Source organism: Bufo gargarizans, chromosome 2, assembly GCF_014858855.1.
Source record: "Bufo gargarizans isolate SCDJY-AF-19 chromosome 2, ASM1485885v1, whole genome shotgun sequence".
Lineage (NCBI taxonomy): Eukaryota > Metazoa > Chordata > Amphibia > Anura > Bufonidae > Bufo > Bufo gargarizans.
In genome coordinates this window covers 203,442,951-203,563,337 of record NC_058081.1, presented here as the reverse complement: position 1 = coordinate 203,563,337, position 120,387 = coordinate 203,442,951, and the positions used below count along the sequence as shown (strand labels likewise).

General features: G+C 44.9%; 2 protein-coding genes across 2 annotated transcripts; one reads left to right on the top strand and one right to left on the bottom strand.

Moving 5' to 3' along the window:
- Positions 1–6,581: 6,581 nt before the first annotated feature.
- On the bottom strand, positions 6,582–43,281 carry LMF2 (lipase maturation factor 2). The gene is made up of 14 exons (XM_044279914.1): positions 43,114–43,281; positions 38,975–39,228; positions 36,453–36,481; positions 34,446–34,642; positions 32,368–32,546; positions 25,548–25,683; positions 22,938–23,069; positions 22,443–22,548; positions 20,934–21,030; positions 17,844–18,026; positions 16,646–16,814; positions 15,046–15,157; positions 10,188–10,296; positions 6,582–8,041 (listed from the first exon to the last, which is right to left on the bottom strand). The coding sequence occupies exons 1-14, from the start codon at positions 43,205–43,207 to the stop codon at positions 7,739–7,741; spliced, it is 2,100 nt and encodes a 699-aa protein (XP_044135849.1). The 5' UTR covers positions 43,208–43,281; the 3' UTR covers positions 6,582–7,738.
- Positions 43,282–44,981: 1,700 nt separating this feature from the next.
- Positions 44,982–94,797, top strand: NCAPH2 (non-SMC condensin II complex subunit H2). The gene is given in 22 exon segments (XM_044283417.1): positions 44,982–45,096; positions 47,207–47,329; positions 49,770–49,871; positions 50,590–50,645; positions 52,272–52,353; positions 54,172–54,240; positions 54,329–54,408; positions 54,945–55,099; positions 55,591–55,680; positions 56,947–57,026; positions 58,002–58,073; positions 63,389–63,458; positions 63,540–63,650; positions 72,383–72,436; positions 78,498–78,568; positions 79,387–79,492; positions 87,347–87,387; positions 87,389–87,422; positions 88,139–88,194; positions 88,468–88,569; positions 92,513–92,662; positions 94,129–94,797. Coding segments are annotated over 21 exon segments (1,830 nt in total). The 5' UTR covers positions 44,982–45,096; positions 47,207–47,221; the 3' UTR covers positions 94,270–94,797.
- Positions 94,798–120,387: the final 25,590 nt, after the last annotated feature.

Below are 120,387 nucleotides of genomic sequence, written 5' to 3'. Positions count from 1 at the left end.
GCTCCTATCTACATTAGGGTTACAGACTACAGACACATTGGCCTGCGTTGTCGCATATAGAATTTGTGTGTCAAATTAAAAGATTTGACACACTTGTGATGTGAAGTTTTAGATCTATTATGAAGCAAATGTGACAAAGAATAACCCATCAATTCTCAGTCTGCGAGGGGTCATGTTTTAGCAGTATTTAGGAATGAGGTGTTAAAACTGCATCAGAAAATATGGCGCAAAGTAAGACAACCAGTAGTTGATGTTAACCTAATCATGCACCAAATTTACCATCCAGTCTGAGCCACTGTGAGAAACGTGGCCCTGGAGATAGGAAAATATATCACATGACCTGCCCAGTCAGGTGAATGCTGTAAAATAACTAAAAGCTATGCGAGAACAGCCATTTTTTGGGTTACCATGGCAAAATTAAATAAAAAAGAAATATCAAGTGATCGGAAAAAAAAATCTTATGAAAATCATACCAATGAAAATAAGCCCTCAAACAAGAGGATTGCCAGAAAAATAAAAAAATTTGAGAATTGACACAAAAACATGATCCCCCCCCCAAAAAAAAGTAGCCAAACCTAAAAACTTTATAAAATTGGTATCCCTGTAATCGCACTGACTACCAAAATATAGTTAATTTGTAATATTTCCTGCACAGTGCACACCACAATACCGAAACCCAGAAAGCAATGGCAGAATTGCTGCCATTTCTTTATCCAGTTTCCCAAAAAGTGAAATAAAGAGCTAAAAAAGTCCAAATGAACCCCGTATTAGTTAGTACCAATAATAATGGCAACTCATCCCTCACATACAGTCAGGTCTATAAATATTTGGACATCGACACAAGTCTAACATTTTTGGCTCTATACACCACCACAATGGATTTGAAATGAAATGAACAAGATGTGCTTTAACTGCAGACTGTCAGCTTTAATTTGAGGGTATTTACATCTAAATCAGGTGAACGGTGTAGGAATTACAACAGTTTGCATATGTGCCTCCCACTTGTAAGGAACCAAAAGTAATGGGACAGAATAATCATAAATCAAAACTTTCGCTTTTTAATACTTTGTTGCAAATCCTTTGCAGTCAATTACAGCGTGAAGTCTGGAACGCATAGACATCACCAGACGCTGGGTTTCATCCCTGGTGATGCTCTGCCAGGCCTCTATTGCAACTGTCTTCAGTTCCTGCTTGTTCTTGGGGCATTTTCCCTTCAGCAAGTGAAATGCATGCTCAATCGGATTCAGGTCAGGGGATTAACTTGGCCATTGCATAACATTCCACTTCTTTCCCCAATGGGTCATTGTCCATCTGCACTGTGAAGCGCCGTCCAATGAGTTCTGAAGCATTTGGCTGAATATGAGCAGATAATATTGACAGAAACACTTCAGAACTTATCCTGCTGCTTTTGTCAGCAGTCACATCAACAATAAATACAAGAGAACCAGTTCCATTGGCAGCCATACATGCCCACGCCAGGACACTACTAACACCATGCTTCACTGATGAGGTGGTATGCTTATGATCATGAGCAGTTCCTTTCCTTCTCCATACTCTTCTCTTACCATCACTCTGGTACAAGTTGATCTTGGTCTTATCTGTCCATAGGATGTTGTTCCAGAACTGTGAAGGCTTTTTTAGATCTCGTTTGGCAAACTCTAATCTGGCCTTCCTGTTTTTGAGGCTCACCAATGGTTTACATCTTCTGGTGAACCATCTGTATTCACTCTGATGAAGTCTTCTCTTGATTGTTGACTTTGACACACATACACCTACCTCCTGGAGAGTGTTCTTGATCTGGCCAACTATTTTTAAGGGTGTTTTCTTCACCAGAGAAAGAATTCTTCGGTCATCCACCACAGTTATTTTCCGTTGTCTTCCGGTGTTGCTGAGCTCACCGATGCGTTCCTTCTTTTTAAGAATGTTCCAAACAGAACAGATAATTTGGCAAGTAGTTATTATTCTCCAATGATAAAAGAGCTAGTTACCAAGAAGACATTGAGAAATCCTGATGGTTACAGAATGTTTTCCCCTTTACAGTAACACAGCATAGTAGCACACGCTGTTAAAGAATGCATTACATCATAATTCTTAACATATTATGTGGCAGCAAAAATGTATCCTGCTCAAATCTAATAGATAAGACATGCACATAGGAGTATGGATACAGCTAATTTTGAGCCAAAAGGATAAACACAGAACAGATAGAGACACAGGGCTGATTAAGCAGCGCAGCCTTTCAGAGATGTTTGAGTTTCCATTGCCTACGTGAAGTGGAAAATATTTCTGCTAAGTTCTAACTACTGATCTTTGTAGTCAAGGTGGAAATCTTACGAAACCCTAGTGTTTCATAGGTCCAGAACAAAGGTTTCCTTTTGCAACTCACCTTTCAATATAATAATTTTTTTTTTTAATCAAGAAAGGTTCATACAGTGCAGTGTATAGATAACATTAATGCATCTCAATAAAAAAAAGGCATTTTCAGGTTAAAAATACAATGTTCTGTACATATTTGCATTTAATACTAGAAATGTGGAGAGTGGGTACCTTTGGCAATTTAATACAGTACAATGCAAGTTTACCACCTGTCACCTACAGGAGTACAGTTCTGCTTTACAAATTTGGTCTGGCATTTAACACCCCACAAAAAAAAACAAAAAAAAAAAAACACATAACACTTGTTCTTTTTTACTTACTGCATGCGATTTTTGTGTGTTTTTCTAGTGTATGTTTTTTCTAAACTGCGTGAATAGAGAATATGTCAAAACATCAGGGGGAAGAAAAACAAACAAAAAAAAAACACGCTGCCAAAAACTCCACCTAAAGGCTACCTACTTAACAAAAATGACGGTAGCAATATGCTTGTGTGCCCTGTCTCACATTTCCCCATGGGCTTTCAGCTAACATCAATGCAAAAAAAATTTGCAAAAAATAAATAAAATCAAGTCAGTCACAGACCCATTGAAATGAATTGGTCAGGATTCAGTGCGGTGCTGTGCATTCGCGTCACGAATTGCACCCTGGCGGAAAACTCGCAAAAGTGAATAAAACCAACTCTAAGGCCAGACACATGAGCGAGTTTAATGCAAGAAACTAGCTGCGAGCGTCAGTGCGAGTCAATGCTGTCCCCATGACCTGGAATCCATTGAATTACATTGACATAATGCTGTCTGTGTAAGGGCCAATACACACGAACGTATTTTCTTTCCATGTCCATTCAGATTTTTTTTAATTTTTTTTAGGACTGTATGCGGAACCATTCACTTTAACGGGTCCGCAAAATAAAACGGAAGTTACTCAGTGTGCATTCTGTTTCCGTATTTTAGTTCCGCAAAAAAAAAAAAAGGAAAAATAGAACACGTCCTATTATTGTCTGCATTACGGATAAGGATAGGACTGTTCTATTAGGGGAAAGCTGTTCCATTAAGCAAAATACATAATGCACACGGATGTCATCCGTATTTTTTGCGGACCGCAAAATACATACGGTTGTGTGCATGAGCCCTAATTCAGTAGATTCAAGGACTCTGAATCACAGCATTATAAAATCAGTATAAAGACTCGTTCACACGACCCTGCCGTTTTTTTTGCAGTCTGCAAATTGCGGATCCGCAAAACACGGATGGCACCTGTGTGCCTTCCGCAATTTGCAGAACGGAACAGGAGGCCTATTATAGAAATGCCTATTCTTGTCCGCAAAACGGACAATAGGACAGGACTCAATTTTTGCGGGGCCACGGAATGGAGCAACAGGTGCTGACAGCACACAGAGTGCTGTCCGCATCTTTTGCGGATTCATTGAAATAAATGGTTCCGTATGCGGGTTCGTGTGAACAAGCCCTAATGTTGGGCGATCCCGTCAGAGTGGAGGTCCGAACGGGACCTCACACTTACAGTTTCACACTGGACTTGCTCATCTTTGTTTTGCTAGTAAATTAGTGTCATTACGTTGACTAATATGGGGTATATTAGTCAACGTAATGACACTAATTTACTTTGTGCAGCTTTTGCTAGAAAAGGGATGAAGCAGATATGCAAATACAGAGACTTATTACAAGACACAAAATTACGATGACATTGGGCATAAAATAAAACAAGAACAAACTTTGCATTAGAAAAGCACAAGATTTATTTATTTAACAAACTGGACATTGATTTTCAGTGCTTGCTTCACATATGGTTGTACATCTATACATCTAAGCCACTGTATGCTTTTAAGTCAGCAAGCAGATATGTATACCGTGAAGATTTTACTGTTACAACAGATCTGTCAGCTGAATATCTGGCCCTACACAAGGACAGTACATTACAACTACAGGTCTATACTTCTATGCAGTAGCTAAAGCAACAGAAAAGTTTTATGCAGTTTGGCCAGGAGCCCTGACAGAATACAGCAAACGCTTTGTCCAGCCGTATTCGGGCACAGCCACACGTGGTTGTGACGCAATCTTCACGGTTAATGGGTACCCAAAAACAACGAAGACTGAATAAACAATGCGGTCCTAATTACCAGTAATTCATTTGAGCATGCTGTGGTCCTTAGGGCCACATGGTACTTGGAGCAGTTTCAAAAGAAAAAAAACCTAGTGTAACAAGAAATAGACCCATATATACAGCAAATTCATGATTATAGGCAGAGCTTTCCTTCACCCAGGGCAAAAGTTTTTTGATTGCCCTCCCCCTTAACAAAATACCCTGGACGAGGCAAGGTGGCTTGTTGGCATCCCCTGCTAGCAACCAGCACCGGGTAACATGCCAGGGTTGTCCCCAGCTACTCCCCTGATTGTAGGACTATGAGGTTTCCTAGAAACAAGAGGTAGTTACTACCTCAATCCAAGAGAAAGACTATGTACACCTTTGGGGGCAATTTTTTTTTAAATGAAATTATTGCATTGTACTCATTTTGAGCTAAAAAATATTTTTTAATTGGTCTTTATTAAAATTATGGAATCTGTGTACAGAGCCGAGATGCTCTAGTAGCAGCCTCTGGATTTTCGGCGTTTTCCATCAGTTGGCGAGCTGACGGGTTTCCTTATCTCTGCTCTCTGACATTATAAACACTCATTAAAGCGCAATCCTCATCTTACTGATAAGAATGTGGCTTATAGGGGTTCTGCACTTTGGATAGATCATCAGCTTCTGATCGCCGATCAGCTGTTTGAGAAGGCAGCGGCGCTCCAGTTGGACCCCCCGCCAATCAGATGCTGATGATCTAACCAGAGGATAGATCATCAGTTAAATGAAAGTGCAGAACCCCTTTAAATAAGTGTTTAGGACCTCTCAGTAATTTAGAGATGAGGTTTATTAGAGGATGGCACAAAGTGAAAGTACCAGTCACACAGCTAGAAAAAGAATGATTCAATATTTTTAATAAAGGCCAATTGAAAATCAGATTTGTAGCAAAAAAAAACAAGTCAAATGCTATTATAAACAAAAATTGCCTCCAAAAAGGTGTATATAGCCTTTAACCCTTTGTGACAGAACAGTTTAATATTTTTTTAATAAAGGCCAACTGAAAATTTTATTTTTAGGCAAAAATGAGTAAAATGCAATCATAAAAAAGGTATACATCGCCTTTAAATGTTTGACACATGTAAAATCAGATGAACCTAGTTTCACTATTCTTACCTAAGCAAAGTGGGAACTGGTCATCAGTACAGAAAGGTAGATTACAGCACCATACAGATGCCTCATCGACATTGACCTACAAGAACACACTTCACCATGGTGTACTAAATATACCCACTACAAAAAGGACACGTACAACATTTTACAACCAATCCACAGGATAGGCAATGTATGCATGATCACTGGAGGTCTGACCGCTGGGAGCCCCACGAGAGCCATCTCCGTGTGAATGAAGCGGTAGTGTGTATGCATGACCTCTGCTCCATTCGTGGGACCGTTGAGTTCAGTGCCTGGCTATCTCCAGCAGTCCTATAGACAGTGACCGGTGTAGTGATCACACATGCACTACTGCTTGATTAACACAGGGGGCAGTGGTTTGATCTCTGGTAATTACATTTATCACCTATCCTGTAGGCAGATGATGTCGTTAGTGGAAAATATTTTAGGGTAACTGCACACAGCTACTGTACTACACTGAGGCTTTTCCGCTTAGAAAAAAATAAAATAAAAAAATATTTATTCCACTATCTGTTCAGGTATCCCTAAGGGGGTTTTCCGAGACTCAAGTACTGATAACCTATCCTCTGGACATGTTAGCAGTATCTGATTGGTGGGTGTCCAACACCTGGACCCCTGACGATCAGCTGTATGAGAAGGCACTACTGCACTGCTCCAGCTTTTTCTTGGCCAAGTGAGGACCCGTTCATCGGTAACATGGCCTAGAGGCAGCTGAGCACCATAGCAGTGAATAGGGCTGAGCGCAATTCCAAGCACAGCCACTGTACAATGTACGACGCTGTACTTGGTTAACACTGAGAGGGCTATGGTGTTCACAGCATCGCCTTTGCCTTCTCAAACAGATGATCGTGGGGGTCCCGAGTGTTGGACCCACACCAATCAGATACTGATGACCCATTCAGAGGAAAAAACATTTTCAGATGCTTTTGCCCAAGTTTACGGCACATGATGGATTTTGGCACATGATGTTGAATCTTAAACCACACCAGTTTCTCATAAAGCCACACCTTTCTTGCACACACCTAGTCAATGTGCAAAAAGGGTCTAAAAAAACCCACATGTGGTGCAAACCATGCTTTCTTTTTTTTGGGTGCAAATTAACCCAGAACTTTGGTGCAATTAGCTTAAATCTCCCCTAATGTTTCCATATTATGAACAGTAGCATGACAACTCCATAAAGAGAAACTTAAAAACCTACTGTTTAGACTTGACCAGGCAAGTTGTGCCAAAGTCATATGTAATAAAGGCACTTAAGGCTTCTACTGAGAGACTGACAAATCAATAAGGCACTTTAAGTAAGGAGGCTGGCAACTAGAATGGTAAGCACAATCAATAAAGAGGTCCTCACAATATGACTAGCATGCACTTTTTTTTCTCTTCTTGGGAAAGAACCATACGCCAAATATATTTACCACCATATAGACAATTCTTCACTTACTAAATCATGTGCATTGTGGGAAATATTGTGCATTTGCATGGACCAATTGGGGGGGGTTTATCAAAACTGGTGCAAAGAAAAACCGGCTTCGATGCCAACAGCAACCAAAATCCACCTTTTAATTTTCCAATGAAGATCTTAAAAAAGAAAGGTGCAATCTGATTGGTTGCTATGGGCAACTAAGCCAGTTCTACTTTACACCAGTTTGATAAATCTTACGTTGGATGTAGGTAAATAACAAAATAACCGCATAATTACTTATGTTCCGACAGGGCCAGTCCATAAATATATCAAGTAAAATGACATCTATATTTTAGCAATAATGGTTCAGCTACGGCCAGCTTTGCACTTATAAACTCGGGGGTAAAACTAGTTTAGAATTTAGATAATCTGCATATATATCTAATAAAAACAAGTTTAAAAACAGAAGTGAAAGAGGTGGTGCATAGTAAATTCACTTCGCAGTGGTCATGGATCTTTATGAGGAAGCCCAATAGAAATAAGGATCAATTCTTGCAATGATTACCACAGAGAATGGTCAACACAATGAAACTTCACAAGTGTAAAATGGAGAAATGACGCGTTTATATCCAAATGGTAGATTACTGGGCGGTTGTGCCTGGTGGAGATAGTCTCAGGCCTCTGATGCAGTCATTAGCTTTTTTCACGCCTCTTGTTATTGTGACTAGAATCCTTTCCTGAGCCCCCAGACTCTCCTTGTCTGCTGCCCTCTTTCTGCTTTTTCTTCTCGCTCTGCGGTTTTGTAGGACCCCGCTGCTTAGAGACTCCTGAACGGTTACCTCTACTAAATAAAGCCTGCAAGGAAAAAATGACAACTACTGCAATAAGCAGTGAATGCAGTAGTAAAGGAGCAGGGTACGGCACTAAACTGTCTCGTATAAACCGGAGCACTGATGGTAATGGAGCATCTAAGGAACGGCGAGGAGGTGGCTTATCCTGGAGGAGAAAAAATAAAAATTGAAACTTTTTTACATGTTCTTCTGACAGTGTATGATTTGTATATTACTCATATAGTACTGAAAGCAACTGGTAACTTGATATTGTATGGGACACCCAAATTTAAGCAGAATCATAGCACAGTAGAGGTCATTTACTGAAGTCCTACTAAAAACAACCACTAGCGGAAGATCTAACCAATAAAACTTGTTGCATCTTCTGCTGTCCATGTGCCAGAACAGAAAACTACTCCAGCCAGGAGCTGCAGTACATTTCTGGTGTAATGTGTTTTTAGGCGCACATGCTAAATGTGTTGGATCACGGTGCTCCGTCTGTGGCCTGCCTCCTTTTGGAAAAGTGAGGTGTCAAATTAGAAAATGCACACATTTAAAAAAAAAAAAAAAAAAAAAACAAACACACACACACACACACACACAAGTTTTAATGCCAAAAACCTGGCATAGAACGTTAGTACATGACCCCTAGTGAGTCCCACTTTCAGATTGGACCAGAGCAATCCAAATAATCAGTGTTTTATTAAAAGGGGTTGTTTCATTGTGGACAACGGGGGCATATCGCTAGGATATGCCCCCATTGTCTTATAGGTGCGGGTCCCACCTATAAGAAAATGAATGGGAGCGGGGGGCCGCACATACGCTTTCATTCACTTCTATGGGGAGCCAGCTTGGTGTTGGCCGGACCAGAGCCCTCCAGCCACCACCTTGCGGGGCTCCGTTCTCGATATAGGTGCGGGTCCCGTATGGGGGCATATCCCAGCGATATGTCCCCATTGTCTATGATGAAACAACCCCTTTAAGTCTGATAAATAAAAATAAATTTTATAGATAGATAGGAGATAGAAGAAAATGATGGCGGCACCGGAAAAAAAGCAGTTTGGGTGCCAAGTCCAGGGATGTAGCTGCTTACCCCATATAAAATAGTGATGAAAGACGGATAGCACTCCAGGTAAAAAGCAATGGTGTTTATTCACCCATGTGGATGGCAACGTTTCGGCTCATACAAGAGCCTTTTTGAAGCAATGAACACAGTGTATGACGGGGTATATATAGTCCAACCCCTATTATAATCACACAACAATCAACAATAATGTATAAAAATAAAGTGCAAATAGTGCATAGACAAATGTGCATTACTCATCAGCGGAAAACCGCACCAATATTATATCAGAAATGCAGTATGAGGTATATATTATACAATAAAAAAGCAATAATTGAATACAGGTGCATATAATGTGGGAGGAGAAAGAAGAGATGATGCTGCAGAGGGGAGAAGAAAGCGGTGACATACCCAGCGTTATTCCTTGTGCCACACATGTCGCATACCGCCGAATCCGGCGTTCCGATGAAAGCAATGCTTGGCTCCTGCGCATTGCTTTCATCGGAACGCCGGATTCGGCGGTATGCGACATGTGTGGCACAAGGAGTAACACTGGGTATGTCACCGCTTTCTTCTCCCCTCTGCAGCATCATCTCTTCTTTCTCCTCCCACATTATATGCACCTGTATTCAATTATTGCACTTTTATGGTATAATATATACCTCATACTGCTTTTCTGATATAATATTGGTGCGGTTTTCCGCTGATGAGTAATGCACATTTGTCTATGCACTATTTGCACTTTATTTTTATACATTATTGTTGATTGATTATTTTGTGATGTAATAGGGGTTGGACTATATATACCCCAGCATACACTGTGTTCATTGCTTCAAAAAGGCTCTTGTACGAGTTGAAATGTTGCCATCCACATGGGTGAATAAACACCATTGCTTTTTACCTGGAGTGCTGTCAGTCTTTCATCACTAAAATTATATATATTATCTATCTATCTATCTATCTATCTACCTATCTGCAGGTGAACTTGACCGCCGCTACCCAGGCTCATAACTGCCTTTATATACCAGCATATGATTTAATGATAATTTTCATGATATGCTGAATATTATCAGCATTATCCATGTAAGACAACATGTGAACCCCCTCTACAAAGTCCTTTTGCATTATTAGTCTATATGAACAAGGGCAGTCTTCATGCAACAACCCCTTAAAACTATAAAAATACACAACTGCCATCTGTGGTAAGGTCCACTTACTGTCAGAGTCAAAGCTGAATACAACTACAAACCTTTAAGCCATGCTGGGTTAGAAGAGATTCCAGCGTATGGTCTCCTAGGAACACCACTGGAAAGAATTCCTCCACGTGACGTCGCCGCCACCAGTTACTAGGTGTGTGCCTAGCAAAAGATCAGAAGAAGTTATTGCCAATTAGGTACAATCTAAATAACAAATTGCAGACTCCAATTAGCGCTGAAAACAAACTACTATGCATCACCACAGGTAATACACAATGGTTCACAAAATACTCAAGAAATGTTTCAGCCCTGTGTGTAGTGGAAGGACAGGTAGCCCAGAGGTCACAACCTGTGCTACCATGAATGACTGCAGTTGCAGGCGCAGATACTCGTATGGATGAATAGCTGTGCTGATCTGCAGCTTTCATTGGTGTGATTAGTAAGAGGGTTGGTTGCCACTGATCTAACATTTAAAGGGAACCTGTCACCGGGATTTTGGGTATAGAGCTGAGGTCATGGGTTGCTAGATGGCCACTAGCACATCCGCAATATCCAGTCCCCATAGCTCTGTGTGCTTTTATTATGTTAAAAAAAAAACAAAACGATTTGATACATATGCAAATTAAAAAAAAAAAAAAAAAAAAAGTCATATCTTACTTGTGTGACCAGAGAAGAGTCATATTTTCAAGCTCTGACTCCTCTCAGGTTAATTTGCATATGTATCAAATCGTTTTTTATACACAATAAAAGCACACAGAGCTATGGGGACTGGATAATGCGGATGTGCTAGTGGCCATCTAGCAACCCATGTCCTCAGCTATATACCCAAAATCCTGGTGACAGGTTCCCTTTAAATGTTAGATCAGTGGCAACCAACCCTCTTACTAATCACACCAATGAAAGCTGCAGATCAGCACAGCTATTCATCCATACGAGTATCTGCGCCTGCAACTGCAGTCATTCATGGTAGCACAGGTTGTGACCTCTGGGCTACCTGTCCTTCCACTATATAAAAAAATATAAAAAAGGTTGCAGTACCAGACAACCCATAGACAGGTGTGGCACTGTTTCTGGAACAAAACATTCATGTTTTTCTGCTAACAGAGAGCAATGGATGCAAATAGGAAGGATGTATATGGTTCACTTAAAAGAAAAAGGCAGCCGCAAATTATTATTCTTTAAACAGCAAACGTTTGAGATGGGTGGTAAGGCAGGGAAATTATTGGCCCAGATAGCTAATAAGAACGTAGCTGCGCCCCCAGTAGTTCGCATCCAGACTCCTGATGGAGTGATAAAGGAAAACACAGAGGGTATTGACAGGATTCCAAGATTTCTATTGAGATCTGTACCACTCCAGAGTTTCATACTCTGACATCGACCTTACAGGCCATCTTGAGGAAGTCAGACATCTTTGGATCTCCTCTGCGGACAGATGTCTATTAGATGAGGATATAGCACTAGAGGAGATACTAGAGGCCGTTGAAGGGCTTGCGAATGGGAAATCTCCCGGTCCGGATGGGCTCCCCTTGGAGGTCTACTCAAAATACATTGATATACTAGGGCCACAACTACTCAATTTGTATAAGGCGGTCTTGCATTCGGCAGAGTTGCCAGACTCCATGTGCGACGCTTCTATCATAGTCTTGCTGAAGCTGGACAAAAATCGAATAGACTATGCGTCTTACAGGCCCATCTCTTTAATAAATCTAGATTATAAAATTCTAACGAAGGTCCTGGCCAACAGACTGAATAGAGTAGTAGCCAGTATCATACATGAAGACCAAACAGGATTTATCCCAGGCCGCTCTACACCCAATAATATCCGCAGAGCACAGGTAATAGATCAAATAGAAGTGAGGGATGGCAGGGAATGGGCTATGGCCTCGCTTGATACAGCTAAGGCCTTCGATTCTCTGGAATGACCGTATCTCCTAGAGGTTCTGAGAGAGTTTGGATTCAGACCAGTATTCCTTAATGGATTGGGATAATATACAAAAACCTAAAATGCTCAAGTGGTGATCAATGAGCACACCTCCTCCTTATTTGCCCTGAAGCAGGGTACCAGGCAGGGCTGTCCTCTCTCTCCCCTTCTGTTCGCCATAGCGATTGAACATCTTGCTCTTAGGATACGTACCGATTCTGTGTTTCAGAGTGTGGAGCTGGGGGGAGGACAGAGTTGATTTATATGTGGATGATCTCATCTTATTCATGAGTGACGTGGACACTACTCTCCCTAGAGCTATAGACCCTTTAGAAAAATTCGGTCACTTCTCTGGGCTCCATATCAATTGGAGCAAGTCAGCTCTCATGCCGCTATGGCAAACCACGTGGCCCTCGATCCATCACAACCTTAAAGTGGTGGACTGCTTCAAATATCTAGGCATTATTATAACCAAAGATCCAAAGGCATCTTTTACTAAAAATATTGCCCCTATAGAAACAATTTTTGTGGATAAGTTTAGGATTTGGAAATCCCTACCCTTGTCCATAATGGGAAGAATTAGCCTTATAGAAATTGTGTTATTACCTAAAGGGTTGTATTTACTAGAACATGCTTGCACTCCAGTTCCTAATTTCTTCTTTGATCGGCTTCACTCGTTAATGACAGGTTTTGTGTGGGGGGGTATCCCAAGATACCCTGCAGAGATCGAAATTGCAAGGAGGGGCAGCACTTCCAAACTGTCATCTGTATTTTTTAGCGGGCAACAGTGTTACTTGTCCTCATGGGTTACGGAGGCACCACATCAAAATGCGGAATACTTCCTACAATATTGTCTGGGACTCTCCACATTATGACCAGTCCTAGAGAATATTGGTTTATACTCTGGACGAGCATTGCAAATCCACAGACTGGCTCACCAGGTGTGGTGGGACGCTAAACTACACCAATATAAGAACTGGGCAGATGTTATTCCATTATGGGATAATCCCTTATTAAACACACCTTCAGGGCATTGAAGGGAATGCGGCATCATTACACTGCCAGATTTATACCATTGTGGTGTACTCCGCTTTCTCTCTCTCTCAGCTGCAGGAGCAGTCAGGCTTGTTGAGGTCACAAATTTTTAGGTACCTACAAATCAGGCATGCCCTGAAGGAACAATTCAAGGATACAGACAGGGCTATATCCTCTTACCCCTTGATAGGGATTATTAAGTCTCAGGGTCCGCAAGGGATTATCTCTGCTCTCTATACATATCTCCTGGGGTATCATATGTCATCACGGCCAATATTAGCAGAATGCAAATGGAAGGGAAATATCCCTCAATTGATGGCAGATGATTGGTCGGAGGCACTGGAGGCCTGCATTTTAGTCTCGCCGTCTACTAACAATAGGCTTATACAAATGTTTATTTTGCACAGGAGCTATTTAACTCTCTCTAGATTGTATAAAATAGGAAGAATGACGGACTCTAGATGTCTTAGATGTTGTCTCTCCAACGCCGATTTTTGCCACATGATATGGGAATGTACATATATTAGATCTTTCTGGAAAGTAGTGCTGGATATCTTATCCACTTTAGGCCTGGGTCTCATTCCAATGTGTCCTAAGGCATGCATCCTTGGCATCCTGGAACTGGATGGATGGACCCACTATAACAAAATTTTACTTAGGGAGACTATTCCTGGCCAGCAAAGTTATAGCTCTCAAGTGGATGGCAGATGATTTTCCCACAGTAGGTCTTTGGAAAAGGCTAGTAAATCAGCTGATCCCACTGGAAAATGTGTTGTTTATAAATAGGAAATGCCCTCAAAAGTTCTTGAAAGCATGGGGCCCATGGTGTGACTCACTGCTGACCATATCCAATAACGCAACTACACCAGCAGACTCACCCATGTAAAGTGAAATAACACAATAGTCACTTTGACATCTTTCCTATTGTTTTTATTGATGTCTATGCATCTCCATATATCTGTCTGGGATTTATTCACTACTATATTGTAACTGGAATTACCCATAACTTTGTCCTATTTGATCTAAATGTATGACTCTGTGATACTGCCTGTGACCTGACCTGCCATGTTACTTTTCAATAAAACGAGTTTAAAAAAAATAAATAAATAGGAGAGGATTCCAGAAGTGAGGCCTGCCCCTATCTACACAAAAAAGGTGACCAAAAGGGAATGAGCGCACACTGTGCATGAGTGACATGCTGTCCATTCACTTCCCACAGAAGTGAATAGAGCGCGCACCGCTCGTGCACAGCTACCACTTTATTCACCTCTATAAGACCACAGAAAAGAACTCCTATAGAAGTAAATGGAGGGTGGATGGTGCACTCTCCCTTCACTATGCTATCTCTGTCCTGGAGATATGAGTGGGTCCCAGGAATCATAGTGCAGGAGATGATATGAAAAGTCCCCTTAATTGGTTTATGCTCTTAAAAGGGGTATTCCCATCTGGGACATTCATGGCATATCCACAGGAAGCGTTAGGGGATGAAAGTTAAGTATGCATTATTTTATTAGTTTATAACATTTGATGGCTTTGAGGACAACATTTCAATAAGTTAGATAACACCTTTACCAAAAATGGCTATGGTTTACAGAACATGACAGTTTAACACAGGGTATTTTTGCAATTTGATAGTCTCATTTTGTATATGCATTTTTCAAATTCTAGTGAGAAGTTTATAGGAGAAAACCCCATACCTTCAGCAAACTATTTTGATAAAACCTCCACTAACCCAAACCCTGTGTATGTAGACACTTACATTTTACCACCCTGAATTCAGGAGTCCTAGGTCCACGAAAGGAAAGTCTGTATAATGTGCCATTAGATTATGTCACCTTGTCCAGGCAGGTGGGTTGCCCTAAAATGTATTTACTAAACTATTTACTAAAAAGGTAATAAACGGTAGATAGAAGAGGTGCTAATTAGCCGCTATCCCAAAATTAATAAATACTCACCCTGACTGATCAAGCTCTGTGTACCAGTATTTGTACAGCTGGGCTCGTATATAAAGAGGGGGTTGCGAGTTGAAAGGATAGAGCGACTCATCATTCTGCACCAATCGTATCACTGTTAAAATAAAAAAAATAAAGAGTTAGGCTCAAATTGTTCCATAAATCTGTGTTCACATCAGGTTTTTGTCTTATGTTTGACATAAATGAAATAGATGTCTGACGGATGCCCTACAGTGGTGTATGTCGCCATAGGGTTTCCGAGTATTCATTTTTGGGGCAATGATTCCACTTTTCTAGTTGTTCGCTTTAATGTTACTCCACGCACAGTCCTGTACCTACTGAATTATACTGACCTAATGCTGCAAGTATAATTCAGTAGATGTAAGGTTGTGCAGAGACAGAGCATTGTAAATCAGTATAATGATTTTTAAGGAATGTGATTTATGCACAGGACACGCTTGTCTGAAAGAGCCCTAACACTGTTGTAAGCTTATCATTTGATTGGGGCAACAGGCACCTTAGAATTAAAGGGAACCTGTCACCAGGATTTTGCGCATAGAGCTGGGGACATGGGCTGCTAGATAGCCGCTAGCACATCTGCAATACCCAGTCCCCATAGCTCTCTGCGCTTTTATGGTGTTAAAAAACAGTTTTGATCCATATGCAAATGACCCGATATGAGTTCTGTATCCAGAGATGAGTCAAGCGGAAAGGAGCCCAGCACCACCCCGCATCCTCCGAATCTCCTCCTTGCTGGCTGACGTCACAGAGCTGGAGCGCCGAAATCTTGCGATGTGCGAGCTAGCGCATGCGCAGTGTCGGCATCATGTTCATTCCCTGTACTGGCATCAGCACAGGGAACGAACTACACATGCGCTAGCTCGCGCATTGCGAGATTTCGGCGCTTCAGCTCTGTGACGTCAGCCAGCAAGGAGGAGATTCGGAGGACGCAGGGCGGTGCTGGGCTCCTTTCCGCTTGACTCATCTCCGAATACAGGACTCATATCAGGTAATTTGCATAAGGATCAAAACTGTTTAACACAATAATAGTGCAGAGATCTATGGGGACTGGGTATTGCAGATGTGCTAGTGGCCATCTAGCAGCCCATGTCATCAGCTCTATGCGCAAAATCCTGGTGACAGGTTCCCTTTAAATTGTTATCCTTTATGAAAAATGTTATGTTTTAAGGTTTGTCATGTTTAGGGATAGTCTCCTAATAAATAATAATTTTACACTCTAGTTATGTGAAGAAATAATTATATTGACAGGTATGCTTTAAATTGCAAAACTGGCTGCCAACATGCAGTAACTGCTACAAGGGAGCACTTCCTGAAAGACTTGTTAAGTTCACATACAACTCAATGAATCTGTCTCATAAGCTCCCCTAGTGGTGGCCAGAGGCATCCATATCTACATCATTTTACTGTAAGGATGTATGAAAAGAAACAGGAGCTTTGGAAGCAAAAAGAACTACTGCCCCTATAAAGATCTCAAATGTAATCAGAATATATTTAGACGACAGGTTCCCTTTAATAGTAGTGTTACCAATTACTGTTCCACCAATGCTGCGACAGATACAACACAGTCTTTTCTATAACTCACCATCTTGGTTTCCCTGTAGAAGACGATGAACAAAGCTGGTAAACCATGGACTCTGTGTGTGGTGCCCAAGGGCAGCAAACCACATTTGCCAGTCAAGCCGAGGTTGATGAGGTGTGACTATTGGAGGAGGCGCACTAACGTTTCCCGGCTTGTACATAAACTCGATCTCCTGATTGAATGAGACAAATGAAATATCACATGAGAAGACAATTATCTAGCAGATTCAAAGCTTTTCAAATCCAAACTCTAGTAAGTCATTGTGGCTAGCTCCAATGCTGTCAGCAGGAGTATAAACAGCAGAAATATGAATTTGGTGCAACTGACCACATCCAGTTTTATTAAAAAGGATGCTGACATTAAAAAGGAGTGAAATTCAGACTACCAGTGCTCCTCAACCAGTGGCTCCGGAGTCACATGTGGCAGCTGAAGATATTACTGTGTACTTATAGCACCAAGGATATTATAGTAATGCTAGAATTTAGCACAATACCTAGGGCAAAAACGTATTACTGGCAGTTAAACCCAGACATATCCCCATTTTCACCCAGGCAGCCCCTCTGACTTGAGCATCGGAGCAGTTCATGCTCCGATGCTCTCCTTTGCCCTGCGCTAAATCACGCAGGGCAAAGGCATTTTCTGGAGTTCAGGTGACGAACCGGGCTCTCCATAGGGCTGCCAGGCGGAGGCTTCAGCCCAGCAGTGACGTCACCGGCACTGATGGGCGGGATTTAGCACTGTCCTAGTGTGTAAAACGGCTAGGGCAGCGATAAAGCACGCCCATCAGAGCCAGTGACATCACTGAACACACTGCTGGGCAGAAGACACCGCCCGGCAGTGTGTTATTGTAAATAAAAAAGCCCTTGCCCTGCGCAATCCAGCGCAGGGCGAGCATCGGAGCATGAAATGCTCAGATGCAATCGGGGGGCTGCCTGGGTAGAATTGTGGGTATGCCCGGGTTTAGCTCTGAACCCGGACAACCCCTTTAACACTAGGATAAAAGCCATAACAAAAGGTTTTATTATATTTGAAAGTGGCTCCTAACTTACAAAAGGTTGGGGACCTGTGGACTTATATAATCAGCAAAGAACTCACTTGTAAACATCCTGACAAATGTTGTCACTGCTCATCTACTGAAGCAATGGCAAATCATGGCTAATGTAGAAAAAAAGACCAAAATAAAATATAATTTTTTTGTTACCGTCCAGGTCTCTTTGTCATAACTTCCTTCAACCACAACCTCTGGCCGGCCTCCCACACCAGTCATGCGTCTGAATAAACCATAGGAATTGACTAGCTGGTAACCATCCACTTTCTTAAACATCCGATTCACAGATGGCCAAAGTTGACCATTTGATTCAAAATCTATGTATGTATAGGGTACCTAAAAAACACAGGGTAAATTAGTAACAGTTTATAAGGCTGAAAAAGACATGTCTATCCTGTTCAGTCTGTTATCCTGCAAGTAGAAGGGGAGAAGAAAAAGCAGCAAAAGTGATGCACAAGAAAAATAATAGATGTTCTTATGAGTAGATATAAATTAGTTTTACACGGTAGTGGATCTTACTTCTCAAAAAGTGGCAGAAGTAAAATAATTTTTTAGCATTAAATGGTTGCATATAATTTTGAAACTTTATACCACTACTGATCACTTCTCTCAGATACCTAATATAAAGGACAAACAATACCTAGGCAACACCTAGTGGCCACACTACTGTAACCACTCTGCTATAAAGGGTTTATGTTAGGCAAGTGATTGTGAGAGGTTATAATGCATCATCTGGGCCATGAAATGAGAGAAAAATATAAAAATATCTCTCTCTCTCAATGCATCCGTATGTCTTCCGTTTTTCCCTGAACCATCTATTGAAAATGTTATGCCCAGCCCAATTTTATCTATGTAATTACTGTATATGCCATACGGAAAAACGGAACGGAACAGAAACGGAAACACAACGGAAACAAAAAAACGGAACAACGGATCCATGAAAAACGGACCGCAAAACACTGAAAAAGCCATACGGTCGTGTGCAATAGGCCTCACAGTACAGACCAAAAGTTTGGACACACCTTCTCATTCAAAGAGTTTTCTTTATTTTCATGACTATGAAGATTGTAGATTCACACTGAAGGCATCAAAACTATGAATTAACACATGTGGAATTATATACATAACAAAAAAGTGTGAAACAACTGAAAATATGTCATATTCTAGGTTCTTCAAAGTAGCCACCTTTTGCTTTGATTATGGCTTGGCACACTCTTGGCATTCTCTTGATGAGCTTCAAGAGGTAGTCACCTGAAATGGTCTTCCAACAGTCTTGAAGGAGTTCCCAGAGATGCTTAGCACTTGTTGGCCCTTTTGCCTTCACTCTGCGGTCCAGCTCACCCCAAACCATCTCGATTGGGTTCAGGTCCGGTGACTGTGGAGGCCAGGTCATCTGGCGCAGCACCCCCATCACTCTCCTTCATGGTCAAATAGCCCTTAGACAGCCTGTCCTGTTGAAAAATAAAATGATGGTCCAACTAAACGCAAACCGGATTGAATAGCATGCTGCTGCAAGATGCTGTGGTAGCCATGCTGGTTCAGTATGCCTTCAATTTTGAATAAATCCCCAACAGTGTCACCAGCAAAGCACCCCCACACCATCACACCTCCTCCTCCATGCTTCACGGTGGGAACCAGGCATATAGAGTCCATCCGTTCACCTTTTCTGCGTCGCACAAAGACACGGTGGTTGGAACCAAAAATCTCAAATTTGGACTCATCAGACCAAAGCACAGATTTCCACTGGTCTAATGTCCATTCCTTGTGTTCTTTAGCCCAAACAAGTCTCTTCTGCTTGTTGCCTGTCCTTAGCAGTGGTTTCCTAGCAGATATTCTACCGTGAAGGCCTGATTCACACAGTCTCCTCTTAACAGTTATTCTAGAGATGTGTCTGCTGCTAGAACTCTGTGTGGCATTGACCTGGTCTCTAATCTGAGCTGCTGTTAACCTGCAATTTCTGAGGCTGGTGACTCGGATGAACTTTTCCTCCACAGCAGAGGTGACTCTTGGTCTTCCTTTCCTGGGGCGGTCCGGATGTGAGCCAGACTGCACTTGGGGACACCTTCAAAGTTTTCCAAATTTTTGGGACTGACTGACCTTCATTTCTTAAAGTAATTATGGCCACTCGTTTTTCTTTACTAAGCTGCTTTTTTCTTGCCATAATACAAATTTTAACAGTCTATTCAGTAGGACTATCAGCTGCGTATCTACCAGACTTCTCCACAACGCAACTGATGGTCCCAACCCCATTTATAAGGCAAGAAATCCTACTTATTAAACCTGACAGGGCACACCTGTGAAGTGAAAACCATTTCAGGTGACTACCTCTTGAAGCTCATCAAGAGAATGCCAAGTGTGTGCCAAGCCATAATCAAAGCAAAAAAGGTGGCTACTTTGAAGAACCTAGAATGACATATTTTCAGTTGTTTCACACTTTTTTGTTATTTATATAATTCCACATGTGTTAATTCATAGTTTTGATGCCTTCAGTGTGAATCTACAATTTTCATAGTCCTGAAAATAAAGAAAACTCTTTGAATGAGAAGGTGTGTCCAAACTTGATTATATTTTTTTATTTTACGGAAAGGTGGGCGATTTATTTATTTTTCTGAACAATTACGGATTTTCTACACTCATTAATTATTCTGAATTTCTCATATCTTATGTTGGCCTGCCACTTTCTGGCCAAAATAAGAATTGCAGCTTTCATGCCCTGGGTCTCTTCAGTGAGATCCAACGCGTTGAAATCAATTACTGTCATCCTCACTGGCCGCAGAGGATGCCAGTCGCTCTTTGAAACAGCGGAGACCCGCTGGCCATGCATACACGAGTGGGCGCCATTTTTGCCCATCGTTCCAGCGCTGTTCATATACAGGTCTGGTAGCGAAGGGGTTAAAGGGGTTGTCCGGCTTAGAGCTGAACCGGGACACATCCCCGTTTTCACCCAGGCTGGCCCTCTGATATGAGTATCCGAGCATTTCATGCAATTTTTGGCTGTGGCCACAACCAAGGTGTAGCCCACACCTCACTAAACCAGATACACACACACAAAAAAAAAAAAAAAAAAAAAAAAGAAGAAGTGCTCAAAAAGTTTTTTTATACAAATTTTTGCAAACATTTTGGACTAGGTGGCTGACTCCAGGTACCATTGCTAATTTTGAATTAGCAAAGTGACAGTGTTTATTTTATCAATTTTACAAGTAAACAGCAAGAAACAGGTCTCACTGCTGAGGTTACACTCACCAGGCTGATAGTAAACATCCCAACTGTAGCAATGGAGAAAACAACCCATTGTATTGTAGCCCAGAGCTTCCAGAACTGTCCTCGTACAGCTGCACTCCTGAGGAAACAAAAAAAAATAAAAAATAAAAAAAAATTTTTTTTTTTTTAGGTGTGCGGAGAAAATGGCTGTACGTCTTATAAATCGAATACTAGCGAGCGCTTCCTTTATGGAAGCGCTCACTAATATGCTTTAGGGTTGCACCGGGTTTTACTATTTAACGATACTAGGCTGCCATGCTGCGCATCCTAGTATCAGTTAGAGAACATGGCACACGCCGCTCTCAGCGCACACCATGTTCTCTTCACTAGCACAGTGGAGAATGAGGGAGTCCCGCCCTACTGTGACGCAGCTGCCGCTACCACCAATGGGGAGATAGCAGGGGGGAGGAGGAGGGGAGGGGCTGTGGCAACTGTGCCACTAATGAATGTAAAACATTAATTCAAGTATAGGAGGCAGCGGGTGCCAGCGGCGGTATGACATACCCGGCCTCAATAACAGGACATGCGATCCAGAAATTACCCCTGAGGTGCCACACATAAGGGGTTAATTGCCAAGGTTCGGCGGATCACATGCCTTGTTATTGAAGCCGGGTGCGTCATACTGCCACCGGCACCCACACTGATGGATGGGTCATCAGTATGAAAATCTCGGAAAACCCCTTGGAAGGGGTTGTCTCACTTGAGCAAGTGGCATTTATCATGTAGAGAAAAAGTTAATACAAGCCACTTACTAATGTATTGTGATTGTCCATATTGCCTCCTTTGGATTCATTTTTCCATCATATTATACACTGCTCATTTCCACCCCTTTAAAGGGAACCTGTCACTGGGATTTTGTGTATAGAGCTGAGGACATGGGCTGCTAGATGGCCGCTAGCACATCCGCAATACCCAGTCCCCATAGCTCTGTGTGCTTTTATTGTCTAAAAAACGTATTTGAGACATATGCAAATTAACCTGAGAGGAGTCCTGTACGTGAGATGAGTCAAGGACAGGACTCATCTCAGGTTAATTTGCATATGTATCAAATCAGGTTTTTTTAGACAATAAAAGCACACAGAGCTATGGGGACTGGGTATTGCGGATGTGCTAGCGGCCATCTAGCAGCCCATGTCCTCAGCTCTATACACAAAATCCCAGTGACAGGTTCCCTTTAAGTACAGGTACATGGGCTCTTTTCCACCCAATTTGCATTTTTATAAAACTTTTTTTTTGTTATTTTTTTATTTTATTTAATTTTTTTTTGGGGGGGGGGGGGGGGGGGGAAGAAGGAGAGATAATGAACATTCTCCAAATAAAGGCATATTTGAAAACAGCTATAGCAGAGTTAGAGTGCCATACGAACAGTTAGAAATGGTCTAATGAGGTGACAGGTTCCCTTTATTTGAAATCTTACTGCCTTACTTCCCATAGTGACAATATTCTGCAGTAGCTCAGAACAGTACTAAACAGAACACATGCAATGCTTACCTGTACATCCCTTTAAGAATCTCCCAACCAAGAGATACAGCTCCCAGCCAAATAGAGGGAAATGTGAGCATGCGGAGCCACTTCAGGAAATCATGGTACGTAAATGCTATAGAAATAAATAAAACCATATCATATTTGACCAGATATTCATATAGAGAAATAAAAGATGTAAGGTAATACTTTCAACACAATTTAAAATTGTTTTATGGCACAATCCAGCATACCACAACATATATTCATTCCAACTGTTTTGACAATTGGAAGTGGCTAGCCTGTCAATATAGCTTAAGCCAGATTTATCAACTGAGACTTTAAAAAAAAAGTCTCAGAATTGTAAATAAGGTGTAGTGTAACAATTGGAGCAACGTGTCAAGGCGTGTGGCAAGAAGGGTAAAAAGCTGCAAATGAAAGTGCACCATAGTTAGCAACTTTTCTATGCCATAAATGTAGAGTAAAAACACCAGTAGATCTGCCCCAGTGTTACAAGGCACTCACCAGTGTTAGATTCCACATGATACTTTTCCAAGTTTATTTGTAGCTCAAAGTATTTTACAGTCCAGAACCCTAGCAAACCAAATACCAGGAGATCGAAGAGCACAACCAAAGACTGCATGGAGAACCCACGGCCTGCAAACACAAGTACATAATAAAGAATAAGTACAGTTCTAAATAAGATTTTATAGATGATATTATATATAAATATAATACGATTATAAATATATAATAAGATGTGTGTTTTTTTTTTTGGGGGGGGGGGGGGGCATTTCTCTCTCTCTTTGGGGAGAGAGCACCTTAGTCGCCGTGAGGAGATTTATAAGCCAGTACTCTCTGGGCTGCACTGACGAGAGCCAATCACCCTGAAACAGCTGTCTGCAGATGAGGTGCTGGCTTATTTAATATCAGTCATGTCTCAAGGGCTATTTAAGGGGTTGGACTGACTTACATCTGGTGGCATCAGAGGCAGAACTTATTTGCATCCCTATTCTTGTTAGCATGTAGTCCCAGTCAAAAACAAACAGGAGATTTCTGACCCACATATTGTGGGCATAGTCTAGCTTTTAGCAGGAATGGACATACAGATGCTGAAAGCAAATCCGTTCCGCAATTTGTCCTATACTTGGTTACAAAAATGCAGACCTCGGACCCATCAATGGGTCAGTGAAAAAACACAGCTTGCAAAATACATACGGTCATGTGCATGAGGCCTAACAGTAATCATGTTTTACTAATCCTGGAGAACACCATTAAAGTGATTGTCCAGATAGAAATGAAAAATCATATCCAGAAAGTCTCACTGCACCGTTTCGATTGTGATCAAAAAGAGCTACGAAGGAGAGACATCCTGCGGCTTGGATGGGGACCTATTCACTTAAATGGGGTGACAAAAGATGCGGACAGAACTCCATGTGCCGTTTGCATCCGTTGCTCCGTTCTGCTACCCCACAAAAATGATAGATGTTCTATCCTTGTCTATCTTGTATTTTATGGACCAGAAAATGCATTTCTATAATTTTTATTTTTATCACCATACTCTAACCCTCATAATTTTGTATATTTAAAGCAGTTGTCTCACTTCAGCAAAATGGCATTCATCATGTAGATGAAGTTAATACAAGGCACTTACTAATGTATAGTGATTATCCATATTACAGGATTCACTTTTCCATCACATTATACACTGCTTGTATCCAGGAGTTCTGACCAACCTACAATCCTGCAACGGTGGCCGTGCTTGTATTAACCTTGTCTACATGATAAATACCATTACCTGAAGTGAGACAACCTCTTTAAAAAGGGGTTATCCAGTAATATATAAGGATGACCTATCCTCACATCATTATCAGATGTTCAGAGGTCCAAGTCCCAGAAACCCCCGCCCATAAGCCAATACAGGGAGTCGCCATGCTCACCAGAGCATCTCTCCCAAGCACAGCGCTGTACACAGTGAATGGAGCTGATCTGCACCTCGGCCATGTGAACGATGTACAGTGATATCCTAGGAAAAGGCTGCTACACTCACTGAGAGCCAGACTAACAGCTGATCAGCGGGCGCAGGTCATCAATATTTATTACTGGATAACCCATTTAAGTCTACGGAGCTGTGTGGGTACTTATTTTTTGTGGGACAGTCTGTCGTTTTTGCTCATACCATTTTGGGGCGAGTATGAGTTTTTTCTTTTATCAGTTACGGGAAATGGGAAAACTATTTTTATATTTTAAATAGTATGTATGTTTTCTTTTCTATTTGGTAATGGAAGTTGATCCATTACTCAATATACAGGGTGGGCCATTTATAAGGATACACCTTAATAAAATGGGAATGGTTGGCGATATTAACTTCCTGTTTGGGGCACATTAGTATATGTGAGGGGGGAAACTTTTCAAGATGGGTCGTGACCATGGCGGCCATTTTAAATCCAACTTTTGTTTTTTCAATAGGAAGAGGGTCATGTGACACATCAAACTTATTGGGATTTCAGTATATTCCAATTAAGCTGCCATCTGCAGGTCTGTATTGGAATATACTTGCTGGAGGCTCCGATGCCCATCATTACCAGGCAAGAGCTTCCCCTATCTTAGCAAGAGAAAGCTGCTACCAGCGCGGGAGCGCAATGCTCCAGCATTATCACCACTCAGATGCTGTAGTTACATTTGACCACAGTATCAGAGGGGGTTAAACATCTGCGATAAGTGTTATCACCGATTAGAGACATTAGCCCAGGGTGTCTCCTGTGGGAACCAGCAGGCACCTGGTGGCTATGGTGTGTGCTCTGTTGCAGAGTGGGCACCATCTTTAAAGACCGGGCTTCCATTGTGCATTTACAGCGGCAGTCAAGAAGTGTTTAAAGCAGTCTTGTTTTAAAGAGTTGGATAACAATGGGAGTCTGACCATCAAAAAACGCACAAGCAAACTAATTGTACATATGTATCGATCGCTTTTCAAAATAACCGATTTTGATGCCAAACTTTTTAGCATCACATTCAATTTTTGGCACATGTATGATCAGGCTTTTAACTCTGCAGTGTATGCATGCCAGAATAAGAAAAACAAGGGACACAAGATATGCACAGGCACACACGATGACAATGGTTTCAAGTTGTCACCTTTCTGCTGTCCTTTCCTTCCTTTCGGGACAGATTTCAAGTGCTGGTCATCCAGCAGAGAAAAGCAAAGAACCAGGGTCAGCAGGTTAAAGAAATTGTAATTCCCAGTAAGTACGATCAGCACCTGCAGCACAACCTAAAAATGAAAAGAAACTACAATTACCAAAGAAATATGTAAAATTCTATAATTTCAAGATACATTCTAACTTGTTTGATAAAAGAGCAAATGTGCTTGATTGTAGCTTTATTCCATTGCATTAGATTCAACAGAACGATGGGTCTGCAGCATAGTACATTTAAAATTAAAAGCGCTGAACAGCGGTTCTAGGTACAGTCAGACTTGTATGCGCGTCAATGGACTGGGAAATACTGGAGACATCTGTTTGCATCATGCAGAAGGTCAAGTCAAAATCCTGGAAAGTTACTTGAACACGAACACTTCTATACTGAAGACAATGAACAGCACTTCTACATCGCAGACAAATGTATAGAGTATCACAAGTGGCTGGAAGATCATACTGTAAATTAAAGGGGTTTTCTGAGAGTAAGATACTGATAACCTATCCTCAGGAGTTTTTTTTTATTTTTATTTTTTTTGTTAATCAGATCATTTTTTTTATTAACAATTTTTCAATATACATAAAGAAAAAGAACCCATCAGAAGATAGAAGGATGAGTACATACAATCCCATTGGACTTTCAGAAAGTTATCCAGACATTTTCATAAATAACATCGAGCTTACAATAATAAAAGCACATGATAGCGATATACCCCTTCAATTGTAGTAAAGAATGATATTGAATAATCCGCCCCTATCCCAACCCCCCCCCCCCCCCCCCCCCGGCTGGGACACACACCTATATCGAGAACGAGGCCCCGCAACCCGCAAGTGAAGGATGCGCAGCTGCCCTCCAATCATTTTCTATGGGGCAGGCATGTATAGGTAAATATTTTATATAATATATAATATACACACATACATACATAATGCATATCCTAGCAATATGCCCTCATTGTCTATGATGAGACAACCCCTTTAAGGGTTTATCGGCAAATTGTGGACAATAGGACAGGTTCTATTTTTTTTTTTTTCTGGAGCCGCGGACCGGAAGATCGGGGGCACGCTCTGGAAATGCGGATGCGGACAGCACACTGTGTTGTCCGCATCCATTCCTGCCCCATAGAGAATGAATGGGACTGCACCCGTTCCGCAAATTTGCGGAACGGATGCAGACCCATTCTGCAGACGTGTGAATGGACCCTAAGTGTAGGATGTCCCACCAACTTGTCAGAGAGACCACCATGCTCCAGTAGGGATACAGGAGATTAATTTTCTATAATGTGGGCTATCAGCCATGCGGATGCATTATCCCCAGGAATCCTCCCCACCCCCTCAGCTGTTGCATCCGTAAGGCAATAAAATATAGCCATTGATTAGGAATAGAGAGACCCCTTGCATCTTTTTCTCTTTGTAAAGTATCCAGCCGGATTCTGGCCAAAAGCTTTGACAGCATCCATGGATAGTATGGCCCAATCTCCTGCTGATTCTGACCGCCTCTGAATGTTAGGAAATAGCCATCTAAGGTTAATTGAGGTAGATCAGGCATAAAACTCACTATATATAATGGTCGAGATAACTGCATTTCTAACTTATTCGCTAGGACGTTCACCAGTATCTTAACATCAGACGTCAGGTCCTTCCCAGGCTTTGGCAATACAACTATTATTGCCTCTTTCATAGAAGCAGGTAGTTCTCCTTTTTGAAGGGAGTCGTTAAACACAGATAGCGACTGTGGTAGTAATAGAGTGCCATCTTTTTTAATGAACTTCACAGGTAAACCATCCAACCCGGGAGCTTTTTCATTCGGGAATGATTTAAGGACCACCTCTAGTTCGGTCAACGAGAGATTGGTCTAAGTAAGCCGCATGCTCCACCGAAAGACACAGGGTAACGATCCCAGCAAGGTAGTCTGCAATATTTTGGGAGTACACTGCTGACTTAGATTGGTATAAAGTTTTATAGTACACATGGAATACCGCCAGAATATCAGAGTCTGTCGTGACCAAAGATCCATCAGTTCTCTGGATGGACAGAATTTTTGATGGACCATTTTGTGCCCAAACAATCCTGGCCAACAGTCTGCCAGAACTCTCCCCAGCCTCAAAGTATTTTTGCTTAAGGAAAAAGTGCATCAGCGATATGGAGTAGATGTTACTTTAAGTCTGTCTGCGCCGTCATTAACGACGTCTCATGCTTACTCGAGGGGTGTTCAACAAATCTCTTTTCCGATTCCATGACTAGGTCCTAGAGCTTTTTAAGAGTTTCTCTGGACCTTGTTTTATGGAGACTAATCTGCAGGATGTATAGTCCACGGATAAATGCCTTGCAGGCATCCCACACTACTCCCATAGGTGCCAATCCCTTTATTATTAGTAATGAATTTCCAGATCTCCTCCGCGATACCCTCCCCACCATCTTCAGCCAAAAAAGGGTTAAGCCTCAACGTACCAACTCCGAAAAGGTCTCCTTACATCCAACTGGAGCACTACATGTATAGGGAAATGATCGGATAAGCTTCTCAGCAGATATGCAACAACCACCACCAAAAGACAACATATCCGGGATCCTATAGCCAGGTCAATCCTAGTGAGGGAATGGTGAGAGCTGAAAAAACATATATCCGGATTCCTCACTCGCCAGATATCTTGCAAATCCAGCTCTCGTAGTACAATGGCAATATTTGTGTCTGTTCGCACCCGACCCTTCCATCCTGTCCAACCTTGCAGACGGACAAGTATTAAAATCACCTAATATTAAAATAGGACATGGAGGTAGCTCCTCAACGTATGCCATTATCTCTTTCAAAACTTCACCACTGTAGGCAGGAGTGATATACACCGCAACTAGGACAAAGGAGGAGTGATAACAGGTACAACGCAAGCACACATATCTACCCATAGAAATTATACGAGACGAGTGACATAAATGGTAGAGATTTGTGCACAAGAACACTCACCCCCCTGGAATGCGTGGAGAGTGTTGAGTGATAACAGTGACAAACCCACGGTTTGTGCAACAAGTTAATTGAGGTGGGGGATCAGGTTGATAATGCTGCAGTGCTAGGAACACCGCAGCGCGTTTTGCTGCCTCTCCCAGTCAGCCATAGTCTGCATGGTAGTAAATCATGCCAGAAGAATTATCTTGAGAACTCTGGTGCTCCGACTGCCCTCCCACCCGAAGCCAAATTATTAATGTACCCGCCTCCTCGCTAGTCCTACCCAATCCCCAACCCCACATAAACAGATTCATTTTTCAAAAATGCGTTTCACAAAAATAAAATAAAAAAAATTACACATGGGCAAAAAACATTTTTAATAAACAATAAGCAAAGTTGCTTCTCTAACCTGCCTCCTATATATTAGAGCAGGGATCTTAAACTGCAGCCCTCCAGCTGTTGCAAAACTACAACTCCCAGCATGCCCGGACAGCCTACAGGTATCAGCCTACAGCAGGGCATTGTGGGAGTTGTAGTTTTGCAACAGCTGGAGGGCCGCAGTTTGAGATGCCTGTATTAGAGTCTGCAGTGTACAGCAGTTGAGCAAACCTTGCATTATATAGCTACGGCCTGAATGGTCTAAGGCAAACATATATACTCTAGCAGAAGTATCCTACCTCTTCTGAACCAATAATAAAGTATTAGTACAATTCTATCATAGATATAATATTGCAAAGTTAAATCTCATTTAGAAGGCAAGAGAAAAAGGGTAGAAAACAAAAACAATATATTGCACTTATCAGCAGGGCTGTGGAGTCTGAGTCAATTTTGGGTACCTGGAGTCGGAAAAAAATGAACCGACTCCGACTCCTACTAAATTTAAATTGGAATAAAAATAAATAAAAAAAAAGCAAGTTTAAATGTCCGAATTCATAAACAGTTATAATTAATGACTTCTCTACTGTAAGAATAAAGGCCAATGCATGCAGTGCCTCACGTAACCGCAAAACAAACGCGTTCAGTGATGTGAAGAAGCATGCTTTTCATATGTTTCACTATATGGCACGCAATGCACAATTAGGAGGGGCAATACATATACTTTCCATTGTGTTGTGTTCTGATGTTACAGGGAACACAATGCCCATGGTTTACCTAGCCTCTCACTGATAAGGGATTAAGTAAATATGTGTTTTGCAGGACTAGAGACACTTGTATAAGTGAAGGGAATGGAGGGTCAATAGTTCAAGACTGAAGCTGTAAACCATTGGAAAAACTGCTGTCATTCAGCTAAGGCTATAAAACGTGTAAACTCAGAATGTTATCTTAAACTTTAAACATGACTATGGGTTTCTACTAGGGAAATCATGTTTTAAAATAAATGTCCCTTCCTGGATCCTCCCACTGCCCTATCTTCAGCAGAAGATCAGCACACAAAGGAGAAGGCAGCAGCTTCTGCCCAACTACCTCTCTGTGCTAGAAGAGCTTAGAAGAACTTCTTTCTTTCCTTCAAGGAATGTATAAAATACATTCGCATATTAAATACAGAGGAGTCGGAGGTACAAAAAACTGAGGAGTCTGAGTCGGAGCATTTATCTACCGACTCCACAGCCCTGCTTATCAGGCACGTCCTTTGACCCAGGCAGGATCCACAAAAGTCTCAGGAACTTGTAGGCAGTGTTAGCTGACGCTTTAAAAGAGCGTTCATTGGTTTCCACCCACTGCGCCGCATCCATCTGCGTTTCAAATATGCAGACGTCTCCATGTGCCACCACTCGCAGCTTGGCCAGATATAACATAGAATATGGAATCTCCAAGTCCCAGAGACGGCGTTTCACATTCTGGAACTTCACTCTTCTGCGCTGAAGCTCAGCAGAAAAATGGATACTCTATTTCCATTGATTAGGAGATCAGGGTGGTCTTGGCTTTACGGAGGATAGTATCTTTGTCCCTAAAGTCCAGTAACTTCATCAAAATTGGGCGAGGCGGGGCGCCCTGGTGATGGAGCACGAAATGGCACCCCAAGTGCCCTTTAAATGGCAAACACACGAGACAGAGTCCTTGACGAATTTAAGGGTTAATCTTCAAAAAACACCACTGGGTCAGATCCCTCAGCCTTTTCCGGGACCCCAATCACCCTGAGATTATTTCTGCACAACCTATTTTCCAGGTTGTCGGTTTTGGACATCAGTAAAAGACACATTATGTATAATTCTGCCAAGATCTCTTCACTGGGGGTAGCTGATCCTCAATAGTGCTTACTCGGTCTTCCACTTCTTTAATCCTTTCATTCACCTGCCTGATGAGGGAGACATTTTCTTGTAAGCTGTCCATATTGGTATTAAGAATATGTAGCTGCTGCGATGTTTCACAGCAGTGAAGATATCTTTGATAGTGGGCTCATCTCCAGGAGCAACAGCGTTCTCCAACTCCATGGATGTAGCTGATGCCTCAGATGCTGGGGTGTCTTCCTGCATATCTTGCCCCCTTGCTGATTGCGAAGCGGCCATTTGGGGGGCCACATTGGCCTTTTCAGAACTTCCAGTAATGTCTGGTACGGGCTCCCCTAAGGGGTGTACAGGGGTGTGGACCATTGGTGTCGGAGGGGGCACAGAAGAGGAGCGTGCATATCTACGCAGACAGGCCGAGAACTCCGCCGCAACGCCATCTAGCCTCGCAGTTGCTGGAGGCCCGACATCTCTTTGCTCCCTCTCCTCCTTTCCTCTGGTAGTCATGTTGGCACCGGAGGAAGCCGCACAGTACAGGAAAGCTGCCCAGAGTCCGTATAAGTGGTAAGTGACGCTGCAGACTTTTGGATGTTGAAGGATTGTATGGAAGCAGCACGGGAGCCTCTCGGCGCTGTGTCCTCTAACATGCCCGACCAGGCCACCCCCATTTAATTGAATGAGCCTGGGTTGCACTACAAAGCACAGCCACTATACAATAAATGCAACTGTGCTTGATATGTTTGAGGAGGCAGCAGTGCCAGCTGATTGGTTGTGGAGTCACGTGTCAGAAATCAAACAGATCAGATGTCGATAATCTACCACGAAGACAGGTCACCAATATCAAAAACTTTCAGAAAAACACGTTGAAAGAAATGTAAAATCTGATCAGTAATTCAATGATAAAGCTACAAAAAGACTATGGAGGCGCAGATTGTGGTGCAAAGCTTATTTATGCCATAATCTGTGACTTTTCCCTGTTTACGCCAGGTCCCAAAAAAAAAAAAAAAAAAAAAAAAAAAAAGGGAGTCATGTGGGTGGGGAAGGGGATGGGCCAACAGGCCTGTCTCATTTATCATTTTATACACCTGTTTTAGTCATAGAAAGTGATCTAAATTTGCGCCAGCAAGGAAGCTGGTGTAGATTTAGACACGCGGTGGATGCACCAAAAGTTATGTACAGGACCGCGCCTCTTCATAACTTCGGTGGATCGACTGCCACATATAGGGGTAAGACCAGCATCTAAAAAGCCGGTCTTAAATGTTTCATTGAACTCGTAATTATTTTAAAGATAAACTTTAGAAGGAAGTAAAAATGTATGTCCATATTTTGCTTTGTATGTTTTAATTGTTAAAAGTTTAATAAAAAAAAACAAGGTATGTCCAACAACTAAATTCTGTTGCTTTTCCTTTGCCAGACAGGAGTGGGACCTTAAATTATAAGGATACAAAGTGAAATTTTCACGCAACAATCTGCATCCTACCGTTTTCAGTAAGAATACGTGCCGTCATATATGTCTTTGGATTTTTTTAGGAAATGTTTTGAAATCCGTGACATTTCACATTACATGTCAAAAATACAAATCAACGTGCAGTTGTTACCTGAGAATAAAATGAGAAGAGACGAAGCCTTCTTGAGGGAAGGAAGAAAAGCCATGGTAGCCCAATTTCTATCACATAGGTGGCAACCACAGACAGCTTCTGGACCCACACAGGAAGCTGATGAGCATACCAAGCAGCCGGAGTTGGAATACACTGTGTCTCATAGTGGTAAGTTAGAGCTAGAAGAGAAGACAACACACTTAATATGTCAACTTATTAACTGCGCAAAGTGGTCCATGTGTACCAGACATTAGCCAAGCTCACCCACATTCATAATTAAGTGATTTTCTAGCCATGTACTGCATGCCTACTATGTAAAAGAATAGGACATGTCTCTCTTGGCATCTATGCTCCTTTCAGCAATTCTACCAAGGAGAACATGTAGAAGCATGTTAATATATGCAGAAGCAGTTAGCGCATATGCTTGCAAACAGTCACAATTCAAAGGAAAAGGTTGTGTTCACCCACTTCTAAATTAGAATAATGTCATTTGACACCTGTGAGCACAACCTTAGGGATAAGATAAGAATCTTCCAAGGTGGAAGGCAATTACCTGCCTTTGCTCTGTAAAGCAGCAAGGAGAAGCCGATTGTTGGTTCAGTTGAGGTGAAGCTCTGCATTTACATGCAGCAATCTCCTCAACAGTATGAGGGATGGCTGCTGCTATCGCTCGTCCCATACAAATTAAATTGTTCCTGGGCAGCAGAGTTTGTTTAGACAGCAAGATCTGCTGCCTGGGAAGGATGATTGAGGGGTCTGCACTTCTGATCATTTCACCCGATGAACGACTGTTTCGCTCATACATCGGGTGATCTGTGGCACCTTTACATGGGCAGATTATAGGGAACAATCTCTGACACAATAGAAAACATCCTCCATTGATTTTCAGTGGTGTTCAAGACGGATCTGTCTTGGCTATGTTAAAGATAATAAAAACGGATTCGTTCTGAACAGATCCATGACGGATCTGCACCAAACGCGAGTGTGAAAGTAGCCTTTGTCAGCTGTTAGAAGAGGCCTAAAACTCAACAGTGTCTTCCAAGGCCAGTGACATCACTGAACATTGGTCACATGACTTAGGTGCAACTCAGTCAATGGGGCAGAGCTTCAATACCAAGCACTGCCACAATACAGCGCTGTCCTTGGAAATCTGCACTGCTCACCAGAGCTTCAGTGAGCGCAGCGGCTCCCTATAACAGCTGATGCTGGGACTTGTACCCCTGCTGATGTAATAATGATGACCTATGCTGAGGATAAGTCATTATCTTTTCCAGGATAACCCCTTTAATACATCCCCCCCCCCCCCATGTGTTAAAACCCCTCTTACTGTGGACTCACAAGTGGCGGATTTGGTATTGTGGATTTTCATGCTGCAGATCTGCAGAGTTGTCCAGTACCAGTAAAGTGGATGAGATTTTAAAACAGCTCATCAACACTGCAGAAAAAAAATCCAATGCAAATGGACCAGAAGTGCAGATCTGAAATGTGCCGTGTATAAGTTTATACTGGAGGTCTGCATCGTCCGGGTAAAATTTATAGTAAATTCTACGGCAAACAGTTCTGTATTATGCCTTGTGTGATGTGTTCTCCCCAGTGACATGTATTCAGGACAGCTGCAGTGCATCTATGGAACTAAACATATTGGCTGATAAATATTCATAAGGTGTTCTGCCCCTGTCAAGAATATAAGATTTACTAGCAGATTAGTTGGCGATATGATGTTACTGCAGCTCCAGCTTTGTGATTTATTCAGGCAGGAGTTGACCTGTTGGTGCAGATTTACTAATGAAATGCAGCAGTAATGTGAAGTACACACCATGCGCCACATTTATTACACTTAAACATGGGCCCCCGTTATGATTGGCGGGGGCCACAGTGGTCAGTCCCCCGCCAATAAAACTCCTTTCCAATAACTGCCACGTGTAAAGATGGCAGAGATCACAGTCAGGTGACTGCAACTTTCATGTGGCACCTTAGATCATTGCTCGTCGAGAGCATATAGCCTTGTGTAAACAGGTAACATGCTGCAGCCTAAAACAGACAAGACCTAGGGAAAATAAAGTAACACATTTTCTCACCAGTAAGTCCCCACCATGTTGGACACCGACTTGTTAGTTTCACAACTCCAGAGGCAAACATAAGCCTAAAAAGCAGCCATCGAATAAGCCAGAAAGTGATGCCGTCATGGGCACTCCAGACATTCATCTTTGAGCGCAAAAGATGCATTGGGGCTACCAATATTGCCAGGAATCCCGTTTCCAGTAACAGGCTGTCCCTAAAAATAAAGCACAGATAGACATTTTCACAGTGAAGTTCTCCCAATATATGTCCAGAGGCCCATTTATACATTTAGGATATGTGCACCACATTTGAGGTATGAACTGAGACTACTTTAAAGGGAATCCGTCACCTGCTTTTAGCATTTTAAGCTGTCACCATCGCTATGTTCACTAATGTACTTTATTTCCTGCAGTCTTCTTACTTTATTTCGTTTTGTCATTTTGATAAAAAAGTCCTTTTTCTGATATGCTAATGAAGCTCCAAGGTGCCCAGATGGGCGTTTTTTTCCTCTCTGGTGCCCAGTGACACCCCACCTGCAGTGCCTAGCCCGCTTTAAAATTTGTATCCCAAGAACCCCGACAAATGGTTCCGCCCCTGAGCCACGTCATCTTCTACATTCTAGAAATGCCTGTCGGCGGCCAGAAATCTCGCGCAGGTGCAGTACCGCCTGCGGCCTGCGCGATCATCAAGCTCCTGAGGCAACAGCGCTCAGATTACGTCACTAGGCATGCGGCGAGCCCAGTGAGACTTTTGAGGCTGTTGCCCTCAGGAGCTTGATGATCGCGCCCGCGCAAGAATTCTGTCCGCCGACAGGAAGAACGGGGCATTTCTAGAAGGTAGAAGATGACGTGGGGAGGGGGCGGAACCGTTTGCTGGGGCTGTGGGAGGTTATTTGAGGATCAGGAGGCGTTCTTGGGATTAAAGCAGGCTGGGCACTGCAGGGGGGGGGGGGGGGGGACTCTGGGCACCTTGGAGCTTCATTAGCATATAGAAAAAGGACTTTATCAAAATGACAAAACGAAATAAAGTAAGAAGACGACTGCAGGAAATAAGGTACTTTAGTGAACATGGCAATGTTGAAAGCTTAAAATGCTAAAAGCAGGTGACAGATTCCCTTTAAAAGGCATGTGCACATGAGCTTTAGAAGCTCAGTCAAGGGCCTTCAGTGCAGATTCTGCCAAAAAAATAAAATAATTTTTTTTTTTTTATAAAAAATGTGGACACCCGAATGCACACCGAACAGACCCTTTATAGTCTGTTGTGCTCCACTGGTTTCAGTTATGTGCCCAATTCAGCACTTTTGCTATTTTTGTTGTTCTTCTAAAGGAGCAGAACAAAGGAAATAACTAGTGGTGATGTGAACCTAATAGATAAAATGAGCTACACAGACATGTAGGGGTAACATTTATCAAGACTGGCGTTTTAGAAGCCGGTCTTAATAAGCCCCTGTGCTGGGGGTGGATCACTGAAGTTATTTATGGGCAGCGTGGTGGCTCAGTGGTTAGCACTGGGGTACTAGGTTTGAATCCGACTAAGGACAATATCTGCATGGAGTTTGTATGTTCTCCCTGTGTTTGGGTGGGTTTCCTCCTACACTCCAAAGACATACTGATGGGGAACTTACATTGTGAGCCCTATTGGGGACAACTTGATGCTAATGTCTGTAAAGCGCTGCAGAATATAGCAGTGCTACATAAGGCCACATTCACACTTGCATTGTTGTTTTCCATTTCCGTTTAGTCCCCATGCATTCTGAACGGAAAGAGATCCGGTCAGGATATATTTCAATTCCGCTTCCTAGCCGTCTTACAATTAGACTATTTTCTACGCTTAAACCAGGCGTAGAAAATGATAAATGAGGCAGGCCGACCCGTTCCCTGCCCACTTTTTTAGACTTGGCACGAGCAGAAAATAGGTTGGAGATTCTGCCGCACCATGGTGTGCGACAATCTGCGTCAGATATACGCTACAAAAGCGGAGTATATCTGGTCATAATTGACCCCTGTAGAACAGTTAATACTTACCATTGGAAATAAAGGAACACCTGTCCAACCTGCAAAACAAGAGTTTTAACTATAAGTCATTATCTACAATATCATATAAAACAGTAGACATTACTTCTATATGACAAGAATTAGTACACATGACAGATGCAAATGTCTGCGATTTAAAATAGTGCTCGCCCAGAGCTCAACCTCCTGAAGTATATATTCTATTTCTATTCATATTCTGCTCACATGAACCATTACTTAGGCTCCTTTCACACGAGCGAGTTTTCCACGCAGGTGCAATGCGTGATCCAAACGCATAGCACCCGCACTGAATCCTGACCCATTTATTTCAATGGGTCCATTTTTTATTTTTTTTTCATGAGAAATGTATTTTAGAGAAGGCTCACCTCTTAAAACAAAAATGGAATAGGTGCACCTACAAAGAAGATTTCACCTAATCTTCAGAAAAAGGTATAACAAACTAAAAGATTTTCCTTTAAAAGTTTTGATACCGATCCCTCTCCTTATGTTCAACTTGAAGCGCTTCAATGTCCCAATCCTATGTTTGATTTCATGGGGTTATACTTCACATACGCATTTCAGAGTTAACTAAGACTCCTTCCTCAGGAGCCACTGAGGAAAGAGTCTTAGTTAACTCCGAAACGCATATGGTGAAGGATAACCGGCAAAACGCAACAAAATCGTGAGTAAAACCTAATGCCGAGTCAGTGTACATAGGTATCTGAGACACCAATAACCTATAAGTGACTATATACTAATAGATTCTATCCGACTATACTGAAGTCTGTTCATTTAATCCCAGCACCGCTGACTGATTTCTATATGGGCGACTTGCTGGATGAATAATGCAATACGTGTATACAGAGTTCTAGACAGTAAATCAAGGAATCCACCAGTACTTATTCCTCTATGGTCTTATTTTATTAATTTCTTTGATATTCGTATATTGATTTTATATGTATCATTTTATAAGTATTGTATAGCATGCTAATATACATGTTTAATAACGATTTTATGTAATATTGTACACAATTTGGTTTGAATAAAATATACTGTTTACATAAATTCCCCATGTGCAGCTGATTGAAGGTGTGCCCTACTATCTTTAAAAAATTTTTTTCCCATGCATCAGTTCTGTGTTGCGTGAAAAACGCAGCATGTTCTATATTCTGCGTTTTTCACACAGCCCTGTCCCCATACAAGTGAATAGGGCTTTAGTGAAAGACGCATTGCATCCGCAAGCAGGTGTGGATGCAGTGTGTTTTTCAACGACAGTTGCTAAGAGATGTTGTTTGTAAACCTTCAGTTTTTTATCACGCGCGAGAAAAACGCATCAAAATGCATTGCACCCGCGTGGAAAAACTGAACAACTGAACGCAATCAGATAAAACTGACCGATAGTGCGAGTTTCACTGAACGCATCCGGACCTAATCCGTCACGCTCGTGTGAAAGAGGCCTTAGAGAATCTGTCACTTGTACTATTCTAACTTATCTGAGGGTAGCAGAAACTGGTGATAGACCCTGATGACATCACTGGATCGCTTACATGAACTGACCCAGGCATTTTCTTAACATCTCTATTATGTTGGGTTCACACACAGGTTTTTATTTGTGATTTTCTGGACTTTCCACAGGATACACAAGTGTTTTGTCTTTTTTTTTTTTTGCTACTGACATTTTTGTTAAGTAGTGTTTTTAGATCTAGATTTTTTTTTTGTCTTTAATACATTGTGCTGAAACTTCGGGTGTTTCTTCTTGCATTTTGACATCCCCTTCTCCATAAGTTAAAAAAAAAAAAAAAAAAGTGGTTCACACAGTTTAGAAACAAATGCTGCTAAAACAACACCATAAAAACAACATGTGGTATAGAGAGAGAAACACAAAAAAATTAAAAAAAATAAAAAAAAATTGGAAAATACGAGAGCCATGTATATAATGTCAATCAGTGGTGGTGGCTAAACTGGATGTTTAGAGGGAGGGAGCACAGAGGATCATTGCAGGCCAGGAGGAAAAAGGAGTAAAGACCCAGCGCCTGGAAGCAGGAAAGTAATCTTCCCTTTACAGGTACGGTCAAGTAAGGGGGTTTGCCAAAATTCCCTCCTATTCCTCAGGATAGGTCATCAATATCTGATCGGTGGGGGTCAGACTCCAAGCACCCCTGATGATCAGCTGTTTAAAGAGGAGGCGGAGCTTGTCTGAGCGCCACTTCCTCTTCAAGATCACCCTGTGCATTATTACTCCAGTCTCGGGGGCACAGTGCAGTTACAAGTACTTGTTCCAAGTAAAAGGACCAAGCACTTGTAATTACACTGAGATGCCAGCGAGACAGTGCAAAGTGTAATCTTGAGGAGGAAGCAGTATGAGCGCCGCCTTCTCCTCAAGCAGCTGATTGGCGGGGTGCTGGGAGATGTACCCCCACCGATCAGATACTGATGACCTATCCTGAGGAGGGGTCATCTATCCTGAGGAGGGGTCATCAATATTGCTGGCTGTATAACTCCTTAAGTTTCTAAGGCAAAGACACAAAGCTTACCTGACAGAGGGAGAGGTAGAGGATCCACAGCAGTAGAAAAATTAAGCTGTCCCGAAAGCAGTTGAAAAGCAAAGCACCCAAAGAAAGGACAGTCCCAAGTAAACAGATTAGTTCCATGCTCTGCTCCGTGTCCAGCCCTATCCGGGGACCTAGCCACAGCAATGTCGGGGAGTCATTCAACTGTTCCCATAAGCCTTTCCCAGTGAAGCGAAGCATCTTCCATGCTGGCAAGATTCCTTCACGTCCATATAGCCCTAAAGGAAAACGTATTCAAGACATATAAAATGCATACTGCAAGTCTGTGGGAAAACAAGAACTCAGTTACTGAAGTGAGTGCACCCAATTTGGTGCATCTAGTGTTATAAAAATCCACTGTGCATAACTTGCAAAGGAGGTGTAGCTTAATGGAAAAGCGATGTGGCTTAGCAAAAACGACGCGTGGCCTAAAATGCAACATTTTTGGGCCAAAACTGTGCTACAATTCTGGTGTAAAATTCTATTGCAACGCAAAGTAAGCAACCAATAATTGGTAAAGTTTTAGATAACAATGTCTATCCCTGCAGAGATTCGTCATCCAGCCTGACGAACTGATCAATTTTGTGCGCGTCTAGACAGCCTAGGGCTGCATTTATACAGCAGTGAACAAATGGTCATGACTTTTTTTTTTTAACGGATGTTACATGGCATTTTTCACAACCACTACAGTCTATGGGGCTATTTATATGGCTATTTTCCAGTGAATAATGGCGCAGGGGGCAATATATTATATATATATATTTTTTTTTTTTTTTTTACGAAAAAGGGGCAGCACTCCATCAAGTAAAAAAATGAAAAATTCTTTAATTACCCATATGGGACAAGCGATGTTTCGGCTCAATGTGTGAGCCTTTCTCAAGCTTGAGAAAGGCTCACACATTGAGCCGAAACGTCGCTTGTCCCATATGGGTAATTAAAGAATTTTTCATTTTTTTACTTGATGGAGTGCTGCCCCTTTTTCGTTATTTTATCTATTTGGATTGGCTTTTATCCATATTGGGCCAGTTGCACCCACACTTCTCATTGACGGTGCTGCCACTGAACATATTATATATATATATATATATATATATATATATATATATATATATATATATATATATATATATATATATATTATATATATTATATATATATATATATATATATTTATTTTTTTCATTCATTATACATACTGAGGGTTCTTGTGGCATTATATAAAAATGGGGCACTACTGAAAGGTATTATTTAAGATGGGGGTAACTATGGGGCCCTTACTTATCCTGATGGCACTGCAGGGGTTGTGGTTTTAAAAAAAAGCCAATAAAACTCCTCTGACAAAATGGATGCACACAAAGAGACGGACAGTTTTTCCACTTAACTGCCTTTTTCCCACGTCGTGTGAATTAACCCTAAGGCCTCTTTCACACAAACTATACGGATTGGCTCAGGATGCGTTCAGTGAAACTCGCAGCATTTCACAAGCAAGTTCAGTTTTGTCTGAGATTGCACTCACGTGGAAAAAAACTGAATGCAATCAGTTTGGACACGTTTTTCACACAAGTGAAAAAATAATATTTAAGAACAACCTCTCCATGCAACCATCTGAGGACTGGAGTTGAGGGTACGGGATCCCCATTCTCATCATCAGTGGGGGTCCTTTGGTAGGACCCTAGGACCCCCACAAATCTAATAGTTATCTTCTATACTGTTAATAGGGGATAACTTATCAGCACCATGTAATTAATTCCAGGGCATTGTACATATTTAAAGGGTCTATAGTGACCCTGTCAGGTCCGTTATGCTGTCCTCTCGGAGCATAGTTTAAGTGAGCCTTCTGGAGTTAACGGGAAGCTGACTATTACTCACTTGTGGAGCTTCGCAGCACAACCAGAGAGTCATTCGCTCTGAAGTCAGGAGTCCGATGTATTCATGACATGCAAGCTCCTGCCCCTTCCAGTCCCCGATTGACATGTTTCTGTGCCAATGGAGAAGCCTGTCAATTAGCAATTTCACCCCTCTGGCCCAAACTAGGTTCTTCTGATTACATCCCCCTCTTAGGCCTATTGCACACGGCCGTTTTTTTTTTCCCGTTTACTGGCCGTTTTTTGCGTTCCGTATACGGTCCGTATACGGAACCATTCATTTCAATGGTTCCGCAAAAAAAAACGGAATGTACTCCGTATGCATTCCGTTTCCGTATTTCAGTTTTTCCGTTTTAACATAGAACATGTCCTATTATTGCCCGCAAATCACAGTCCGTGGCTCCATTCAAGTCAATGGATCCGCTAAAAAAACGGAACACATACGGAAATGCATCCGTATGTCTTCCGTTTCCGTTCCGTTTTTCCCTGAACCATCTATTGAAAATGTTATGCCCAGCCCAATTTTATCTATGTAATTACTGTATACTGTATATGCCATACGGAAAAACGGAACGGAAAAACGGAACAGAAACGGAAACAAAAAACGGATCAAACACTGAAAAAGCCATACGGTCGTGTGCAATAGGCCTTAGTGAGAAATCCAGCACCAGCCCCGTTCAACAGAATCGCCGCGCCTGCGCACTTCATTCCCCATTATGGGCAGAGGCACAAGGCCGGCTAGATCGGGATGTACGGGCCGACACATGCGCATTAAACGCTCTTGTGCCTCTGCTCATAATGGGGAATGAAGTGTGCAAGCACGGCAAATTTGTTGAACGGGGCTGGTGCTGCATTTCTCAGAGGACGACGTAATCAGAAGAACCTAGGGCGGGCCAGAGGGGTGAAAGGGGAGGGGGTTTCGTATGAAAAGCGCCGAGGGGCCTGGGCACCGGCCGCATGAATGCCGCCCCTGGGCACCTTCAGAAGCTAGTTAATATATTGAATAAAAAAGTGTTTTTTCTGAGAAAAATCAGCGATGGACAGCAATATGGAAGGTAGCAATCTAATATGGGGAATGTAATGGAGATCCTGATGTTAGTGTTCTACAATGGTGATTTTAGGTGAAAGACTCCCTTTAACTCCAAAGTGACAGGCTCCTGACATCAATGTGAAATCAGAGGGCAGCACAAGGGATCCGACAGGTTCCCTTTACGCCTTAAAACAGGGATCTCAAACTGCGGACCTCAAGCTGTTGCAAAACTAAAACTCCCAGCATTGCCGGACAGCCTACAGGTACCAGCCTACAGCAGGGCATTGTGGGAGTTGTAGTTTTGCAACAGCTGGAGGGCTGCACTTTGAGATGCCTGCCTTAAAACAAGAATGTACAATAGATAGATGTATATAGCGGCTCACCCGTCGTGATTTCTGGAGTTAGGGCCCTGTTAGGTAGGCTCACCCCAAAGCCTCTCAAGAGATTTATACAAAACAAATATATTAACATGCACTCTCTTATTTGGAACTGTATTAAAATCTAGTGCTGTAATTGAGTATTCCTATTGTGCATAGGCAAAGAAAAATAAAAATAAAATAATTTAAAATCTCAATATTGATAGATGAAGACACAAAGACAAGTTGCTGTAGTAATAGTCAATATAAATAAAAGGTAGCAAAGTATTCCACTGACCGTGATACATATACTCTTCTCACTATTTCATATTAAAACCACCCTAAAAGAAATACAATATGCAGAAGCAGCGCAACACTCCGTGTCTTTGGCCAAAAGGTCCCCAAATAGGTTATTGATAGTTTGTATGTTCTTTTTGTTACTCAATAGTTGGGGTAGAAAGTTCTTACCATGGGCTCCTGGCAATCAGGACAAAACCCAAAATGAAAGGGCATGGCCACAAAAGAGGTGGGAGACCACTTCCTGTGTGGGGGGCTTCATAGTCTGGTAGCCATCTTCTGACAATATGCCCAATATCACCGCGCCCATTTCATCGCATTCAGCCGTAATAATGGGAAACTTTGGGTGAAGACCCAAATCATGCACTACCAGCAGCATCAACCCGTATCTATCTCTTCATGACTAGACCCACCCTGCTAGCAATACTGCCCACATCACATGCAATCAGCTGGGGAAAGTGTGGTGTGACAGAAGGAGAATGGGAGTAGATTTCCCACCACAGAAACGGAGGTCTCACATGCCCGTACAAATAACCCCCCCAAAAAAACTGCAGCCGCCAATTCCGTGTATTTTACCTGGTATCTGCGTATACAGTGACAGGAATGCACACAGGTAAATGCCACTCAGCCCCCATAAGAAGGTACTTCGAACTTGCCGTTGCTCCCCCATGACCGCGGAACCCCCTCAAATCTTTGCAGCAGTCTGGATGAGTCACAACGTGGACGGTCTGCGCATGCGCATTAAAGGGTCCCAGGCGCCCTACTAGACACGCATGCGCGTTTCACGTGTCCACGTTTTGAACTGATTTGATAGGCGGGCTCCGGGTCTTTCACTGCGCAGGCGCAGTTGTAACGTCTGAGCGGATATTTCGCCCAGCAGAATAGCGATCCATTCCTGTCCATGTACAAACTTACAAAGAGCAGAGTAACTGGAGGGCTCCCACTGCTCGGTTGCATTGCTTTTGCCTTTTCTTCAGAGCCCTGCTTCTACCATTGAACCATCATTTATATCTGACTGAAATAAAAAATCAAAAGCAGAAACTGCAGGAAAAGTGATGTGATTTGGCGGATTTCTCTGCATCTGTTGGGCACACCAGAGTTGTTTTTCTCTGCGTCTGTTCCATTTTTGGGGGCTGATCAGATGGTTACCCATACATTTCTATGGAGCCGTTAAAATTGCGGTGTAGTCAACCATTTCTTTTCCGCGTTTCCCGTCCGCAAAAAAAGTATTGCATGTCCTATTCTTGTCCATAATAAACGTTTTGCGGACCCATTGAAGTCAATGGGCCCGCAAAAAAATGCGGATGACCAACGGAAGCCATCCGTATGTCATCCGCATCAGTTTTTCTTTTTGCGGATGGTTGCTGGAAACCCTGTATATACCAGTATCCTGGGTGGGGATATTTACATTTCAAGAATTACAGACTTCAGTTTTTTTTTTTGAGGACCGCAAAAAAATATAATAACTGAAGACACACAGAAACACAACCTACAAAATTTGCGGACAAGCGGAACGGATGTGGATGTAAAAAAAAAACGAACACGGATCCGCTATTTGCGTGTAGCCTTATATGCAGATTTTTGGGTGGATTTGCCACAATCTCACCCTTGCATTGCAAAGGCTTGGTCCACACAGAGAATTTTCAGAGCTGAAAAAACCTGATGCAGAAAATTTTGTGGTGGATCTTTTATTTTATCAGTTGTGCTCAGTTCCGTCAGAGATCCATTATTTTAAATGGGAGAAAAAGCCCTCCTCGCAGGAACCCTATAACTACAGAAAACTGGGGTAAAGTTGCCCACAGCAACCAGATTGCACCTTTCATTTATCACAGCTCATTTGGAAAATCAAAGATGGAATTTGCTTGGTTGCTATCGGCAACTAAGCCAGTTCTACTTTACCGCAGTTTGATAAATCTGTTTGCGCTGTATTTTACATTAACCTATTGACTTCCTGCTAATATTTGCAGCATTTCTTCCCCCTCAAAATATGTGTTTCCTCAGTGGGGTTACAACTGATTCAATAACATAAATCAAGCTGCCAGTGATGTGCGGTGCCCCTTCTTGGTGAGGAGCTGGCTGTACCTGCATAGTAATAAATAAGTGGCACGGTGTGACCAGGCTCCTAGGAGAACAAGATTTTACTAAGTAAAAGAAAAACTTTGTTGCTAGTAGCAACCAATGTCAGCGCTATAAGAAATGAAAGCTGCCCTATCATTGGCTGCTCTGGACACTTTTTCCTTTAGTAGCTTTCATTGGACTCTATCACAAACCTAAACACAAATGAGACGACAAATCCCGCACTACAGGAAAGCCCGGCCTTTCAGCGTCACGTGTGCAGCCAAGAATGACAGCGCCACCTCGCGACCCCCAGAGGCATTGCGAGACCGTCTTTCTGCTCCCAGTAGTGCTGGTCTGATTGGTAGAATTCGAAGAGCCCGGAAGTGCACGTCTGTACCGGGCTGGGCGGGAAAAACAAAAATGGCGAGCCGAGGCTGAAAGAGAAGCGGAGTAGCTCGTTACACTGTACGTTTTATTTTACACACAGGCGCCTGCGCTAAGGTGAGTTTACCGGACATCCAGGGGCGAGCTGATCTTTCCGCTACGTGTGATAGGCATGGGCTGAGCTCAGTGCCCACCTGTCAGCTACCATCTCCCTATTTGTGGAAACACTACAATTCCCAGCATGGCCTGACAGCTGCAGCCGATCAGGGCATGTTGGTAGTTGTAGTGTCTCAGCAGGCGGAGGGCTGCTGTCAAGGCTCTGACCACACTGCTGCCCTGATACTAATACGTCTGCCATTGCAGCTGTATACATCATTACTGGTATCCATCCTCAGCTAGGAAAATAGGGTTTCCAGAAAGAACGGTTCCTCCATTTTCTTTTCCCTAGCACACCTGCTTGGCTATGTTCCCGTCACCCATACGGTTCCATTGTAAAAAAATAAATGTATGTGTATATAAATTATATATATTTTTTCTTCTGGAGCGCTGTATCAGCACAACCTGTACTCGCTTCAGTCCCTGCCACCTGTGCCATTAAACCTGGTGCGGGCAACGGGGCCTGAAGACACCGTGTAAGACTGCGCTGATACAACTCTCTGGGTCACTGTGGGAGCCCAGCTCTGACAGACTACCACTGTAACAGTGCCATCCTGTCAGTAGTGACCGTGCCATCTAAGAAGTTACGCAGAGGCTCCCTGTCACCATCGCTGCCCTGAGTACACAATGCAGTGCCATGGCTGCCAGGGACCTACCATAGCTGTATGCCTATTACACTGTGCCACAGACACAGCCTAATAGTACAGTGATAGGTTATAATGAAGTGGTATACATAAAAAAAAAAAATAGGTAAAGTTTTTTTTTTTTTTTTTGTAAAAGAAAAAAAACCACATACACTGTATTGCCAAGTTTGCCATAATACAGATAACATGATAAACCATCACCTGAACAACATAAAACGCAATAAGTAATGTTTTTTTTCCATATTTCCCTTACCAAGAATAGTATAAATGAAAACTACATCTAACCCTACACAAAAAGGCAACATACGCAAGCTACATCCACGGAAAAATGAATTCTGGCTCTTAGAATGCGTTGCTCATATATATAGAACTATTGCTTTTGTGTGAAATGTGCTATGCTATTATTGTAAAATTAGTAAAAAAAAACTAAACAAAAAAAAACCATAACTATATATGTAATCATACTGACCCATAGAAAAAAATTACCGCACTAGTTATTCCACAAGCTGAACTCCGTGAATTTAAAGTGCAAATCAATATTCCGACATCAGTACAACTTTCACAGAAGGGTGGGAGGGCTGGGCGCAGATATGATCTCTATGGCCCGATGCATCTAACTATATGGGCATTAAAATCTGCGGCAACTCCTGGCAGTGTAGATTTTCTCTTGTGGTACACGGACCTCCTGAAGAGGCACCAATCTTAATGCATCATACAGCATCCAGTTTTCTTACTTAGCCAGAAACACCAGTCTTAGGGTCTATTCACACGTCCGCAATTTCGTTCCGCATTTTGCGGAACGGAATTGCGGACTTATTCATTTCTATTAGGCAGCACGATGTGCTGCCCGGATCCGAAATTGCGGATCCGCACTTCCGGGTCAGCAATTCCGATCCCCCCAAAAAATAGAACATGTCCTATTCTTGTCCGCAATTGCGGACAAGAAAATGCATTTTCTATGAGAATGCCGGCGATGTCTGTGTTTTGCGGATCCACGGATACGCAAAACACACACGGACGTGTGAATGGACCCTAAGGCCTCATGCACATGGCAGTTGATGGCCGTGGCCCGTATTGCGGTCCGCAAACAGTGTGTCTGCAATATGCAGGCACCAGCCGCGTGCTCACCAGATCACGGATGCGGAGACCCATTCAATTGTTCTATATATATATATATATATATATATAATATATTTATTTTTTATTTTTTGCTGTCCGGATCATGGACTCATTCAAGTTGAACAGGTCTGGATTCGTCGCGGTAGATGCACGGATGGTGCCTGTGCATTGGGGCCTGTACAGAATGGCCGCGTGCAAGAGGCCTTAAACTAACACCCCCCCCCCCCCCCTTCCTTAGAGTTAACCTGTGACCCTCTATACATGGAGTTCACATGAATCTGCTTCACTGTGTATTAAACTCTTTCCAGGTGCATTTATAAAAGATGGAGGACGTGGAGTCCAGGTACTCTCACCTGCTGCAGCCAATCAGGGACATGACCAAGAACTGGGAGGTGGATGTGGCCACTCAGCTGGGCGAGTACTTGGAAGAGGTAAAGTTTTATGTTATAGATAATATATAAAACTTTTTCCAAATTGTGATTGTTAGAATCATTACAAGGACCTGGGGCATTAGGATGTCATGGAAGCTACGAGTCAGAAGCTAGAGATGATCTAGTAAGGCTACTTTCACACCTGCGTTTAGGTGCGGATCCGTCTGGTATCTGCACAGACGGATCCGCACCTATAATGCAAACGCTTAGATCTGTTCAGAACGGATCCGTTTGCATTACCATGAGCAAAAAATGTTTGTTCATGATAATGCAAACAGATCCGTTTTGACTTTACATTGAAAGTCAATGGGGGACGGATCAGTTTGAAAATTTAGCCATATTGTGTCAACTTCAAACGGATCCATCCCCATTGACTTACATTGTAAGTCTGGACGGATCCATTTGCCTCCGCACGGCCAGGCGGACACCCGAACGCTGCCAGCAGCGTTCGGGTGTCCGCCTGCTGAGATGAGGACAAACGCTGCCAGACTGATGCATTCTGAGCGGATCTGCATCCACTCAGAATGCATTAGGGCTGGACGGATCAGTTCGGGGCCGCTTGTGAGAGCCTTCAAACGAAACTCACAAGTGGAGCCCCGAACGCAAGTGTTAAAGTAGCCTAAGTCCCCAGCACTCCCCAGTGTTGAGGGTGACGTAAAAACACCACGTGCACAGGTATTTAAACAGTCCCAAAACAGCACTGTGCGACTCTTTTACGCCAAAACCTGGCATACAGAGTCATAATAAATGGCCCACATTGTGTGTCCAGAATGCACCAGTCATTTACTTTTATGCTTTCAGGTGTGGTATCAAATACAGCTAATATTTCTCTTGTTTCTGAAAATATGCTAATAAATTAAATAGAATCCTAAGACCTTGTTCACACTTTGGATTTGGTCTGTGGAAAATCTGCCACTGCAGAAATGCTGCGGTTTTGTAGCCATAGAACCGTAACCGTAACTTCATGAACTGCATCATGGGCTCCTATAAAGAATAATGGGAGGCGTTTTTCGAGACAGAATCCACACCTAAATCTATTCAGAAAACATTGTGAACGCACTCTTAGGCCTTTTTCACACGAGCGAGTTTTCACGCGTGGGTGCAATGCGTGATGTGAACGCATAGCACCCGCACTGAATCCTGACCTGCTCATTTCAATAGATCTACGTACATGTTTTTTTGTTTTTCATGCATCAGTTCTGCATTGCATGAAAAACGCAGCATGTTCTATATTCAGCGTTTTTCACGTAGCCCTGGCCCCATAGAAGTGAATGGGGATTCAGTGGAAAACTCATTGCATCTGCAAGCACGTGCAGATGCAATGCATTTTTTACTGATGGTTGTTAGGAGATGTTTGTGAAAAACGCATTGCACCAGCGCTGAAAAAACTGAACATCTGAACGCAATCGCAGACAAAACTGACTGAACTTGGGGGAGGGGGGTTTGACCAGGGTTGAGGGTTATGAGAGTAAATTGGTTATGATGAGCATCACCCTTCATTGATAGGAAATGATATTAATATCTTGCACTGCTGTCAGACTATATGCATCCATTAATAGAGATTATGTGTATCTCATATTGTAACATGTACGTGCAATGATGTTCATGTTCTATTTTTACCTCTGAAAAATTAATAAAAACTATCTGATTTAAAAAAAAATAAAAAATGGCTGAACTTGCTTGCAAAGTGGTGCGAGTTTTCCTAAGTGCATCAGGACCTAATCCATCACGCTCGTGTGAAAGAGGCCTTGGGGTACAGTCACATGGGGTGGATTTTGCAGCGGTTCAGCAGTGTAATTTCCCCTGACGAATTGTACTCCAGGTCAGTTTGTGCTGCAGATCCCCCTCCTTCCCCAGCATGTGTGAACCCTTAAAGGGGTTCTGCCCGCAGCCTGCCTCCGTAAATGGGAGATTCACACTTGACTGCTCTCCAGTCCTCCGCAGAGGCTCCCGCATCTCCATATTCCAGTCCGCGGCCTGTTTACATCCAGCCAATAATTGTTTGCCTAAAAAAACTACATTTAGATTCTCTTTTAGGCTACGTCTACATGACGACATTTGACGCGTGACAAATAGGGCACTACTACACTGCAACATTTTCTTGCACTAATGTCGCGCGACAATTTTTATAATGGCAGTCTATGGTGTCGTGCTGCAACATGCTGTGACGCAACAGTCGCAGAAAAATCCATCTTGAATGGATTTTCTGCGACTGTTGCGTCGCAGCATGTTGCAGTGTGACGCCATAGACTGCCATTATAAAAATTGTCGCGCGACAAATGTCGTCGTGTAGACGTAGCCTTATTGCTCTGTGGCTCCACTTTTTATTATCTTGATTTGTTTTCTAGAATAATTATCTCAAAAATATAATGAAAGCGTCAACATTTATTGAAACAAACTTTTTTTGCTGCATGATAATCCATTTCATTTATATTTGTAGTTGGATCAGATCTGCATATCGTTTGATGGAGGTAAAACCACCATGAACTTTGCAGAAGCTGCCCTCCTCATCCAAGGGTCAGCATGCATTTACAGTAAAAAGGTGAGTTAGTGCATTAGTCTGTAAGGGGGTTTCCCAAAATGTCAACTTATTTCCTACCCCCAGGATAGGTGAGGGTGCAACCATAGGACCCCCACATGTGATGAGAACACGGGTCTTGTGTCACTCATATATGAATGAAGCGGTGTTTGAGCTCCATTCATTCTGTGAAGACTGCTGGATGTAGTGCTTGGCTATCTCCAGCCATCCCATAGAGCTTTTTGACAAAGTTGACAGAGGAATATTTTTGTCTAGAGATGGTATTCAAGCTTTATTGGCCAGGCCCCCCCCTTGATTGTGATTGCAGTTTTTTTTTTTTTTTTGCAGCATTTTAAAAAGTTGCTTCTGAAAATTCTGGCCTACATCTACTCCCCTAACTAACCATGTCCACTTTCTCACCCACTTTTTAAAAGTGCAGAGAGCAGTGTACAATCTTCACTTCTATGGGAGAGGCAGGGATTAGCGCTTTGTGGTGGACAGACCCCGGGAAATCTGGAGTCTTTCAGCCGCAGCGCTCCCCGCTCCGTTCTTGATATAGGTGCGGGTCCTACCACTGGGACCTGCACCTATCAGACAAAAGGCATATCCTAGCGATATGCCCCCATTGTCTAAGATGGGAATACCCCTTTAATAGCAGCTTAGCATCTGTTAAAATTTTGTTTGTGTTCATGTTTAGATAATCAGTTTGGTTTTAATTAGATTAATTTCTTTTTGTATATAGGTGGAATATCTTTACTCTTTGGTGTATCAAGCCTTGGATTTCATATCCAATAAGAAGTATGTATCGCAGTATATACGTTCTGTGTAATAATTAAGAGCAAAAGTGTTTATATTTTATTAGTTAAAACCTATTAGTACGCTACCACTTTTCTAACCATTATAGAGGCTGTCTGAGTAGTTTAAAGGGGTTCTCCAGGCTTTTAATATTGATGACCTATCCTCAGGATTCCTTCTCTCTTCCTGCTCGCTGCTGCTGTGTCTGTGGCGAGCAGGAAGAAAGAATGTAGAAAACTTGAGCACACTGCACATGCCTTTTCTTCCTACAGCTGATCGGTGGGGGTGCCAAGTATCGGACCCCCGCCAATCTGATAATGATGACCTATCCTGAGGATAGGTCATCAATAGTAAAAGCCCGGAGAACCCCTTTAAAATTATGCCTCATGCCAGTGGAAAAAATAACTATATTATTTGCCTGTTTTCTCAGCTCTACATCTCTGGTCTTCCTCCTGCTCTTTGTATATAAGACTGCAGTGGTGACATAGGTTGTTGTGGTCACGTGCCATAGACCACTATCACTGGCCTCAGCGGTATATGGCACGAGAACGCTGTGGCCAGTGATTGGTTGCGGTCACGTGTTGTGCACCTCAATGTCTGTCTTGTATATAAAGAATGGGAGGAGGACTGGAGATGCAGAGGTAAGAATGACACTGTAGAAACAGGTTTCTTTATTTTATTTCCATATCAATTTACTGCCATGAGCTTGTATATTCAAAAAAATATAAATAATAATTTTAATCTTCCCTATACAATACACATCTGCTTTTAGGTTTAAAACTGCATCTGAAAACCTCTTCAAAACCTGACAGAACTACAGTATATTAAATATATAACATTTTCTTTAAACTGTACCTCTGATTACAAAGAACTTTTGGAGAATGTGAAAAACTATGTAATATATCTTTATTACAGAAAAAATTTAATCTTGTTTCTCCACTTATCAGCCACATCTTCCTCTCCTCCTGTTTGCAGCATTGATCAGGTTACTGCTGCTTCCCCTAGAAGTCTAGGGAGTGGGAGATGAGATACTATCATGTCTCCCATACACTTCACACACGAGATCCCTTTCTCTGTAGAAAACCTTTAGAAGCAGCAGCATGGATGACATTAAACATCAGTAGTGAGCAGTTTAGCTGGGAAGCACTGGCATGAGATAAAACTTACTAAAGCTGCTTCTTCCCCTCGCAGCAATGGTAACCTGATCTTTGTCTTCTTACTGGAGATGGATATTATCAGTGAACTACGGATCTATGATTGGTGCAGAGGATAAATAGTTTGATAAAAGTGAAGAAAGGCAATTTTCTCTAATAAAATACCTTAGAAAGTTTATCTTGCCTTGTACAATTGATTTATGGACTAGGACAGTTCCTAAAACTGGACAACGCATGGGAGCCCTCTGCAAAAAAGAACTGAGCTTTCCTTATTGCACTGTACAGAAGAGGTATGCAATTTACTTTAGCAGTCACATGTTGTCACAGCTGCAGCCAGGAGAACTGGAGAGGTGCCACGCGATCTTTTCGGGAGAATATAGCCTTTCGAAATATAGCCTTGGTTGGCTTTACATTTATTTTTAAGTTTTTTATTTTTCCATACAAACGAGAGCTACAATTGTCATGTTTTACCTAGGCGGAATCAGCAGCCTGCCTCTGTTGGAGAAGATGGGGTGGACAAAGATGCAAACTTTCCAAACCAGAATGAAGAACAAGAGGTAATGGTTGTACTCTGAATATGCAATTAAAAGCAAACAAGACAGATACCTTTTAAAAGGCTACAATCACACGACCATATGAATGAGTCCGCATCTGTTCCACAATTTTGCAGAACTGCTGAGAACCCATTTGTTTGTACGGGGGCGCAAAAGATGTGGACAGCATACGGTGTGCTGTCCGGATCCGTAGTTCTGTTCCGCGGCCCCTCAAAAAGAATAGAACATGTCCTATTCTTGTCTGCAATTGCGGACAAGAATAGCCATTTTCTCTGATGTCGGCGGCATGTGCTGTCCGCAAATTACGGAATGCACATGGGCCAGTATCCACAAAACACCACGTTCGTGTGAATGTCTTACACAATTATTGCATCTTAATAAAAATAAATAATTTTGTTGTTAGTACAAACATGCAAATTTGATGCAACGAGAGTCATCTTTGCTCTTATTGCACTGGTGCTCCTGCCCTTTGTGTGGCCTGCCCCTCTCTGGCTGCTTTGATTGACAGGCTCAGGCAGTGGCAACGTAATCTTGCCCGGCCCTGTGTTCCCATGCATGCAAAAGTGTCATTACTCGGGAACCGAGCCTCGGATCAACAAAATTTAACTAAAACTCTGTGACAGTGCCCTTAGTTGGATAGGGAGGTTGCTGGTGACAGACTCTCTTTTAAAAGTGAAAAGCCAATGAAAAATTTGACCAAGTGATATGGCTTTTAACCCCTGTGTTAACTGCAAGTTATACGGGAAGTTATAGGGAGCAACATTGGACTCCCAAACTGGTCGGGGAACACTAACCTATTCATATCTCTGCCTCAAAGTAGTTTTGTGTAGGAAGCGAGAACTGATGTGGTCTTAGTCTGCCCTTAGGGCAAAGCATCTTAGCGCCATCATTACTGTAAGGCTGGATCACACAAAGAAGTAGATACAAAAGAAAGGAGGCATATCAGTCCTTCTCTTTGGATCTACTCCTGTGCTTGCAGCGCTGCTAGTAGCAAAACAGCGTAGCTATAATATGCTGATTTGCTTAGGGCAATATATTAAGACGACAGATCAGGTTTAATGCAAATGGGTAATACATAGAGATGAGCGAACTTCTGTTTTAAGTTCGGCGTCTAAAGTTCGGGGGCGGGTTAGCGGAGAATCCTGATCTGGAACCGGATATGGATTCCGACTTCCGTTGTGGTCCGTGGTAGCGGAATCAATAATGGCCGATTATTGATTCCGCTACCACGGACCACAACGGAAGTCGGAATCCATATCCGGTTCCAGATCGGGATTCTCCACTAACCCGACGCCGAACTTAAAACAGAAGTTCGCTCATCTCTAGTAATACATAGGGCAAACTATTTTAAACATGTGCTTCTTTATCAATTTGAACGGTGCCATTAAAGAGAATCTGTCACCAGCGACCTCACTAGCTAACTGTTTGCATAGACACAGAGCTATGGTTCACCTGATTAAAATGCTTAGGCCTTTGGTGCAATGAGGGTGTCACCATTGCTCTTGTTGCGTCCAAGCTCCTCTGATTTCTGTGGCCAGCCCCTCCTCTCTGCTTTGCCACTGCCTGGCCCTGTCAATCAGCGTTTTATTCAGGTGAACCACAGCTGTGTGTCTATGCAAACAATTTCATAGGGAGGTCACTGGTGGCTGATTCTGTTTAATACAACTATGTAGTAACATATGTATAGTTACATTTTATTTGCAACTATATTATAAAAGCAATGCCATGTCATGTAAATCATTGCAACTCTTTATGGCGATGTTAAATCTTAGAGACTGCCTTGTCTTCGGTCACATTATGATCCTTTTCCTTCTATTGTAGTTTCTCAGCCTAGATGATATAACTGACCCCAAGAAAGCCAACGTGGATTTGAAAAAGGAAAATCCAAATGTACGTTAATATACAGTTATTATGTATTGTTTCCCCATCCCTTTATCTGATCTAATTGATGTAATTTACATTTGTTCCTTTTTAATAGCTGGTGAACGTTATTCCCCTTACACCAATGGCGCTTGTTCCTCCTGAAGAAGTAGAAAAGAAAAACAACCCTCTATGCAGGTGAAAAGTGATTTATACATTATTTGTGGTTTTAGTCAATAACAAATGGTAAAGGTGCCCATGCATGATGCTCCTTCTGCCCATTTGGCATGTACAGGTGAAACAAATAGAGACCATGTGTTTCACCTGTACAAGCAATATAACCGCATCTCAAATCCAGTGTAACTGTACATGACACTCTACACCATGGATCGGCAACCTCCGGCACTACAGCTGTTCTGAAACTACACTCCCACAATCCCCTCCTCCTATGACGGTTTACAAGAACAGCTGAGTAAGTGTGCATGCTGGGAGTTGTAGTTTCACAGCCTCTGGAGTGCCGAAGAGCTCTAAAGCTACATGTACGAGCAACATTATGCTGTAATCACCTATGCGTTTTGTTTTGTTTTTGACAGTTTATTTTTACAGCCAAATACAGGAGTGGATTCAGAATTATCAGCTGTTTGAATCTTTGGCTTAAAGAAAAAAAAGTGTGCTTTCCGCCTTAAATCTAGTAAATGTTTTTTTCCTCATTTAAGTTAATTTGTATATTTCAGCCGAAAAGGAGAAATCTTGGCTAGCAGGAAGGATTTCCGTATGAACACCTGCACGCCTCATGCATGCGGTGCCTTCATGTTAGAACTGGCTCTAATGTCACCAACACACTTTGAACAAAATATCCAGCGAATGGAGGAGGCCAGCTTTCAGCCAGGTACAAAAACTTTCATAAAGTCTGACCAGTATTCCAAAAACTCCAAATATTTTGTTAATTCATAAATTGTTTTGTAAAAATTGATGCTAAAATAATTAGGCTAGGTCTACACAACGACATTTGTCGCACCAATGTCATGCAACAATTTTTATAATGGCAGTCTACGGTGTCGCACTGCGACGCGACAGTCGCAGAAAATCCATACGAAATGGATTTTTCTGCGACTGTCACGTTGCAGTATGTTGCAGTGCGACACCATAGACTGCCATTATAAAATTTGTTGCGCGACAAATGTTGCAGTGTAGTTGTGCCCCTATCTGTCGTCGTGTAGACCTAGCCTTAGATGGCATTAAGATGGTATCTATCTTGCAGAGTAATTTTTGCTATCCAACCTCTTTCATGAGTTACACCCCATTAAAGGAGTATTCTACAAAAAAAAGAAGTTGGTAGATTTATTAAGACTACAATTTTAAAGCGTTTCTCTTTTGCAGTTGTGCAGAACATAGAAAGTGATAAGAATGCAAATATGGAAGCTGAATGTGAAGCACCGTTACCAGTGTTGAACTTCTCTGATGAGAATGGTGAGTAAGATTACCTAAGTTACCAGGCCCTACAGAAAAACGCAGTTTACAGTTCTACTGCAAACAGCACATTCCGTAGAATTTTACTTCTACATGTATGAGCGCCCTTAGGCCACCTGTACACGAATGCGAATGAAGGCACACAAGATCTGTGCAAATTTCTGTGTATTTATTTGCGTTTCTGCAACATTACTGCACCAAAATCCACTATTTGTAATTGCAGATTCTGGTGTCCATTAGATGCAGTTTTTAGAAGAGAATAATTGCCGCAGATGCAGTTTCTCCGCAGATCTCACCCTTCCAGTAAAAAGGGTGAAATCTGCACACAAAAAAATTGCGAGTGTACGGGCCGTTTTTTTTTGTGTTCCGTATACGGAACCATTCATTTCAATGGTTCCGCAAAAAAAAACGGAATGCACTATGTATGCATTCCGTTTCCATTTTTCCGTTCCGTTGAAAGATAGAACATGTCCTATATTTGGCCGCAAATCGCGTTCCGTGGCTTCATTCAAGTCAATGGGTCCTCAAAAAAAAGGGACACATACGGAAACGCATCCATATGTCTTCCGTATCCGTTCCATTTTTTCTGAACCATCTATTGAAAATGTTATGCCCAGCCCAATTTTTTTCTATGTAATTACTGTACACTGTACATGGAATACGGAAACACAACGGAACTCAAAAACGGAACAACGGACCGCAAAAAACTATAAAAGCCATACGTTCGTGTGAACTAGGCCTAAAACTGCAAATATAATTGACATGCTGCAGACTTGGAAATCTGCAATGTAGGTCAAATTCCATCCGCAAAGTGTACATGACGTTTGTGTAATCTCATACACTTTGCTGGTACTGTACTATGTGGATATCCTGTGCGGAAAACCCTTACGTATTGAGCAAAGTGTACGGGTGGCCCTAGGCTTGCTTTGTTCAGGTCACATTTGGGCAATACAAATCAGAAGCATAGTGGCAGGGGTGCTCCCCACTAGCATCTCAAGGGCCAGCCTGACTGACAAGTCTGCCCCTATACAAAGGTCGCGGATAGACCTCGCAACCAAGCTGGGCTGGGAAAAGCCTGTGGGGTGCCACCACTTTGACTTTTCTGTCGGTATTTCAAGTTGTTTGTTGTTAGGGTAGCATAAAGCTCCAGACAGGGTTCCCCTTAAAGCCCTTTCAATTAGAGCCATTTGCTTACTAACTATATTTCTTTCAAAAGCATTATTAAGACATTTACATTGTTTTGGTTGTTTTTTTGCATGTTTAAAGGGAATGATGATGGATTTGTCCCACTGGATGATCACCATGAAGTAGAGATGGAACCTATTGAACAAATTGAGCGACAGGAGGTAACAGCATTTTTTTATTCTGCTGCATTGTGTCGTCATATCATATTGTGACATGTGAAAGGGTTTTGCTTAGAGTCTTGATGGTGCCATATCTTTGATCTGCAAACTCCGATCCGGCACTGAACTTTGGTGCAAACAGTCTACCAGAATATATTTTTGAGATATAAAGTTATTGGTCTTACTTGCTGAGGTATACACAATATTGTACAAAGGGTTTATTTCAACAGAAAATCAAATTGCATACCAAAAAGCTTTGCATGTTAGAAATTTTCTTGCACATATATAATTACTTTAAAAACAAATTCACTGTTAAAGGAGTTGGCCACTACACCTTTAATTCTCCACATCTACTGATCGTTTTAAAACATTGCATCACTAAGTGACTTTATGTGCTCTTCTCAGCTCATGTGCAGAATTAAAGGGGTTATCCGGCCACTATAATGACCTCCCCCTTCCCATTGTATACATTATACTTTCCTGCTCCCCGGCACCTACATCACTTTGGATCCCTGCACGGCTGCATCTCCCTGTCACTTAGATCAAAACATCTGGTGACGGTGGGAGCAGCCAATAGCAAGCCGCAATGGGGACGAGCCTCCCTAGTAGTTCGTAATAATCTGTGCAGGTAAGCTCTTTTACATAGTACTTACCCCCCTTGCTCCCCTGATGTTGCAGGTCCCGATCAGATATAGCTGCTTCTTTTCCTGTTCCACTGCATCATAGTCGGAACAGCTGAAGAAAAGTAGTGGCCACATCCGGTCAGGACCTGGGTGGAAGAGCCTGCACAAGCGCAGTGGAGACCCTCTGGGGAGGGTAAATACTACGTAAAAGCTTCCTTCTGCAGTTTATTATGAACTACTAAATAAGTTAAATAGCAAGAGAACCTCTTTAAATATACAATGGCTAACCTCTTTAAATGCATATCTTTAACTAAAAAAGCACCAAAATGTAATCAATCTGCATGTGTTTGTACAGATCCAAACAGAAGAGCGAGGATATGTACTGCGACAAAGAGCAGTGAAGGAAATGGCAGTTTCAAACGTCAAGGTACTCTACATTATATTTTTTTTTTTTTCGTCAAGTAATTATTTAGTGAAAACAAGAGGTGGCTGTAATATGTCATGTAATTCGGTGCGCATTGTGGCCAAAAAGTAGCTTATGATCTGCCAGAAAACCGCACTGTGGGGACTGGTAAATACACTGAACAAAAATATAAACGCAACACTTTCAGTTTTGCTCCCATTTTGCATGATCGACTAACCCCAGCAAATTATGCATACAATGGAGGATGTCGGCGCGGTCCACATGCACCACAAGAGCAAACTACACAGAATGTAGCAATCATATTAAACACAGAGAGAGAATGCACCAAACAGATATAACACTGACTATGCTGGCAAGACATGAATGAAGGTATTAAAAGCTGAGACTTTTGCCAATATATTCCAGTCATGGAGATATCGGAGCCCATCATGCACCACGTCACGGTTCTCAGCATGGCAAGGGGTCCTAACCGCTGCTCTAACTGTGGTGTGAACACAGTCTGAAGGTGATACAATTCAGCTCGCAGCCAAGCGATTGCTACATTCTGTGTAGTTTGCTCTTGTGGTGCATGTGGACCGCGCCGACATCCTCCATTGTATGCATATTTTGCTGGGGTTAGTCGATTACTGCGGTCCACATGCGGTCGGGCTGCTCCCCCAATAAAAGACACGCCACAGTGTCAGGGGTTTAGCAGCTCCTCCAGAATTCCCACTATATTTATTTGTTTTTTGGTTTCTGTCGATCCACAACATGCCAGACGCCATTGAATGTGAGCATTTGCCCTCTCAAGTCTGTTACTATGACGAACTGCAGTCAGGTCCAGACCCCAATGAGAACGACGAGCATGCAGATGAGCTTCCCTGAGACGGTTTTGTGCAGAAATTCTTTGGTTATGCAAACAGATTGTTGCTGCAGCTGTCCGGGTGACTGGTCTCAGACGATCATGGAGGTGAACATGCTGGATGTGGAGGTCCTGGGCTGGTGTGGTTACACGTGGTCTGCGGTTGTGAGGCCGGTTGGATGTACTGCCAAATTCTCTGAAACACCTTTGGAGGCGGCTTATAGTAGAGAATTGAACATTTATTGGCCAGGCAACAGCTCTGGTAGACATTCCTGCAGTCATCATGCCAAATGTACGCTCCCTCAAACATTACGACATCTGTGGCATTGTGCTGTGTGATCAAACTGCACATTTCAGAGTGGTCTTTTATTGTGGGGAGTCTAAGACACACCGGTGCAATATTCATGCTCTCTAATCAGCACCTTGATATGTCACACCTATGAGGTGGGATGGATTATCTTGGCAAAGGAGAAGTGCTCACTAACACAGATTTAGACAGATTTGTGACCAATATTTGAGAGTAATGGGTCTTTTGTGTATGTAGAAAATCTTTCAGATCTTTGAGTTCAGCTCATGCAAAATGGGAACAAAATCTAAAGTGTTGCGTTTATTTTTTTGTTCAGTGTAGATCTCTGTTGGGCACATTCTGCTGCAGGCTTGTACATGGGTATTCAAAAACTGCGTCCTGATATGTTTTTGGTTCATTTTGTGTGTCGCCACTCTTTTAGTGCAGTGCAGTGCTGACTGACATAGCATATATGGACCATTAGAATTGGGTGATGTCAGTCTTGCACAGTCCCTGACAGGTAATTTACATTAGCTATGTTAGGGAGGAGGGTGAAGTAGCAGAATGTCATGTATGAAAAAGCCTGGTGTAATACGTAGCTAAAGGTCTTGTCTGGAGATAATGTGTGGTGTAAATCTAAAAGCCTACTCTCCAATCCCTTGCCAGTCCCGTTCAGAGGCTGCCCGGTCCCTCGCTGTTTTCTACCTCGTGCTGCAGCGATGACATCCTGGCGCACATTGACACATGACCGCTGCAGTCAGTTCCTGGCTGTAGCGAGTAACCTGCAGCATTGAGACCGGGAGAAGTGGGGGATCAAAGAGGCGTGTATTTATACCATGCAGTTTCAAGTCTTTAACGGCTCTATTGGCAGGCACTAAGGCATCTTTGAAGGCAGCATCTGCCATGTGCTTGATGTACCTGCCCCTGCCTTCCTAGTGGTACCTGCCCCTGCCCTCTACAAAAAGTAAATCACATGCTAATAAAGTTTGGCCATTGACTGTATAGAAAGAGTTTTCCTACACAAGTATATGTCGAAATGCTCAGTGTCCTTCTGCTTTATAATATGCTGCCTACAGATAAGACACCATGTTCAGTGTGATAGGTTTCATTTAATGGGTTTATCCAGGAATTTTATATTGATGGCTTATCCTCAGGATAGGTCAGCGATATCGGATCGGTGGTCCAACTCCCAGCACCCTGTCGATCAGCTGTTGAAAGACGCTCCGTGAGCAATGTGGCCTCTTCCTAGGCCAGTGACATAATGTTTAATCCCATTCAAGTGAATGGGGCTGAACTGCAATTCCAATGGATGGGTGGATAAACTGTGAGGATTCTGCAGCGCTCCAGTGAGCACTGCGGCCTCTTCAAACAACTGACTGCACCCTCACCGATCTCATTGATGAACTATCCTGAAAAAGGCTCAAGTTTAGAGCCGAAACGTTGCACCACCTGGGTGAATAAAAGGTTCACTTACTTTTATCCATTGGAGTGACTCTGGTTTTTCCGTGTTTTTTGTTTTTTATTTTATATATATATATATATATATATATATATATATATATATATATATATATATATATATATATATTTACATATTACACAGTACAGACCAAAAGTTTGGACACACCTTCTCATTCAAAGAGGTTTTTCTTTATTTTCATGACTATGAAAATTGTAGATTCACACTGAAGGCATCAAAACTATGAATTAACACATGTGGAATTAAATACGTAACAAAAAAGTGTGAAACAACAGAAACTATGTCATATTCTAGGTTCTTCAAAGTAGCCACCTTTTGCTTTGATTACTGCTTTGCACACTCTTGGCATTCTCTTGTTGAGCTTCAAGAGGTAGTCACCTGAAATGGTTTTCACTTCACAGGTGTGCTCTGTCAGGTTTAATAAGTAGGATTTCTTATCTTATAAATGGGGTTGGGACCATCAGTTGTGTTGTGGAGAAGTCGGGTGGATACACAGCTGATAGTCCTACTGAATAGACAGAAAAAAGCAGCTAAGTAAAGAAAAACAAGTGGCCATCATTACTTTAAGAAATGACGGTCAGTCAGTCCGAAAAATTGGGAAAACTTTGAAAGTGTCCCCAAGTGCAGTCACAAAAACCATCAAGCGCTACAAAGAAACTGGCTCACATGTGGAGCACCCCAGGAAAGGAAGACCAAGAGTCACCTCTGCTGCGGAGGATAAGTTCATCCGAGTCACCAGCCTCAGAAATCGCAGTTTAACAGCAGCTCTGATTAGAGACCAGGTCAATGCCACACAGAGTTCTAGCAGCAGACACATCTCTAGAACAACTGTTAAGAGGAGTGAATCGGGCCTTCATGGTAGAATATCTGCTAGGAAACCACTGCTAAGGACACGCAACAAGCAGAAGAGGCTTGTTTGGGCTAAAGAACACAAGGAATGGACATTAGACCAGTGGAAATCTGTGCTTTGGTCTGATGAGTCCAAATTTGAGATCTTTGGTTCCAACCACCGTGTCTTTGTGCGATGCAGAAAAGGTGAACAGGATGGACTCTACATGCCTGGTTCCCACCGTGAAGCATGGAGGAGGAGGTGTGATGGTGTGGGGGTGCTTTGCTGGTGACACTGTTGGGGATTTATTAAAAATTGAAGGCATACTGAACCAGCATGGCTACCACAGCGTCTTGCAGCGGCATGCTATTCCACCCGGTTTGCATTTAGTTGGACCATCATTTATTTTTCAACAGGACAATGACCCCAAACACACCTCCAGGCTGTGTAAGGGCTATTTGACCATGAAGGAGAGTGATGGGGTGCTGCGCCAGATGACCTGGCCTCCACAGTCACCGGGCCTAAACCCAATCGAGATGGTTTGGGGTGAGCTGGACCGCAGAGTGAAGGCAAAAGGGCCAACAAGTGCTAAGCATCTCTGGGAACTCCTTCAAGACTGTTGGAAGACCATTTCAGGGGACTACCTCTTGAAGCTAATCAAGAGACTGCCAAGAGTGTGCAAAGCGGTAATCAAACCAAAAGGTGGCTACTTTGAAGAACCTAGAATATGACATATTTTCAGTTGATTCACACTTTTTTGTTATGTATATAATTCCACATGTGTTAATTCATAGTTTTGATACATTCAGTGTGAATCTACAATATTCATAGTCATGAAAATAAAGAAAACTCTTTGAATGAGAAGGTGTGTCCAAACTTTTGGTCTGTACTGTGTGTGTGTGTGTGTGTGTCTGCTTGCTCCATTTATCTAGTGCCGCCATAGTTTTTCATTTTATATATCTATATCTAGCTCTATCTCTAGGAGCATTTTCTTAAAAGTTCAAAATGTTAATTTTGCTATAAGCACCCGTTGTCCATCTTGTTAATTTGATAGGTTTACTATAAAGATAGTTGTTGTGTTATATACATTCTATGGCACTGATTTATTATGTTTTCACTCCAGAATTCTGACTTCAAAAAGTCGCAAAATAGGGCTTTTATGACTTTTTGCACTCACTTGTATGAAAAGTTTTTGACTTGCAGTTTTACACCACTCATCCACTTTAGAAACGTGGGCGTGGTTAGCTATGTTAATGAGTTTCTCTCCAGGTTTATCATTGACACCTTTTTTTTAAAAAGTAGCAATTTCTCTCCAGTGGGAGGGTGGAGGAGGAAAACTGGAGTAGCTTTTCCAGACAAAAGTGTTCGGGTATATGCACACAGAATTGCTTGCGGCCAATCCACACCTTAGGTCCTGTACATTGTTTTCTATGAGAATTTGAAATTGTCATGTACACGATGCAGATTTTTTCCGTGTGGATTTTTAAAATCCGCAGCATGTCAATTTATTTTATCTTACCTGACCTGATTTTCTCCATTCACTTCAATGGGGAAAGTGAAATCTGCATCAAATCCACATGTAAATCCGCACCAATTGATGCAGATTGACCGCATGGATTTCCCTCTGAACACAAGCCATTTCCTAATGTATTGTCATCCAAATTGATTCCTTTGCTGGCTGGATTCATTTTTCCATCACATTATACACTGCTCGTTTCCATGGTTACCACCACCCTGCAATCTATCAGTGGTGGTCATGCTTGCGCGCTGAAGTGAGATGAGACATTTTGATAAATGTGGCATAATGTACACCAGCTTCAAATATTCCCCTCATGATAAATTCTCCCCTTTTTTTAAATTATACTATAATTATATTTTATAGCATAATCTTTTGGACCCATGGCGCAGTTTAGACCCTTTTGAGTCTTCTGAAGAAAAGCCCTTTAAAAAAGGTAACGACCTTATCTTTCTGCTTATTTTTTATTGTGCTTGGAGACTTGTATGTCAACTGTTTTGTTTCCTGTTTATGTAAGGCAAGCATTATACCGTTCCTCGAGGGGTGATAGACGACTTATCAAATAACAAGAGGAAAAGGAGATTAACCTGCAAGCTGCAAGACTTCATGAAATGGTTTAGCTGTTCGTGTAAGTATAATTATACACATTGGGTATTTTGCAGACAGTGTAGGTGAAACTAGAATCTGCTTGGCAGCCAAGTGCTGTCTGCCCCATGGGTATTGAATGGAGGACGCTATATATGTGACCTCTGTATGCCTGTGCTGTAAGGAGAAATAAGGGGCTTGGCACCTTCATAACAGTGATTGAACCAGCCTTAGTAATATAATTCCTCTGTAAAATGTGGAATTCACTACACTCATTATAGCAAAATGTTTATCAAACTGATAAGAATACGTTTAAAGGGAACCTGTCACCGGGATTTTGGGTATAGTGCTGAGGACATGGGTTGCTAGATCGCCCCTAGCACATCCGCAATACCCAGTCCCCATAGCTCTGTGCTTTTATTGTGTAAAAAAAGATTTGATACATATGTTAATTTGCATAAGTCATATCTTGTGTGACCAGAGAAGAGTCATATTTTCAAGCTCTGACTCATCTCAGGTTAATTTGCATATGTATCAAATCGGTTTTTATACACGATAAAAGCACACAGAGCTATGGGGACTGGGTATTGCGGATATGCTAGCGGCGATCTAGCAGCCCATGTGCTCAGCTCTATACCCAAAATCCCGGTGACAGGTTCCCTTTAAAGGAATTCTTTCACCTCTTTTTACCCTATAGAGATGCAGACATGCACAGCTAGATCACCGCTAGTATATAAGTGTGTGTGTGTGTGTGTGTATATATATATATATATATATTATAACTGAGTCTGCTTATATAGCACCTACCAGTAGCCATCTTGGCTCCAGGAGAAGTATATAGTGGGCTTAGCATGCATGCTGGTCCTTGCATCCCTGGATCCGATGAAAGCTGTAATGGCACCGGACGGGGTTAAAATCAGAGTGTGCATGCTGTACCTGCGCTCTCTGGACTTTGTGTGGCTGTCATGGCCCATAAAAGGTAGGAACTAGTGTTAGGGACCACTCATGGAGGCGACCTTGACGTGGTGAGTGGCTTATTACGCTTTGGCCAAAATGTACACCAATGCCTCATTCAACATCCAGCATAGAGGCAGGGCAGAGTGCGATTGCTTTGTGTTTTTGTGTGTGTGTGTGTGTATATATATAATATATATATATATATATATATATATATATATATATATATATATATATATATATATATAATTTTTTTATTTTTTTTATTGTACTAACCGTTCTGGAGCCCAGCACCGCCTGTATCCAGGAATCTCCTCCTTGCTCACAAAGTCAGATCGCTGTAATCTCGCGATGCACAAGCTTGTGCATGCGCAGTGCCGGCATAGTGTTCCTTTCCTGTGCTGGCATCAGCCTCAGGAAAGGAACTGCGCATGCGCGAACTTGCGCACCACGTGATTACGGCGATCTGACTTCGTGAGCAAGGAGGAGATTCCTGGATACAGGCGGTGCTGGGGTCCAGAACGGTTAGTACAGCCCCTTGGGCTCCTTACCAGGCTGATTTACATATATATAAAATATTTTTCTCGCCCATTTTCCTTGGGGGACACAGACCTTGGGTATAGCTCAGCTCCCTAGGAGGCGTGACACTAAGTAAAACTGTTAAGCCCCTCCTCCATCAGCTATACCCTCAGCCTGGAGATAGAGGCTACCAGTTTTAGCTTAGTGTCCAAGGAGGCAAGACACTCCCTGCTACTGCAGGGCTGTTTTCTCCTTGATATTTTATTTTTCTAATTTTGTTATTTTACTTTTTCCTAGGGATACCAGAGACGCATGGACCTCTCTGCTCTCCCGGGGTTGAGCTGCGCCAGTGCCAATTTATCTGCACTGCTGCCTCCCCCACAGAAGCAATAGGAGGATCTGGGCAGCAATGGCTCCCCTACATCCCGCCAGCTAGGGGGTCGCCCGCACGCCAAGCCCCTCTACCAGCTTCCTGCCACTGCGGTGCCAGTGGCTGAAGGGGCGACCCTGCTGGAAGGAACTGAGGGTGAAGACGTTGTTCGGTGAGATGGCTATTCCAGCCCATACCCCGTCCCTATTTGCAGCACCTACCCCTCTGGGTAAGGGGGGCACCCGTGGTCGCTTATTCTGAGCGCTCAAGCAGACCCTCCCCAGCTCCCCTCAGGTTATCCTCAGCAGGGGGGCCGCCTTCCTCCACGCCGTTCCCCCCATGCTGCTTTCTTCAGCCCGGCATTCTCTCTCCCTCTCTCCCTTCCCGCCGCCGCCCGCTCCGTTCCGATCGGGGGGCGGGGCTTATGCCCGACATGGGCAGATCGCGGCGGAGCTTGTTTCTCGGCGAAACGGGACTTGGTGGCAGAGGGTCACCCACCTGGGCAAATCGCCGCACTCCAGGGGCCTGCGGGCCCTTTATTTTCTGGCATCTGGCTTCTTCTTAGCCCTGAGAGCATTTTCGGCAGCAGGGGGCGTGGCTTACGCGCGCGTCCTGTTGGGGGCGGAGCAAGCGCTGGAGGGGGCGGAGCTTGTTTTCCCCGCGATTCTGCTGAGATTTCCCGTGCTTCCTTACTCCTGACAGGAAGCTGAGACACGGTGGGGGACTCTAAACTCCTGTGTACATCGCTCGGCTTCTGTGGGCGCTATCTGCTGGCTCACTGCTGTTGCTGCTCTCTGCTGCTGCTGATCTGCTCCATCTCTACTCCTGACGTTCTTCTGAGGCACTGGTAGGACAGTTAACCCTCTCCTAACCCTCCTGGTCATAGCTGCTATAACCCTTTGTGGTCTCTGTATTAGAGTACAACCACCTTTCAGCATGTCAGATCCCACGGGTGCCCCCAAACCCTGGTACCATGCCTGTACCGCCTGTAAGGAACTTTTTCCGCGTGGACAATCTGAGCCGCATTGCCTTGCATGTCAGGCCCCGATGCAGGGCCCGCTTCCCGCTGCGACCCCCGGTGCCTCTGAACCCCCTGACTGGGCTAGGTCTCTGTCTCAGGCAGTGGAAAGCCTTACACACGTAGTGGGCCGTCTCGTGGATAGACCGCCTCTCCCGCAGGCTGCCACAATCCCTGTCGCACCCGCTGGGACTACCGTTTCTGCCGCCCCCACTGGTTCCCTGCCTCCCAGCGAATCTTCCAGGGCCCGGCATACTCAGAAACGTTCAAGGGTTGAGCGCACATCTTCTCCAGATGCTTCGCTCTCTCCGCCATGCGTGCGAGCTCAGTCGAGTCTATCCTCTCAAAGGGATACACTTTCTGAGGGAGAACTGGCGGATTCGGACGTGGACATGGACTCAGAGCTTCCGTCCAAATTGGCGTCCGCGGTGGGGCATCTTATCGCTAGCATCCGTGATACCTTTCAGATACACGATGACCCCCCCAGCTCCGAACAGGCCGGCGTGTCCTTTCTCCGCCCCAGACAGGCCTCCAAGGTTTTTTCCCATACACGCTGATTTTTCTTCTGTGGTATCCAAGGCTTGGACCCGGCCTAACGTCCGCTTTATTACACCCAAAAAGCTGGACATTTGCTATCCCTTTCCAGCGGATTCTGTGACCACGTGGACATCCCCGCCTAAGGTTGATCCTCCCGTGGCTCGCCTGTCCAAAAGCACTACTATTCCGGTACAGGACGGATCTTCCCTCCAGTCTGTTGAGGACCGTCGTACGGAATCCCTCTCCAAGGCCATATTTACTGCCTCTGGTTCGGCCCTTAGACCGGTCTTTGCCTCCGCCTGGGTTGGTAAAGCGGTCTCTGAATGGGGTTTGCAACTGGAACGGGAGTTAGGGTCGGACGTCCCTGTTCAGGACCTCCGCTCCTTAGCCCAACTAATTGTTCAGGCCGGAAAATTCGTCTGTGAGGCCTCCCTTGATGCGGGTGCCCTCATTGCCCGTTCCTCTGCCCTGGCAGTTTCTGTCAGGAGGGAACTCTGGCTGAAGGTTTGGGCGGCGGACGCCGCTTCCAAACGCTCTTTGGCCGGCCTACCATTTACGGGTTCCCGCCTGTTCGGGACCCGTCTGGACGAACTTATATCAGAGGCCACGGGTGGGAAGAGTACTCTCCTCCCCCAGTCCAGGCCAAAGGGCGCCCCCCGTGGTCGCGCTGGTTCGTCCCGGTTTCGGTCCTTTCGCAAGACCACCGGGTCTAGACCCGCGGCCAGTTCTTCTTCCTCTGGCCCAGCCCAAGATAGGCGCAAGAAGCCGTTTTTTCGGACGCAACCTACCTGGCGCAAGTCCCAGCCTGCACGGGCTCCCACAGGCCAGCAGCCCTCTGCCTGAAGGTGCGCCCCCACCCACCCGGGTGGGGGGCCGCCTTCTCCTGTTCAGGAACGTATGGCGGGCCCACATCTCAGACGCATGGGCGCTCGAGATTGTATCTTGCGGATACAAGATCGAATTTGCGTCCATTCCGCCAGACCGTTTCTTCCGATCCCGTCCTCCGCGGGATCCCGTACGAGCGGCCGCCTTCTTCGCGGCTATTCGCTCTCTAATGGACAAGGGTGTCGTCGCCCCCGTGCCTCCGACGGAAAGGTTCAGGGGGTTCTACTCGAACCTCTTTGTGGTTCCCAAGAAGGAAGGCTCAGTGCGACCGATCTTGGACCTAAAACGCCTGAACAGTTTTCTCCGACTACAGAGATTCCGGATGGAGTCTCTCAGGTCCGCAGTGGCCTCCCTGGAAAGAGGGGATTTCATGGTTTCGATCGACATTCAGGATGCATACCTCCACGTTCCGGTTGCTCCATGTCATCACCGCTTCCTGCGCTTCGCGGTGGGGGACGATCACTTCCAATTCGTCGCCCTTCCCTTTGGTCTGGCGACGGCTCCTCGGGTGTTCACCAAGGTCCTGGCCCCTGTCTTGGCCCTTCTACGTTCAAGAAGTGTTTTTCTTCTCCCATACTTGGACGACATCCTGGTCAAGGCACCCTCCTTCTCTCAGGCATCCGGCAGTGTGGACCTCACCCTGGAGACCCTGACGCGGTTCGGTTGGGTTATCAACCACCCCAAGTCTTCCCTTATCCCCTCCAGACGGCTGATCTTCCTGGGGATGCTCCTGGATACAGAGTTGGCGGAGGTCCGCCTCCCGTCGGACAAGCGTCTGGCCCTTCGCGGGTCGGTTCACAGTCTCCTCCGTCATCGCCGCCCTTCCCTCAGATCCAGCATGCGGTTGTTGGGAAAGATGGTTGCCTGTTTCGAAGCGGTGCCGTTCGCACAATTCCGATCCCGCACCTTTCAGAGGGCAATTCTGTCGGCCTGGGACAAATCACCGGGGAGTCTGGACAGGACCTTTCTTCTGCCTCCCCTGGCTCGGGCTTCCCTTAGCTGGTGGTTGCATATCCCTCTAAGGGGGAAGTCCTTCCTCCCACTGAACTGGCTGGTGATTACCACCGATGCCAGCTTACGGGGGTGGGGGGGGGTTTTCCCTCCCCGGTCCGTCCAGGGCGTTTGGTCTCTATCGGAGTCCAGACTTCCAATCAATATTCTGGAACTGAGGGCGATTTTTCTGTCCCTCAGACACTGGACCCATCTACTGAAGGGCCACCCTGTTCGGATCCAATCGGACAATGCCACGGCTGTGGCATACATAAACCATCAGGGAGGCACTCGCAGCGATGCAAGAGGTGACCCTCATTCTCCTCTGGGCGGAGACGCACGTGCCGGCCTTATCTGCGATTTACATCCCGGGGGTGGACAACTGGGCGGCGGATTTCCTCAGCCGGTCCACCATCGACCCGGGAGAATGGTCCCTGCACCCAGAGGTGTTCGAAGCCCTTTGTCTTCGCTGGGGTCGCCCCGACGTGGACCTCATGGCTTCCAAATTCAACCACAAGGTCCCCCTATACCTGGCCAGGGCACGGGACCCGAAGGCATACGGCGCCGACGCGCTCGTCCTTCCGTGGCGCGAATTCTCCCTTCTTCGGAGGGAGGGCGTTCCCGCGATTTTAATCGCCCCGGATTGGCCCCGCCGGTCTTGGTACGCCGACCTAATGTTGCTGTTGGCAGACGCACCGTGGCCACTGCCCTCCAGGGAAGACCTTCTCTCTCAGGGACCGATCTTCCACGAGCATTTAGGCTCGCTACGTTTGACGGCGTGGCTATTGAGACCGCCGTCTTAACGCGACGGGGTTTCTCCGCGGACGTAATCCGCACCATGATCCGTGCTCGTAAGCCTGTATCCTCTAGGATCTACTATCGGGTTTGGAGGTCCTATCTGGGGTTCTGTGAGTCCCGGAGCATCCCTCCTCTCCGATTCTCCCTTCCCACACTCCTGTCCTTCCTCCAGTCGGGTCTGGACCTGGGGCTGAGCCTCAGTTCTCTGAAGGGACAGATTTCGGCGCTGTCTATTCTTCTCCAGCGTCCCCTGGCCCCTCTAGGGCCCATTAAGACCTTCTTACAAGGGGTGGCTCACTCTGTTCCGCCGTACCGCCCTCCAGTTCCTTCCTGGGACCTGAATGTGGTGCTCTCGGCGCTCCAATCCGCCCCCTTCGAGCCTTTACGGGAAGTCTCCCTTCGTCTTCTGTCCTGCAAGGTCATCTTTCTTGTGGCCATCACGTCTCTCCGACGGGTGTCGGAGTTAGCGGCTCTTTCTTGCTCCGACCCTTTCCTGGTCTTCCACCAGGATAAGGTTGTGCTTCGGCCTGTCCCGACCTTCCTGCCAAAGGTGGTTTCCGCCTTTCACATCAATGAGGACATCGTCCTTCCGTCGCTCTGTCCCTCTCCTTCCCACCCCAGAGAACGGGAACTGCACCGTCTGGATGTGGTCAGGGCGTTGAGGATTTACTTGGAGGTCACCGGATCCTTTCGCGCACGGACTCCCGGTTTTTGGTTCCGGAGGGTTCGCGCAAGGGTTTGGCGGTCTCCAAGGTGGCTATTGCCGTTTCATTAAATTGGCGGTGTCTGAGGCTTATCGAGCCAAGGGCAGAGCTCCGCCTTTCGGCATCACTGCTCATTCCACCAGAGCAGTCGGTGCTTCCTGGGCGCAGAGGCATCGGGCCTCGGCTGAACAGTTGTGCAAGGCAGCCACTTGGTCCTCTCTGCACACTTTCACAAAGTTCTATAGAGTGCATACGCATGCATCAGCGGATGCTGCTTTGGGCCGCCTGGTTTTGCAGGCAGCGGTTTCCTGATGCTCTGGTGGTGTTCCGCCTTGGGTTTGTGGTCCCTCCCTTCTTGGACTGCTCTTGAACGTCCCAAGGTCTGTGTCCCCCAAGGAAAATGGGCGAGAAAAGGAGATTTTTGTATAACTTACCAGTTAAATCTCTTTCTCGCTCTTCCTTGGGGGACACAGCACCCACCCTTCTGTGTTTGATTACAGGGTTATGGTTTGGCGCCCGTTGGGTTGCTGGTTGGTTGTTCCTGTTATTGGTTGTTTTCCTTTCACTACTTGGACACGCAACTGGTAGCCTCTATCTCCAGGCTGAGGGTATAGCTGATGGAGGAGGGGCTTAACAGTTTTACTTAGTGTCACGCCTCCTAGGGAGCTGAGCTATACCCAAGGTCTGTGTCCCCCAAGGAAGAGCGAGAAAGAGATTTAACTGGTAAGTTATACAAAAATCTCCTTTTTCCCCCTAAATTGAAACCACTGAGATATGGAACAGGTATATTGCAGACATGCTAGCGGTGATCTAGCCGTGCATGTCCGCATCTCTATAGGGTAAAAAGAGGTGACATAATCCCTTTAAATAAGTGTTTATGAGGTAAAGAGATCAGAGCTACGCATGTGCCGTCAGATGAGGGGATTCAAAGAAACTGCAAGCAGACTGTGTTTTAACGCTTGTATCTCAGAAGCAGCTGACCATTTTTAATAAAGACCAATTGGAAAAAATAGATTTTTAGCTCAAATTAGGCAAAATGCTAAAAATTGCCCCGAAGATGTATATGGCCTTTATAGTATAGAAAAAAAAAAGGCCTTTAATGAATGTATAGGATAATAAAATATCACTCAGCAAAAGAGGTTATTGTTTTCCAGAAGTACTGCCACACTTGTCCCTGGATTGTAAGACACAGCACCTATATTTTTCTACTCTCATACGACCCCATTAGTGGCACCATTAGAGAAGCATTCAATGTATGCAAAACTCTGCATCCATCTTGTTTGCTCCACAATTGTTTGTGGGTAGTTATTAAAGGAAGGATAGTGACGGATCTTCTTGCAAGTGCCTTTTTTTACGCCCTCCTCACCACTTTTCCAAAAGGTGAAGTGACCAGGCACCTCAAGTCAAATTTATCTTCATTTACACCAGCTTTCTGAGCTCAGAGCTGCCGTAGATTTCTGTTCAGACGCACTGACTGCACATCATAAATTGGGCGCATCTTCCAGCAGTGCAGGGGATATCAAGATTGGCATAGAAAGTGCCGGTCTTGATAAATCTCCCCATAGTGTGGGAAAAGCTTTATGTTCTGACTAAGGGTTTGTTGACATGTGCAGGATTTAAGTTTTTACGGCATGGATTTCATGCTTGAATCTTGATCAAATCCCATACATTCCATATTTTATATCCCATTCACATGCTCTTGGAAAAAGTACAGATGTTTTTCCGCACCTCAGATAAAAAAAGAAGAACCAACATGGTTATTATTCAAGTGTATTCTGCACACAAATGCCACAGATTAGCCCGATTTAAATATCAATGGGGCCAACAATAATGCAGATCTGCAGAACATCCACGCCTGCCTTGGATTTCTGCCACAGATCCTCTTGTATATCACACGTCTGATTTAATCTCAATGTTTATACATGCCCATACTATTATGCTTTCATGTGTAGATATGGGTCACACTGCTGACTAATTATTGTTTTCTGTTTTTCTAGCCTGGGATGGTGCGGAAGCTGTAAAATCTAGAAGGAAAGGTCCAACATTTGGTGGTATGTTTATTTTATTGGCCATAGCAGCAAATCGCAGTGCAGCTTTCATTTTTTATATAAAATAAAATCTCAGCTCTGAGTGATTGCTGTGATCAGTTTTGATAAATGAAGCCCAGTGTGTCTGTGGTCTAGGGCAAATGTCTCTTATTTAAAGGGGCGGTCTTGTTTACAAAGCCAAACAGGTCCAGCTTCTGAATTCCTGGACAACAGCTGTTGGCTATACGTTTTCCCTGCATCAGTCTACTATTCAAAAGAATTGCTGACCTTGCATGATCTGAATGGGTCAGATCAACCAGAGCAAGTGCTACTCATTTAGCACCTCTCTACTCTGGTCCATAGAGGGAAGCTTTACTTTCCTAAAACTTATTTTCTGTGTTTCTTTCTGTGATATAAGCCAATGGAGCTGTACTTAAGGGAATCTGTCAGTCAGAGAAGGACGCTTCTATAGTGCTGATAAAGAAAATTTCTCGCCCATATTCATTGGGGGACACAGCTATACCCACGCTTTTCTATGTCCTCTAGGAGGCGTTGACACTAGTAAAAGCTGTTAGCTCCTCCCCTGGCAGCTATACCCCCTCCAGCCTGGAGAGAGAGCTTCAGTTTTTTCTAGTGTCAATAGGAGGCAAGACCTCCCTGCTCTGCAGGGATCTCCTGAAGATTATTATTTTTTATTTTGGTTTATTTTTTTCCTTCCTTTTCAGATGGGAAACGGTGGACGCCTCGCCTCCCTGTTATCCCGGGGTCGAGTTGCGCCAGCGCCGGTCACCTGCACTGCTGCCTCCCCCAAAAAAGATAAGGTGGACCAGGGCAGCCTCGCTCCCCTGCATCCCGCCAGCCAAGGGGTCAACCATCCAAGTCCCTCAATTCCAGCGTCCCGCCACTACGGTGCCGGTAGCTGAAGGGGTGACCCTGCTGGAACCAGAGGAAGGGTGAAGATGGCGGCTGGACAGATAAGTAAATGCCTGCTCCAGGCCATCGACGACTGCCCGCCCGCCCTGCCAGCTTAACCATCAAAACAGCTCCAAGGATTCATTATTAAAAGCGGCAGCAGTTTATCCTCAAACAGCATTAGACAGGGCCGCACAGTCTCTGTGAAAAGCGGGGTCGTCTGTTAGCGCTGGGGCACAGACAAGGCCGCGATCGGGGGGCGGAGCCTAGCTCTTACTGCGTTGTGGAAAACGAAGTTTGAGGCCATGACACTACCGCATAATCCACCCCTTCCGGGAGGGGATGCGCTACAGTGAAGGGGCGCCGCTCCGGAGGGGGTTAACTGGCGCGATTGGCCGAGCATCGCATCGGTGTTCCGGCCAGCGTGTGTTTGTTTTTCTTTTTTTCTGTTGGCCTGCCCCGCGCTCATTGAGACTGGCGCACTGCTCCGGTCTCTCTGCGCTCCGGTCGGCCGTGCGCATCATGCAGATCAAGCCACCCCTGGGGGCATGCACCGGCGAGAAAACAGGAAAGGTTGCGGCAAAGCTCTTCCCCCCCGTGAGTTGAATCTGTGAGTAAGAGGGCCAGAGCAGAACGTTCTCCTTGGCCACCTCCGCAATCTCCCCTTCCTCCATTTTCCTCCCTATGGTCTCACTCAGACACACCTTTCCATTCCTGGAAAGGTTCGGTCCAGATGGGGGGGGAGATATTGTGCTTCGTGCTCTCTCTCTCTCAAATCCGTTGCAATCTTATGATTGCGTCCACAGTAGCCAGCAGTCCTTCTTGTCTGCATTACCCCCCTCCTTCAGGTGGAGTATTGCACCACTAATGCATACAATACTACCGTAGGCATTATAACTAAATTAAATGCTAGAGCGCCAGCGGGCGTTTTCCCCCTTCTTAGGGGACAGTATGGCATTCCATGGGGTACAGTATGTACCGTATGCATTGGCCAGGTTCTATACTGGGCATTCTGGCATTATCACCGGTTACAGTGTTTACTGTAGGCATTACCCCTTCCTTGGTGCGGTAATTGCACTCTCACAAGGCGCTGGATTCGCCATATGCATTGCACTTCCTTAAACGGCGTAATCTCCCTATCGTTGCATCTCTTCCTGCCGTAAGCATGACCAATTCCGCTGGCAGCACTTGTTGTAGGCGTCACCCCTTCCTTAGGCGGAGTGATTGCACTACTATGGATACAGTGCTTGCCTTATGTTCTGCCCCCTGTGGTAGGTGCACTAAGTACAGTTACACTGGTTTTAGTGCTGGACGTATGCATCCCCCCCTTCTGTAGGTGGCGGCCTTGCATCTCCACTGGGCTTTGTCCCGGCCGTATTCATTAGTCTTTCTTCCATCACCGTGCTTCCTGTTGCATTCCCATTCCACGAGTGATCCACTTACAGGGGCATACCTGAGCAGCTTAGATTGCTACGGTTCATCTACGCTACGGCTCTAGATGCCTTAGCTTCTTCTGGAGGGGCGTGGCAACAGTCAATACCCGCGGATGCCGGTGCTCTGCATCTGCCGTGTATGGGTGCCGCCAGTGGCTACGGTCGCAGTCTCCACTTGGTATCCTTCTTATCTTTCGGTGCTGGTTTGGAGCATGGTTGTGACATCCTCTGTTTTTCAGAGGGGTTACCTAGCAACACTTGTGTCCTAGACCACCCTTCTCCATGGCCTCTTCGGTTCCAAGCGAGTCGAGCGAGTGTTCACTGACTCTGTAGTCCCCCCTCAGCTGTTTTTTTTTTTTTTACCCGGACGCTAGCTTGCTGTTGCTCCTGTTCAGAGCCCTTCCAGATAAAGTGTTAAAGCTAGCTCTTCTTAACTGGGGCAGTATGTTGCCATGGCTTCTGCGGTTGGCCCTCACGGCTTCCCTTTAGTTTTGCGCAACGGGGCAAGCGCTGGCTGTTTCTGGGTGAGTGGTATCTGCGTTACCACTGTATACTACGGTTCTTTCTGCACAGCTCCTTCGTCAGGTGGCGGATTCTTCTAGATCTGAATTGGTAGTCTCTGCGGTGTGGCCCCCTCCTCTGCTGGAGTATGGCCTAGCGATGCAGCTGTGGCTCCCCTTACTTGACTTCCTCCTCTGGCAGAGTTTTTGGCACAGCTACTCAATCCCTGGCTACATCGGGATTTGCACGGGGTATTCTTTGGTGGCCTTCTATTCCAGTGTTTCGGACCCGTCTGGTGAGATGTGGTGCGCTCCACATCTCTCCTTTTGCAGGTGAATCCTTCCAATGGTCCTGGGTGCGTTACCTGTATATATTTATATTACCTCTCTTACGACATCACTAAGGTCTAGGTCACGTCAGCCTTCTGGTGATCATACTTTCCACCGCCCATTCCAGGGGTAGACTGTGAGACTCCCCACATCAGACGGAGCGGGGTTTCTGACACGTCTTGCTGTGTTGATAGACGTTCCATTCCTGGTACGGAAGTTTGGACCTGGACGTGTGGACTTGGCTTCGAGACTGTCTCGAAAACTTCCCACCTTTCTCTCCCAAGCGGAGATCCGGCAGCTTGCGGAGTGGACACCCTGATTCCCCCGTTAAGAGTTCTCCCGCCTTGCGTTTTCCCCCCTTCCTACCCAGAGTTCTACGGAAGATCAGGATGAGGGGGTATTCCGACTATCCTAGTCGCCCTGAGAATTGGCCGTCGCACGTGGTACTCCGACCTCGTCTCCTTCTAGGGGACTTCCTGGTCACTGCCACTCTGTGATGTCCTTCCTTCGCAGAGTACGATCTTCCATTAGTATTTTACACCTCTTTGTTGCCGGCATGGCTGTTAGGACCACCGTTCTTTGCGGTGAAATTTTTGTCGGCGGATGTCTTCCGCCGGCCTACATCGTCCAGGATCTATTCAGGACCTGGAGGTCCTTCCTGGTTTTCTGTGGAAGCGAAAATGTTCTGCCACTTCGTTTTTCTCCCTCGCGGTCCTGTTCTAGAATCAGGGTTGGTCCTTGGTCTGGCCATTAGTTATTGCAGAGTCAGGCGTCGTCGCCTTCTATCCTTTCCAGCGCTCTCAAGTTCCCTGGAGCCCTTGTGGAAGGGTTTTTTCCTTTCCGACTCCTAGTTTTTTCTGGTCGCTATCACTTCCATCAGACGGGTGTCTGTGTTGGCGGAGCTCTCTGTAGAGAATTCTTCCTGGTTCTTCATAGGGTTCAGGACTTCGCTGCCTGCCCCTTCTGTTCTTCCGAACGGGGTCTCTGACTTCCATATTAACGGAAAAAGTGTCCTTCCCTTACTGTGCTCATCTCCTTCACCCTAAGGACATGGAGTTACACCGTTGGTCGTTGTCAGAGCTCTGCAGATCTGTTTAACAGCCTCCGGTCCCCTCCGCTGTACGGATCCCCTTTTGTCATTCTAAAGGGTCCTCTGAGGGGTTTGGCGGCTTCCAAGGGGCATTCGTGCGTCGAATTTGGTCTACTGTTGCTAAAGCATACCGCGCCCGAGGCAGGGTTCCGACCTTATGGCTCACGAATACTCCACCAGGGCGCATCTTTGGCTCGGAGGAATTGCACTTCGGCTGCACAGTTGTGTAAGGTGGCTCCCGGTCCTCCTTAAACATGTTCACAAGAGTTACCAGGTGCATACTTCTGCATCGTTGGTTGCTGCGTGGGCCGCGTGGTCTTGCAGGCGACAGTTCTTAGTTGCCTGCAGGAGCGCCTGCTCCGTGTGTCTGTGGTTTTCCCTCCCGTGGACTGCTCTTGGATGTCCCACGGTTTTCTGTGTCCCCCAATGAATATGGACGAGAAAACGCGATTATTTTTTTATAACTTACCAGTAAAATCTCTTCATTGGGGGACACAGCACCCACCCAGTATTGCTGTTCGGCCACAGTTGTGGCTGTTGCTGGATAGAACCCTGTTCGGTTCTTGGCATTGTTGCTGTTCCACGTTTTTCGTTGGTTTACTTGCTTCTCACAAACTGAAGCTCTCTCTCCAGGCTGGAGGGGGTATAGCTGCCAGGGTAGGAGCTAACAGCTTTTACTAGTGTCAACGCCTCCTAGAGGACATAGCTATACCCACGGTTTTCTGTGTCCCCCAATGAAGAGCGAGAAAGAGATTTTACTGGTAAGTTATACAAAAATCTCGTTTTTGGAGTCTCGGGCAAGGAATAATGTTGACGTCCCTAGAGCTATTAAGTGGTGTCCTCAGATTGGACACCACTTTCCTTTTAACTTATTTTCTGCCAGGATGGTTTTTAAACTTTTGACACAAAATCTGAATTCTTCAATAAAAACTGATTATACCTGGCAGATTGTGAAAATCTGCCCAGCACACCCACTCATGGGCGTCTTCATGCAATTGTTAAGATTTGTAAAAAAATAAATAAAAATTTGACCAAAAGTCTCAGCCAAACAGAGCCCGAGACATGCTCCTCCTAAAAATGAACATACAAAATGTGCAGAGGTAACACATGCTGCTTATGCCTGTTTGGGAATCTTCACAAAGTCAAGGGACGAGAACAAAAATCTCTGAACCAGATAATGCAAACACTTGCAGATTCCACCAGTCACCCCTCCCTCACACAGAATGGAGAAGTAAAACTTCTGTTCCCCAACGAATTATTGCTACTATTCCAACCAGATGGTGGATCCTGGTAACATCTTAAAGCTTTCATTCTGGGCATTAATATGATGCCTGGATTTAAGCTTGAGATGGGCATTTAAAGGGGTTGTCCAAGCTATTTTTATTGATGGCCTATCCTCAGCATAGGTCATCAATATCAGATCGGTGGGGGGTTCCGACTCCTGCCAACTCCGCCGATCAGCTGTTTGAAAAGAAGTGCCAGCACAGCCTTCCCTTCATTGTTTTACCTGGCTCTGTATTATTCACTTGACTAGGAAGGAGCCTCCCCATGGAAGTGAAAGGGACGGCTTCTTGTAATTACACCTTCTCACTGCTGCGATGTCGACGGTAAGCATGTAAACGATGAAGGGAAGGCTGCGCTGGCACTGCCCATGGCCTTGTCTTCAACCAGGCCGGCCGATCTGATATTGATGACCTATCCTGAGGATAAGTGATCAATAAAAATAACTTAGATAACCCCTTTCAGATTATGATGTATTACATAAATCACTGGCAATGAAATGGTTCACTTTTGATCCAAGCCTATTGTGTATTTTGCAGATATGGAAGTGTTGTATTGGAAGCATGCTAAGGAACGTCTTGCTGCACAGAGGCAACTCCAGAAAAGAATGGTAATCACATTGTTCTAATATATATATATATATATATATATATATATATATATATATATATATATATATACATATACACACACACGCACGATTGATGTATAGTTTATAGTTTTGATGGAAAAGATTCAGTAAAATTGTAATTTATACATTTATATCTCTGCTCTTTCTAACCTCTACTATTGTGTCCTCACTGAGGTCAGCATAGTATAGTGACAGACCCGCTGTAGTCTTACAGCCATGTTAGAAGTGCATAATATGGTTATATGGAAGCAAACATATATATTATTATTTTTTTCATCACAATGAGTGTATCTTACAGGCTCAGTATGATTAGCTTTGCATTGAAAACATTGTACCTGGTTTTATAAGTAACACTAAGACCTCATGCACACGACCGTATGTGTTTTCGTTCCGCAAAAAATACGGACGACGTCCGTGTGCCTTCCATATTTTGCAGAACGGAATAGCTGGCCCCTAATAGAACAGTACTATCCTTGTCCGTAATGCGGACAATAATAGGACATGTTCTATTTTTTTGCGGAACGGACATATGGAAACGGAATGCACACTGAGTAACTTCCGGTTTTTTGTTTTTTGCGGACCCTTTGAAATAAATGGTTCCGTATATGGTCCGCAAAAAAAAACGGAACGGGCACGGAAAAAAATACGTTCGTGTGCATGAGGCCTAACGGTAAGGATTATGCTCAAGGCTGAAAATAATGGACTGAAAAAAACAAAAACGACAACCTACTTCTAGTGCTATATCTAATACACTCAGGTAGACGTTCTTATCCGTAACCTCTTCACATTTTTCTTAGGGGCCACAATTTGCAAAAGTGGCAGAATTACTTGCTGAAGATGACCTGGTAAATCATGTGGAAGAAGGGCGCGATGCAGACTATTTGGATCATGATGATGGTGCAGGTCTGTGTACAAAAGTTTAGATGTATATAAAATATATTACTATTGAGTTACTAAATGGGATACAAATATCCGGTAACGCTACAGAATATTTACTGTTTACAGTTAGAAAACCTGTTGCCATAAAATTCTGTGTAATCTGCTGGCAGCACGTTTATAGAGCATCTCCTTTTTCTATATTTAAAGGGAACCGATCACCTCTACTATTCTGTCCTCACTGAGGTCCACATAGTATTCTGATAGAGCCACTTGTTAGAGGTCCATAATATGATTATATGAATCCAAACAAAGCCACAGTTCTGTTAAGGGGGATGCCATGACTAAGGATAGCTTGCGTCTGTCCGAAATGCGTGGGTCATGATTTACTATTTGAATGTTATACCTGTAATGTGATCTAATAAGGGAGAAGATTTTATGGACGTGCTGCTGGATTTCCCCTGTTTGCTATGCGCCTCCTGTGTATCATCCGAAACGTGTGGTCGGATACATTGACTCTGAGCTTGACTGGCTTCCTTTTCTTATTTGGGGAGAGTTCACAATGTTATTTTACCGTTCTTCTGATTCTTTTGTTATAGGATCCTGAGATATATATTTTTTTCATCTGACATCAGAACGGTAAAATAACTGTAACATTTCTCCAAGATCTTTCCTGTTATGCATAGGAAGGAAACCTGTCAGTCTTGGGCAGGAGAGGTTTCATTTGCCTCATTTCCCATGCAGCACTAGTGCACTCTGCAAAAGTACTGAATGCTAGCCCTAGAAACTTTTGGTGGCAAAAAAAACACCACCTGGCAGAGTTCAATGGCATAGAACTCTGGTACTGTAAAGCTGCAGTCTCACAGCCATGGTAAAGTCTATAACAAAGCCACAGGTCTGTTGTGGGGGAATTTTATTGAAAATTCTGATTTAATACTACTATCTGCAACCTACATTGCGAATAATTTTGAAAGTTTTGGTTTACTTTGTATCAGTTAAATTATTTTTTTTTCTCCATTTCTTGTCCAAAGTCCCAGATTTGAGTAACATGAGACACCCAACAGTCTGAGCTAAAAGTCTCCCTAATCAGAGGGCTCACAGTAACAAGACTCTTAGGGCTCATGCACACAAACGTATTTTCTTTCCATGTCCTTTCAGTTTTTTTTTTTGGCTTTTTCAATGGGTCTGCAAAAAAAAATGGAAGGTACTCCGTGTGCATTCCGTTCCGCAAAAAAATTGAACGTGTCCTATTATTGTCCGCATTACAGACAAGGATAGGACTGTTCTATTAGGGGCCAGCTGTTCCGCAAAATACGGAATGCACACTGACATCCGTATTTTCTGCGGATCATAATACATACGGTCATGTGCATGAGGCCTTAGGGCTGTTGCACACAAGCGAGTCCATTGCGGGAATGACAGTGTGTGTGAGCGTGATCCTCCGTTCTGGACTTGCAGGAGCACATGGCATTATACCGATTTTATAATGCTGTGTGCCTCGGCATGACCTTACTTTTACAGGATCATACTGACATAAAGCTGTCATTATGATCTTGTAGAATTAAGGTCAGGCAGAGGCACCCAGCATTATAAATCGGTATAATGCCATGTGCTCCTGCAAGTCCAGAACGGAGGATCATGCTCGCACACAGTGTCATTCCCGCAATGGATTCACTTGTGTGCAACAGCCCTTAGGGCTTGGAGGACTGACTGATGTTCCATCCATCATTCAAATACAATTTTCAGTACATGGCTGGAGATCTCATCTGCTTGGAGATACACACCCTATGTTACCTGACACAGACCAGTTCTGGTTGTGCTACATACATCTAAAGTTTAATATTGTAAGATATTTCTCGCCCATTTTCCTTGGGGGACACAGACCTTGGGTATAGCTTCAGCTCCCTAGGAGGCGTGACACTAAGTAAAACTGTTAAGCCCCTCCTCCATCAGCTATACCCTCAGCCTGGAGATAGAGGCTACCAGTTTTAGCTTAGTGTCCAAGGAGGCAAGACACTCCCTGCTACTGCAGGGCTGTTTTCTCCTTGTTATTTTTACTTTTTCTTCTAATTTTGTTATTTTATTTTTTCCTAGGGATACCAGAGACGCATTAGACCTCTCTGCTCTCCCGGGGTTGAGCTGCGCCAGTGCCAACTTATCTGCACTGCTGCCTCCCCCACAGAAGCAATAGGAGGATCTGGGCAGCAATGGCTCCCCTACATCCCGCCAGCTAGGGGGTCGCCCGCACGCCAAGCCCCTCTTCCAGCTTCCTGCCACTGCGGTGCCAGTGGCTGAAGGGGCGACCCTGCTGGAAGGGACTGAGGGTGAAGACGTCGGACGGTGAGATGGCTATTCCAGCCCATACCCCGTCCCTATCTGCATCTACCCCTCTGGGTAAGGGGGGCACCCGTGGTCGCTCATTCTGAGCGCTCATCTGCAGGACAATGCAGCACAGCAGCATCCTCAGCACCCCCACGCCGTTCCCCCCCCCCCACGCTGCTATCTTTCTCCCCCCCCCCTCCCCCTCATTCGGGGCTGACTCCATTTTTCTCTTCTCTCTCTCCCCCTTCCCGCCGAGAACGGGGGGCGGGGCTTAGCGGTCCCGGCAGGGGGCGGGGCTTACGTGCGCGTCATTTTGGGGGCGGGGCTACGTTCTCCTTCACAGGAGACATTTCAAGCGCTGGAGGGGGCGGAGCTTGTTCCCCGCGCTTTCTGCTGAGGTTTCCCGCGCTTCCTCACTCCTGACAGGAAGCTGGGACACGGTGGGGGACTCTAACCTCCTGTGTACATCGCTCGGCTTCTGTGGGCGCTCTCTGCTGCTCTCTGCTGTTCACTGCTTCTCTGCTGCTGCTGATCTGGGCCATCTCCTGACGTTCTTCTGAGGCACTGGTAGGACAGTTAACCCTCTCCTAACCCTCCTGGTCATAGCTGCTATAACCCTTTGTGGTCTCTATATTAGAGTACAACCACACTTCAGCATGTCAGATCCCACAGGTGCCCCCAAACCCTGGTACCATGCCTGTACCGCCTGTAAGGAACTTTTTCCGCGTGGGCAATCTGAGCCGCATTGCCTTGCATGTCAGGCCCCGGTGCAGGGCCCGCTTCCCGCTGCGCCCCCCGGTGCCTCTGAACCCCCTGACTGGGCTAGGTCTCTGTCTCAGGCGGTGGAAAGCCTTACACACGTAGTGGGCCGTCTCGTGGATAGACCGCCTCTCCCGCAGGCTGCCACAATCCCTGTCGCACCCGCTGGGACTACCGTTTCTGCCGCCCCCACTGGTTCCCTGCCTCCCAGGAATCTTCCAGGGCCCGGCATACTCAGAAACGTTCAAGGGTTGAGCGCACATCTTCTCCAGATGCTTCGCTCTCTCCGCCATGCGTGCGAGCTCAGTCAAGTCTATCCTCTCAAAGGGATACGCTTTCTGAGGGAGAACTGGCGGATTCGGACGTGGACATGGACTCAGAGCTTCCGTCCAAATTGGCGTCCGCGGTGGGGCATCTTGTCACTAGCATCCGTGATACCTTTCAGCTACACGATGACCCCCCCCAGCTCTGAACAGGCCGGCGTGTCCTTTCTCCGCCCCAAACAGGCCTCCAAGGTTTTTCCCATACACGCTGATTTTTCTTCTGTGGTATCCAAGGCTTGGACTCGGCCTAATGTCCGCTTTATTACACCCAAAAAGCTGGACATTTGTTATCCCTTTCCAGCGGATTCTGTGACCACGTGGACATCCCCGCCTAAGGTTGATCCTCCCGTGGCTCGCCTGTCCAAAAGCACTACTATTCCTGTACAGGACGGATCTTCCCTCCAGTCTGTTGAGGACCGTCGTACGGAATCCCTCTCCAAGGCCATATTTGCTGCCTCTGGTTCGGCCCTTAGACCGGTCTTTGCCTCCGCCTGGGTTGGCAAAGCGGTCTCTGAATGGGGTTTGCAACTGGAACGGGAGTTAGGGTCGGACGTCCCTGTTCAGGACCTCCGTTCCTTAGCCCAACTAATTGTTCAGGCCGGAAAATTCGTCTGTGAGGCCTCCCTTGATGCGGGTGCCCTCATTGCCCGTTCCTCTGCCCTGGCAGTTTCTGTCAGGAGGGAACTCTGGCTGAAGGTTTGGGCGGCGGACGCCGCTTCCAAACGCTCTTTGGCCGGCCTACCATTCACGGGTTCCCGCCTGTTCGGAACCCGTCTGGACGAACTTATATCAGAGGCCACGGGTGGGAAGAGTACTCACCTCCCCCAGGCCAATGGGCGCCCCCCGTGGTCGCGCTGGTTCGTCCCGTTTTCGGTCCTTTCGCAAGCCCACCGGGTCTAGACCCGCGGCCAGTTCTTCTTCCTCTGGCCCAGCCCAGGATAGACGCAAGAAGCTGTTTTTTCGGACGCAACCTACCTGGCGCAAGTCCCAGCCTGCACGGGCTCCCACAGGCCAGCAGCCCTCTGCCTGAAGGTGCGCCCCCACCCACCCGGGTGGGGGGCCGCCTTCTCCTATTCAGGAACGTATGGCGGGCCCACATCTCAGACGCATGGGCGCTCGAGATTGTATCTTGCGGATACAAAATCGAATTTGCGTCCATTCCGCCAGACCGTTTCTTCCGATCCCGTCCTCCGCGAGATCCCGTACGAGTGGCCGCCTTCTTCGCGGCCATTCACTCTCTAATGGACAAGGGTGTCGTCGCCCCCGTGCCTCCGACGGAAAGGTTCAGGGGGTTCTACTCGAACCTCTTTGTGGTTCCCAAGAAGGAAGGCTCAGTGCGTCCGATCTTGGACCTAAAACGCCTGAACCGTTTTCTCCGACTGCAGAGATTCCGGATGGAGTCTCTCAGGTCCGCAGTGGCCTCCCTGGAAAGAGGGGATTTCATGGCCTCAATCGACATTCAGGATGCATACCTCCACGTTCCGGTTGCTCCATGTCATCACCGCTTCCTGCGCCTCGCGGTGGGGGACGATCACTTCCAATTCGTCGCCCTTCCCTTTGGTCTGGCGACGGCTCCTCGAGTGTTCACCAAGGTCCTGGCCCCTGTCTTGGCCCTTCTACGTTCAAGAAGTGTTTTTCTTCTCCCATACTTGGACGACATCCTGGTCAAGGCACCCTCCTTCTCTCAGACATCCCGCAGTGTGGAACTCACTCTGGAGACCCTGACGCGGTTCGGTTGGATTATCAACCACCCCAAATCTTCCCTTACCCCCTCCAGACGGCTGATCTTCCTGGGGATGCTCCTGGATACAGAGTTGGCGGAGGTCCGCCTTCCGTCGGACAAGCGTCTGGCCCTTCGCGGGTCGGTTCGCAGTCTCCTCCGTCATCACCGCCCTTCCCTCAGATCCAGCATGCGGTTGTTGGGAAAGATGGTTGCCTGTTTCGAAGCGGTGCCGTTCGCACAATTCCGATCCCGCACCTTTCAGAGGGCAATTCTGTCGGCCTGGGACAAATCACCGAGGAGTCTGGACAGGACCTTTCTTCTGCCTCCCCTGGCTCGGGCTTCCCTCGGCTGGTGGTTGCATATCCCTCTAAGGGGCAAGTCCTTCCTTCCACTGAACTGGCTGGTGATTACCACAGATGCCAGCTTACGGGGGTGGGGGGGGGGGGTTTCCCTCCCCGGTCCGTCCAGGGCGTTTGGTCTCTATCGGAGTCCAGACTTCCAATCAATATTCTGGAACTGAGGGCGATTCTTCTGTCCCTCAGACACTGGACCCATCTGCTGAGGGGCCACCCTGTTCGGATCCAATCGGACAATGCCACGGCTGTGGCATACATAAACCATCAGGGAGGCACTCGCAGCGATGCAAGAGGTGACCCTCATTCTCCTCTGGGCGGAGACGCACGTGCCGGCCTTATCTGCGATTTACATCCCGGGGGTGGACAACTGGGCGGCGGATTTCCTCAGCCGGTCCACCATCGACCCGGGAGAATGGTCCCTGCACCCAGAGGTGTTCGAAGCCCTTTGTCTTCGCTGGGGTCGCCCCGACGTGGACCTCATGGCCTCCAAATTCAACCACAAGGTCCCCCTATACCTGGCCAGGGCACGGGACCCGAAGGCATACGGCGCCGACGCGCTCGTCCTTCCGTGGCGCGAATTCTCCCTTCTGTACGTCTTTCCTCCTGCCACGGGTTCTTCGGAGGATCGCGGCAGAGGGCGTCCCCGCGATTCTAATCGCCCCGGATTGGCCCCGCCTGTCTTGGTACGCCGACCTAATGTTGCTGTTGGCAGACGCACCGTGGCCACTGCCCTCCAGGGAAGACCTTCTCTCTCAGGGACCGATCTTCCACAAGCATTTAGGCTCGCTACGTTTGACGGCGTGGCTATTGAGACCGCCGTCTTAACGCAACGGGGTTTCTCCGCGGACGTAGTCCGCACCATGATCCGGGCTCGTAAGCCCGTATCCTCTAGGATCTACTATCGGGTTTGGAGGTCCTATCTGGGGTTCTGTGAGTCCCGGAGCATCCCACCTCTCCGGTTTTCTCTTCCCACAATCCTGTCCTTCCTCCAGTCGGGTCTGGACCTGGGGCTGTGCCTCAGTTCTCTGAAGGGTCAGATTTCGGCGCTGTCTATTCTTCTCCAGCGTCCCCTGGCCCCTCTAGGGCCAATTAAGACCTTTTTACAAGGGGTGGCTCACTCTGTTCCGCCGTACCGCCCTCCAGTTCCTTCCTGGGACCTGAATGTGGTGCTCTCGGCGCTCCAATCAGCCCCCTTCGAGCCTTTACGGGAGGTCTCCCTTCGCCTTCTGTCCTGCAAGGTCATCTTTCTTGTGGCCGTCACGTCTCTCCGACGGGTGTCGGAGTTAGCGGCTCTTTCTTGCTCCGAACCTTTCCTGATCTTCCACCAGGATAAGGTTGTGCTTCGGCCTGTCCCGACTTTCCTGCCAAAGGTGGTCTCCGCCTTTCACATCAATGAGGACATCGTCCTTCCGTCGCTCTGTCCCTCTCCTTCCCACCCCAGAGAACGGGAACTGCACCGTCTGGATGTGGTCAGGGCGTTGAGGATTTACTTGGAGGTCACCGGGTTCTTTTCGGCGCACGGACTCCCTGTTTGTGGTTCCGGAGGGTTCGCGCAAAGGGTTGGCGGTCTCCAAGGTGGCTATTGCCCGTTTCATTAAACTGGCGGTGTCTGAGGCTTATCGAGCCAAGGGCAGACCTCCGCCTTTCGGCGTCACTGCTCATTCCACCAGAGCAGTCGGAGCTTCCTGGGCGCAGAGGCATCGGGCCTCGGCTGAACAGTTGTGCAAAGCAGCCACTTGGTCCTCTCTGCACACTTTCACAAAGTTCTATAGGGTGCATACGCATGCATCAGCGGATGCTGCTTTGGGTCGCCTGGTTTTGCAGGCAGCGGTTTCCTGATGCTCTGGTGGTGTTCCGCCTTGGGTTTGTGGTCCCTCCCTTCTTGGACTGCTCTTGAACGTCCCAAGGTCTGTGTCCCCCAAGGAAAATGGGCGAGAAAAGGAGATTTTTGTATAACTTACCAGTTAAATCTCTTTCTCGCTCTTCCTTGGGGGACACAGCACCCACCCTTCTGTGTTTGGTTACAGGGTTATGGTCTGGCGCCCCGTTGGGTTGCTGGCTGGTTGTTTGCGTTATTGGTTGTTATCCTTTCACTACTTGGACACGCAACTGGTAGCCTCTATCTCCAGGCTGAGGGTATAGCTGATGGAGGAGGGGCTTAACAGTTTTACTTAGTGTCACGCCTCCTAGGGAGCTGAGCTATACCCAAGGTCTGTGTCCCCCAAGGAAGAGCGAGAAAGAGATTTAACTGGTAAGTTATACAAAAATCTCCTTTTTACAATTTTTTATTAATTCAAAAAACTAATATGAAATGCATATGATATGAAAAGCATGCTTGTCAGATTCTATATGAACAGAAATAACGTTCTCTTTGTATCCCATTTTTCTTTTTGGACAGATCTCTCAGACCATGAAGACTTAGGTCTGAACATTCCAGCTTAGTCTACACGAAGAGCCAGCTTGTACGGGTGTTGGTAATGCATATTCACATTCTTCATGCTCGTCACTGTCATCAGTATTATGTTTTCTATGGCTGAAGTAGAACATTTGATACATTTTAGCAATGATAAAGGAAATGTACTCTCAACTAAAACTGACCTCAAATATTCCCCTCATGATACCTCTTCACCTCAAATTAGGCATACAGGTGTATAATAAGGCCTCCCAGATTTTCTTGGGTGCTTTGCCAAGGGGATCCAGCATCCAATGTCACAACGGAAGCATATTCACTTTACTAAAAGCTCCATTCAAAATCCTTAATGGTGGCAGAGTTTTGTGAGATGATAGATTTTTAATGAAGTTTCTAATAAAGTGGATATGCTTTAATGGTGACGTTGGCTGCTGGATCCTCTTTAATTACTTCTACACTCCCATCGATCCGATTGTTTGGCAGCCAGGTTAGCTGTATTTCTCTTGTGCCTATTGTACAGTATACACACAAACCTATAGGATGCTTCAATAAGGAGGCTTGGAAGACAGCACACACTTTTCTTAATTTTTTTTATAATTTAGCTCTTTTTGGCTCCTGCCTCTAGTACAGAGGCCAGAAAAATTGTTATAAAACCATTGGGGATTTTTAGCTGCTTTCACTTTTCAGTAGTTTTTTTCCATTTCTTTTGTGGATTTTAATTTTGCTTCTCCTGGATGATGGACAATAAAGCTGTAACTGACTGCGCCTTGTCATTTGCAGATCCAATGGATCTCCACGACCATATGACATATGAGGAGCTTGTGAGAAGAAATGTGGTAAGTACGAAATTTCAGGTCTTAACCGCTTCAAAGGGATCAATAAATTACTATAATAAACCTCTGAAGTCCAGAGGTTTTCTTTTAGGATAACGTGTTGGGTCAAATAGTCTATTCTATTGGCTGTGAACACGAGCGTATTCTTTGTCCATATCAACGCCCGACCGTGGTTTTAACTGATCCAGACACAGAGCATTAAAGGGCTATTTCTTTTTTGGTGATCTTATTAAAGTACGTTACTGATAGTGATTCTATCTTATTCTATGATTTTAGGAGTTATTTATTGCAAATTCTCAGAAGTATGCCCAAGAAACGGTACTTTCCTTGCGTGTGCGAGAGTGGGAGGATAAAATGGAACCACAACTTCAAGAACAGGTATGAACTGTCTTTACAGCAAACTTCAACCATCTGCAGTAGAGTTTTAGGCTTTTGTTCCTAATAACTAAACATTTGAAGTGGAGCACTCTTCCATATACACTATAAAAGTCCTAGATAGGGTCCATTGTATTCAATGAACTAAAAATGAGCTTTCTCCTGTAAACTTCCCTTAATGATGAAACTTAATCACAAGGGTCCCTTTCAGTGGTACCCCAAGACAACTCCTTTTAAAAATTCTTTAAAGGGAGTCTGTCACCTCCATATGGCCATATACAGTGCTTACATGGCTCTGTAGCAGACCTATACAGGATTGTAACGGTACCTTTGTTTTTCCTGCTGGTGCAAGTCAAAAGAAAAAAGTTTAATTCATATGCAAATGAGCACTGTCAAGTGCCCAGGGGCGGCATTCAGTGTGTAGGTGCCCAGGCTGCTCTGCCTTCTTTTCACTTTACTCCTCCTCTGCCTTTGCCCGCCCTCCAAGTCTCTTGCCTCATCGATAGGTCCGGACTTGGAGGGCGGGCAAAGGAAGAGGCTGGGGAGCAGTAAAGTGAAAAGAAGGCAGAGCAGCCTGGGCACCTACACACTGAACGCCGCCCCTGGGCACTTGACAGTGCTCATTTGCATATGAATTAAACGTACCTACCATTCTGCCGGCTCCTTCCTTCTCCTGCAGTGCCTGCACCCGGTGGCCATCTTGCTGCTCTGCTACTGCAATCGGCTTTCTCTGTCTGGGACACAGCACCATTGGGTCTGGTAGGCAGCCTTTTTGGCTGACTCTTTTTCCTTGCAGGTTCCATCCTAGCCCTCATGTCTTCTGGTCGGGACCCCACTCCCCCTGCCGCGATTTCCACCCATTACGCCTGTTCCCTGTGTAATAGGAAGTTCCCATGCGGCCGGTCTAACTCCCTCTGCACACAGTGCCTCAACCCCAGGCCGCCCCTGCGGGCCCCTCCGTGTCGGTCCTTCCTCGGATCATTCCCCCGATAAGTCAGAGTCTGGCCTCCGCCCTGAGGGTTTTCACAAAGGTGCTAGCGCCTCTAGTGGCCCTTCTCCGTGCCAGGGGGGTCGCATTGGTGCCTTACCTGGATGACCTTCTGATCCGGGCTCAGTCATTGGAGGACAACTTGTCCAGCCTACGCATCACTCTCTCGGCTGGCTTATCAACCACTCAAAGTCCTCTCTCGTCCCATGCCAGAGGATGCCTTTTCTGGGCATGATCTTCGACACTCGAGTGTTTCTTCCCCCAGAGAAGATTGCCTTTCTTCAGGCGGGGGTGACTCGTCTCCGCGACCCATCTCCTCTGACCATCAGGATGTGTATGCGCGTCCTGGGCAGGATGGTGGCCTTCTCCCGGGACCTTCAGTTGTTCATCCTATCCAGGTGGGACAAGTCCCCGGCAGGCCTCGATCGCCGGACCCGTCTCCCCGCCGAGCTTTGCCAGGATCTCTCCTGGTGGCTGAATCCTTGGACGGTGTCCCTGGGCCGGTCCCCAGGTGGCGGGTGATCACCACGGATGCCAGCCTCTCGGTTGGGGAGCGGTCTTAGAGTCCCTCACTGTCCAGGGTCTTTGATCTGGTCTGTTCAGGAGTCTTCCCTGCAGATCAACGTTCTCGAACTCAGGGCAATTTTCCTGGCACTGTCTCACTGGACTCCCCTTCTCCGCGGTCTCCCGATCCGGGTTCAGACAGGCCACAGCGGTGGAATTGTCTATCTGAACCACCAAGAGGGCACCAGGAGTGTGATGGCCCTTCAGGAAGCCTCCCGCATCCTGCAGTGGGCGGAGAAACCCATTCCGGTTCTCTCCGCCATACACATTCTCGGGGTCGACAATTGGGTGGCAGGCTTCCTCAGTCGTCAGCTTGTCGACCCGGGCGAATGGTATCTCTACCCAGAAGTGTTCCTCCAACTTTGTCACCTCACCGTTGGGGAACCCCGGACGTGGATCTCTTTGCATCGCGCCTCAACCGCAGGCTCCCGTGCTATGTGGCACGGTCCAGGGACCCTCAAGCTCTCTCGGTCGACGCCCTAGTTCTGCCTTGGTCTCAGTTCGGCCTTCTGGTCCCCCCCCCCCCCCCCCCCCATTCCTCTCCTTCCCCGAGTGCTCAAGCGTCTCAAGGCAGCCCGTGTTCCGGCGATCCTGGTGGCTCCGGATTGGCCCCGCAGGGCGTGGTACGCAGATCTGGTGTTTCTGATCGCCGACGTTCCGTGGCGACTTCCTCTGCACCACGATCTCCTTTCCCAGGGCCATCCGAATTTACCTCAGCTTCGTTTGACGGCGTGGCTGTTGAGACCGCGGTCCTGAAGTCCCGTGGTCTCTCTGACTCGGTCATCCAGACGATGCTTCATGCTCGCAAGCCCCAGTTGGCCCGCATTTACTACCGGATCTGGAGAGTGTATTTTGCCTGGTGCGAATCCGGGCGTTTTCGCCCTCTCCGTTTCTCCGTCCCTAACATTCTGGCCTGCCTTCAGGCCGGTTTTGAGAAGGGTCTTCGCCTGGCTTCTCTCAGGGGGCAGATTTCGGTCCTCTTCCAACGTCCTGTGGCCTCGCGGGCCCAGGTTAGGACTTTTCTCCAGGGTGTTGCTCGCTGAGCCCCTCCCTTCCGGTGGGACCTGAATCTCGTCCTCGACGCCCTCCAGTCATCGCCCTTCGAGCCCTTGGCAGAGATCTCTCTGTCGTTTGTCTCGTTTAAGGTGGCTTTCCTCGTGGCAGTCACCTCCATCCGCCGGGTTTCCGAACTTGCGGCGCTTTCTTGCCGTTCGCCTTTCCTTGTGTTCCATCAGGACAAGGTGGCTTTGCGCCCTGTTCCCTCCTTCTCCCGAAGGTGGTCTCCTCGTTTCATATTAATGAGGAAATCGTCCTTCCTTCTTTCTGCCCTAATCCTTCTCACTCTAGGGAGGAATCCCTCCATTGCCTGGATGTGGTTCGGGCTCTTCGCCTGTATCTCCGCCTCACGGAGCCCTTCCGTCATTCGGACTCTTTTTGTGGTCCCGGCATTCCCTCGTAAGGGTTTGCCTGCCTCCAAGGCCACCATCTCTCGCTGGGTTCGGTCGGCCGTCAAGGAGGCCTATGTCGCGAAGGGCCGGGCTCCCCCTTCTAGGTTGACCACACATTCAACTAGGGCGGTTGGGGCTTCCTGGGCAGTGCGTCATCAGGCATCGGCTTCCCAGGTCTGCCGGGCCGCCACCTGGGCGTCAGTTCACACTTTTTCTAAGTTCTACCATATTTATTCCATGGCTTCTGCTGATGCCAGTCTGGGGCGCAAGGTTCTGCAAGAAGCTGTGCTTTAGATTGGTGGCATGGCGCTTTTTTCTTCCCTCCCTCGGGGACTGCTTTTGGACATCCCATGGTGCTGTGTCCCCCAATGCCATGCATGAGAAAATTTGATTTTTTGTTTTGTACTCACCGTAAAATCCTTTTCTCGTAGTAGGCATTGGGGGACACAGATCCCACCCTTCTTGAGTTTCTTCTTGTTTGAAGTCCCGGCGGTTGCCTAAGTTGGTTGTCGGGTTCCCCCAGTTAAAGACTTGTTTGCTTTCAGTTTTTTCTTTTTTGGTTCAGGTGTGGCGTTCCTACTGCTTTTGTACCGACTGATCTCTCTTGGCTCTGGCAGAGGGGTATAGCCCACCTGGGAGGAGCCAACACTTTTTTTTGTTTCTAGTGTCAGCCTCCTAGTGGCAGCTGGGCATATACCCATTGTGCTGTGTCCCCCAATGCCTACTAAAAAAATGCAAAAAAATCAAATTTTTCCTGCTTGTGCAAGTCTAAAGAAAAGAACAAGGGTACCGTTACAATCCTGTATAGGTGTGCTACAGAGCCAAGTAAGCACTGTATATTGCCATATGGAGGTGACAGTTTCCCTTTAAAAAAACTTGAGTTATACATTTCACTGCCAGGTGGCATAGTATCAGAATAAAGACCTTTTTGTGTATTTCCTTGCAGGAAGAAAGGGGCGCTTTCGATATTCATGATTACGGAGATCGTCTGGTGTCACAATTCAGTAAGGTGGGAGAGTGGAGATCTTTTGCAAGTCTAATGGCACACAGGGAACCCTATGAAATTTGCAGATACATGTTGGCATCTCTACAACTGGTGAGTATTCAACAATCTTTTCTGTCCATAATTCACAGATGTAGCAGAACTGAGCATGCTATTTTGACACTGTCATTGATGTGCTGTGCAATGTCTTATAACTGGGTTACCATACAACATCAAGCAGGCCTTCTATGTTATGCTGTAAAAGCTACAAATGACAAATTCCAGCTGCTAGACCTAGGTGCAAGACACAATTGGACCTATGCTGGGTGCAACATCATAGTAAGACGGATAAGTGTTAGTATAAGAAAATCTGCTTGCTGGACTACTTATTTTGAGAGCTGGCAGTGCTCGTTGCCAGGTGGTCAATCAGCCTGCTAAGTGCTAACCGGTTTTCAACTTTGCTATCAATCCATAGGACAGGTTTAGAAGGACTTTTCAACGCCCTAATATTTAGGCCAGACAAACACAAGTGAGTTTAATGCGAGCTACATGTGGCAGTGAGAGGTCCTGTTCTGAACTCTGCTCCTTTGACAGGATTGCACAGCGTTAGTGTGATTTATAAGGCTGTGAGTCATGGAATCTATTAAATTACACTGACATAATGGCTTTCAGTGTTGTAATTCAGTTCTCACAGGGACAACTACATTCTAAATCAGTATAAGGCCCCTTTCACACAAGCAAGTTTTCAGCGCGGGTGCAATGCGTGACGTGAACGCATAGCACCCGCACTGAATCCTGACCCATTAATTTCAATGTGTCTGTGTACATGAGTGTTGTTTTTCACGCATCAGTTCTGCGTTGCGTGAAAATCGCAGCATGTTCTATATTCTGCGTTTTTCACGCAAGCAAGTGCGGGTGCGATGCGTTTTTCACTGATGGTTGCTAAGAGATGTTGTTTGTAAACCTTCAGTTTTTTTATCACACGCATCAAAACGCATTGCACTCGCGCGGAAAAAACTGAACGCAATCGCAGACAAAACTGTGACTGAAGTTACTTGCAAAATAGTGAGAGTTTCACTGAACGCACCCTGAACGCATCCGGCCTCAATCCGCAACGCCCGTGTGAAACCAGCCTAAGGGTCCATTTAGACTACCATAGGTGTTTTGCAGTCTGCAAAATGCCGTGAGTGATCTGCATTTTGCGGAATGCACGTGGTCAGCCCTATATAGACACGGATGCTTTCAGGACATGGTGTGCTGTCCAAATCTTTTGCAGCCCCATTGAAATGAATGGGTCTGCGCCCGTTCTGCTAAATTGCGGCCCAAGCAAATTTGTGTATTAGCAAAATAGTTAATTTAACCCATTTTTAGTGCAGCACACAGATGGAATTCAGAAATTTAGAGAAAATATCAGGATAGTTATTATGAGTAGTTTCATAAATTGTTACTGCATTATGATTTTACGTCCCCTATGGTCTGATGGGAAAACTGCAGGGAATTGGAATCTCGATTGCAAGCTGCACAATTTATTTACAAGCAATGAAGTACTGACTATCAATCACTGCTCTTTTTCTCTCTAGGCTAATGATTACACAGTAGAAGTGTCCCAGAAGCCAGGGCTCCATGAAGGACTAGATACAATGTCCCTACGGCTTCTCAGTCAACAGAAAGCACATGAGAGATTCAAGACATATACTGCCCCATCTGTTGCTGAGCACTGACCATAAAGACGAGAAAGTTTTACACATTATCTGACAGCTGAATCCACACTGCTGTTACTTTGTCATGGAGAGTCTATCTTATATCAGACTGCATTTGTAACAAACCGTGATGCCTAATGCAGTTAGAATAAGATGGCTGCTAGAAAAAGAAACATCGGAAAATATGCCGCCTAGTGGTGAACTGGACTCCACAGTATATTGGTATACTGAAGACAAGTGGCCTAATGGACTCCTCCCTCCCTTCTCTCCCATTAGCGCTGGCTGTTATGTTACTTGGTGAAGTGCTGTGTGCATTTCACCAAATACATAAATGTTTTTATTACATTTATATTCTGTACATACATTTTTAACCCAATTTTTGTACAGTCTTTGCTAGTCTCAAGTCCCTTTTCAAATATATGTATGTATAAATTCCATTTATATAATATTGTTTTGGTCTTTTTTACATCATGAAATAACTACACACATATAATTTTACAAATCGCCAATTTAAGGCATTATAATATTCTAAACTGGGCCAGCTAGCAATAATAAAGTATGAATGGATTTTAAAGGCTATGGACAACTTAGGGTATTTTTTATCCTTGCATTTTACTCATTTTAGGCTAAAATATTTTTTTTTTAAGGGATTCTGTCACCAGGATTTATCCTACAGAGATATTCATATGTGCCCATCGGTCTCCTTGTTTTGTATTAAATGATCCCACTCTTACTGCTCTGTGTGTCTTTTGTTCTTCCAAAAAGCGGTTTTATAGATATGTAAATTACCTTGCTAAGGAGCCCAAGTGGTTGCCCCACGATCCGTTTGTAGCCCAGCACAGCCTACCAGTTAATGTATTCACTGCACTTGCCCTGGCGTCATTCCTTCCAAGCGCCGTAATCAGGCGCAGTGTACACAGTAGTCTGCGCCCGTGCAGACTACTGGCACAGGCTTCGTCGATCCAACTGCACATGCGCCAGCTCCCTGCGCACGCGAGATTACGGCGCTTGGAAGGAATAATTTAACTGGTAGGTGTTGCTGGGCTCCGGGACGATGGGCGCGGCCGGGCTCCAACGGATCGTGGGGCAACCCCTTGGGCTCCTTAGCAAGGTAATTTTACATATCTATAAAATTACTTTTTGGAAAAATAAGACACACAGAGCAGGAAGAGTGGGATCATTTAATACAAAGCAAGGAGACTGATGGGCACATATAAATATCTCTATATGGCAAATCCTGGTGACAGAATCCCTTTAATTAGTCTTTATTAACAATGTTCAGCTATTTCTGAGAGAGAGGCTAAAAATCTGTCTGTTTTCAAGCTTGTTTTCTTTGACTCCTGTCATCAGATGGCTTATGTGTAGTTGTCATCTCTGATCTCCTAACCTCAAACACTCATAGCTTAAAGGAAACCCTTCACCTGGAATTTGGCAATAGAGCTGAAGACATGGGTTGCTAGATCGCCGCTCGCACATCCACAATGTCCAGTCCTCGCAGCTCTGTGTTTTTATTATGTAAAAAAAAACTATTTGATAGATATACAAATTAACCTAAGATGAGTCCTGTCCCTGAGATGAGTCCAGTGTGAAGGAGCCCAGCACTGCCCCGCATCCTCTGAATCTCCTCCTTGCTCCCCAACATCACAAAGCTAGAGCGCCGTAATCTCGCGATGCGCGAGCTAGTGCATGCGCAGTGTCGACATAGTGTTCCTTCCCTGTGCTGGCATCAGTCTCGGGGAACGAACTGCGCATGCGCTAGCTCACAAAACGCAAGATTACGGCGCTCTAGCTTTATGACGTCGGGGAGCAAGGAGGAGATTCTGAGGATGCGGGGCGGTGCTGGGCTCCTTCATGCTGGACTCATCTCAGGGACAGGACTCCTCTCAGGTTAATTTGCATATCTATCAAATCGTAGTTTTTTTTATTTTTTATTTACACAATAAAAGCACACAAAGCTATGGGGACTGGACATTGCGGATGTGCTAGCAGCCCATGTCCTCAGCTTTATACCCAAAATCCAGGTGACAGGTTTCCATTAATTCTTATCACACTGAGGGAGTGGTTTGAACAGAGCCATGCCCCTGGGGATAGAATATTGACAGCGTTGAAACCTCCCCCATAAGGTGCAAGCCCTGTTTGTGGTCGTAATGTTCCCCTGGAATTCCGTGAAGTGCCTTGTGCAGGAGCGGCTGGTCAGCATCACCTGGGGAGGGGCAGAACAAGACACATGGTTGAAGCACTGCTCATGCCCCGTCATTATAATGCCGTGTTATCCTGTGAAACAAGCAGTGTTCATAATGGGAAATCAAGCTGCCGTATGGAGCATGTTTTCCACACTGGACACGCTTGTCTGAAAGAGGCCTCACACATTTGCCTCCAAGATCTCTCCTTTGTATCCCTCTTACTCCAGAAATCTATAGACCCTTCTTCCCCCAAACGATCAGATCTTTCCCCTCTTTTGAAACAACCTGAAAACTCACTTATTCGGCAAGGCGTACAGTAATCCTTCTTCCACTACAGAGCCATATGAGCAGCTTCTATCTTCACCTGCTGTATTCCTCCTTGCGTTGTACATTGTTAGCTCTTGTAGACAGGGTTCTCTCTCCCTCTATACCAGTCTGTCACTCACAGAGTTCATTTTTACTGTACATTTTTGGATTACATGATGAAATTCATTCACATATATACAGAAGCCTAGAAATAATGGCCCAGGTACCTAACTGCTCTGCACATTCACTGATCAAAAGCAAAGGGAGAGATGTGTAAAAATTGGCTCAAAGGAAAATTGTGCTTGGCAATGAAATGCAACTTTTTTCACCTCACCCATGGGAAAATGACAGCATGAGGCATATTGGTTTCTATGGGCAAGTACACCACTTTTATTTAGCTCTAACTTTCCAGGAATAGAGTTCTATTATCTTATATGTCTGTTTAACAACTGAGGCTACTTTCACACCTGCGTTAGGTGCGGATCCGTCTGGTATCTGCACAGACGGATCCACATCTATAATGCAAACGATTGTATCCGTTCAAAACGGATCCGTCCTGACTTACATTGAAAGTCAATGGGGGACGGATCCGGTTTCAATTGCACTATTTTGTCAGTGAAAACGGATCCGCCCCATTGACTTACATTGTAAGTCAGGACAGATCCGTTTGGCTCCGCATCGCCAGGCGGACACCAAAACGCTGCTTGCAGCGTTTTGGTGTCCGCCTCCAGAGTGGAACGGAGCCAAACTGATGCATTCTGAAACGGATATCCTTATCCATTCAGAATGCATTGGGGCTGATCCTAAAACGGATCTCACAAATGGAATTCAAAACGCTAGTGTGAGAGTAGCCTAAATCTGTAGTAACATAGAAACATAGAATGTGTCGGCAGATAAGAACCATTTGGCCCATCTAGTCTGCCCAATATATCTGAATCCTATGAATAGTCCCTGGCCCTATCTTATAGGAAGGATGGCCTTATGCCTATCCCATGCATGCTTAAACTCCTTCACTGTATTTGCCGCTACCACTTCTGCAGGAAGGCTATTCCATGCATCCACTACTCTCTCAGTAAAGTAATACTTCCTTATATTACTTTTAAACCTTTGCCCCTCTAATTTAGAACTGTGTCCTCTTGTGGTAGTTTTTCTTCTTTTAAATATGCTCTCCTCCTTTACCGAGTTGATTCCCTTTATGTATTTAAAAGTTTCTATCATATCCCCTCGGTCTCTTCTTTTTGTAGTGTAGATCTAGTCGGAAGCTGGCCATACATTTGAGGATACGGCCACACAGGTTTCTGCATGCAGTTTTGGAAGCCAAAATCAGGAGTGAATTTATGACCCACTCCAAAGCTGCATGCAGGAACCTGACTGTGACCAGCTGTTGGCCAACATCTCAGGGTATTCAGCCTAATTTAACCATAAAATTACAGCTTTCTTCTGCAGCCGTTGCTCCAGGAAAAAAATGGAACATCATATCCATTAATCAGGTATACCAGGTTCTCTGTTCTGGCTCATGTAGAGGCATCCCTTCCTCTACAATGTCCATAAATTCGAATAGGGCTTGTAGATTTTGGTGGTCTATATAAGACAACTCTTTAAAAGTAGGCATTTTTGTACTTTTTTCATAGTTTATCTTTGGGGTGCAGTTTTTAATAAAGTTTTCATTCTATAGGTTTTTTTTTTATGCTACAGTTTTGCAACTTCTTACATTATATGGACAATAAAGTAAAGAGGTTGTCCAGCATTTTAACATTGATGGCTTGTCCTCAGGATCAATATCTGGTAAGCGAGGGTCCAACACCATGCACCCCTGCAGAGCAGCTTTTTCAGAGTAGCTCTGGCACTACGCCCCTCAATCCATTCTGTAGTATACAGAGTTGGTAACTGCAGCACTTCTATTGAAGAAGTGGAGCCCAGGCTGTATTATACAGCCAGCATCTGCCGCGTATGGAGTGGGTTCAGCACAGCAGCCTGCTTCATACAACCCCTCAGCCACGGGGATGTACAAGCACGTTATGGTAGCTGAAGGGGTTAAAACCCAGTGGGCGGAATGGCCGCATGGACTCTTAGTTCTGGCACTGAGCGACAAAGTTAAGGCAAGTTCCCCTCTTTTCCAGCCGCTATACTAAAGGAAATTGTGCCTGGATCCTTCCTAAAACCTCCATACAATGCCCCGAGGTAAACAAGTCCATGCCAAGCAAGGCAGACTGGACTTTTATTTTGAGAATGGAGCTGACACTGCACAGACTGAAGCAGCGCTGCCGTGTGCGTCGTCATCTCCTGGGTCGGTGCATGTGACCTCTCTGCCGGTGCAGAGGGAGATCCCCCAGAAAAAAAGTCAGGTTCCCGCAACTCACCTCCCGACTCAGCGCGCACAGAAAGGAGCTCCAGGCAGAATAATATAAAATTTATGGGGATCCCAGAATAAATTGGCCCTTCTGACCTTATGGAATACCTACGGTCCCTAATGCAGAAGCTACTACCCATGATCTGATCATAGATTGGGCCCACAGGATCCCTAGACCCAGACATCTGCCAGAAATGACACCTAGGGATACTCTGGCTCGTGAAATTATACACGGATCTCTCCGCAGCAACACTACGACAGAGGTGTCTGTTAGCACCAGTTACCATAGCCCTACAAGAGCACAAAATCATGTACAAGTGGAGCTTTCCAGTAAAGCTGATGTTTAACCATAATGACAAACAGTACAGCATTGTCTCCATGGAAGAGGGCCGCCGTCTGTTGGGATCATGGAACATTCCAGTACCACCTGCAGAGGATATCCACCACATCTGACTTCTGAGTGGCACACAGCCAGTGCAAAGAGAAGAAACAAACACTGAACATCGGCAGTTCTTTAGGTGTCATGGCGCCTGCTCTCGGTACTTCTTGTCCGGATTATATACCCCCTCGGGTAACCGATCATACTCCGGATCTAAGTATTCTGTCCATTACAATTTATTTTTCTGTTTTATTTGTTCTAATATTTACTCTTAATGTTGTATACATTTTTCCACCATGTAGTCTTGGATGTTGATATGGAGGGGAGGGATACAAGCGGGCAGGCTGGTCAATCTATACCCTGAGTAGCTTAATTATAGATCTAAGCATTTCAAAAATGTATCACGGTTCTTAATGTGATCTCCTTGAACGCCAAGGGCCTTAATAGCCCTCAAAAAAGATCTTATATGTGGTCAGAGGCGCTACATCGAAAAGCGGACATATTATGTGTGCAATAATCACATATGTAAGCAAGGATGCCCATAGAAGTCGACACCATCTACAGTGGATATAAAAAGTCTACACACCCCTGTTAAAATGTCAGGTTTCTGTGATGTAAAAAAATGAGACAACGATAAATCATTTCAGAACTTTTTCCAACTTTAATGAGACCTATAAACTGTACAACTCAATTGAAAAACAAAACTGAAATCTTTTAGGTGGAGGGAAGAAAAAATATATAATGTGGTTGCATAAGTTTGCACACCCTCTTATAACGGGATGTAGCTGTAGGGGTGTTATTCTAGCTTTTAGTAACTCCATCGCTTTTTCACAGAGTACAACGATATTAGATACTAATGGTAGATATATCATTATGGTGTGTACAGTGAATAACATACCATATACTATAGCTGATATATACGCACCAAACAAACATCAAATTCACTTTCTCAATAAAGTATTAGCTAAGGTTGGAAAAGTACGAAAAGGCCACCTAATATTGGGGGTTCATTATACAGTGTGAAGGGCGACTAGTAGTCATTATACTGTGTGAAGGGCCACTAGTAGTCATTATACTGTATAGGGGCCACTGGGGGTCATGTCAATGTAAAAAAATGCCTCATGGGGGCCCACTGGGATTTATCGCCCAAGGGCCCACATGAACCTGGAGCCGGCCCTGAACACAACTATATCCTTTCTGCGGTCTGCAAATTGTAGATCTGCAAAATATGGATACCGGCCATGTGCGTTCCGCATTTTGTGGATTGGTATATCCTGCCCTTTCTTAGAAATACCTATTCCTGTCCGCAAAACAAACAAAAATAGTACATGTTCTATTTTTTTTGCAGGGGGGGCGGAATGGATTACGGATGCGAACAGTACATGGGTGCTACCACAACCGTAGATTTCTGTCTTAATTTGCACTAGAAAACGAGTGTACATTAAGATAAATATGTTTCGGCCATGCCCCCTTCCCACCCTTGACACTTCCTCTTTCTGAAAACTTATCCCATGCCGTCATGGAGGATTCATGAAAAGGAAATTACCGGTAAGTAATGACAGAAATGACACCTAGGGATACTCTGGCTCGTATTCATTTTTTCAAAACCAAAGAAGCTATCCTATCAGCGGCCCGCCAGTTCTTGGAGATGCCAGCACCATATCAGTCAGTGAAATTATACACGGATCTCTCCGCAGCAACACTACGACAGAGGTGTCTGTTAGCACCAGTTACCATAGCCCTACGAGAGCACAAAATCATGTACAAGTGGAGCTTTCCAGTAAAGCTGATGTTTAACCATAATGACAAACAGTACAGCATTGTCTCCATAGAAGAGGGCCGCCGTCTGTTGGGATCATGGAACATTCCAGTACCACCTGCAGAGGATATCCACCACATCTGACTTCTGAGTGGCACACAGCCAGTGCAAAGAGAAGAAACAAACACTGAACATCGGCAGTTCTTTAGGTGTCATGGCGCCTGCTCTCGGTACTTCTTGTCCGGATTATATACCCCCTCGGGTAACCGATCATACTCCGGATCTAAGTATTCTGTCCATTACAATTTATTTTTCTGTTTTATTTGTTCTAATATTTACTCTTAATGTTGTATACATTTTTCCACCATGTAGTCTTGGATGTTGATATGGAGGGGAGGGATACAAGCGGGCAGGCTGGTCAATCTATACCCTGAGTAGCTTAATTATAGATCTAAGCATTTCAAAAATGTATCACGGTTCTTAATGTGATCTCCTTGAACGCCAAGGGCCTTAATAGCCCTCAAAAAAGATCTTATATGTGGTCAGAGGCGCTACATCGAAAAGCGGACATATTATGTGTGCAATAATCACATATGTAAGCAAGGATGCCCATAGAAGTCGACACCATCTACAGTGGATATAAAAAGTCTACACACCCCTGTTAAAATGTCAGGTTTCTGTGATGTAAAAAAATGAGACAACGATAAATCATTTCAGAACTTTTTCCAACTTTAATGAGACCTATAAACTGTACAACTCAATTGAAAAACAAAACTGAAATCTTTTAGGTGGAGGGAAGAAAAAATATATAATGTGGTTGCATAAGTTTGCACACCCTCTTATAACGGGATGTAGCTGTAGGGGTGTTATTCTAGCTTTTAGTAACTCCATCGCTTTTTCACAGAGTACAACGATATTAGATACTAATGGTAGATATATCATTATGGTGTGTACAGTGAATAACATACCATATACTATAGCTGATATATACGCACCAAACAAACATCAAATTCACTTTCTCAATAAAGTATTAGCTAAGGTTGGAAAAGTACGAAAAGGCCACCTAATATTGGGGGTTCATTATACAGTGTGAAGGGCGACTAGTAGTCATTATACTGTGTGAAGGGCCACTAGTAGTCATTATACTGTATAGGGGCCACTGGGGGTCATGTCAATGTAAAAAAATGCCTCATGGGGGCCCACTGGGATTTATCGCCCAAGGGCCCACATGAACCTGGAGCCGGCCCTGAACACAACTATATCCTTTCTGCGGTCTGCAAATTGTAGATCTGCAAAATATGGATACCGGCCATGTGCGTTCCGCATTTTGTGGATTGGTATATCCTGCCCTTTCTTAGAAATACCTATTCCTGTCCGCAAAACAAACAAAAATAGTACATGTTCTATTTTTTTTGCAGGGGGGGCGGAATGGATTACGGATGCGAACAGTACATGGGTGCTACCACAACCGTAGATTTCTGTCTTAATTTGCACTAGAAAACGAGTGTACATTAAGATAAATATGTTTCGGCCATGCCCCCTTCCCACCCTTGACACTTCCTCTTTCTGAAAACTTATCCCATGCCGTCATGGAGGATTCATGAAAAGGAAATTACCGGTAAGTAATGACAGAAATGACACCTAGGGATACTCTGGCTCGTATTCATTTTTTCAAAACCAAAGAAGCTATCCTATCAGCGGCCCGCCAGTTCTTGGAGATGCCAGCACCATATCAGTCAGTGAAATTATACACGGATCTCTCCGCAGCAACACTACGACAGAGGTGTCTGTTAGCACCAGTTACCATAGCCCTACGAGAGCACAAAATCATGTACAAGTGGAGCTTTCCAGTAAAGCTGATGTTTAACCATAATGACAAACAGTACAGCATTGTCTCCATAGAAGAGGGCCGCCGTCTGTTGGGATCATGGAACATTCCAGTACCACCTGCAGAGGATATCCACCACATCTGACTTCTGAGTGGCACACAGCCAGTGCAAAGAGAAGAAACAAACACTGAACATCGGCAGTTCTTTAGGTGTCATGGCGCCTGCTCTCGGTACTTCTTGTCCGGATTATATACCCCCTCGGGTAACCGATCATACTCCGGATCTAAGTATTCTGTCCATTACAATTTATTTTTCTGTTTTATTTGTTCTAATATTTACTCTTAATGTTGTATACATTTTTCCACCATGTAGTCTTGGATGTTGATATGGAGGGGAGGGATACAAGCGGGCAGGCTGGTCAATCTATACCCTGAGTAGCTTAATTATAGATCTAAGCATTTCAAAAATGTATCACGGTTCTTAATGTGATCTCCTTGAACGCCAAGGGCCTTAATAGCCCTCAAAAAAGATCTTATATGTGGTCAGAGGCGCTACATCGAAAAGCGGACATATTATGTGTGCAATAATCACATATGTAAGCAAGGATGCCCATAGAAGTCGACACCATCTACAGTGGATATAAAAAGTCTACACACCCCTGTTAAAATGTCAGGTTTCTGTGATGTAAAAAAAATGAGACAACGATAAATCATTTCAGAACTTTTTCCAACTTTAATGAGACCTATAAACTGTACAACTCAATTGAAAAACAAAACTGAAATCTTTTAGGTGGAGGGAAGAAAAAATATATAATGTGGTTGCATAAGTTTGCACACCCTCTTATAACGGGATGTAGCTGTGTTCAGAATTAAGCAATCACATTCTAAATCATGTTAAATAGGAGTCCGCATACATCTGCCATCATTTAAATTGCCTCTGATTAACCCCAAATAAAGTTCAGCTGCTCTAGTTGGTCTTTCCTGAAATGTTCTTAGTCGCATCCCACAGCAAAAGCCATGGTCCACAGAGAGCTTCCAAAGCATCAGAGGGATCTCATTGTTAAAAGGTATGAGTCAGGAGAAGGGTACAAAAGAATTTCCAAGGCATTAGATATACCAGTGAAGGCAGTCATCATCAAGTGGATAAAATATGGCACAACAGTGACATGACCAAGGACTGGATGTCCCTCCAAAATTTATGAAAAGACAAGAAGAAAACTGGTCTGGGAGGCTACCAAGAGGCCTACAGCAACATTAAAGGAGCTGCAGGAATATCTGTCAAGTACTGGCTGTGTGGTACATGTGACAACCATCTCCCGTATTCTTCATATGTCTGAGCTTTAGGGTAGAGTGGCAAGACAAAAGCCTTTTCTTACGAAGAAAAACATCCAAGCCAGGCTACATTTTGCAAAAACACATCTGAAGTCTCCCAAAAGCATGTGGGAAAAGGTGTTATGGTCTGATGAAACCAATGTTGAACTTTTTGGCCATAATTCCAAAAGATATGTGTGGTGCAAAAACAACACTGCACATCACCAAAAGAACACCATACCCACAGTGAAGCATGGTGGTGGCAGCATCATGCTCTGGGGCTGTTTTTCTTCAGCTGGAACTGGGGCCTGAGTTAAGCTAGAGGGAATTATGAACAGTTCAAAATACCAGTCAATATTGGCACAAAACCACCAAGCTTCTCCTAGAAAGCTGAACATGAAGAGGAACTTCATCTTTCAGCATAACAACAACCCAAAGCATACATCCAAATCAACAAAGGAATGGCTTCACCAGAAGAAGATTAAGTTTTGGAATGGCCCACTGGGATTTATCGCCCAAGGGCCCACATGAACCTGGAGCCGGCCCTGAACACAACTATATCCTTTCTGCGGTCTGCAAATTGTAGATCTGCAAAATATGGATACCGGCCATGTGCGTTCCGCATTTTGTGGATTGGTATATCCTGCCCTTTCTTAGAAATACCTATTCCTGTCCGCAAAACAAACAAAAATAGTACATGTTCTATTTTTTTGCAGGGGGGGCGGAATGGATTACGGATGCGAACAGTACATGGGTGCTACCACACCCGTAGATTTCTGTCTTAATTTGCACTAGAAAACGAGTGTACATTAAGATAAATATGTTTCGGCCATGCCCCCTTCCCACCCTTGACACTTCCTCTTTCTGAAAACTTATCCCATGCCGTCATGGAGGATTCATGAAAAGGAAATTACCGGTAAGTAATATGGTTTTTCCCTCTCATCCTCCATGACGGCATTACCATGAGATATACCACATTATAACATTTTAGGGAGGGACTATAGCCTGCAAAACTTTTCTACCAAAGGCCAGATCATTGGCATTAGTATCGACTCTGTAATGTTTGATAAATATATGTGGACTTCTCCATGTAGCCGCTTTGCAGATCTGCTCTATAGATGCATTTGCTTTTTCAGCCCAAGATGTTGACACTGGCCTTGTAGAGTGGGCTCTCTTGAGCTTTTTGTAGCTTTATGACCTTTATTTGCCCCTAAAAACTGCACAAATAAGTAGTTTGATTTTCTAAAGAATTTAGTAGCTTCTAGAAAGATCAAAATGGCATTTCTCACATCCAAGTTATGAAATCCAATTTCTCCCTCTGAGTTCGGATCCGTACAAAACGAGGGAACGATAATCTCTTCCTGCATGTGAAAATTGGATACAACCTTGGGTAAGAAAGTTTCATCCAGTCTGAACACTATTCTGTCCGGAAAAAACGCGAAGAAAGGTTCAACTACTTTTAGAGCTTGAATCTTACCTACTCAGCTCACAAAAGTAATGGCCACTAAAAATAACATCTTGACAGAGAGATATCTTAGAGAGGCCTCAGACAGACAGTGGTTCAAAGGGAGAAACTGTCAGTCCTGACAAGACTAAGTTAAGATCCCAAGGAGATACCACTGGTCTTAGGGAAGGCCTCAACCTATCCACTCCTTTGAGAAAACGGATGATCCATGGGTGTTGCGCAATTTTTTTAAATCGGAAACTGAGCATTATGCGGACTCATGAACTCTCAGGGTATTCGGACGTAACCCTTTGTCGAACCCTGATTAGAGGAACTCTTGTAGTGTCTGAATAGAATACATTTGTGCAGAATTTTTTGATTGATTACACCAGTAACAAAATCTCTTCCAAACCTTAGAATGCATTTTTGAGGTTACCTCCTTTTTGTTGGCTGCCATGTTTAATTATAGCATCAGACAGGTGTTTGGATTTTAATGCCACCCTTTCAGGTTCCATGCAGCCATCTGTAAACTCTCTATCCTGGGATGGAACACTGGACCTTGAGATAATAGATCCTGCGCCCAGGGGAGCACCCACGAGCTTTGGACTGAGAGGAGTTTCAGAAGGGGGAACCAGGATTCTTTTGGCCATAAGGGGGCTATCAAGATGACATGAGCTTTTTCCTGACAAATATTTTTTAGAACCCTGGAAATCAGCGGAAAGAGAGGAAATGCGTATGCAAGATGAAAATTCAATTTCTGGCTCGGGGCATCTACCCCTATGTTTCAGTCGATGGGGTTGAGGGAGAAAAACTTTTTTAGTTTTAGCTTTGTATTCTTTACTGACATTAACAGTTCTACTTAGGGAGTTCCCCATCTGTCCTCTATCTGGAGTAAAATCTACTTTTTTTAAACTCCATTCTGATGAATTTAGTGGAACCCTGCTTAGAAAGTCTGCTTTTACGCTTTGGGAGCCTTTTTAATGTACTGCGGACAGGGACCTCAGATGTATCTCTGCCCAAGAAAAGATATTTTCCGACACTTGATTTAGGGTTATACTCCTTGTTCCTCTCTGTCGGTTTAGATAGTCCACTACTGTCATGTTGTCTGATCTCACTTGTATGTCTTTTCCTTCTATGTTTTGAGCATTTACGGCCTCCCAGATGGCGGCTAATTCCCTCCGATTGGAGGATAGAACTATTTGTTCCTTAGACCATTGACACTGGAAAGAGTGTTGAGAGCAAATAAGCCCCCCAACCCCACAGGCTTGCATCCGTCGTAATTATTTCCAGGTGCCTGGGACTCCAGGGAACCCCTCTCTGTTGGTGAACTGGGTTTAGCCACCACAGTAGAGACTGAATTATGGATGGAGAAATGGAGATTTTTCCTTCTAGCAAATTTAGATTCCTGTTCCAATTCTCTAGTAGCTATTACTAAAATACTCGAGAATGGAACTGGGCCCATTTTACCGCTGGGATACAGGTAGTTAGAGTGCCTAGAAGCTTCATGGCCTCTCTGACTGTGCAAAATGGACAAACAAGAAAATTTGAAACCTTGTCTATTACACCTGAGACTTTTTGAGGGGGAAGAAAGTTTTTTTTGACACGTTAAGTGTAGTAATACACCTAAAAAAATTAATTTTTGAGACGGGCATGGGCTTGATTTTTGCCAATTTATACCCAACCTATTTGATAGAGGATTTGACAAGTTCCAAATAGGCTGTTTTCTAGGGATTCTTTTGAGTTTCCCGCTACTAGAAGATAGTCTAGGTAGGGAACAATGATGATGTTTAGTCTTCTCAGATGAGCAACTACCTCTATCATGACCTTGGTAAATACCCTTGGAGCGGAATTGATTCCGAAGGGGAGAACCTGGAACTGGAAATGTTGAAGAGCTCCTCCCAAGAAAACTGCTATCCGAAGGAAACTCTGAGACTTTTCTCATACCGGAATACGATAATATGCGTCCCTCAAATCTCAAATTCTTATAGCAGATTTATGGTAGATTTTATAGACTCCATTTAGAATTTTTCATATCTGATAAATTTGTTCAGGCTCTTCAAGTTTATTATAAGATGGAATTTTCCGTTAGTTTTTTTTACCAAACGGTTGAATAATAATCTGTTTGTTGGGGTAAAATGGGACAATTGCTTTTAGAGTCAACAGCTCCAAAATGCTCTCCACCAGTTTCTCTAGTAGAAAGGCTGATTTCTGGATCGTGGTCACCTTGAACACATCTATAGGAGGAGGAAGACGGAAATAAATGTTGTAGCCTACTGATATAATATTTAGAACCCACGGATTTGAGGTAATTTCTTCCCATTCCATTGCAAAGGATTTTAATCTTCCTCCCACCTGATGTCTGGCGTCATTGTTTAGAGGTTTCAGAGCTCTTGGGGTTAAACAAAAAACATCTCCCCCTTCCAACTTTTTGATCTTTACCTCTGTCAGATCTTTTAGACTATAGGAAACCTCCTTTTTTAACCCTCCGAAAGGTAAATTTCCTTTTATTTGTTACACCTGGAAAGGATTTTTTAGAGTCAGAAGCCTTCTCCAAAATCCTCTCCAGGTCCTGACCAAACATTCAATTTCTGTGAAAAGGGATACTACATAGCTTCATTTTTGAGCCGATGTCTCCTGTCCAAGATTTTAACCACATAGCCCTTCCAGATACGACAGATAAAACTGTAGTTCTTGACGTCATCCTAATGGATTCTGCGGTAGTGTCTGACCCAAAAAATCTACTGCCTTCAATAAAAGATGGAAGGAGTCCTTTAAGAAATCATAGCTAGTGGTTTCTTTCATAAGAGACTCTAATTGCTGCAACCACCTGTTAAGAGATCTGGCGACCGATGTGGCAGTCAAATTAGGCTTAAAAAGAGCTGCAGCTGATTCACAGGATTTTTTCAGACACAAATCTACTTTTTTACCCATGCAGTCTTTTAGAGACCCCATGTCCTCAAAGGGAAGGGCATTAGCTCCTTTAACTAATTTAGAAAGGGAGACGTCTACCTTTTTTTTTTTTTTGCTTTTAAAATGTTTTTTATTTATTATGTAAACTACACCCCTCAAGGTATACAAAACTGATTTTACAAACTTTGTTAACCCTTTAGGTGTTCCACAAGAATTAATGGAAAATGGAGATGAAATTTCTGAATTTAACTTTTTTTGTCAGATTTTACATTTTAATCAATTTTTTCCAGTAGCAAAGCAAGGGTTAACAGCCAAATAAAACTCAATATTTATTACCCTGATTCTGCGGTTCACAGAAACACCCCACATGTGATCGTAAACTGCTGTACGGGCACACGGCAGGGCGCAGTAGGAAAGGAACGCCGTATGGTTTTTGGAAGGCAAATTTAGCTGAACTGGTTTTTAGATGCCATGTCTATTTGAAGCCCCCCTGATGCACCCCTACAGTAGAAACTCAAAAAAAGTGACCACGTTTTGGAAACTATGGGATAAGGTGCCAGTTTTATTGGTCTTATTTTCGGGTACATATGATTTTTAATTGCTGTATATTACGTTTTTTGTGAGGCAAGGTAACCAAAAAATGGATGTTTTGGCACCGTTTTTATGCAACCCCTAATATGTGTGGGTTTTGTTAGTTTTTTCAGTTTTTTTTATTATTAAATACGGGATAATGTTTTTAGTTTTTTTTATTAATTTTATTAAAAACACTTTTTTAACTTTTTTTTTCTTTACTTTATTTATGACTTTACCCTTTTGGGGGTCTGATCCCCTCTGCAATGCATTACAATACATGAGCCTGAGGCTGTATCTCCCCGACACCCATAGAAGGCAGTTCCAGATGCTGTGCAAGGCATTGAGCAGTCTCTGCACAGCAGTGGGCTGCCTTGTGTCGCATTGGGTCCCCGCCACAGCACCGCGGGGACTTGATGCAATCACTCACCCGACACAAACCCCTTCTATGTCGCGGTCAGCGCGGACCGCGGCATAGAAGGGATTAATCCGCCGGCATCGGCTTTTACAGCGATGCCGGCGGATACAGCAGGGGCCCGGCTACCACGGACTGCCGGGCCCCTGCAGTGATCATGCGCGCACCGCTCCGGTGCCTGCACGATCACTATGACGTACTGTTACGTCAAATTGCAGGAACGCAGTGGTTCCCATTATGTAGTATTACGTCATAGGTCGGGAAGGGGTTAAAGAGGTTGTCTGGTCCCAAAATCATAATTCTTTTTATGTGCTCCTAACACCCCTCACCATGCATACATAAGCCCCCAATACCTGTTTTTCATGTCTGAGCTTTTCTTCCTCCCTGGAAGACATCAGATTATCCTGGCAGATCTGTTTACTTTCTCCCCTTTTTGTTTTGTTGAATAAATAACTTTATTGCTACACAAGCCTGGCTGCACTGCACAGAGATGAGTCACAGGCTGGCCACGCCCCCCACATTGCTCTGTCTGCAGCAGCTACTCCCACTACAACTCCTGTGTCTATCTTTCTACACCCAGACAGGAATCTACTTCTCACTCAGTGTCTAAATCCCATCACTGACTGTCCACCACCTCTGCCCTCACATGTGTATCTAATCCTATCCTGTGTGATACAACCTGCTGAGCTGTGTATCTAATCTTATCACTGACTGTCCACCGCCTCTGCCCTCACATGTGTATCTAATCCTATCCTATGTGATACAGCCTGCTGAGCTGTGTATCTAATCTTATCACTGACTGTCCACCGCCTCTGCCCTCACATGTGTATCTAATCCTATCCTATGTGATACAGCCTGCTGAGCTGTGTATCTAATCTCATCACTGACCGTTCACAGGCTCTTCCCTCGCCATCTCCAGAGGGTGAAAACCTGCTTGAATCAGCAAACATATCCAAACACATCTGTATCTAATCCTTTCCTGTATTTGTGCCTGATACACGTCCTGTTGTGTGCGATACTGCCTGCTGAAGTGTATATCTAATCCCATCTTCTATGATACAGCCTGCTAAACTGTGTATCTAATTCCATCTTGTATGATGCTGCCTGCAGAGCGGTGTATCTAATCTCATTTTGTATGACACAGCCTGCTGAGTGGTGTATCTAATTCTATCTTGTATGATCCTGCCTGCTGAGCTGTGTATCTAAACCCTTAGGCACACGACCATATCCATTTTTTTGCACTCCCATTGAGTTCTATAGATTTACGGTCCTCAGTTTGAAGACCAGAATAGGACATGTTCTGTCTTTACTGGAACGGACATATGGATGTAAAAAAACACACTGATGATGTCCATGTGCTTTCCACATCCGTATGTCAGTTCTGCGAAAGATAGAACATGTCCTATTCTAGTCCTCATAATGCAGATCTAAAACCCATAAAACTCAATAGGACTGCAAAAGAATGTGAATAGCACATGGACAGTAACATTTAGTGGATCCGCGACTTCCAGACCGCAAAACAGATACGGTTCTGTGTACAAACCCTATCACTTATACTCAGCGACCAAAACAGTGATGTTCAATGCTCCCCCATAACAGTGACGTCCACGGCGCCCCATAACAGTGACGTCCACGGCGCCCCCATAACAGTGACGTCCGCGGCGCCCCCATAACAGTGACGTCCGCGGCGCCCCCATAACAGTGACATCCGCGACGCCCCCATAACAGTGACGTCCGCGGCGCTCCCATAACAGTGACGTCCGCGGCGCCCCCATAACAGTGACGTCCGCGGCGCCCCCATAACAGTGACGTCCGCGGCGCCCCCATAACAGTGACTTCCGCGGCGCCCCCATAACAGTGACGTCCGCGGCGCCCCCATAACAATGACGTCCGCGGCGATCCCATAACAGTGACGTCCGCGGCGCCCCCATAACAGTGACGTCCGCGGCGCCCCCATAACAGTGACGTCCACGGCGCCCCCATAACAGTGACGTCTACGGCGCCCCATAACAGTGACGTCCGCGGTGCCCCCATAACAGTGACGTCCGCGGCGCCCCATAACAGTGACGTCCGCGGCGCCCCATAACAGTGACGTCCGCGGCACCCCTATAACAGTGACGTCCGCGGCGCCCCCATAACAGTGACGTCCGCGGCGCCCCCATAACAGTGACGTCCGCGGCGCCCCATAACAGTGACGTCCACGGCGCCCCCATAACAGTGACGTCCACGGCGCCCCATAACAGTGACGTCCGCGGCGCCCCCATAACAGTGACGTCCGCGGCGCCCCATAACAGTGACGTCCGCGGCGCCCCATAACAGTGACGTCCGCGGCGCCCCCATAACAGTGACGTCCGCGGCGCCCCCATAACAGTGACGTCCGCGGCGCCCCCATAACAGTGACGTCCGCGGCGCCCCCATAACAGTGACGTCCGCGGCGCCCCCATAACAGTGACGTCCGCGGCGCCCCCATAACAGTGACGTCCGCGGCGCCCCCATAACAGTGACGTCTGCGGCGCCCCCATAATAGTGACGTCCGCGGCGCCCCCATAACAGTGACGTCCACGGTGCCCCCATAACAGTGACGTCCATGGCGCCCCCATAACAGTGACGTCTGCGGCGCCCCCTTGTTTGCCATCCAGTGCCTCTGTTTGCCATCAATTGCCCCTCTTGGGCCATCCAGTTCCCCCATTGTGCCATCCAGTGCACTCATTGTACCATGCAGTGCCCCCTTGTTTGGCATCTAGTGCCCCCATATTTTCCATCCAGTGCCTCCTTTGTGCCATTTATTGACCCCCTTGTGCCATTCATTGGCCCTTGTGCCATCCAGTTCCCCCATTGTGGCACCCATTGCCTCTTTGTGCCATTCAGTGCCCTATTGTGTCATCAATTGACCCCCTTGTGCCATCCAGTTCCCCTATTGTGCCATCCATTGCCCTCTTGTGCCATCCATTACTCCATGGGGCCATCCAGTGCCCCTTGTTTGACATCCAATAGCCCCTTGAGCCATCCGGTGCCCCCTGTGACATGCACAGTATAGCGATCAGCCTCTGTGGCTGATTGCTATGCTGTCACGCCTGCACAGCGCTTACAACGCTGAGTTCCGTCCTAGGGGCTCAAATCCGGAAAAGAACTGATCAGTTTTATCCTAATGCATTCTGAATGGAGAGTAATCCGCTCAGGATGGATCAGGATGTCTTCTGTTCAGTCTTTTTGACTGATCAGGCTTTTCAGAAAACCGTAGCATGTTGTATTTTTACCTCCGGCCAAAAATCCTGAACACTTTGACTGAACGCCAGATCAGGCCTTTTTCCCATTGACTTGCATTAACGCCGGATCCGGCGCCGTCTGTTCAGTCAAACCGGATCCGGCTTTTGCATGTTAAACCCGATTTTTTTTTAAAAAAAGTCCATAAATGGCAGATCCATTTTTTCCAATGCATTTATTCATTGTGATCAAAATCCTGATCAGGATTCAAATGTAATCCGTTTTCACACGTTTTTCCGGATCCGGCGGGCAGTTCCGGTGTCGGAATTGAACGCCGGATTTAAACAACGCTAGTGTGAAAGTAGCCTTAAAAAGTTGAGCAATCTTAACCTGATTATCACTGTTATCTCCCCTGTGTTCTTTAATATGTAATTCCCTTGTTTCTTAAACAAGGGTCGCCAGTAATATCCCCCTTATGTACCTTCAGTGCTGCTGCGCTCTCCCCGAGGTGTATCTCGCTCCTCCCTCTCATCAGCTGACCGGCGATGCTAGAGCTGTGTCTTTTGCCGGGTTGGCTGATCGAGCGAAGGCACGCCTGCATGGTGGGGTGTTTGCCCTTTAAATTACAGCACATGGGCGGCCGCTTCGCGGCCCTCATAGTGCCGTGGTTCACATCAGAGCCACACTAATATGCCGACTCTCAACCTAGAGAATGTGTGGCTCAGGCAGGCTTTAGTTTCTGGTGCTAAATCAAGCAAATGCTCCTGAGGAAGTGCGCCAATAGAGTGCACGGAAACGCTTTGAGCCTTCTATTGTAGTCACTTTTGCCAGTCTTCGCTGATGTTTGGCTGTTTATGAGCCATATCAGCTGTCTACCAACACTGGCCTTAGTGAGGCACCAATTACTTGTTGTCCTCAGTGGATGGCAAAGTGCATGGCCATCCTCTCTGGGTGACATTGTTGCTTTTACCAAGCCTGGAATTGGATACTGCGTTTTTGTTCAGAGGTTTAATTCCACTGGGCGCTTTTGATATTATGGCACAACACACAGTTAGCGCCACATATTTGCCCTTTGCGATTTGGGTCTATACTAATCAGAGGACTGTGTTCACCTGATTGGTATATACAGTTGCAAGAAAAAGTATGTGAACCCTTTGGAATGATATGGATTTCTGCACAAATTGGTCATAAAATGTGATCTGATCTTCATCTAAGTCACCACAATAGACAATCACAGTCTGCTTAAACTAATAACACACAAAGAATTAAATGTCACCATGTTTTTATTGAACACACCATGTAAACATTCCCAGTGCAGGTGGAAAAAGTATGTGAACCCTTGGATTTAATAACTGGTTGAACCTCCTTTGGCAGCAATAACTTCAACCAAATGTTTCCTGTAGTTGCAGATCAGATGTGCACAACGGTCAGGAGTAATTCTTGACCATTCCTCTTTACAGAACTGTTTCAGTTCAGCAATTATCTTGAGATGTCTGGTGTGAATCGCTTTCTTGAGGTCATGCCACAGCATCTCAATCGGGTTCAGGTCAGGACTCTGACTGGGCCACTCCAGAAGGCATATTTTCTTCTATTTAAGCCATTCTGTTGTTGATTTACTTCTATGCTTTGGGTCGTTGTCCTGTTGCAACACCCATCTTCTGTTGAGCTTTAGCTGGTGGACAGATGGCCTTAAGTTCTCCTGGAAAATGTCTTCATAAACTTGGGAATTCATTTTTCCTTCGATGATAGCAATCCGTCCAGGCCCTGACGCAGCAAAGCAGCCCCAAACCATGATGCCCCCACCACAATACTTCACAGTTGGGATGAGGTTTTGATGTTGGTGTGCTGTGCCTCTTTTTCTCCACACATAGGGCCAGATTTATCACGACTCTGACAGCTCACTCCACTTTAACATATGGCTAAAGTCAGTTTTAGCCAAGTCAGATTTATGATCGGCCCTTTAAGACTGTAATAAATGTGGTTTGACGGTAGCAGTTTATCCGTCAGTAAGCAGCTTTACAAAAGTCGTACATCTTTACGAAAAAGTTGCACGTTTTTATGAAAAAGTGTTCTATTAAAAAGTCTCATAAGATAAGCATGGTCCTCACTGGAGTGAAATTGCGACTTTTTAAATAGTTCCAATAGTAAATCTGTCTAGAGATTAATTTACATAAGGAAAAACGCCCACTTTCAGAAAACTGGCGAGCATAGTGCAGAGCAGAAAAAAGTCGCAAATTTTTGCTCAGTTTAAGCGATTGCGCAAAAATTCGCGACTTTTTCACTCCATTATTCTGACTTGAGCTAATGATAAATCTGGCCCATAGTGTTGTGTGTTTCTTCCAAACAACTCAACTTTGGTTTCATCTGTCCACAGAATATTTTGCCAGTACTGCTGTGGAACATCCAGGTGCTCTTGGGGAAACTGTAAACGTGCAGCAATGTTTTTTTTTGGACAGGAGTCGCTTCCTCTGTGTTATCCTCCCATGAAATCCATTCTTGTTTAGTGTTTTACGTATAGTAGATTCGCTAACAGGGATATTAGCATATGCCAGAGACTTTTGTAAGTCTTTGGCTGACACTCTAGGATTCTTCTTTACCTCATTGAGCAGTCTGCACTGTGCTCTTGCAGTCATCTTTACAGGACGGCCACTCATAGGGAGAGTAGCAGCAGTGCTTTCTCCATTTATAGACAATTTGTCTTACCGTGGACTGATGAACAGCAAGGCTTTTGGAGATACTTTTATAACCCTTTCCAGCTTTATGCAAGTCAACAATTCTTAATCGTAGGTCTTCTGAGAGCTCTTTTGTGTGAGGCATCATTCACATCAGGAAAAGCAAACCCAGAACTGGTGTGTGTTTTTTTATAGGGCAGGGCAGCTGTAACCAACACCTCCAATCTCATCTCATTGACTAGACTCCAGTTGGCTGACACCTCACTCCAATTAGCTCTTGGAGATGTCATTAGTCTAGGGGTTCACATACTTTTTCCACCTGCACTGTGAATGTTTACATGGTGTGTTCAATAAAAACATGGTAACATTTCATTCTTTTTGTGTTATTAGTTTAAAGGGAACCTGTCACTGGGATTTAGTGTATAGAGCTGAGGACATGGGTTGCTTGATGGCCGCTAGCACATCCCCAATACGCAATCCCCATAGCTCTGTGTGCTTTTATTGTGTAAAAAAAAAGATTTGATACATATGCAAATTAACCTGAGATGAGTCCTGTCCCTGACTCATCTCACGTACAGGACTCATCTCAGGTTAATTTGCATATGTATCAAATCGTTTTTTTTACACAATAAAAGCACACCGAGCTATGGGGACTGGGTATTGCGGATGTGATAGCGGCCATCTAGCAACCCATGTCCTCAGCGCTATACACAAAAACCTGGTGACAGGTTCCCTTTAAGCAGACTGTGATTGTCTATTGTTGTTACTTAGATGAAGATCAGATCACATTTTATGACCAATTTGTGCAGAAATTCATATCATTCCAAAAGGGTTCACATACTTTTTCTTGCAACTGTAAATAATAGTTGTACAGCGCTAAAAAAGCGCTACACCTATACAGTGAATTACACATTCCCAGTGGCGTTGCTAGGGCTGGTGTCACCTGGTGCGGTAGAAAATGGTGTCACCCCCCCAAGCCCATCAGGGATGGAAGTGGGCACAGCTCTGCAGTTCAGGAAGGAGACCTATAAGACGAACCTAGGTTTAGAGGGGGACAATAAGAAGAAAAAAAAAAATTCATTACACTTCAGGTCAGACCACCAATCAGACCCCCAATGTTAATCAGACCTCAGCTGACAGCCCCAATCAGACCCCCAATGTTAATCAGACCTCAGCTCAGACCTCAATGTAAATGACCCCCAATCAGACCTCAGACAAGAGCCCAATGCCTCTCATCACCCCCATAATCAGCCCTTATGCCTCTCAGCCCCGATTATCATCCCTTATGCCTCTCAGACCCTATTATGCCTCTCAGGAGTCTCAGCCCCCATTATGCCATTGCCTCGCCAAGTCAGCCCAATTTATGCCTCAGCCCCCCCATTATGCCTCTCAGCCCAATTTATGCCTCAGCCCCCCCATTAGGCATCTCAGCCCAATTTATGCCTCAGGTTCCCCCCCATATTAGGCCTCTCAGCCCCCAGCAACCTAGCCATTATGCCCCGATTGCCCCCAGCAGCCTCAGATAAAAAAATAAAATACTTACCTCTTCTGCTCCTGGATGCCGCCGCTCAACAGCACCTCCTGCGATCTTCTTGCTCCTGCTGTCGGCTGGCGCTCACAGCGTGATGTCACAGAGCGACTCACGCTGTGCGCAGCCCTGCACAGCAGGCAGCCGAGGACCAGGAAGCGGTGAGTACAGCTCCTTCACTGCTTTCCGGTCCTCCGGTACTAATCGCTCATTAGTATTCACAGCGTTAAAAAGGGAATCAGTGGGGGGGGCACCCGGACGGATTCTCGGAGGTGACAGGCTTGATTAGGGTGTGCCAGGAGCCCAGCCCCATACCCACGCCTATGCACTCACTCCATGAGTCTGGTGTCACCTGGTGCGGCCCGCACCCGCTGCACCCCCCCTCGCAACGCCACTGCACATTCCGTCCACTTGACGTCAGCCCATTATATATCACGTTTTTAGGTCATACACCCTTTTTTGTGTACTTTTAATGCAGATGACTAATAAAACTTAGAGGTTTATTTTTTTTCCCATCCTAAAAAATTATTTATTTGATGCAATCTTAGCCTTGTGACCTAAATTCCCCATTAATTCATTTAAAGGTGTAAAAGTGTCTACATCTAACAAAAAAATAACACTATAAAGTGCCAAACGTAACTGAAAATACCTAAACCATGATAAGTTAGTTATATTCTCTCTTTGTGCTAACTCCAAAAACAAAAGTATATCTCCATTCCTCACCACCTGTGCAACATAAAAAATAAAATTTGCCATTACTGATCCCCTACCAATTCATCTAAAGCCTGTAAAAAAAAAAAATCCAAAGTGGCGTACAAAATAAAGATCCCTTTATTCCCAACCATCCTCTAATAGTACACCAGGACTTACTAAACAGTTTCCCAGCCTTTCTACAGCCGTAGACAAAAGTTTTGAGAATTACATAAATATTGGAAATTGGAAAAGTTGCTGCTTAAGTTTTTATAATAGCAATTTGCATATACTCCAGAATGTTATGAAGAGTGATCAGATGAATTCCATAGTCCTTTTTTTGCCATGAAAATTAACTTAATCCACTGAATTTCATTGCTGTCATTAAAGGACCTGCTGAGATCATTTCAGTAATCGTCTTGTTAACTCAGGTGAGAATGTTGACGAGCACAAGGCTGGAGATCATTATGTCAGGCTAATTGGGTTAAAATGGCAGACTTGACCTGTTAAAAGGAGGGTGATGCTTGAAATCATTGTTCTCCCATTGTTAACCATGGTGACCTGCAAAGAAACGCGTGCAGCCATCATTGCGTTGCATAAAAATGGCTTCACAGGCAAGGATATTGTGGCCACTAAGATTGCACCTCAATCAACAATTTATAGGATCATCAAGAACTTCAAGCAAAGAGGTTCAATTCTTGTTAAGAAGGCTTCAGGGCATCCAAGAAAGTCTAGCAAGCGCCAGGATCGTCTCCTAAAGAGGATTCAGCTGCGGGATCAGAGTGCCACCAGTGCAGAGCTTGTTCAGGAATGGCAGCAGATAGGGGTGAGCGCATCTGCACGCACAGTGAGGCGAAGACTTTTTGAAGATGGCCTGGTGTCAAGAAGGGCAGCAAAGAAGCCACTTCTCTCCAAAAAAAACATCAGGGACAGATTGATCTTCTGCAGAAAATATGGTGAATGGACTGCTGAGGACTGGGGCAAAGTCATATTCTCTGATGAAGCCTCTTTCCGATTGTTTGGGGCATCAGGAAAAAGGCTTGTCCGGAGAAGAAAGGGTGAGCGCTACCATCAGTCCCGTGTCATGCCAACAGTAAAGCATCCTGAGACCATTCATGTGTGGGGTTGCTTCTCATCCAAGGGAGTGGGCTCACTCACAATTTTGCCCAAAAACACAGCCATGAATAAAGAATAGTACCAAAACACCCTCCAACAGCAACTTCTTCCAACAATTCAACAACAGTTTGGTGAAGAACAATGCATTTTCCAGTACGATGGAGCACCGTGCCATAAGGCAAAAGTGATAACTAAGTGGCTCGGGGACCAAAACGTTGACATTTTGGGTCCATGGCCTGGAAACTCCCCAGATCTTTATCCCATTGAGGACTTGTGGTCAATCTTCAAGAGGCGGGTGGACAAACAAAAACCCACTAATTCTGACAAACTCCAAGAAGTGATTATGAAAGAATGGGTTGATATCAGTCAGGAATTGGCCCAGAAGTTGATTGAGAGCATGCCCAGTCGAATTGCAGAGGTCCTGAAAAAGAAGGGCCAACACTGCAAATACTGACTCTTTGCATAAATGTCATGTAATTGTCGATAAAAGCCTTTGAAACGTATGAAGTGCGTGTAATTATATTTCACTACATCACAGAAACAACTGAAACAAAGATCTAAAAGCAGTTTAGCAGCAAACTTTGTGAAAACTAATATTTGTGTCATTCTCACAACTTTTCGCCACGACTGTATAATCCTGTTGTATATTAGATATTTGACCAGATTACAATAAGATAATCATGTTATCATAGCAAGATCTGCTCCATAAAAGGTCCTACATAGTGGACTTTTCTTCCATTCGCAGTATAGCCATAGCTGTGCAGATAGAAAGTAGCCCTTAAAATATGGAATGTTCAACCCTCCCTGTTCTATCGACTTATAAAGATATTCCACTTTGTCTCACACTCTTTCTTCCCCAGAGTAGATTATTAATAATTCTCTCAATTAGTTAAAAAAATGTGTCCTCAATCCATATTGGAGAATTCCTAAGAATATAGAGGAACTGGGGTAAGATCACCATCTTAGGCTGCTTTCACACTAGCGTTCGCTGGTCCGCTCGTGAGCTCCGTTTGAAGGAGCTCACGAGCGGACCCGAACGCAGCCGTCCAGCCCTGATGCAGTCTGAATGGAGGCGGATCCGCTCAGACTGCATCAGTCTGGCGGCGTTCAGCCTCCGCTCCGCTCGCCTCCGCACGGACAGGCGGACAGCTGAACGCTGCTTGCAGCGTTCGGGTGTCCGCCTGGCCGTGCGGAGGCGTGCGGATCCGTGCGGATCCGTCCAGACTTTCAATGTAAGTCAATGGGGACGGATCCGTTTGAAGATGCCACAATGTGGCTCAATCTTCAAGCGGATCCGTCCCCCATTGACTTTACATTGAAAGTCTGGACGGATCCGTACTAGGCTATTTTCACACTTAGCTGTTCTATGCTAAAAATAATGCAGACGGATCCGTACTGAACGGAGCCTCCGTCTGCATTATTATGAGCGGATCCGTTCAGAACGGATCCGCCCGAACGCTAGTGTGAAAGTAGC

Bases quoted from the DNA above. Each gene is read 5' to 3' on its own strand.
- LMF2 (XM_044279914.1), bottom strand. From the start codon at position 43,207: ATGGGGGAGCAACGGCAAGTTCGAAGTACCTTCTTATGGGGGCTGAGT. The intron at 23,070-25,547 runs GTGACAACTTGA...TTGTGTTTGCAG, and splicing joins AAGGAAAGGACAGCAGAAAG to GCCGTGGGTTCTCCATGCAG. The intron at 16,815-17,843 runs GTAACAAAAAAA...TCATTCAATCAG, and splicing joins ATGACAAAGAGACCTGGACG to GAGATCGAGTTTATGTACAA.